The sequence below is a fragment of the Phytophthora cinnamomi genome (assembly GCF_018691715.1).
Source record: "Phytophthora cinnamomi strain GKB4 chromosome Unknown Contig49, whole genome shotgun sequence".
Lineage (NCBI taxonomy): Eukaryota > Oomycota > Peronosporomycetes > Peronosporales > Peronosporaceae > Phytophthora > Phytophthora cinnamomi.
The window spans coordinates 493,903-629,688 of record NW_027150982.1 but is presented as its reverse complement, the minus strand read 5'-3'; the positions used below and the strand labels follow the sequence as shown (position 1 = coordinate 629,688).

Here is a 135,786-nt window from a genome sequence, read left to right as displayed (position 1 = left end):
TTGCTGAAGAGTCTGACTATCTCCGCGGACAGTCCTCGTTTTCGACAGAATTTCCTTGATTTTGTCAGGTGAATTAGTAGCAGCCGAACAAACCGGTAGGGGTGATCCCAAAAAGCCTTGTTAACCGTTCGTGAAAATGGCGAACGACACATGCTTTCAGCTTCCGTGGTTTAGGAAAAACAGTCACCACGAAGTATATCATGGGAGCCTTCACCCACCAAGCTAGGCCACTACGGGTAAAAAATCATGAACAGCTTCCGCGACTTAGTATCTTCACGGGGGTCGTCAAACCCTCGACCTACGTGGGCGAGATATTGGCGCGGTGTCGTCATTACGGAAGGAAGAATGCCTGGCTTGATGCTGTCAGGGTCGATCTGCTTAGAAATTGCGTCTACATGCCCTCTGCCACTGTCACTGCTTGGTCTTGGAAGCTGAATGTCCCCCGCGGATACAATGGATAGAGTCTGTTTTGGATAACCATCGCGCCCGCGGAATTTGTCAGGAACTCGTCCGCGGTTCATATCGACAACATCTTGCGCGGAGATTCTCAACCACGAGACTGCAGACTCCTTCGCGACAAAATATCTCATCCTATGCTTCTCAAGTGCTCCTCGCAGCGCGATTCCGTTGGATCTGCAACCATAATAATCAGCTCCTGCTGTTTACCACTACGACCCGCGAGCTCGAGGTCAATATCTGCCTTCACTCCATGCTGAAGTTGATCCGTTTAGACGGGATGTCAGTACGAATCCACTCTGTCCACGTCAGCAGGCCGTATAGAGTAAACACGTTCGGTACATCAGCATTTCAGTTTACATGATGCAGATCCAATGCCTCTGGGCTTCCTGCAGCCCGCGGCTGCGCTAACCAGCAGTTAGTTACCACCCTGCCACAATCGAATCTGCTCCACACACAGCAAGCTCCGGACAAGAAGACCCAACTCGACCCAATGGTGTCGACGTCGCAAATGACCAAGCTCTTCACTCCCATCACGCTGGGCGGCAAGTTGAACCAGTTGACGCTGCAGCACCGCGTGGTAATGGCTCCGTTGACCCGCCTCAAACACGGTGAGGAGGGCGTGCCGCCCGAGATCACGGCCAAGTACTATGGCCAGCGCGCCACCAAGGGCGGTCTCATCATCGCCGAGGCCACCAACATCAGCCCCCAGGCCCGCGGATACCTCGGCACCCCAGGCATCTTCAACCAGGACCAGGTCGCCGGCTGGAAGCAAGTGACCAACACCGTCAAGGCCAAGGACGGGTACATGTTCCTGCAGTTGTGGCACACTGGACGCGTGAGCCACCCGCTCAACCAGCCGAATGGGGCGCTACCGGTGTCGTCCAGCGCCAAGATGGACGTGTCGACGGGTCGGGTGCCCACCCGTGAAGGCCGCAAGTCGCACGTGCCCCCACGAGCACTTGAGACGAACGAGATTCCCCTCATTGTGCAGGACTACAAGAAGGCGGCGGAGAACGCGCTGGCTGCAGGTTTTGACGGTGTCGAGTTCCACTGCGCGAACGGATATCTGCTCGAGCAGTTCCTGCAGGACGGCATCAACGACCGCACGGACAAGTACGGCGGGACCGCGCACGCTTCCTGTTCGAGGCGCTGGACGCGATTCTGGAGGTGGTGGACTCGAGTCGTGTGGGCATTCGACTATCCCCGTACGGCATGAGCTTCGGTCAGCTCGAATCCGATCCCGTTGGCACGTACGGCTACGTGCTCAAGAAGCTCAACGAGTACCACCTGGCCTACGTGCACCTCATTGAGCCACGCGCGTTTGCATTGCACGAGAACCCACACGCGCCCACGGACGGATCCATGGTCCGCACCTTCCGCGAGATCTATGACGGCGTGCTGCTGACGGCCTCGGGCTACGACCGCGCGTCGGCCATCGAGGCCGTGGACAACGGCGATGCTGACATGGTGGCGTTCGGTCGCTACTTCATCTCGAACCCCGACCTCGTCAAGCGTCTGGAAATCAACGCGCCTTTGAACGCGTACAACGCACAGACGTTCTACGCAGCAGGCGAGACCGGATACACCGACCAGCCGTTCCTGGAAGGAGACAAGGCGGCGTTGTAGTTGTCCTGCTCACATGAAGCACTGTATCAATCGCAGACTAATGAAACGTAGTATCCGATAGTACTTTCTTCAATGCACATAACTCCTTCATCTTTGAACTTGAGAGTTGCAACACAGTCTCCTTTACTGTCCGAGGGCCAAAAATGGACATCCTCTACTAAGGTACTGGCAACTTGGCAATCAACGGACAAGAAAAACCGCCCTTTGGCTAATTCGGCAAAGGACAAGACACCGACTGGTCGTCTTAGCGCGAAGATCCAATTCTGGCAGCACGTGGCCCCGGAGAGGAGGAGCGCTGATCTCGATCAGTGCGGCTTTCTCCAGACACCCAAAGCAAGCTCCATTGTCAACCATGGGTCGAGGAAAAAACCCAAGCGCGTATCGCGACATGGACGAAGAGTTCTTTGCGTCCCTGGAAGAGGCTAACTACGAGTGCCACGAATCGCCGACCAAGAAACCGTCGTCCTGCTCGGCCCTGTCCGAGTCGACGATCCTGCACAAGCATTTGGAGCAGCGTCGAGCGTTGCGGACCAAGGTCATTGTTGCGCTGAGCGTGCTGGTATTGGCAGGAGTCGGGTCTGCGGCGTTGTATTCGTCGGTGGATCTGTCGGTTTGGGTACTGAAGATGCAAGCCCCGTGCCCAATGTTTCGAGGCAGTTCGGTTGAAGTTGCAGCCACAGCGAGCCCTGGTAAAGTGTTTGATGGCGACAACGACTCTCCATATTTTGGAGATGCCATTCTTGCGGACGGCGGGGCCGGTAACATTGAGACTCAGGACGATGCGGCACTGGACGATCTCCTACTAGAAGAACTCGACCCCTACGAAGAATTCCACGAAACGGGACGTCAGCTAGAGCACAAGTAGCGCAGCAGAAGAGGGATATCATCCTGAAGAAAACCTATTTTATCTATGATTTCAAAATTGTTTCATCTACCTATCTAGTGTTTGCGATTTATGAGCGCACTTCATCCAATGTGAACACTTCGTGGTAATCGCTGGGAATCTCAAACATCTTCGGATCTAGCTGTGGGTCCAGGGTGATCTTCTGAAACGTGTACGCGACGCGGATGGTGAACATCATCGGCAGTTCAAACTTGACTGGGAAGCCGGGTGGGAGTTTCTACGATTGGTTAATACACATCCAGGTCAGCCACCCACCACTAAACTTTACACACGAAGGATCGCAATACGTACCATCTGGAAAAACTCCTCGAGATTCTTGACGTGCTCGCCTGTTGTGGAAATGAACTGGATAACAGGAAGGAAGTCGCGAAGTTGGAACGGGAAGCTCTCGGTCATGACCACCTTGGCCTCGAAATCTTTCCGCACTCGCCGCGTCGTTGGCAAAAGTGTCAGACTGCGGAAAGTATTTTTCATTCCAGATGCGGTCTCACTCCTTGACGTCGACGTCGTCGATGCTTGCTGGGGCCGATGCTTTTTATCCTCGAACATCTTGAAGAACGACAACTTTTTCTTGGACTCGCGCTGGTTGTTGCCTACAGGCTCCTCCAGCTTTCTAGGCACTTCCGCAAGCTTGAAGTAGTCAACGAATGACGTCGTTGTAGTGATAGGATTTGGGATGTGATCCGGCTGACGGAAAACTTCACATTTCTGATCATCCGTCAGCCTTACTGTACCGTGCGGACCACTTGTCGTATCTGGCTCGCCGTCTTCTGTCTCTGGTGACCTTGTGTGTGGAACTCCAACCTGATCAGTGGCAGCAAGAGCCGCATTTATCGGAGGTTCGTCAGGAGCCGACCGAGTGTGCACAACGTCGTAAGTGATCTTGATCCCGTTCCTGTCAATTGTAAAGCCCTTCTGCGTGTTCTGCCACATCAGCACAAAACTGCCGTTATATTCGACCTCAAATGCACCAACGATCGCCATGTTCTTGACACCGTCCGTGCGGCACACAGGCTGCTGCTGGTCTTCGTGGAAGTACGTCGCCACGAAGCAGAAGTCGCTGCTCTTTGACATGAATTCCCACCGAATCGTGTCGCCTTCGATCACATCCAAGTGCATCTCGACCTTTCGGCCCTTCTCGAGACGCAGCGTCCGGGCGGAACTGTCGTCCTTTGAATTGCTGGTGCTGAGACTTGAACTGTGCTTGTGTTTCATCTTAGAGCTCTTCTTGTCTTTCCCATGGGGCACCGACGAGTGGAGATGGTCCACGAACTGCTGCACTTCGTCAAACGGGGTGTCCTTGCCCATCGGAAGCTGCTTCAGCTTGCGGTCCGGGTTCACAACAGGGCGGAACTGTGCTTCCATCGAGAAGTTGTGCATCTTGTACGTCGTCCCGGGCCACGGGCACCTGCGTTGCTTGCTCCTGCTCTTCTTCTCGTCGTCCTCCTGGATCCCACTCTCGTCTCTCTTCCCCTGCGCCTTGACGTCTTTTTGCTTGACAAACTCCAAGTTGGTGGCGTCCATGCTCGAGGACGACATGGCCGTGGTCAGCGACACGTGCAGCGCTAAGTCCATATTCCCCACGGACGAGTTGCGCATGGCGCCCAGCACGTCGTAGAACGCCTTGCTCTCGTGGTCCACGACCACGGCGTGGCCCGCTCGGCCGCCGCCTCCGCGGCCCAAGTACACGTGCGACATGGGCCCTTTCTTCCACTTGACCCCGTCCAGCCCTTTGAGCGCCGAGTCGATGCGCAGCTGGGAGCCTCGCTTCCAGATGCGGATGGTGTCTGACGGCAGCACGCTGGACACCATGGGCACCCACGAGTGGGCCTCGACGAAGATCTCGGCCGCGAAGTCCGGCAGCCGCTCCAGCGCCTGCGTGAACGTGTCCTGCGCCGCCTCCAGCGACTGGATCACCTGCTTCTCGCCGCGCAGGTAGACCTGGGCCAGCAGGAACTCGTCGTCGCACAGCGCGGCGTCGTGCGCGCAGCTCCAGCCGTCGCAGTTGCGCGAGCCCACGCTGGCGTCTCTGGCCAGCAGCAGCTGCACGAGCGCGCGCTGCGTCGGCTGCACCACGCGCGCGGCCAGGTGCAGCGCCGAGTTCCCGCGCGCGTCCTTGAGCTCCAGCAGGCTCTTGAGCGCCTCGGCCTTGAGCGGGTCGCGCGCCTCCTCGCCCTCGGGACACACGGCGTCCAGCAGCCGCCGCACGCGCTCCACGTCGCCCTCCCACACGGCCACGTGCAGCGGCGGAGGCGCCGCGGCGTTGGCGTCCTCCGAGCAGCTCATTTTGACGTTTGACAAGCGAGGAAACGGCGATTTTTCGAGTGGAAACTGGATTTTTGCACGGATGTTTGAGAATATCGCAGATCGTTTTGTGATCCGATGATGTGCTGGTGAGCATTTTCGATGTCTGCTTACGATTCTCAGACCAAAGTTTTCGGATCCTCTACATGTATTACCGATTTCGACCCAGAATAAACCGCTGATCAATATACGTACGACCCAGAGCATAACAAACCTTGGATCGACATGTGCTTGGTTCAGCAGGGTTCCAGAACGACTCCCAGGCACCGTCATCATGGGTGAACTTGTTCAAGATATCGGGGCTGGATAAGCTGTTGGATGTGCATGTACATGTACATGTACCATTCCACGATTACCCGCCCGACAGGAAAGGGTTTAGTCTGGTGGGGTCCGCATGCATAACTGGGTGGATCATTTCCTGGAGAAGAGCGAGTTGTCTATGTTGCGAGAATCAGCTTGAGTGTAGCCAGTATTAATGACGCGAGACAGAAGTGTGGAACTTTAGCGTAAAAGGCATCGCTACCCACAGACAATGAATCAGTTCTCAATTTGCGCTCCAACAGGTTAACAGCCGGCTCCTCTACCCGCTGAGCGACTACCACGCCCAATCTAATGGAAGCTAACCTCCTCCCCCCCCTCGCCCCACGTGCCTCTCAGCCCAGGAGACAGCTCAGAGCCTGGGCCAACCATGACCGCACCCACAGACAACGTCGATGTCAGTCACGTCGATCAAGGCAGATCAAGACCGCCCACGCGTCTCACGTTCTCTCCTGTAACGACGCACGCCGACCCTACGAGTTACGAGCCACGCTTCGATCGTGTCCTGAAAACTTTCAAGATTGAACCATTTGATGGCTCCGCCCAACCAGGAGCAATCTACTCGGGCGTCGCGGCTTGGTTTCGTCGTTTTGAGGCTTTGTTGGGAATGCAAGAGGATCTTCATAGTGTTCATTACCTGAAAGCATGAAAAATGCCCTGCTTTTCCAACATCTCAGCGGTGCAGCCAGCCAGTGGTACATTGCCAACTTACACGACAACCGCTCTCGTTCTTTTGCCAGTCTCGGTCGCTCTCTCAAGAAAGTGTTTGGATCAAAATTATCGAAGGCACAAATCGGCCAGATGGTGGCGGCCGAGCGAAAGTACCCGACTGAGACGTAACGCGAATACTCAATTCGTCTACGCGCGATGGCGGCGGCACCAACATTCTATGGACTGGAAAGCTGCGTCTCGAACAAACTAGCTCTAAGTTCGTTCATTTCCAATGCGTGGTTCAAGCACGCCGATAACCTACGGATGGTCGTTCGACAAGACTCCAATCATCCCCTAGAGGAACTGGACAGGGCCATTTCGAAATTATGTACGATTACCGGACACCAAAGAATCATCGCTCCGAGCTCTCGTCATGCCGTTACACCAATCCCTCCTTCCACCTCGATTACGGGGAAGCGAAAGCAGCAACGTGGTGGGTCCCTGCGGGACAACAGGTCGAAGAAGAGGGATTTCTCGACTGCGCGCTGCGGTATCTGCAAGCAACTGGGCCATACAATCGGTTTCCACGATCGCTACGTTGCCCGGCAACAAAGTGGACTGGCAAACGTTGCGCATTCTGCTGAAGAAAGTACGTCGAACTCAACGGAAGAAACACCTAATGACGATGTTTCACTTCTTCCAAATGACGACGTACGTGGCTTTGACTGAAAGTCACGGGAGCCATCGCAGCAAACTACTCAGACATTTGATCCTGAGATCAGCGATGGCGCCCCAATTATCAACTCCGGCTCAACGTACCACATCACCGGATCGGAAGAATTTCTATTTGACCTACAAAGTTGTGAACCTCATGCTGTCGAAATTGCAGATGGTGGAGTCCGATGTGGCAGTGAAAAAGGCAAAATGGCAGTGAACGAACTCAAAGGAACTGTGTAACGGGGTTACACACACAAGTGACAACAGTCACTTGTGCATGACAATTGTCATTTATGGTTTAACAGATAAATATCCGTTAAAGGTTTTAGATACTTCCTCACCTTGGTAAGTCACACCAATTGATACATTGAAGTGGGCCACCACAATGAGTGGTCCACACCTACCCAAAGATCCTATTGGTAGAAAGCAGCATCTTTCTACCAATTAGAGACGTGCATATTAGCGGGGCTCTGACAGCCAGCCGCTGTCAATCCCTTCCATAGATGATAAACAGTTTTTAGCAGATTTTAGAGGAAGATCAATTTACAAGCAATACAGTTCTCATTTTACCTAATCTAAGTCACTTGGAATCCTTTCTTACTTAACTTATATTTGTGTATTCAAATATAATTAACCTAAGTAATTACTAAGTACTTACGCTTCCTCATACACGTAGCGCGACGTGTAAGCAAAAGTAGTGAGTCAAGTTAGACCCACTACACCTGGTAGCACTTTGTAGTCCGTCCAACGACCGACTGCTTGACGTTCGTACGAGGTGTACGAACGCGGAGCCGAGAACCACATGAGCACGGAGGTGCCCATGGAGAGCTCCAATACGCCTGCAACGCATGTTGCACGCGCGGACTGCCCCTACCTGTCAGATCCAGAGTGGGAGGCCCTCCAACGACTATCAACAGTCCTTGGGGAGGCGGCGATAGCTACGATGCTGCGTACGCTATCGCCGACGGAGCAACATGGTGTTGCTCTGGGAGCAGCGTGATGCTGCTTCCTCAGTGACGGCGTCGTCAGGGACGACACCGCGTGCTCAACCATTAAAGTTGAGCGTAAGCAACTACGTGGGAAGAGAGGGCGAGCCTCTCCTCCGATGGCTTGTCGAGCTCGACACAGCCATAGCGGTTCGACGCATCGTCGACCCGCTGTCGAAGGTCGCGTTCGCGATGTCCTCCCTTGGCGGACGCGCAAGGAGTTGGGCGTATGGACGCCGACTCTCCGATCCTACGTGCTTCAGCACGTACGAAGTGCTCAAGGAGGAGCTCAAACAAGCGTTTGAGCCCCCGCAAAACGAGTTCCGGTCGAGGGCGGAGTTCCTCGACCTTCAGCAGGGTAAGCATGACGTCCATGCTTACGCGCAGCGCGCACGATATTTGGTACCAAATATCGTGACTAACCCGATTGACGAGGCGACCAAGGTCGTCACGTTCATGAAGGGGCTTAGAGATGGGCCTGTGAAGACCTATCTCTTCCGAGAGTACCCGAGTACTCTCGAAGCTGCGATTACTCTTGCCATGCAAGAAGAGTTTAGCCTGCGGCAGGCTAAACTGCATGTGAACGTGCCGAGGCCGCAACCGCGCCCGGTAGCGAGGACGGGAGGTCCGGAACCAATGGACCTCTCGAACGCAACAACTACTGGTCACCAGCAGCACCGAAGTAAATTGCGATGCTTCCGTTGCGGAAGGATCGGTCACTTTGCACGGGAGTGCACAGCTCCCATGCCCCCTGGAGGTGGCCGTCATGGCGATGGTAGGCATCGCCGCGGACCAACAAAAAACGCGAACATCCAGTAGGCGCGGGGCGCCCTACTGGTAATGCAGTCGCGCGTGCCGACATCGAGCACGCGACACTGAGGACTGCAGCCCTCAGTGAGACTAGCTCTCGCTGCAAGAAACAAGATAACAGGCCGAACCTAGTCATCCTGAAGGTTTACTCGAAGAGAGCGAGTGACTCTCTTCGAGCATTGGTAGATTCGGGCGCGTCGAACAACTTTGTTCGACTGCGGAGTTTACCGAGTCTTGACTTCGAGGAGATAAAGGTACCTCGAAGTCTTCTGGAAGTTCGATTGGCAACAGGTGCCATCGTGAAGACCGAGAAGTGCGTCGTGAACGTGCGCTACTCGTACAAACAACGGGTGTTTGTCGAACACTTTATCGTCCTGGATCTGGACGATAAGTTCGACGTAGTAATGGGCATGCCGTGGCTTGCACGGCATGATCCGGTGATAGACTGGAAGAAGCGCACGCTCGTGCGCTTCGGTCGCGACTGCGGAACAGAGAGCGATGGCCCTGTTACCGCAGCGCACGCACCAGCAGGTGCGCGCGGCTCACCAGTCGAGACAGCGCTTAATGCTGCTGTCCCGGAGTGCCCAAGAAGTGCGCGAGGGCGCGCACAAGTGAGACCCACGTCGGCAATGCTGCCGACGTCGGAAGAAAAAGATGTGTTGGCTCCGGGAACCAACACCCACGTTCAAGCGTGTAAGGGACAGTCCCTGACCCGAAGCGGTCAGGTCGACGACGACGCGTCGACTCCGGGAGTTGACGCACCCCAGGTGAGAAGGGGCTCCGCCAATAACTGGCGTCGAGGTGACAAAGGCGTGTCAACTCCGGGGGTTGACGCTGCAAACAGTGCGGACGGTTGCAAACGTACCGCACTGACGCAATTTGTATGCTGTCGTGCAGCAGGGCGGCACGACGAAGCGCCATGCGATCAAGATGCGTACCGATACTGGATTCCAGTATCAGGAAATGGAACTCGCTAATCCTCCGACGAGGGCGTCGGAGTTGACTTCGTTTCCAGTCATGAGCTGGAAGCGCTTCACACGCGACTTGCGCGATGGACGCATCGAGCAGGTCTGCGTTATTTCGAACAGCGAAAGAATGGAGAGCGAGAGCGAAGAGCTTAGACAGTTCTTCATGGGAAGTACCACTGAGAGTGAAGACACTCTCAGTGCGAAGACGAAGCGAGAGCGCTTCGAGGAACAAGGTTGGTACTCGTTAAAGTCGAGTCCCTATTACGAATTATTGAGGGAGTACAAGGACGTACTCCCAGAAGAGATTCCTGCGGAGCTTCCGCAGGATAAGGGCATTCCGCACGAGATTGATCTCGTGCCGGGCACGAAGTACTGTGTCACGCGGCAGTGGCCACTGCCGCGAGAGCAAGTAAAAGCAATCGACGACTTCTTTGAAAGTCGTCGCAAAGCAGGACAAGTGCGGGAATCAAAGTCCCCGCACAGTGCTCCGACGTTCTGTGTCAAAAAGCCACAGGGCGGATGGCGCATCGTTCATGCGTATAACAAGCTGAACGATGCGACGGTACCGGCGCAGACGCCGATACCGCGAAAAGATGTTATCATCGATTCGATGGCCGGGAGCACCGTTTACAGTGCTCTCGACTTGCGAGATGGATTCTACCTAATTCTAATGCGTGAGAGGGATATCCCTCTCACGGCAGTGAGCACGCCAAGCGGCATGCTCCGGGAATGACTAGTAATGCCACAGGGGCTTAAGAACGCCCCTGTGACCTTCAACAGGTGCGTGACGCACTTGTTGCGCTCGGTGCGCGACTTCGCGCCGAGCTACTTCGATGATGTCTTCATCCACAGCCAGGCTGTGGACGGGAAGACCGACATTGAGATGCACCGGGTGCATCTCCGAAAGCTACTTGAGCTTATGCTTTCGCATAAGCTCTACGCGAACCTGAAGAAGTGTATCTTCGGGGCGAGTGAGATACCCGTCCTCGGGTGTCTCGTAGGGGAGAATGGTGTTCGCCCTGACCCGGAAAAGGCCAGAGTGATTAATGAATGGCCAACGCCTTCAAGTGTCAAGGAACTGAGGCAGTTCCTTGGCTTGGCCACATACTTGTGCAAGTACGTGGCGGATTACGCGGGCAAGATCCGCCCGCTGTCACAGCTTCTTAAGAAGGAAGCTGTGTGGAATTGGACAACCGATTGCCAAAAGGCATTCGATGCAGTCAAGCGGGGCTTGACTGAGGCGCCGATCTTGGCAGTGGCTGACCAAGATCGTCCATTCCACATCGTATGTGACGCATCCGACTTCGCGATCGGATGTGCGTTGATGCAGCACGATCACGAGGGCCGTGATCGTGTCGTCTACTACCAATCGCGTCAGCTGAGGGCAGCTGAGCGTAATTATCCGGTACATGACAAGGAACTCCTTGCCATGAAATATGCACTCGCAAAGTTCCGAGTGTATCTACTTGGAAGTAGACCATTTGTGGTCTACACCGAACATGCATCACTGCCCACCGCAGTGAAGTCGCCACACATATCACAAAGAATGGCGAGCTGGCTCTCATTCTTTGCAGATTATAACTTGCGGGTCGAATACAAACCCGGAAGATTGAATGTGGTGGCCGACGCGTTATCACGTCGGCCAGACTACGCAGAAGCTGCTGACGTCAATGCCATTGACCCCATGCGATCGAGCACACCCACGTCGTCTCTGTTGGACGATGTGAAGGCCGCGTACGCGCACGACGCGGACGCGAAACGCTTGCTGGCCTATGGCACAACACCTTCTGACAAGGCTCGTCAGAAGTTGCCCAAGCACCTTCGTGCGCGTGCACACCGATATCGGGTGCACGAAGGACTGCTTCTTTATAATGCAGTCGACGACAACGCGGACCGCGTTGTCGTGCCAAATGACCATGACCTGCGCCTCAGGATCATGTACGAATATCATGATGCCCCGACTGCGGGACATCTCGGACGTGAGAAGACATACGTCCTTCTCACGCGCGACTTCTACTGGCACCACCAGTATAAGTGGGTGCGCAAGTACATCCGTGCTTGCGAGGTATGCCAACGCGTAAAGCCTGCGCCATTCGCGCAGGCTCCGTTACAGTCACTACCGACTCCGTCGGAGTGTTGGAAGTCCATGTCTTTGGACTTCATCGTTGGTCTTCCCCCGGACAGCGGAGGGAATACGGTGTTGTGGTCTTCGTCGACCGCTTCAGCAAGATGGTACATCTTGCTGCGGTGCCGGCAGAAGTGACTGCGAAGCAGACGGCCCGTCTGTTCGTTGACATAGTGTTCAAACACCATGGCATGCCGTCCGACATCGTGTCGGACAGAGACCCGCGCTTCACAGCGCACCTGTGGCAAGAAGTTTTTACACTTCTTGGGAGCCAGCTTTCAATATCGACTGCGGATCATCCGCAGACGGACGGTCAAACCGAGCGCGTGAACCGCTTGCTCGTCGACATTCTGAAGAGCTACGCTCACTCGTTCCAATACTGGAGCGAGTGTTTGTTGATGGCGGAATTCGCCATCAACAACTCGGTGCATGCCTCGACTGGGCATACACCGTTTTATGTGAATGCCATGCGGCATCCCCGTCTGCCGAGTTACTCGGAGTGGTGGCTCCCACTTTAAGTGGGAGAGGATCTACGACTGCAACACAGCAGTCGCAAAAAGCCGCTGACACCTGCACAGTGTCAGCCGCGACAACAAGGAACAAGACAACCAGGTCTGGGCGGGGCGCAAACCTTGGCAGGAAGAATCAAGGGTCAGCGCCCAGCGCTGACCCCCAGAACAAGGAAAACGAGTGTGTGCAGAGTACAGACTCCACAAGGAACAAGGACCACGGGTCTGCGCAGGGCGCAGACACCGCGAAGAACCACGCAGAGGCCGGGCCTCTTGCGGAGAGCGAGCTGAACGAGTTCAGCTCGGATGCAATTGACTTCATCAATAAAAGACAAGCCGTAATTCGGTTTGTCCAGGACACGATTGCAGTTTCAGAAACCCACCTCTCCAGCGCGTAGTCGCGCTGGAGCAGTTAATAAAGTCGGGCCTACAGCCCGACCGGCACGTTCAAGGTGGTCTGGGAGACCGCCACAGCCGGGACACGATGGTACAGAGCGGCAACCGCCGCGCTCTGAAGGTACTCCACGACCGTCACCTGGTCGTGGAGCGACACGAGATGAAAATCAACACGGAGTTGACCATCGGGGCATGTTTCCACCACCTCCGCCACCGCTGCGAGACGTACGCGGAGAAATTCGCTGGATCGTCCAGCGAATTGCTGATCATAGGAAAACAATCCGAGGTTTGGATTGTCTTCGCATTCGCTGGAGAGGTTTCCCTCCCCAACACGACACGTGGGAACCACGGAACGTCCTGATGGAAAACGTTCCGGACATGGTGAAGGAATACGAAACTCAACACGCACTACCAGCAAGAAGGTAGTGCGAGCACTGTAGTAATCTACAACGCCTGACGACTCGCGTGTTAGATAATTAGCACGGAGACCATGAAACTTTCAGGTACATATAGTATACCTGTTTTGGTCGCGGTTGCTAATACACACCACCACCTGGACGAACAGTGCGCACGGCGCACGGACACCAGCCTCTACCGCAACAGCGTGGAGTTGCTGATACTTGCCACTTCGAGAAGGACTCGAAGTGCTTTGGCGCTTGCTTTCCCGATCACGGTAAGCAACAGAAATTCGCTTAGAGATGTCGACGCACAGACGCGGTCGACATCGAAGAATCGTACACAAACACTGTGTTGTCTGTCCCCGTGGTAGTGGCGTACTTCGCGCTACCGCGCATGGTACTCAGCAACAGAGAGTTTACACTCTGTTGCAATGGCGGTTTTCAGCTTGATCGTGCTCATTGCGGATGAGCACGGAAATCCCCAGCACAGAAAATTGACAAGCAGTCAATATTAATTGACCTGTCGAGTCCGACACGTCTAAGCTTAACGGGGGGATGGTGTAACGGGGTTACACACACAAGTGACAACAGTCACTTGTGCATGACAATTGTCACTTATGATTTAACAGATAAATATCTGTTAAAGGTTTTAGATACTTCCTCACCTTGGTGTAAGTCACACCAATTGATACATTGAAGTGGGCCACCACAATGAGTGGTCCACACCTACCCAAAGATCCTATTGGTAGAACCAATTAGAGACGGGCTCTGACAGCCAGCCGCTGTCAACCCCTTTCATAGATGATAAACAGTTTTAGCAGATTGTGGAGGAAGATCAATTTACAAACAATACAGTTCTCATTTTACCTTATTAAACTAGCTACTTGATGTTTTATTTGATTTATATCATACTTGTGGACTCAAGTATAATTAATTCAAATTATTAATAAACTCATACGCTTCCTCATACACGTAGCGCGACGTGTAAGCTAAAGTAGTGAAACAAAGTAGGCCCACTACAAACTGTGCTCGAGAACGTTGTGTACGCGCCTGGGTTCTCTCAGACACTCATTTCAGTAAAACAACTCATCGACGCGGGCATGAAAGTCGAATTCACTGACAAGGAGTGCCTAATCTACGACAAACTAATCATGTGCGGTACAGTCGACCGAGGAGTCGACAAACTCGAGATACCACGCGCAATGACAGCAGCTGCAATTCGCCCGAACTCGATTGAAGACTGGCACCAACGACTCGGGCACCTGAACTACCGATCAATTGTCGATCTCAGCAAATCTAACTCGGTGAAAGGTCTACGTATTGTTGGACCACTCACACCGTCCAAAACGTGCGAAGTGTGCGCACTTAGCAAAATTACTAGAGCTGCACCGCCCAAGACTGCGTCAAGTCCTGAGAGTGCACAAAATGAAATTTGTCATGGCGACTTAGCCGGACCTTTCCAACGGAGTTATCACGGTAATCGATATTACTACGCGCTGAAGTGGAGAGGTCACACTACCGTGTACTTCCTGAAGACAAAAGATGAAGCCACCACATGCTTCCAGAAGCACATGAACATCGTCAATAGAGAGTTTTCGCTGCGGCTCCCATTGCCATTCCCACAGCAAAGTAAACACAAAAAGGGCACCTCTATGGGAAACATCTCAGTGGACGTTGCTCGCGGAATTACCACGCTGGATCAAACGCAATATGCCTCGGAAGTGCTGTGTCGTTTCGAGATGGAGGAGTGTCGACCCCGAAAAATTCCGCTTGACAAAGGAACTATATTGTACAGCCGCGCACCAGACCAAGAAGCCGCAGATCAAGGCACTTATCGACAAGCAGTCGGTGCTCTCCTCTACTTAGCTCGTGTGACACGTCCGGATATTGCATTTGCTGTCAATCAAGTTGCTGCACATGCATCAAAACCTTCGAAGGAGCACTCGGTTGCGGTGAAAAACATATTGCGCTACGTTGAAGGAACGAAACCCGGGGGCCTTGTATATCGCCGCAGTGAAAACGCAGCCCCTGTTCGAGTATACACGGATGCAGACTGGGCCAATAATGAGGAGGATCGAAAATCTGTCTCGGGTGTCCTTGTCCAAGTTTTCGGCTGTCCTGTATCGTGGTAAATCAAACGGCAACGAATTGTCTCGAAGTCATAGACAATTGCCGAATACACTGCCGCTGATGACGGCGTTGAGGAAGCTCACTGGGTGTTTTTGCTTCCGCAAAGACTACCGAAAACAACAATTGAAGTACCTATCCCTGTCATGATTGACAAAAAGTCTACAATCAAGCGTTTGGTGAATGGCAAGAATTCCGAAGCTTTGAAGACTGTTGACTGTTGATTTTTTGCGATACGAGAAGCTGTGGTTTCCGGTTTGCTACGTCTAGTATATTGCCCCACAACAATCATGATTGCTGACGGACTAACAAAGGCATTGGGCACTACTCGTTTCTGCGAACTACGCCAAGCGATCGGTGGGTTTCGGCTACCACTCAGCGTTGACGGGGAAGTGTTGCGAGAATCAGCTTGAGTGTAGCCACTATTAATGACGCGAGACAGAAGAGTGGAACATTGGGCGCCTTCCGAAACCTACATAAAAAGTTTAATAACTTGGGGTAGGGTACATTAAATGGGCGCCTTCCAAAACCTAGATAAACAGTTTAATCGAAAAATTCTGATCCTCCGATTCGGCTCGTTACTTGCCGGACCAAATGCCAGCACATCTTAGGAGATAAAAACCTAGGCCAAAACCATCATTAAAGCTGATCTGTGTCCGGCTACCTTTGCCACTTGACGTAAGAGTATATTAGTCTCATTATGCGGATCGCAAGGGGACAATCGTAAGCTGGACATTTTTTTACAAAAAATCTCTAGTAGTAAAGATCTCGTTCGGCGGGAAAGGTCGTTTCGACCCTTTCCGAGCAACCGACCTCGTCATTTGCTTCTCTCGCGCTTCTTCTAGCACAATGTATGGCCCGGATACAAGCTTACTGATGATGCTCTGTGCATCGTCCCGGACGCACCGTCGCTCGCTGGAGACGCTCCGGGGCTTGAGGCGGCGGCTGCACGACGAGCGCAGGCGCTGGGAGTGGCAGCGACTCGTACGAATGCGCCATTACATCACCCTGGACTGCCTAAAGGATCCTGAGTCTTCGTCCTGGATGGACACGTGGCTCAAAGGAAACGATAAGAACATGATAACAGTCACTAGCCTGTCTCGGTAAGGTCAACATGCAGATTTGAGTGTTCAGTTGGCGTCTAACTATTTCTTGTCATGTAGGGCCTCATTCAAGCTTCTATTATCTCGGTTTGCCTGTCAGTACGAGATCCCAATCTTCTGCGCGAAAGGGGGCCGACCCCGTAAGCTCCAACACCACCATCAGGTGTTGGGCTTGCTTCTAGCTTTCTATGTAGGCTGTGAGCATCGCGGGCGCCTGTGCCTCATGTTTGGGGTCCCCCCAACGACGCTTACCCGCGTGCTAAATGCAGCTGAAGACGCTCTTACGGCGGCGCTGCGAGGGTTTGCGCCCGCTAGGATTGTATGGCCTACGTTCACCAGGCAGAAGGCTCTAGCTCGTCTAGTGGCAGCAAAGGAGCCCATGCTTCAGTTCACATGGGGGTTCTTGGATGGGAAAAACTACAAGGTACTTACATCAAAATGTGATTTTATTTATTGATGATCTTACCATTCCTGTATCATACTTTTACTTCACAGGTGCAGCAGCCTCCAGACCGAGATATCCAGAATGCCCATTATAATGGCTGGCTACATGGTGTGTTCGTCACCGGCACTCTATGTTTTTCGGCGGACGGGCTCATCGTTTGGGCGAAACATAACTGTCCAGGATCCTGGAACGATGGTGATACGAGTCTAGACTTCCGGCGTAAGCTAGCCTCGGCGGAACTAAACCCCGACGCTCGCTATGGTGTTGTTGCGGACAGTGCTTTCCCCTGCAGTGGGAACATGATCGGCAGAATCATGACACCCCTGAAGGACGGAGATGCGAGTAGACTGGTGCCGTCAGTTCGTGCGGCGGCTAGGGCGTTATCAGGGGCAATAACTTCGATTAGACAAAGTGCGGAGTGGGAATGGGTTCTGTCGAAAAGGTCTATCACCGGTTGCTGATGCCGTTGCCGTACGACCGCAGCAAACGGCGGCAGCGCTTGGACAACCTTTTCCGGCTTGCTAACTACAGAGTGAGAACAGTCGGTATTAGTGAGATTCGAACCACGTTCCTTCATGGCGAGGGCGACAGGAGATACACAAGAGTGAGTTGAAATTGATTACGCAGATAATGCAAATTGAATGCACTACTTCTTCCTCCTTGCACGCGCATTTTATCAAGTACTACTTGCTCTTGTGAATCGTAGAAATCAGTAGCATCATTTGCTCGTGGCGCTGCCGAGCTTCTGCACGGTCTTGCTCGAGACGAGCTTGAAACTGTCGGCGACGCTCGGCCTCTTCTTCTCGACGGTCCGCTCGAGCTGCTTCCTCCTTCTTTTCCGCAGCTTCGAGGTGTTTTTGTGTGTCCTCACGGTCTTGTTGACGTCTGGCTTCGACAAGCGCAGCTTCATCGCGGCGAACCTTCTCTCGCTCCTCTCGCTCTCGCTTTTCCTCTGCACGCCGCTCATCTCGTTCTTCTCGTCGCCGCTTCACCTCTGCTTCGGCTTTGCGATCGGCGTCTTCGCGAAAGATGAGCAGTAGCTCCTTCATTTCCGATCCCATTGAAGCGTGAACAGCCTCTGCTTTTTTAAATCTTTGTCAATAGAGTCCATTCGTTTCTTGGCCTGGTTTCTCTTCGACGTAGCGTACGTTGTCGTCACCGAACTCTCGGACGCGGAGCTTTTGGTTTTTGCTCCTGGATCGCGCCCACCCATTGCTTCGACGTTGTCCCGAAGTACCCGTAGATCCCGCCCTCCCAGGCGATCACTGGTAGTGTACAGTCGTTTGTGTTTTTCCGACTCCACTTCATCGGAAGCTGCACGATCGGGGTTCCTCATCAGGGTGGGCCCCTCAGGCGAAGCAACCGATGCCAGAGGTTGGCTGTCGCGTCTGGGGCGGCCGACTGCTCTCGGTGTCACTGGCGTGGGCCTTGCCGATGCCCTGGAAATTGCTCGAGTGTCATGGATCGTTGAGGTGGTCGCAATATGATCGCTTCGCGCCCCTCCAGATCTCGCTTGGTCTCCTTGCGTGTCACTCTCCTCTTCATCGCCAAGATTGGCGTTAGTGTGCTGGAAGTCAGCAGCGAACTCGATCGGAACGAGGCCTTGATGGGTCATCACGGCCCCTGCCAACACAGACTCGCCGCCGTGAAGCTCGGAAACTGGAGGGATAGGGGGACCACGAGGTTGGTTGGCGTCAGCCGCCTCGGATGTATCCGCCTCTGAGCTTTTCTCGTCCTCGACCGAGTTGACAGAAGAGACCGAGGCGTCATCCTCCTCCTCCGCCGCTTCTTCCTCCTCCTCCTCCCGCTGTTTGTTGATCTGCTCACGGTTGATGTCGCCACCTCCCTTGGTCGAGACTGATTTCGCCCTCGATCTTCCATTGAAGGTCCTGTTCACCTCGTCCGCGAAGAGGGCGGCGTTGACCTCGTCCATGAGAGCTTCATCGTCGTCGCCATTGTCGTGGCCATCGTGCGAGGTATGCACCCCTCCTTTCTTCTCTATCTCATACTGCGTTTCATGGGCCAAGAGGATAGCTCGCTGCCTGAGCGTGAGGCGGTCTCCTTGATTGCCCGTTGGTTTGGGTTTTCCGTAGAGCTTGCGGAACTTCCTTCGCAGTGAGTCGAAATCGCGTTCACGCCAATTTGGATCCTTGGAGCCATTGTAATCGGTTGCCAGCGCCATCCACATATTCCTACCAGTTGGTAGGAGTTTGGCGGCCAAATCGCAGATAAGAAGCTCCTCCTTAGCACTGTAGTTCTGGTATCCTTGCTGTCGTCCTCGCTGTAGGTAGATATGTAAGATACGGCGCAGGTTAGCCCCGAAGAGGAAAACATCGATTGGAGACAACGAGCTGTACGAGACGCACCGCCATATTCTCCGACGTTGCTTGCGTCGAAGCCGTCGAGCGGGCGAATGAACCCATCGCGTCCTGGGTCAGATGTACGATGTTCAGTATACAAGACAGGAAGCTTCGAATTTCAAAAGATTTCATTACACAACACGTACACCATTTTTATATACCTACGTGCGGTGGATTCACGCAGACTCCGAATCCTGGTGCAAGTGCTCCAGGTGACGATGTTGGCATCCCGACCACCCGCAGCGACAGACAAACCACAACTTGTTGCCGTAGGAAACCGTCACCTCCTCGCCCGGGTAAATGTCACGAATACTGACGGCGACCACCGTCAGCCTTTGACCCGTTTGGACTTCATGGAACCGGGTGCTCGGATTGCAGGCATGGTTCATGAAGCGGAGATTGCCGCCCACTTTCAAGGCGTCGATGCCTATGAACTTGCTTCCCGTGCTCCGAGTTCGAAGATGCATTCTGTAGCCATCGTTGAACGGGCCGTTCTTGCACGGCGGCCCGAACAAGTCCATGTGGCCCAAATACTGCCCGATGACTTCGCCAGCAGGAATAGCAGCCTGCGCCACCAAACCGCGCACTCCAGTGCGCAGGTTGCGACCGATAGCGAGCGCACGGCTTTCGTGAAGCCCGTTGCCACACTCGGCAGCAAAGGTGCAGTTGTACTCCGTGCAGAATCTGCTGCTTCGAGCGTTGAGGCAGGTGTTAGCTTTACACCGTTCTTCGCATCCACAGCCAAGCCCCCCTCTCACCCCCACGCTGACGGCTGGAAACTTCCAGCGGCGCGGATTCAGCTGTGCCGATGTGAACTGCACGTCATCCGGCAACGACTCGAGCTGCCACTCGTCGCGAGGTGGGTTCGCTGAACCGCCTTCGACAACAGTAAATCCGGGAGAGCTCGTGAGCAAGCAAGCGACCGATGGGCGTGCAGCTGGGAGCGGGGAGCCGATGAGCGGTGCCGTCTCGGAATCGTCGCTGTCGGAGGCGACCGCCTCGGTGTACCATCGAGGAACAATCTCTGCTCGTTGTTGCTGACGGGTCCGGAAGGGGCTTTGGGGTGACCACGGAGCCACAGTGCTCGCTTGGGAACTTGCCGTCGCAGGCGAGTATGCGGCATCTGGGATCGGAGCCGATCGCGCAGGCGTGCCTGGAAGCGATGATTCCGTCTCCGTGCTCTGGCTGGAACGAGGACTGGGGAGGCCTTCACTCGACGAAGCAGGCGGGGAGAGCTGAAACTCTGCAAGCGGCGCCACTTGCATCGTCACCGACGCGTTGACTCCTTCAGGTAGCACAACCCGGCCTGATCGCGTCCTTGGCGACGCCGACAGTAGGTACTTGGAAGCAGCGGGGGCTCCGGCGCCGGAGGCCATTGGAGCTGGTTGCGCGGATATCTCTCTGAGCGGCTCGTCTTCGGCGGAGGACGTTGAGCGTGGCGACGCTCGAGAAACTCGTGTCGTGACGGTAGTCGTGACGGTCTTGATGACCGTCAGTACCGTGGTCTTCTTAACCTTCGCGACGTCGTTGGACCCCGTCGACGGTTTCGTGGGCGCGACAGCAACTGTGGCCGAAGGCACTGGGTTGCCTGGTACAACCACAGCGGCCTCGCCGCATGGCTCTCCTGAAGGCGGATTACAGCGGATCGACTCGGCCGCAGCGGCGCTGGAACCCAGCGCGGCGGTGATCTTGCGGCGCTTGGTGTCGAAAGCAATCGAAGTCTCGAGGACACTGCTTGCCGTGTGGCGGCGCTTGCTCGGTGGAGACGAATGCATGGTTGCCTAGGCAGGGGATAATCGATAGTTTAGATGAATGAACAACTACATTAACTCGCACTGTACGTACAGGTTCGTAGCAGGCAGGCGAGGACTTTGGCACGAGGAGTCCAGATTCGAAATGAGGCGTGCGCGCTGCAAGCGCGCGCGCTTTCGCGCCTTAAGACCCTCCAAGATCGCGCGCGGAACTTCAATTCAAATGAAATCTCTAAATAAGGGAACTGTTTGAACCCATACATTCTTTAAGATACTTTTTCATCGAGTTGCCAAATAAGGGGGGTATTAAACGGGCGACCAAACTCATTTTCGAATTGTTTGAACGGACACTTTTTTTATCCTTCAAACAATTCCGTTTAATCGCTCCGTTTAATGACCGGTTTAATCCCCCCTACCCCTAATGACCAAACCGTTTTATATAGGTTTTGGAAGGCGCCCAATGGGTCATTAAACTTGCTGATTAAACTTGAGTTATTTGATCCCGCTCGGACCAAACAACTCGTTTGATCTCCCTTTTATCAATCTTTGATGCGTTCCTCATTTAGCAACGAATTAAAGAGTGTCTTGAACTCAGTATAGCTTCAAACTGACCCTGTACAAGCAAACTTTCGTTTGAATGAAGTTCGAACGATCTTCAAAGGACGGCGTTGGATTTCGCGCGGGTTCAGCTTTCTCGCCCAACGCGGCCCGCTCATTTCAAGATTCACCGGCTGCTGATCAAGCGCAGCTACTAGGAGAGAGGAGACGACCAGTAAGGCGGGCCTTCGGGACGTATAAGGGGCAAGCTAGTGTTCTGTGACCGACGAGTACGAGTGCATATCGTAGGGTGCGCTACCACGCAGACAGATCGAGTAACCAAGCGATCTCCCGCGTGGAGACCAACTCCGGTGCGTGCTACTCCGTTCAAATCTGTCCCTAGAATCATCAACATGTTATGCGGCTTGTATTTGCAGGTGGCACGTTGGCCGGTAGAAGCTCGACTACGCCTAGCGAGATCTCAAGCTGCATACAGAAATTTTGTTCTAGCTAGTCACGGACGAGAATATCGATGTAGTATCAAGCGCTCGCACGTATCCATATTTCTTCTAACCGAGTTTATTATGTTCTGAATCTTGCTGATCTCATTGAAGCTTCGGTGGCAAGGATGAACCGCTTGCGGAAGCGCGCTGTATCAACCTATGATGATGTAGGGTCGCACTCAAAGAAGCCGAAGACCGCCAAGACGCCCGATGGGCAGTGCCCAATGCTCCGATCAGGGTTGGTCGTAAGACACCCTTTGGTCGTCGAGGCAGCAACCATGCAAGCCGAATCGCTGGGCAAATTCCAGCTGGCGCCTTCTGCGCGAGACTCTCTGTCTTGTTGTGAGATGACGCATCCATCATCGCCATCTGGTCTCCAAGATCGGTCACGGCGCCATCGCATGCATCATCACCGTGCTCGCAGAGATCGGCCAAGACACCATGTCGTCCTGGATCGGGCCTATCGGCAGAGGTTTCGTGCTCCCTAAGCCTAACTCCAATTCCGTTGACCACGGTTTTGTGCCCTCCAAGCACGAGTTCGACCTCGCTGAATTCATCCAGCTCTAGTATTCAAGTCCAGTCTCCAACACACATTCACCGTCGCGTTCAAGCGACGCGGATCTGATTTTGCGCATTAGAATGCCTCGCACGCCGGAAGGAGAAGTGCCCTCGTGGTTTGCTGATGCGTTCGAGCCTGACGGCTTCGACTCCGAGGCTCTTGAACTCATCTCACACTAGAGGCCACCTACACGATCAGTTACGCCTGGAAATGAGCAAGATCCCAACAAAGAATGGCAGCACTCGTTCCGTGAGCCGTGGGTACGGGAAGAATGGCCGAACGACGTGAAGCGTCTTCGCGAACAATGGAATCCCCGCAAGTGGAAGTTTCCTCCTGTCAGTCTCGGAATACGAAATGGGGCTGGATGTGGATGCGAGGCCCGATGCAGCGCTGTTTCTTGCCTGAATGCCAAGGAAAGTCGATTTTGTTGTGAACGAAATTGTGCTTTTGGTGGTGTTTGCGGCAATGCACTACGCGAACATACTTCACTAATGATTGCGAAAAGTTCACGCACCGGTATGCTCGGCTTGGTAGCGACTGCTGCTATCGCCGCTGGAGAAGTACTTGGCGAGTGCTTAGGCCATATGGATTTGTTCGGCCCACCATGCCGAAATGGTCCCGCCAACGAGGGCTTCGGGATGCATCTCAAGACGCGCACAACGGGAAACAAACATGTGGGTATCGACGCCCTGGAGAAAGGCAGTCTATTACGCCCTATGAACCACGCCTGCGATCCTACAGCAAGGTTTCATGAGGTGCAGACTGACACGCACCTCACTGTGGTTGCCGTGTCGGTTCGGGATATCGCGGCTGGAGAAGAGGTCACCGTGTCCTATGGGGACAAACTCTGGTTTGTGTGCAGGTGTGGCTGGGTTGGCTGTCAGCACAGGGATATCCAGCACCTTCCAGACATCCCTCACGGCGTTGACACGCTATGAGCTTCACGTGTGCCCGCGTTGTGCGAGTAGCTGCTGTATTTGAAGTTTTATTATCATACATACAAAGCACAAGTTATTTTGATCTTCAACATGAGGTTGATTTCTGTGTAGTCATATGCCTGTGGAGTTTTCATTCTTCGATTTTCCTGCAAGCTGAGACTCGAGCCATATCCAAACCGATATGGCGGGGGTAAGATTCACAACCACGAAGAATATTAATTTAACCATATTACGACATCGTCTTCTCTAACCTCCTTGAACTCTACGGCAGCGTGGAAGGCGAGTAGGATACAACAACTACACAGTCCACGACCAGATGCTTATTTGCCAAATTGTGGAGCAGATCATCCCCCTCGGGCGTAATATGAGGGAGCAAGTAGCTACTCAATACAACGCCAACCGTACCAGGACCTCACCCGAGCGAGACTTCGAGTCTCTTCGCAGGAAGTTCAAGAACTTGTACCGCAAACCCAAGCCGATAGACCGAGGAGAGGTGCCCCTTCGCATGAGGCCTGTTGTGTGGGCCAAAGAGATCCAGGCGAGGATAGAAGGAGCGGGAGGTGTGCACACTCTTCATGACGGCCTAGATGGAGGAGAGGACGATGTCGCATTTGAGGCCGAAGTTGATGAGGCTACAACACCGATAGCTACCTCACGGAGCGGTGCGGCTGAACAGACCACATCTTCGACCGACGGTGGCGGAGGTCGCAACGTTCCGGACGGTGACGACAGCAGCGCTGCCACCGCCGAAAGTGGAGATGATTCGGACGCTGTAGGAGTCGGTGTTGGAAACGGGAGCGAAGAAGTCTTTCCTGGAACTTCACAAGCAAGGGGACGGGACGAGTTTAGTCAATACGCACACCGTGAGACGCCAGCAACGGATCCGGCGTCTAATATCCAGCTCACGGGCACCCCGGCAACGGCTCCAGCGTCTAATACGCAGCTCATGGGCACCATCATGACCCGATCTGGGCATGCCGACGCCATCTTAGCCGCTGACCTCGAGATATCAGCTGGTGATTCATTTGATGATGGAGGATCAGTTACGAATGCTACGGCCACTCAACCACAGACACCGACACCAAGATCCACCACGCCTGCTTCCTCACAGTCAGGCACCAGTGCCAATTCGATCGGGGACAATGGAGCCAGCTTAAGACACGGTAAGCAACAGACCGTCCGACAGGAAGCGGTTGCTACTGCTTCGAGTTCGAGGGGGGCACGAACAGGGGGGCGTCCACGAACTCCACGGCGCGAGGCTATCCCAACCACGCACGCCAGACGGGGCAACGCTACACCGCGATGCCAATCGAGAAGAGCAAGGTGCCCGCGAAGCCGACGAAAACCTAAATCTAAGCGCCATGAGCAATCGTCTTGGTGGTCAAGACTTGCGCGTGTTCCGTGACAATATCGCGGCCATGAACCAGAACATGCTGAACGCTAACGGCAAGCGTTCTCCAACAGAAGGATCACGGACGGATGGATCAACTAACGGTACATCGTATGCAAAAGCCACGCGGGTGCGTGCTAAGCAACGCCCCCACGAAATGCGGAACGAAATTGATGACCTTGAGCAGAGGCAGACAGCTTCGGGCAGCGAGCTCATGAGCATGCTGCTTTTTCTTCAAAAGGAAAGTGAGCGACGAGCCGAGACGGAAGAGCGCCGCCGTAGAGCGGAGCGAGATGAGAGACTGGAAGCAGAGAAACGAGAGCGAGCTGAAAGAGAGATACGTCGAGAAGAATCAAAGGTGGCCGAGCAACGCAGGCAGGACGACCACGAAGCTGCACGAGTACTTCAAGAAGAACAACGCCGACAGGACACAGCCCGTCAGGCCCGAATGGATCAGGATCGCGGAGAAAGTAAGCGCCGATACGAGGAGCGGATGGCCCTGGACAGATCTGAAGCCAGACAACGACATGAACAAATGATGCTTATGCTGAAAAGCCTACAGCCGAAATGAAATACGAGGGTGAAGAGTTGACGGAGGAGATGAGTCATCAGGTGTTGCAGCTACTGTGTATGAACAGTCCTCGTGACTTAAGCACGAGTTAGTAAGAGGAAACGGAGTTTGTAGGTATCGCAAATGAATATATTATCGGTTGTTGTCTCTACCACATACGAACGTAGTGCGGATTTGACTCACTTCAATTGTTCGAACTCGATAATTAGCTAGTCGGAACAAGTTATCCAGTCGGAGCTTGCGCTTCTCCTTGTCGTACCGCAAAGAATGCAGCAACCGTCGATAAACTTTCTCGACGGAGCCCATACCCCATTCTGCTGTTTGGCGAACAAAGGTGATAGCGCTGGATTTAAGCTGGGCAACAGCTCGGACAGTGGGGACAAGGCGACCCAGATCGCCTTCCTTCAGCGGAGTCATTATACGACCTACCATGTCGTTACCACATGGGAATGAACTGTCCGCGATGACACCGTAACGATTGTCCGGGTTGAGTAGAGGGTCCAATAGCTTTTCTCGAAACTCAATGCTCGTATCCGAGTCGTTCCAACTTCCCGGGTAATTATGCTTGCTCCATACGATCAATCCGTCTGCACTAAAGCACAATGTCCCCGTTACATAAACAGAATGTAACCAGCCGTTGTAATGCGCGTTTTGTATGTCTCGCTCCGATGGCTCCTGCACCTACACACGTGATAATGATAACAACAACACCCCGGACATTACTTAGACACAACTGTAAAACAAATGTGACAGACTAAAAGTGAAATGTACTCGGTAATTCTTCCCATCTATAAAGCCCCATGTAAACTGGAGTAGCGGTGCCCGAGCAGCCGTGAGCCTTGCCAATGCCTTCTGGCGAGCCAGGGTAGGCCAAACAATCCTAGCAGGTGGAAACCCCGCAAGCGCCTCCTTCATCGATGCTTCAGCACCAGAAAGGACACGACTTAGCGTGGAGTTGGGCACGCCAAACGTCGAGCAGAGGGACTTGTGCTGCATGGACCCCATAACAGGCCAATACGAGGCCAAGCACTTGATGTTCGTGCTGTAGCTTCCTCGGCCGCCCCCCCCCCCCTTTGGTCTGAAGCGTGGAACGTGATAGAAAATTGAGAAACGCTCCAGCAACTGGTTGAATGATCGTCTACAAGTTTGTTTGACATACGTACGTAACACAGGCTAGAATATAGCCATAATCGCCCTCCGTAATGTAAAAGTAGCTGGTACCTGCACAAACTTGTCACGTTAATGAAGTTCTCGTCGTTTCCAAAGTGCCGAATGTACATCCAGGGCGCTATATCTGGTCTTGGAAGGCAGGGAATAGTAAGATAGTGTCGTATGCGAACAAGTCGAGCAAGCTCAACTCGCATCAGCTCTTCATTCAGTCGCCGACGCAGATCACTGAGAGTAACAGCGGTTTGCAGCTACTCGCCGCCGAGTCTGGACAGCCAAGAACAGGATAAACACGGTCTGAGCGTCTTGCATCTTCTCTTGACTGTCCAGGGTGAGAGTGAGCGCTTACTGATTAATGGGAGGCTGGAGAGAAGAGCGCCACGCAGGCGTTGCTGGAAGGGAGGTAGTGATGCTTCTCGCGCCTCTTCAGATGTTTAGATATAGAGAAAAGAATACAAATTTTGTCCTAATTGATGTTGTCCCATATCGATGCAATACAAAATTTAGGTTCACATCAGATTCCCGGGCGTTTTCACCAGGACACATTAAACGGTTTGTATAGGTTTAGGACGTCGGTTTTCGATGCGACTTTTTAATACTGGATAAAAGTTGATCAAGATCGGATAAAAGGGGGTATTAAACGGAGTAGCATTAAACTATTTATGTAGGTTTTGGAAGGCACCCATTGGGTGCCTTCCAAAACCACCATTAAACAGTTTAATCCGATTTTTTTAATGCGGCGTTTAGGCGCCCTACTTGCCCTATTAAACCCCGCCCGATTGAGAGGTTATAAAAACTTGGGCCAAAACTCTCACCAAACACGGTCTACGTCCTGCGAGGTTTGGCACACATTGATGCAGATATAGTTAATTCACTATAGAGTGTAGAATGGGACAAACAGCACTAGGACAAATTTCGAAACGAAGTTTCTATTTGTAAAGATCTCCGAAGGCGGGAAAGCTGCGGCGCGCCCTCTCCGCGCAACCGATCCCCCCTCAGCCTTTCATTTGAGTTAGCTCATGCAAAAGAAGGATGATGTCAGCGCCAGAAGCGAGCCTGATGCTAACCCTTTGTGTAGCGTCACAGACGCGCCGGCATTCGCAAAGAGCTCTGGAAGATCTCCGACGCAGGTTGCATGACGAGAGAAGACGTTGGGAGTGGCAGCGACTCGTCCGCATGAGACACTACATCACCGTGAACTGCCTCAAGTCCCCGGAGCAGTCGTCATGGATGGACACATGGCGCAGCGGGACAGACAAGAATATGATCACAATAACTAGCTTGTCAAGGTATATTATCAATTTCCTCAGTCTATTATCGTTGTTAGTATTCTCACTCGTGTTAATATGTGTTAGAGGCTCCTTTAATCAACTCCTGGAACAGTTTTCTCCCCACTACAATATCCCAACCTTCAATCCAAAGGGCGGTCGCCCACGGAAGCTCCAGCACCATCACCAGGTGCTGGTGCTACTACTCGCTTTCTACGTGGGATGCGAGCACCGAAGCAGACTCTGTGTAATGTTTGGCGTTCCTCCATCAACGCTAACTCGAGTTCTCAACGCAGCTGAAGACGCATTGCCAGTAGCTCTTCGCGACTTTGCGCCAGCCAGAATTGTGTGGCCATCCCTGGCGAGACAAAAGGCTCTAGCACTACTGGTAGCCTCCAAACAACCGATGCTACAATTTACCTGGGGTTTCCTAGATGGAAAAAACTATAAGGTATTGACAATGTATTTAACGATACGATTTACTTGGAGCCTTACGATTAGTGTATTTGTTAATCAGGTGCAACAACCTCCAGATCGAAATATCCAGAATGCTCATTACAACGGCTGGTTGCACAGCGTGTTCGTCACGGGCACGCTGTGTTTTTCTGCGGACGGTCTTATCGTCTGGGCAAAGCACAATTGCCCAGGGTCTTGGAATGACGGCGACACCAGTCTCGACTTCCGGCGAAAACTATCATCCCCTGAGTTGAATCCGGATCCTCGCTACGGTGTAGTTGCTGACAGTGCGTTCCCGTGCAGCGCGGATATGACAGGTAAAATAATGACCCCTCTAAAGGAGGGTGATGCGAACCGCTTGGTACCATCCGTACGATCGGTTGCTAAAGCGTTGTCCAGCGCAATAACGTCAATCCGTCAAAGTGCAGAATGGGACATGGGCTCCATTGAGAAAGTATACCATCGCCTGCTCGTGCCGCTCCCTTATGACAAGTCCAAGCGTCGGCAGCGCTTGGACAACCTGTTTAGGCTCGCAAACTATCGTGTTCGCACGGTAGGGATAAGTGAGATACGTACTACATTCGTACATGGTAAGGAGGATAGAAGGTATGAAACTTGAATTGAACATGTATGTACAGCACTTCGAGCTAGCTCTTAACATTTTGGATTGCGTCGAACTCTTCCTCACTTTTACCTTGAAGACTTGAAATGAGCAACATCATTTGCTCGTGACGTTGACGTGCTTCTACGCGGTCAAGCTCCAGTCTCGCTTCGAATTGACGGCGTTTTTCTTCTTGTCCTTCCTTGCGATCAGCGCGATCAGCTGCTTGTTTGCGTTCTTGGTCCTCGCGAAGCTGCTGGACATCTTCCGCTCCTCTTGGCGTTTCGCTTCTGAAGCTGCAGCTTCAACGCGGCGCACTTGCTCGCGCTCTTCACGCTCCTTCTTGTCAGCGGCCGCACGTTCTTCTCGCTCACGCTTCTCGTCAGCACGGCGCTCGTCCCGTTCGTCATGACGTCGCTTCTCCTCGGCCGCAGTTCGGCGATCCGCCTCCTCTCGAAAAAAAACAATAGTTCTTTCATTTCTGATCCAAAAGAGGCGTGGCCGGCCTCTATTTTCTTCAACTCATTGTCAATAGAGTCCATGCGTTGCTTGGCTCGTGTTCTCTTGGCACTAGCGTATGTGACTAATGCTGCCCCCTCCGATGCAGGTCGCTTGGTCTTTCCTCTCGCCACTCGTCCGCCCATTTCTTCGAAGTTGTCTCGTAGCACCCTGAGATCCCTCCCACCGAGTCTATCGCTGCTCGTGCTCAGGCGCCGGTGTCTCTGGAGCTCTTCCACGTCCGATGTAGCTCGTTCTGGGTTACGCGAGAGCATCGGGCCGTCAGGGTTAGCTACAGAAGGAACGGTCTGACGTTCGCGTGTTCGTGGACGGCCTGCAGCTCGTGGAGTTGTTGGACCAGTCGATCTCTGTGTAGAAGGAGTTTGGGGGGTTCCCCCGGCCGTTCTGGCTGAAGCATCGTTCGTGTCAATGAACAGGTCTGCTCTAGCGAATGCCTCTAAGCCAATACCACCACTACAACCCACAGTCCGCGCATTCTCCGCGGTCGTGGATGGGAGGTCTTGCCCTGTAGTAGCGTCAATGTCGTTTTCGAGGTCAGCGGCGAAAGCCACAGGCACAGTACCATCATGGGTGGCTATCGAGCCCACCATCGCACCGCTAGTGCCGAATTGCTGACTATGGGGCGGTGTGTGCTGGGCATATTGGCTGACGTCATCGAGGTTCCCCTCCTGCGTATCGTTATCTGAGGGTTGGTCGTTGCTCCACTCGACTTCGTCGTCTTCCTCACTCTCGTCGTTGGTGTCGGCCTCGTCGTCTGGGTCGACCTCATCGCCTTCAGCTGACGTGCTCTTATATTTGGCTACCCCGGTAGCGGCAGCTACCTCCTTAAGGAGAAGGTCATCATCGTCTCCGGTGTCGCGTCCATCGTGTGAAGTGTGGGCTCCCCCCTTCTTTTCGATCGCACCTTGAATCTCATGTGCTAGAAAAATCGCCCTCTCCTTTTGAGTTAGCTGGTCCCCTTGGTTTCCCGTTGGCTTGGGTTTGGCGTAAAGGCTGCGAAACTTCCTTCGTAGCGAGTCGTAATCGCGCGGAGCCCACTTCTTCCTTTTAGACGCATTGTACTCCGTCGCGACCATCTCCCACATGTTCCGACCTGTAGGCTTATATTTTGCGACGATGTCGCAATGCAATAGCTGTTCCCGTGGCCCGTAGTTCTGGTAACCAGGCTTTCGTCCGCGTTGCTACAAGACATTAACATAGATTGCAGTTAAAACCCGCGTCAGTGCAGCAGCATCCACCCACCGTACGTACGCCCATGCTGTCCTCTGCTTCCTACGACTCGTCGAGGGGGGAAGTAAACCCATCGAAGTGGTGGGGTCAAAGATATCGCCTTCTATATGGAATCGAAGAGTACTAAAGCTTTGTATGGGTATAAGTAAAGATTCATTTGTGTTACACAAATTTCACACAATTGTCGGGTATGCTAGTTCAACAACCTGCTACCGCTACTCGAAGCAACGCACGGATTCACCACAATGTCGTGAGATGCTGCAAGTCGCGGTGTTGGCACCCTGACCAACCACAGCGGCACAAGAACCACAACTTGTCCCCATATGAGACTGTCACCTCCTCACCCGGATGCACGTCACGCACCGTGACAGCGACGACTGTTAGCCGTTGCCCAGTCTGTACTTCATGGAATCGGGTGCAAGGATTGCACGCATGGTTCATGAATCTTAGCATACCGCCTGCTTCGAGAGCATCGATACCAATGTACTTCTTGCCCGTCGTGCGTGTGCGAAGGTGCATCCGGTACCCTTCGTTCACCGGGCCGTTCTTGCATGGCGGTCCGAATAAATCCATGTGCCCCACGTATTTACCAATAACTTCTCCAGCCGGAATAGGGGCCTTGGCAATTAAACCACGGATCCCAGTACGTGTGTTCCGTGCGATTGCGAGGGCGCGGCTCTCGTGAATCGCGTTTCCACATTCACCACCGAATGCACAGTTGTATTCGGTACAAAAGCGACTGCTTCTCGCGTTAAGACAAGTGCTTGCCTTGCAGCGAATGACGCAGCCGCAGCCCAGCCCTCCTCTCACACCAACACTGACTGCCGGAAAACGCCAGCGGCGCGGGTTATACTGAGCGGTAAGGAACTTCACATCAGCTGGCCACTGCTCAGCTTTCCATTCTTGGCGACGATCCTCAGCACAAACACCAACGACAGTAAATCCCGGTGAACTCGATTGAGAAGCCGAATGCGCATCTTGTGTAGTTGAAAGAGACGACCGGTTGCGTTCCACCGTCTCAAAATCATCACTGTCGGACTCGAATATTTCCAGGTACCAAGCGGGCACGACATCACGCGGCCGAGCGAAAGGAACTCGGGATGTCTTTACTAACGAGCATGGTTCCTTAGGTTTCTGGCATGTCTTGGGCGGCGGTGGCTCCGTTGCCGGAGACCCAGAAAGACCACCTCGAGGTGAGGAAGAGGGAAGGGATGGCTCCGTTTCCGTTCTCTGGCTTGACACTGAGCTCTCGCCACCTCGACAGCTAGCTCCAGATTCAGACGATTGTGAAAGCTTGAACTCTGAAAGTGGAGAGACCTGTATGGTCACCGCTTCGTTGACTGGAAGTGGCATAGTCACATGCCCAGAGCGCGTTCCAAATGATGGTGAGCTCCAAAGTGAGGTGTCGCAAGTAGCGGACAGAAGGTTATAACCATCTTCCGCGGTGGCTTTGGAGAACGCCATGCTCGACCGGGACGCCACCGCAGTCTTCGCCGAAGTGGTAAAGGATGTTTTGACAGCGTTGATCGTCTTCTTCACGGTCTCCGACACGACATTCCTCGTGGCAGGTGGAGCGTTGGATGGAGTGGCCGATCCCCCGTCTTGACGGAACGGCATCGAAGAAACACCCGGACTGACAGCAACGATAGTGTCTTTGGCAGGCGTTTGGGGGCTCGCGGTATTGGAACACTTCTCGATGCAGCGGGGAGAGTTACTGGATCGGATGCTTGACGTCGCAGATGGGGACGCTACTGGTGTGGTGCTTCGTGTGAAAACCAGGGTTTTGCGCTTCTTGGGCCCCACGGTGCTGTCACAATCCATGCCAGTAGTGGCAGCAACGGTATTGATTGAGTGTTGACGCCGCATTTTGTGGCTGCAATAGCCATGCATGGTTGTCTACACACAGGATGTTCAGAAAATTGGAGGGCAGCAGGAGAGAGTGATGCGAGTCCTTACCATTGAATACTAGATGCGATTGGGGCTTCTGGGCGCCGAGTCCAATTTCGAAATGAAGGCCAGGCGCCCGAGCGCGCGCGATTTTCGCGCCTTTGGGGCCTTTCAAGATCGCGCCTCTTCAATTTGAAGGATATCTCTACTTGGGGGGCATGTTTGAGTGCATACGTTGTTAAAGATGCTTTTTAATAGCGTTGCAAGATGAGGGTGCTATAAAACCGTGACCAAACGAATTGTTTGATGAGACGACTTTTTGATCCCACGAAACAATTCGTTTTTTATCACTCTGTTTAATGACCCGTTTAATCTCGCCTAACCCTAACAATTAAACCGTTTGGTGAGGTTTTGGAAGGCGCCCAATGGGCGCCTTCCATAACCGTGCAAAAACGGTTTTATGGAAGCTTTTTTTATGCGGCTTTTAATGCTAGGGTTAGGTGACATAGACTGCGCAGGTTGGCACCTGTGCCAAACTCGTACTACCGAAACCTCACTAAAACTCGTTTATTCTGACCGCTTCATATTGTCACATTTGTACAGCCATATGATCTAGAAAAGGGCTCTCCGCCTGGGACAACGTGAAGGATTCCGACGGGGTGGCTCGGATCTTCAGAAGGCGCGAAGCTAATCACGACAGACGAACGACATGCCACACGCTGTGATGCTCATGGCCTTGGCGACGCACTTGAAGACACGGGAACGCATGGTCGAAGCTTTGACGGTTCTGCGTCGCAAAGTGCATGAGGAGCAGGCACGAGACGTGCGTCGGAGGTCGCTGCGGGTTCGACACTATGCAACACTCGATTGCATCCCCGACCCGCGAGACTCCGACTGGATGAAGCTTTGGAGAAACGGCTCTGACGAGAACTTTATCCACTACACTAGCCTGGATCGGTAAGATATCGTCAAGCTCTCAAGCTAGCCTTCGGTGTTGATGGTGTTCTTGTTGTTAGGATTTCGTTCTGCCGTCTGTTAGAGCAGTTTTCGCCCTACTACAAATTACCAGGTTATAATCATAAAGGAGGTCGTCCACCCCGCCTCCAGCACAAGCACCAAGCTCTTGCTGTCGTGTTGACATTCTACGTGGATTCTCACCACGAAAAACACGCCAGCGTGTATTTCGGCGCACCACCTTCGACCTTAAGTCGGGTTTTAAACTCTGCAGAGGAGGCCTTGGGTAAAGCCCTTGCAAGTTTCCGCCCTGCTCGGATTTCGTGGCCATCTGGAGCTCGTCAGCGCGCCTTGGCAAAACTCACCGCTCTCCGTGAACCCCTTTTGCAGTTTACGTGGGGATTTATTGACGGGAAAAACCTGAAGGTATCAACTGCATCTACTAGTTTCGCCTAAAACGTTGCTACTAAGACTGCCACGTATGTGTCTTGCTTTCTACCAGGTGCTACAGCCCGCGGACACTGATGTGCAGAATGCTTTTATAATGGATGGTTGCACAGCGTTTTCGTAACAGGGACTTTGTGTTTTAGCGCCGACGGTCTAATCGTCTGGGCGCGGCATAATTGCCCCGGGTCCTGGAATAACTCTGAAAACTGCGTGGGGTTCCGCGACAACTTGCTCGATCCGAGGCTCAGTCCTGACATGCGCTACGGTGTCGTTGCCGACAGTGCTTTTCCATGCTCTGGAATGATGACCGGCCGGATCTTGACCCCGCTCAAGGAAGGTGACTTGGGTAGACTACTGCCCTCGGTGCGTGCCTCGGCAAAAATAATGTCCAGGGCGATAACGTATATTCGGCAGTCAGCGGAGTGGGGAATGGGCTCGGTCGAGAAGGTCTACAAGCGTTTGTTACTGCCATTGCCGCCTGACAAGGATAAGCGTAGTCTGAGGTTGGATAATCTCTTTCGGCTGTCGAACTTCAGAGTGCGAGCTCTGGAAATAAGTCAGATACGAACTACATATTTCTACGGAGTTGTTGATAACCAGTGAGACGATAGTAAATCAGGTAAACACGTGATAGTAACGAGATTATCTACTTCTTCATGGAGGCAAACAAGAGCAGCATTTGCTCGTGACGATTCTTCGCCTCCTCGCGCTCCAGCTGAAGGCGTTCTTCATGACGACGCCTGCTCTCAGCACGATCCAGTTCTCGCTCTTCCGCCCGACGTTGCTCAAGAAGAATTCTCTCTTCGCGTTCCAGCCGCGCTTCTTCGCGCTCCAACTTTCGCTGCGCCTCGGCATGTGCGAACTCGTCGCGCCTAATTCTCTCTCGCTCGTCGCGGTCGCGGCGGTCGGCTGCCTCTCTCGTCTCTCGATCTTCGCGGCGTCGGACCTCTTCGGCTTGTGCCTTCATTTCAGCCTCTTGGCGAAACATGATCATCATCTCCATGATGTCGCTGCGCCCAGAGGACTCCTGCTTTTCGACCGCGTTCAGACTTTTCTCCAGATCTGAGAGCTTGCGAGCGGTCCTGATCCTTTTGTTCTTGGCATACGACGTGTCATCGGCGGGCGCGGAGGCTTCACTAGAGGACCGTTTCGTAAGCTGGGAGATGTTGTCTCTAATGACACGCAGATCTTGACCGCCGAGTCGAGCGGAAACGGCCGATTTGTTCGGGTTTGCCTTCTGCTCCGTTGCGTCAGACACGGCCTTGGCGGGATTGCGCTTCAGAGGTGTGCGCGAAGGACTAGTCACCGTCGGACGGGGCTCGCTCGCCTTCTTCTTCGGGCGACCTGTAGACTTTCGGTTCGGTGTCTGAAGGGCTTCGGCTGACTGTGACTGCAGTGGCTCTTTAGCCGCAGCAGGCTCTGAACCTGGAGGGCCCTCGGCCTTCTCCTCGTCCGAGTCTCCCGGGATATGTATATCCGACAGCTCGAGCTCTGCTGCCAGGGCCGCGTCGATCACCAAGCCGTCCCGACCAATGATTACTCCTACAGGGCGCGCCGGCGGAGACATCGATGTTCTCTGAGACCCATTCATTTCTGTGAGGGGCAACGGGGCGTCGCCCCTCTCGTGATCTCTTTTTTTGACTGGAGAACGCTCGTCGACCTCATCCTCTTCAGATTCCGCGCCGGACGAGAATCCCTCACTGTGAGCTCGAGAATTCACCCGCAGGTCTTTCATAATGCTGTCACACTTAGCTCTTGCCATTTCTGCGACGTGCTTGAGGAGCTCCGCGTCGTCTTGCCCGTCATCCTTGCCGTCGTCCATGGTGTTGGCAGAGGTGTCTTCATCAATATGCTTTTGTGCAAGTTTGGCAGCTGCAATATGGATCGGGACCGAGGCCTTACCCGTGGGTTTCGGCGTCGCTGCAGCCTCCTTGAACTTACGCTTCAACGAGTCGTAATCTCGGTCAGGCCAGGACCTGGGCCTCCTCATGTCGTAGGCCTCCTTCACGCGTTCCCATTGATTATTTCCAAGCGGTTTGAGCTGCTGCACTATCAGGCTGAGTAGCAGCACCTCCTCCCTGCTGTAGTTGCGATATCCTGACTTCCTACCCTTTTATACCAGGAACAACATCACACAAAAAGCCTTAGCACTTCATTCCCGCGCGGGTTTGATACACAACACAACTTTGGTCATCGCTGCTCCCCCCTGCGCTGGATCGCAAAAGCCGGAATGAACGCATCATCATTATGCATTTAGCGATCTTCTCTCTCGTGGTATACAAAACCTAAGTGATTAGCACCCGCTATACGAAAACTAAGTAATACACACCGCCCAGGATAGGTGCGGTTGCCAGACTTCAATAGCCGCAGTTCACGTCGCGAGACAGCGAGAGCTTCACAAGTGCTGGAGGTGTCTGTGCTGGCACCCCACCACCCGCATCGGCAAATAAACCACAGCTGGTCACCGTACGAGACGGTGACCTCTTCGCCTGGCAGAACAGCTCGTAAGGTCACCACCACCACGGCGACCCGTTGACCGACACGGACCTCCTGGAATCGACAGTTCGGGTTGCAATGATGATTCACGAACCGCATGATAGTGCCACACCACAGAGCGTCGATGCCTATGCTCTTGCCATCGATGGATGGAGTGTCCAGTAACATGCGGTATCCATTCTCCACAGCGGCTCTCGATTCCAGGTCACCCATCTCCATGACATAGCCGCAATATTCGCCGATAACCTCTCCAGATGCGATCAACCCCGCAGCCGTGACTCCGAAGTCCGTGGAGGTCTTCCTCATGCTCAGCACGAGGTCGGGGTTCTGCTTGAGAGTGTTGCCACACTTGGCACTGAAGGAGCAGTTGTCTTCGACACAGCACCTGTTGTTGAGGGCGTTTTCGCATGACAGCGCACTGCAGAGACTTGAACACCCGCACGGCTTGCCCACAACCACAGACTCGAAGCGATATTCGCGCGGGTTGTCATTTCTGGTGATTGGCGTGACGAATATCGGCCATGACGCTGGTCTCCATTCGTCTGGCAGATTCTGGTCGGATTTTTCGCCCTGAGAACCCGGCGGCGACTGCGTCCACGTCCTCTCCGAGCTGTCGCTGTTGTAGCCGTGCTTGTCAGCCTCTTCATCGTCGCTGGAATCGCTCGATATACTGGAGATGACGGAGCGGGTAGTCTCGGAAGAAAGCCGACGAGTGCAGTCGGATGGTTGACCAGACTGAGTGCTCCACGACGCGACGGTGGGTGTGTACGATGACACCGAACGCGTACTGGTAGCGTGCAGGGCCGTGGGTGCCGTGTAGTCCTCCGTGGCATGCCCAGACAGGGTTACGACAGCGGGTTCAGTTGGAAGCCTGGGACGGATCCCGACAGCAGAGGCCATCGACCAGCCCACTCCTCCAGGGGGGTATTCGCGCTTGGGAGGAGTTGAAGTGGCCGAGGAGTTAGCGCGCCGAATCTTCTTGCTTGAGTTGCCGGCGGCCGGACTATCGACAGTGTCGCCGCTGGAGATCTCCGTCGATGGCCGTTTGTGAGTCTTAATCGGCGTCGACATCACTGCAACACAAAGCTGTGGTCAGTTGAGGTGCTCGGCCGACAGCGGCTTGTGCTAAGACACACAGACCTTCTCGTCCAAGCTGAATGCGCCACCTCCCGCAGATTCTGGAATGCGAATTGGTCAGCGCGGCACTTTTCGCGCCTCCGCAGGATCTTGAGTTCAAACAGGATTGCACGTTGGAGGTGTTGAAGTTGGCCTATTGACAGGGATTTGTATGCTTTTATGCGGTTGCGAAATAGGGTGCGCATAAAACATTAAAATCCGTCAATAAACGCGACTTTTTTGATCGACTCAGATGGATAGGCGATCAAACAACGTTTTATGAGGGCCGTTTAATGCGCGCTTTTAATGCGCCTTTTAATGCATGGGTTAGGGTTGCATAAAACCGTTTTTGCACGGTTATGGAAGGCGCCCATTGGGTGCCTTCCAAAACCACCATTAAACAGTTTAATCCGATTTTTTAATGCGGCGTTTAGGCGCCCTACTTGCCCTATTAAACCCCGCCCGATTGAGAGGTTATAAAAACTTAGGCCAAAACTCTCACCGAACACGGTCTATGTCCTGCGAGGTTTGGCACACATTGATGCAGATATAGTTAATTCACTATAGAGTGTAGAATGGGACAAACAGCACTAGGACAAATTTCGAAACGAAATTTCTATTTGTAAAGATCTCCGAAGGCGGGAAAGCTGCGGCGTGCCCTCTCCGCGCAACCGATCCCCCCCTCAGCCTTTCATTTGAGTTAGCTCATGCAAAAGAAGGATGATGTCAGCGCCAGAAGCGAGCCTGATGCTAGCCCTTTGTGTAGCGTCACAGACGCGCCGGCATTCGCAAAGAGCTCTGGAAGATCTCCGACGCAGGTTGCATGACGAGAGAAGACGTTGGGAGTGGCAGCGACTCGTCCGCATGAGACACTACATCACCGTGAACTGCCTCAAGTCCCCGGAGCAGTCGTCATGGATGGACACATGGCGCAGCGGGACAGACAAGAACATGATCACAATAACTAGCTTGTCAAGGTATATTATCAATTTCCTCAGTCTATTATCGTTGTTAGTATTCTCACTCGTGTTAATATGTGTTAGAGGCTCTTTTAATCAACTCCTGGAACAGTTTTCTCCCCACTACAATATCCCAACCTTCAATCCAAAGGGCGGTCGCCCACGGAAGCTCCAGCACCATCACCAGGTGCTGGGGCTACTACTCGCTTTCTACGTGGGATGCGAGCACCGAAGCAGACTCTGTGTAATGTTTGGCGTTCCTCCATCAACGCTAACTCGAGTTCTCAACGCAGCTGAAGACGCATTGACAATAGCTCTTCGCGACTTTGCGCCAGCCAGAATTGTGTGGCCATCCCTGGCGAGACAAAAGGCTCTAGCACTACTGGTAGCCTCCAAACAACCGATGCTACAATTTACCTGGGGTTTCCTAGATGAAAAAACTATAAGGTATTGACAATGTATTTAACGATACGATTTACTTGGAGCCTTACGATTAGTGTATTTGTTAATCAGGTGCAACAACCTCCAGATCGAAATATCCAGAATGCTCATTACAACGGCTGGTTGCACAGCGTGTTCGTCACGGGCACGCTGTGTTTTTCTGCGGACGGTCTTATCGTCTGGGCAAAGCACAATTGCCCAGGGTCTTGGAATGACGGCGACACCAGTCTCGACTTCCGGCGAAAACTATCATCCCCTGAGTTGAATCCGGATCCTCGCTACGGTGTAGTTGCTGACAGTGCGTTCCCGTGCAGCGCGGATATGACAGGTAAAATAATGACCCCTCTAAAGGAGGGTGATGCGAACCGCTTGGTACCATCCGTACGATCGGTTGCTAAAGCGTTGTCCAGCGCAATAACGTCAATCCGTCAAAGTGCAGAATGGGGCATGGGCTCCATTGAGAAAGTATACCATCGCCTGCTCGTGCCGCTCCCTTATGACAAGTCCAAGCGTCGGCAGCGCTTGGACAACCTGTTTAGGCTCGCAAACTATCGTGTTCGCACGGTAGGGATAAGTGAGATACGTACTACATTCGTACATGGTAAGGAGGATAGAAGGTATGAAACTTGAATTGAACATGTATGTACAACACTTCGAGCTAGCTCTTAACATTTTGGATTGCGTCGAACTCTTCCTCACTTTTTACCTTGAAGACTTGAAATGAGCAACATCATTTGCTCGTGACGTTGACGTGCTTCTACGCGGTCAAGCTCCAGTCTCGCTTCGAATTGACGGCGTTTTTCTTCTTGTTCTTCCTTGCGATCAGCGCGATCAGCTGCTTGTTTGCGTTCTTGGTCCTCGCGAAGCTGCTGGGCATCTTTCCGCTCCTCTTGGCGTTTCGCTTCTGAAGCTGCAGCTTCAACGCGGCGCACTTGCTCGCGCTCTTCACGCTCCTTCTTGTCAGCGGCCGCACGTTCTTCTCGCTCACGCTTCTCGTCAGCACGGCGCTCGCCCCGTTCGTCATGACGTCGCTTCTCCTCGGCCGCAGCTCGGCGATCCGCCTCCTCTCGAAAAAAAAACAATAGTTCTTTCATTTCTGATCCAAAAGAGGCGTGGCCGGCCTCTATTTTCTTCAACTCATTGTCAATAGAGTCCATGCGTTGCTTGGCTCGTGTTCTCTTGGCACTAGCGTATGTGGCTGATGCTGCCCCCTCCGATGCAGGTCGCTTGGTCTTTCCTCTCACCACTCGTCCGCCCATTTCTTCGAAGTTGTCTCGTAGCACCCTGAGATCCCTCCCACCGAGTCTATCGCTGCTCGTGCTCAGGCGCCGGTGTCTCTGGAGCTCTTCCACGTCCGATGTAGCTCGTTCTGGGTTACGCGAGAGCATCGGGCCGTCAGGGTTAGCTACAGAAGGAACGGTCTGACGTTCGCGTGTTCGTGGACGGCCTGCAGCTCGTGGAGTTGTTGGACCAGTCGATCTCTGTGTCGAAGGAGTTTGGGGGGTTCCCCCGGCCGTTCTGGCTGAAGCATCGTTCGTGTCAATGAACAGGTCTGCTCTAGCGAATGCCTCTAAGCCAATACCACCACTACAACCCACAGCCCGCGCATTCTCCGCGGTCGTGGTTGGGAGGTCTTGCCCTGTAGTAGCGTCAATGTCGTTTTCGAGGTCAGCGGCAAAAGCCACAGGCACAGTACCATCATGGGTGACTATCGAGCCCACCATCGCACCGCTAGTGCCGAATTGCTGACTATGGGGCGGTGTGTGCTGGGCATATTGGCTGATGTCATCGAGGTTCCCCTCCTGCGTATCGTTATCTGAGGATTGGTCGTTGCTCCACTCGACTTCGTCGTCTTCCTCACTCTCGTCGTTGGTGTCGGCCTCGTCGTCTGGGTCGACCTCATCGCCTTCAGCTGACGTGGTCTTATCTTTGGCTACCCCGGTAGCGGCAGCTACCTCCTTAAGGAGAAGGTCATCATCGTCTCCGGTGTCGCGTCCATCGTGTGAAGTGTGGGCTCCCCCCTTCTTTTCGATCGCACCTTGAATCTCATGTGCTAGAAAAATCGCCCTCTCCTTTTGAGTTAGCTGGTCCCCTTGGTTTCCCGTTGGCTTGGGTTTGGCGTAAAGGCTGCGAAACTTCCTTCGTAGCGAGTCGTAATCGCGCGGAGCCCACTTCTTCCTTTTAGACGCATTGTACTCCGCCGCGACCATCTCTTTTAGACGCATTGTACTCCGCCGCCGGACCATCTCCCACATGTTCCGACCTGTAGGCTTATACTTTGCGACGATGTCGCAAAGCAATAGCTGTTCCCGTGGCCCGTAGTTCTGGTAACCAGGCTTTCGTCCGCGTTGCTACAAGGCATTAACATAGAATGCAGTTAAAGCTCGCGTCAGTACAGCAGCATCCACCCACCGTACGTACGCCCATGCTGTCCTCTGCTTCCTGCGCACGACTCGTCGAGGGGGGAAGTAAACCCATCGAAGTGGTGGGGTCAAAGATATCGCCTTCTATATGGAATCGAAGAGTACTAAAGCTTTGTATGGGTATAAGTAAAGATTCATTTGTGTTACACAAATTTCACACAATTGTCGGGCATGCTAGTTCAACAACCTGCTACCGCTACTCGAAGCAACGCACGGATTCACTACAATGTCGTGAGATGCTGCAAGTCGCGGTGTTGGCACCCTGACCAACCACAGCGGCACAAGAACCACAACTTGTCCCCATATGAGACTGTCACCTCCTCACCCGGATACACGTCACGCACCGTGACAGCGACGACTGTTAGCCGTTGCCCAGTCTGTACTTCATGGAATCGGGTGCAAGGATTGCACGCATGGTTCATGAATCTTAGCATACCGCCTGCTTCGAGAGCATCGATACCAATGTACTTCTTGCCCGTCGTGCGTGTGCGAAGGTGCATCCGGTACCCTTCGTTCACCGGGCCGTTCTTGCATGGCGGTCCGAATAAATCCATGTGCCCCACGTATTCACCAATAACTTCTCCAGCCGGAATAGGGGCCTTGGTAATTAAACCACGGATCCCAGTACGTGTGTTCCGTGCGATTGCGAGGGCGCGGCTCTCGTGAAGCGCGTTTCCACATTCACCACCGAATGCACAGTTGTATTCGGTACAAAAGCGACTGCTTCTCGCGTTAAGACAAGTGCTTGCCTTGCAGCGAATGACGCAGCCGCAGCCCAGCCCTCCTCTCACACCAACACTGACTGCCGGAAAACGCCAGCGGCGCGGGTTATACTGAGCGGTAAGGAACTTCACATCAGCTGGCCACTGCTCAGCTTTCCATTCTTGGCGACGATCCTCAGCACAAACACCAACGACAGTAAATCCCGGTGAACTCGATTGAGAAGCCGAATGCGCATCTTGTGTAGTTGAAAGAGACGACCGGTTGCCTTCCACCGTCTCAAAATCATCACTGTCGGACTCGAATATTTCCAGGTACCAAGCGGGCACGACATCACGCGGCCGAGCGAAAGGAACTCGGGATGTCTTTACTAACGAGCATGGTTCCTTAGGTTTCTGGCATGTCTTGGGCGGCGGTGGCTCCGTTGCCGGAGACCCAGAAAGACCACCTCGAGGTGAGGGAAGAGGGAAGGGATGGCTCCGTTTCCGTTCTCTGGCTTGACACTGAGCTCTCGCCACCTCGATAGCTAGCTCCAAATTCAGACGATTGTGATAGCTTGAACTCCGAAAGTGGAGAGACCTGTATGGTCACCGCTTCGTTGACTGGAAGTGGCATAGTCACATGCCCAGAGCGCGTTCCAAAAGATGTTGAGCTCCAAAGTGAGGTGTCGCAAGTAGCGGACAGAAGGTTATAACCATCTTCCGCGTTGGCTTTGGAGAACGCCATGCTCGACCGGGACGCCACCGCAGTCTTCGCCGAAGTGGTAAATAATGTTTTGACAGCGTTGATCGTCTTCTTCACGGTCTCCGACACGACATCCCTCGTGGCAGGTGGAGCGTTGGATGGTGTGGCCGATCCCCCGTCTTGACGGAACGGCATCGAAGAAACACCGGGACTGGCAGCAACGATAGTGTCTTTGGCAGGTGTTTGGGGGCTCGCGGTATTGGAACACTTCTCGATGCAGCGGGGAGAGTTACTGGATCGGATGCTTGACATCGCAGATAGGGACGCTACTGGAGTGGTGCTTCGTGTGAAAACCAGGGTTTTGCGCTTCTTGGGCCCCACGGTGATGTCACAATCCATGCCAGTAGTGGCAGCAACGGTATTGATTGAGTGTTGACGCCGCTTTTTGTTGCTGCAATAGCCATGCATGGTTGTCTACACACAGGATGTTCAGAAAATTGGAGGGCAGCAGGAGAGAGTGATGCGAGTCCTTACCATTGAATACTAGATGCGATTGGGGCTTCTGGGCGCCGAGTCCAATTTCGAAATGAAGGCCAGGCGCCCGAGCGCGCGCGATTTTCGCGCCTTTGGGGCCTTTCAAGATCGCGCCTCTTCAATTTGAAGGATATCTCTACTTGGGGGGCATGTTTGAGTACATACGTTGTTAAAGATGCTTTTTAATAGCGTTGCAAGATGAGGGTGCTATAAAACCGTGACCAAACGAATTGTTTGATGAGACGACTTTTTGATCCCACGAAACAATTCGTTTTTTATCACTCTGTTTAATGACCCGTTTAATCTCGCCTAACCCTAACAATTAAACCGTTTGGTGAGGTTTTGGAAGGCACCCATTGGGTGCCTTCCAAAACCACCATTAAACAGTTTAATCCGATTTTTTTAATGCGGCGTTTAGGCGCCCTACTTGCCCTATTAAACCCCGCCCGATTGAGAGGTTATAAAAACTTAGGCCAAAACTCTCACCAAACACGGTCTATGTCCTGCGAGGTTTGGCACACATTGATGCAGATATAGTTAATTCACTATAGAGTGTAGAATGGGACAAACAGCACTAGGACAAATTTCGAAACGAAATTTCTATTTGTAAAGATCTCCGAAGGCGGGAAAGCTGCGGCGCGCCCTCTCCGCGCAACCGATCCCCCCTCAGCCTTTCATTTGAGTTAGCTCATGCAAAAGAAGGATGATGTCAGCGCCAGAAGCGAGCCTGATGCTAGCCCTTTGTGTAGCGTCACAGACGCGCCGGCATTCGCAAAGAGCTCTGGAAGATCTCCGACGCAGGTTGCATGACGAGAGAAGACGTTGGGAGTGGCAGCGACTCGTCCGCATGAGACACTACATCACCGTGAACTGCCTCAAGTCCCCGGAGCAGTCGTCATGGATGGACACATGGCGCAGCGGGACAGACAAGAACATGATCACAATAACAAGCTTGTCAAGGTATATTATCAATTTCCTCAGTCTATTATCGTTGTTAGTATTCTCACTCGTGTTAATATGTGTTAGAGGCTCTTTTAATCAACTCCTGGAACAGTTTTCTCCCCACTACAATATCCCAACCTTCAATCCAAAGGGCGGTCGCCCACGGAAGCTCCAGCACCATCACCAGGTGCTGGGGCTACTACCTCGCTTTCTACGTGGGATGCGAGCACCGAAGCAGACTCTGTGTAATGTTTGGCGTTCCTCCATCAACGCTAACTCGAGTTCTCAACGCAGCTGAAGACGCATTGACAATAGCTCTTCGCGACTTTGCGCCAGCCAGAATTGTGTGGCCATCCCTGGCGAGACAAAAGGCTCTAGCACTACTGGTAGCCTCAAACAACCGATGCTACAATTTACCTGGGGTTTCCTAGATGGAAAAAACTATAAGGTATTGACAATGTATTTAACGATACGATTTACTTGGAGCCTTACGATTAGTGTATTTGTTAATCAGGTGCAACAACCTCCAGATCGAAATATCCAGAATGCTCATTACAACGGCTGGTTGCACAGCGTGTTCGTCACGGGCACGCTGTGTTTTTCTGCGGACGGTCTTATCGTCTGGGCAAAGCACAATTGCCCAGGGTCTTGGAATGACGGCGACACCAGTCTCGACTTCCGGCGAAAACTATCATCCCCTGAGTTGAATCCGGATCCTCGCTACGGTGTAGTTGCTGACAGTGCGTTCCCGTGCAGCGCGGATATGACAGGTAAAATAATGACCCCTCTAAAGGAGGGTGATGCGAACCGCTTGGTACCATCCGTACGATCGGTTGCTAAAGCGTTGTCCAGCGCAATAACGTCAATCCGTCAAAGTGCAGAATGGGGCATGGGCTCCATTGAGAAAGTATACCATCGCCTGCTCGTGCCGCTCCCTTATGACAAGTCCAAGCGTCGGCAGCGCTTGGACAACCTGTTTAGGCTCGCAAACTATCGTGTTCGCACGGTAGGGATAAGTGAGATACGTACTACATTCGTACATGGTAAGGAGGATAGAAGGTATGAAACTTGAATTGAACATGTATGTACAACACTTCGAGCTAGCTCTTAACATTTTGGATTGCGTCGAACTCTTCCTCACTTTTACCTTGAAGACTTGAAATGAGCAACATCATTTGCTCGTGACGTTGACGTGCTTCTACGCGGTCAAGCTCCAGTCTCGCTTCGAATTGACGGCGTTTTTCTTCTTGTTCTTCCTTGCGATCAGCGCGATCAGCTGCTTGTTTGCGTTCTTGGTCCTCGCGAAGCTGCTGGGCATCTTTCCGCTCCTCTTGGCGTTTCGCTTCTGAAGCTGCAGCTTCAACGCGGCGCACTTGCTCGCGCTCTTCACGCTCCTTCTTGTCAGCGGCCGCACGTTCTTCTCGCTCACGCTTCTCGTCAGCACGGCGCTCGCCCCGTTCGTCATGACGTCGCTTCTCCTCGGCCGCAGCTCGGCGATCCGCCTCCTCTCGAAAAAAAAACAATAGTTCTTTCATTTCTGATCCAAAAGAGGCGTGGCCGGCCTCTATTTTCTTCAACTCATTGTCAATAGAGTCCATGCGTTGCTTGGCTCGTGTTCTCTTGGCACTAGCGTATGTGGCTGATGCTGCCCCCTCCGATGCAGGTCGCTTGGTCTTTCCTCTCACCACTCGTCCGCCCATTTCTTCGAAGTTGTCTCGTAGCACCCTGAGATCCCTCCCACCGAGTCTATCGCTGCTCGTGCTGAGGCGCCGGTGTCTCTGGAGCTCTTCCACGTCCGATGTAGCTCGTTCTGGGTTACGCGAGAGCATCGGGCCGTCAGGGTTAGCTACAGAAGGAACGGTCTGACGTTCGCGTGTTCGTGGACGGCCTGCAGCTCGTGGAGTTGTTGGACCAGTCGATCTCTGTGTCGAAGGAGTTTGGGGGGTTCCCCCGGCCGTTCTGGCTGAAGCATCGTTCGTGTCAATGAACAGGTCTGCTCTAGCGAATGCCTCTAAGCCAATACCACCACTACAACCCACAGCCCGCGCATTCTCCGCGGTCGTGGTTGGGAGGTCTTGCCCTGTAGTAGCGTCAATGTCGTTTTCGAGGTCAGCGGCAAAAGCCACAGGCACAGTACCATCATGGGTGACTATCGAGCCCACCATCGCACCGCTAGTGCCGAATTGCTGACTATGGGGCGGTGTGTGCTGGGCATATTGGCTGATGTCATCGAGGTTCCCCTCCTGCGTATCGTTATCTGAGGATTGGTCGTTGCTCCACTCGACTTCGTCGTCTTCCTCACTCTCGTCGTTGGTGTCGGCCTCGTCGTCTGGGTCGACCTCATCGCCTTCAGCTGACGTGCTCTTATATTTGGCTACCCCGGTAGCGGCAGCTACCTCCTTAAGGAGAAGGTCATCATCGTCTCCGGTGTCGCGTCCATCGTGTGAAGTGTGGGCTCCCCCCTTCTTTTCGATCGCACCTTGAATCTCATGTGCTAGAAAAATCGCCCTCTCCTTTTGAGTTAGCTGGTCCCCTTGGTTTCCCGTTGGCTTGGGTTTGGCGTAAAGGCTGCGAAACTTCCTTCGTAGCGAGTCGTAATCGCGCGGAGCCCACTTCTTCCTTTTAGACGCATTGTACTCCGCCGCGACCATCTCCCACATGTTCCGACCTGTAGGCTTATACTTTGCGACGATGTCGCAAAGCAATAGCTGTTCCCGTGGCCCGTAGTTCTGGTAACCAGGCTTTCGTCCGCGTTGCTACAAGGCATTAACATAGAATGCAGTTAAAGCTCGCGTCAGTACAGCAGCATCCACCCACCGTACGTACGCCCATGCTGTCCTCTGCTTCCTGCGCACGACTCGTCGAGGGGGGAAGTAAACCCATCGAAGTGGTGGGGTCAAAGATATCGCCTTCTATATGGAATCGAAGAGTACTAAAGCTTTGTATGGGTATAAGTAAAGATTCATTTGTGTTACACAAATTTCACACAATTGTCGGGCATGCTAGTTCAACAACCTGCTACCGCTACTCGAAGCAACGCACGGATTCACTACAATGTCGTGAGATGCTGCAAGTCGCGGTGTTGGCACCCTGACCAACCACAGCGGCACAAGAACCACAACTTGTCCCCATATGAGACTGTCACCTCCTCACCCGGATACACGTCACGCACCGTGACAGCGACGACTGTTAGCCGTTGCCCAGTCTGTACTTCATGGAATCGGGTGCAAGGATTGCACGCATGGTTCATGAATCTTAGCATACCGCCTGCTTCGAGAGCATCGATACCAATGTACTTCTTGCCCGTCGTGCGTGTGCGAAGGTGCATCCGGTACCCTTCGTTCACCGGGCCGTTCTTGCATGGCGGTCCGAATAAATCCATGTGCCCCACGTATTCACCAATAACTTCTCCAGCCGGAATAGGGGCCTTGGTAATTAAACCACGGATCCCAGTACGTGTGTTCCGTGCGATTGCGAGGGCGCGGCTCTCGTGAAGCGCGTTTCCACATTCACCACCGAATGCACAGTTGTATTCGGTACAAAAGCGACTGCTTCTCGCGTTAAGACAAGTGCTTGCCTTGCAGCGAATGACGCAGCCGCAGCCCAGCCCTCCTCTCACACCAACACTGACTGCCGGAAAACGCCAGCGGCGCGGGTTATACTGAGCGGTAAGGAACTTCACATCAGCTGGCCACTGCTCAGCTTTCCATTCTTGGCGACGATCCTCAGCACAAACACCAACGACAGTAAATCCCGGTGAACTCGATTGAGAAGCCGAATGCGCATCTTGTGTAGTTGAAAGAGACGACCGGTTGCCTTCCACCGTCTCAAAATCATCACTGTCGGACTCGAATATTTCCAGGTACCAAGCGGGCACGACATCACGCGGCCGAGCGAAAGGAACTCGGGATGTCTTTACTAACGAGTATGGTTCCTTAGGTTTCTGGCATGTCTTGGGCGGCGGTGGCTCCGTTGCCGGAGACCCAGAAAGACCACCTCGAGGTGAGGAAGAGGGAAGGGATGGCTCCGTTTCCGTTCTCTGGCTTGACACTGAGCTCTCGCCACCTCGATAGCTAGCTCCAAATTCAGACGATTGTGATAGCTTGAACTCCGAAAGTGGAGAGACCTGTATGGTCACCGCTTCGTTGACTGGAAGTGGCATAGTCACATGCCCAGAGCGCGTTCCAAAAGATGTTGAGCTCCAAAGTGAGGTGTCGCAAGTAGCGGACAGAAGGTTATAACCATCTTCCGCGTTGGCTTTGGAGAACGCCATGCTCGACCGGGACGCCACCGCAGTCTTCGCCGAAGTGGTAAATAATGTTTTGACAGCGTTGATCGTCTTCTTCACGGTCTCCGACACGACATCCCTCGTGGCAGGTGGAGCGTTGGATGGTGTGGCCGATCCCCCGTCTTGACGGAACGGCATCGAAGAAACACCGGGACTGGCAGCAACGATAGTGTCTTTGGCAGGTGTTTGGGGCTCGCGGTATTGGAACACTTCTCGATGCAGCGGGGAGAGTTACTGGATCGGATGCTTGACATCGCAGATAGGGACGCTACTGGAGTGGTGCTTCGTGTGAAAACCAGGGTTTTGCGCTTCTTGGGCCCCACGGTGATGTCACAATCCATGCCAGTAGTGGCAGCAACGGTATTGATTGAGTGTTGACGCCGCTTTTTGTTGCTGCAATAGCCATGCATGGTTGTCTACACACAGGATGTTCAGAAAATTGGAGGGCAGCAGGAGAGAGTGATGCGAGTCCTTACCATTGAATACTAGATGCGATTGGGGCTTCTGGGCGCCGAGTCCAATTTCGAAATGAAGGCCAGGCGCCCGAGCGCGCGCGATTTTCGCGCCTTTGGGGCCTTTCAAGATCGCGCCTCTTCAATTTGAAGGATATCTCTACTTGGGGGGCATGTTTGAGTACATACGTTGTTAAAGATGCTTTTTAATAGCGTTGCAAGATGAGGGTGCTATAAAACCGTGACCAAACGAATTGTTTGATGAGACGACTTTTTGATCCCACGAAACAATTCGTTTTTTATCACTCTGTTTAATGACCCGTTTAATCTCGCCTAACCCTAACAATTAAACCGTTTGGTGAGGTTTTGGAAGGCACCCATTAGCGTAAAAGGCATCGCTACCCACAGATAATGAATCAGTTCTCGACCCCACTCTTACGTACTTCTGCAGTACAGGCGTACAGTGCGTAAGAGGCTGCAGTCAATGACGCTTCTGCAGCGGGGCAGCACCAATTCGTCGAGTTGGTACAGATGAAGAACTTGCACGTCAATTCGTGGAGCTGACTGATATAGTATCTCGTAGTTCCGGCTAGTTCGTGGGTGAATTCGTCGTTAGCAGTAGACGTGGCTTGGTCGCGTTTGTTGACAAGTTTTGAGAAGTACTGCTGCGATGTGATTGGCTCTACCACTTCAACTAGTGATGGGTACAAATGAGCCTCGATGTCCAGAACTGATACGAAGTCCAGAACTGATACGAATATGCTTTCCCACAAGGTACTCTGAAACAAAGGTATATGTGAACAAAATAGTATCATATCCTGCTTTTGTTCACATGTGATTACAAAGGTTATCCATTCTACTGTCACTATAATTCACACCTCAAAATTTTTGCACGCCAACATATCCGACCACCACTTCGATCTTCCTTCCCACTTCCGATCGTCCCTCCAACGTGAAGAAGTGCTCGAGCGTGACCAATGAGCCGAGCGTGGGGGCTCCGCGTTGACCCGCTCGTGCCCGAGGAAAATCGCTGGCACTCGTCCCACCATGGTACCACTGTGACGACGCCCGACGCGATCGGCGACGCTTTCGTTGCAACGCTGCGGGATGCTGCGCTCGAGGCCGGCGACGGGTTGGGTGAGTCCGTCATTGCGGTCTGTGGGCGGCAAGTGGTCCAGCAATTGGTGGATTACGAGCGCGAGCCCCGGCTGCTGGTCAAGTTGGCGGACACGGGCAGAGTGGCCACGGTGCTGCTGCGGGCGTCAAGGACGGCGGCCGAGGTTGCGCCTGTTCGAGATGACGATAGGGACGAGGAGGAAGGCGAAGACAAGGACGAGGACAAGGACGAGGAGGAGAGGGAGCACGTGAGCAAGCTGACGCTGTGGAGACGGTCCCTGGCAGAGGAGAGGGTTCGGCGGATGGAGGCGATCTACGAGCCGTTGCTGAGTGACGACACCAGGCTGATGGAGGAGGCGGGGGACGAGACGCAGCAGCAGGAGATCCTGACGTTGATGAAGAACGATGTGGAGATCTACGGGGCTGTGCTGACTGAGAGGGAAATGGATGTGATTGTCGAGCTGTACTCGCGTATCGTGCGCCGTTCGGGTGTGGTGGTGGGGACCATCCCCCGCTGGTTCGCGACGACAACGAGTCTATGGCCGGATGCGGCGAAGACTGTGATGACGGATACTGGGGAGGACTTTGCGTGCCAAATTTCGATTTGGAGAACGCTACGCCACCCCAATGTGTTGAGGCTTTATGGTGCGTGTCACGTTGGGCAGCCGTTTGTGATCCACGAACCGTACAATGCCATTGCGACAGACATGTTGTGGGGTGATTTGTTGGGTTTGGCAGTTGGTCTGGAATATGTCCATGAGCGAGGGTTTGTATATCGGGAGTTGACGATGGGCACATTCCGTCGGCTTTCTTCAGAGCGGAGGCTTGTGGTGACTGGCATGGGACTGATGCGAACTAGTGGAGATGAACAGGGTGGGGAACGCGGTCGAGCAGCTAATGTAATGTCCTTCGGTTTGGCGCTTTTGGACATTTTGCAGCGCACGTGTGGAGATGGGGGAGACCAAGTGGAGGAGAAGTACTTTGTAAACCGACAGCTTCCCAATTCAAAGCCCAGCCATGTAACAGATGCGGAGTGGGAACTGGTTTGCTCGATGTGTTCCGTCATTTTGGCTAATCGTCCATCTATGGCAGAGGTCGTGTGGGGTGTTAGAAATCTCATTTTGCTACCAGATCGATATCTATGGGAAACTGAAGAAGTGTCTAAGGCGGCAGTGGGAACATATGTAAGCCAAGTCGAGGGGCTCTTAATATCTGAGGTATTAGAGAAAGTAAAGCAGCTGTGTGAAGAGGTTGCAGACAATGGCTTTTTGTTTCGTTCCGTGTTCGATCGACTGGTAAACATTTATCAACAACTTGAAGAACACTTCGAAAGTGTACCAAGAGTCTTTCTTCAGGACTTTTGTGTTATACTACACAATTTTCGCCGCTGCCTTAAAAAAATCGTCGTTGCGGAAAGCTACGTTGCACCTTCACTTGATTCGCTTGATTCGCTTGATTCGCTTGATTCGCTTCACCCCCTTAATTCGCTTGATTTGGTGGATACGTTATGCTCGGATAACCCTTTCAGATTTCACTATTATCTAGATGACTTGATGAGCGATGCCCCTCGCCTGCTACATACGTCTCAGCTTCATAGATGGCATCATTTACTACAGGAGGTGATCAAACTAACACACGAAGAAATTATGACGGCTTGGGGGAGTATGAACGCTTATGAGCTTAGAGGAGATGTGATCGATACTAGTGAATCATCTGATGAGGGTCAAGACGCCCTGGGGGCTCATTTTCTCGAGTCATTACGGGAGAAAGAACGGCACACGAGAAACGCCGTAGCCATAAATGTCCTGCGTCGTGATGTGGAAAAGAAGCTTGGCAATTACAACTCGGAACCCCGTTTGTTGATTCGATGGGCCCAAACCGGTTACATTACTCGTCTCATTGATCATGCAATGAAGTCTGCAGTTGGTATTCTGGGGCTAACGTCTGCGGCAACGCAGTGGCTCAAAGCGTTGCAAGATGAACGGAAACAACGCGAGATCTTTTACCAGGAATTGGTAGCGGATAGCGCAAGGCTTGCACTAGAAATGGGTGACCACAGTCAAACCCGAGAAATATACACGGTGTTGCTTTACTCACGTAAAAAGTACGCGAGTGAACTGAGCGCGAGCGAACAGGACATTACCTTGTCACTTCTCAACAAGCTGAAAGAGCAGTTACATGCCGACAGCATTTCGATTCCAAGGTGGTTTGCTCTATCAGAGAGTCAGTGGTCCTTTGCACAACGATCTGTGCTATCTGGAGATGAGGCATCGTGTGTGCAACAGATAGAGATCTGTGAACAGCTCAACCACCCAAATGTTTGCAAATTCTACGGCGCGTATCATGTTGGACGTGCCCCTTTTGTTATTCTCGACGAGACTGTTGCTTTAACCTCGAAGATTACCTCTGAAACCAAAAGTGTGTGGAGACTGCTGCTTGATTACGCGCATGGATTGCAGTATATAATCAGTCGGGAACTCTCTTATACGTCCTTGTCGTTGGCGGATCTACGCGTTACATGGGATGGCAAACGAGTCCTCAACAGTATCGGCTTAGCGTATCAGCTTACCGATGACCTAGACTATTCCAGAAGGGAACTATCGACCTCCAATGTCTCCGCATTCGGTCTCATTGCATTTCAGGTACTAGCACTCAAGTATCTACCGACGAAAGCCGCTCGCGACGAACCCAGCGATGACTCATCCAAGTTGCAGTATGCTCAAGAGCTCAGCAAAGAATGGCTTCGAGGTATACAAGAGTGTGGCTGGCCAGCGTGTGCGAAAAGTGATAGTGCGGGTGATGGTATGCAAGCCGACATAGTGAAGGTGTCAGAGACGATGTCAATGGATAAATGGAACTTGTTCTGTAATTTGTGCAAGGTAATCCCAGGTGTTAGAACAGATTTAACAAAATTTATCTCGGTGATGAATGAATTGGCACGAGCAAGAGAAGATCCGGGCACACCTGTGGAAAACGCACCAGCAAGGCTGCTGGGAAATATTAACGAGGTTATCTGTCCTTCGTCCGGGCGGAAGCTAAGAGATGTTCTCGCCGAAATCGAAGACGAGTTAAAGGAGATGAGTGGCCCACTTCATGACAATAACAGGCGCGTGGTTGATCGGCTTCTGGATATCTACGTGCAAATGGAGAATCCAGTAGAGCCGCTGTCAGTTACTGTTGTGGATGGTTTCGTTGTACTGGTACAGGACTACTGCATCCAGGTCTCGCGTCGGCTTGAGCACTGCGACTTTAGTGCCCATGATGTCATGATGGCCAGCGTCGCTCTAACTGTTGCTGACAGAAATGAGCGCATGCACGATTCGCTTGACGATCTAATCAGGAATTCCGGTTGCTTGAATGGTGATAATCCTGTGCACCAGTGGCAGGAGCACTTCAGAAAGCAGGCGCGACAGGGGTACCAGGACACAGTTTCAAAAGATGAGGATGCAGGCTATGCTACTCCTGGTGACAAGCACAGTGACAGCCCTCGGTGGCTACTTCCGACAGACGAGGTGCAAATAACAGAACGTATTGCGCATGGGTCTTTTGGTGCCGCGTACTGGGGAAAGTGGTTGGGCGCGGATGTGGTCGTGAAAAAAATACTAACAAATCAGGATGAACACCGAAACCGCCAACAGTTCCGGCGTGAAGTCGAGTTATGGTTCTCATTAAATCATGCCAACGTGATTAAACTGTACGGCGCTTGTCACGAAATCAACAAGCAACCTGTGTTCGTGTGCGAACAAGCAATCCATGGCACGCTGCCATCCTTTCTGAAAGACAAATCAGCAGAAGAAATCTGGGGCGCGCTCTACACTGCAGCTCAGGGCTTGCGTCACCTGCACGAGCGAGGGATTGTGCACGGTGACCTCAAGGGCAATAACATTTTGGTCTGTGACAACAATTACGTTAAGTTGGCTGACTTTGGTCTGAGCGCTTTTGCTAAACCCGTGCCGACAAGAGTTGAGAAGCCCGAAAGTATCGGTGCTATTCGATGGAGAGCTCCTGAATGCTTTCAGGGATTCAAGGCTACGTTCGCATCCGATATTTACTCTTTTGGTATGTGCATTGTAGAGGTAGTGACGGGTGAGTTTCCGTGGGGGAAAATGGATGATCCTGCAGTGATATGCCAAGTAGTGAAAAAAAAGTCACTGCCACCACGATTGGAAGCATTTAACATCGATGAAAAAAGGCTGGTAAAAGGTATGTGCCGACACGATCCAAAGGATAGGATTGACATTGGCGCGGTCGCGTGTCTTTTGTATCAGCTTTACTCCGGAATGGGTTCACTAGGTGTGTCTGCAGAACAGGACGCAGATTACACTGATGAAGCAATTTTGGAGCGGTTTATGGCTATGCGAAGACGAGAAACCCTCCCTAGTAGTGTCGAAGAGGTGCCTGAGTGGTTTATTCATGCATACCATATCGACCGAGACCGCCGAATATTTCCCGTTAGGTTTGCAAGCGTTTACACAGCACGCTGGGCTGGTGCTGAAGTCGTGTTGAAATTTTTTGACAAGAAAAATATCGTGAAGATACTCGAAGAATTCCGACGTCAACTTCAAATCTGGTCTGTGCTCGATCACCCGAACATCATTCAGTTGTACGGTGCTTGTCATGTTAAAAATCCATTCTACGTTTGCGAACGGGCTTGGAACGTAACGCTTACCGAATACCTGAAATGGAAGGATAAAGCACTACCTTGGCGCTGTCTGCTGGACGCCGCTTTAGGGCTGCAATACCTTCACACATGTGGCGTTGTCCATGGAAATCTCAAGTGTGACGAGCTTTTCGTTTCCGATAGCGGCAAAACGAAAGTGGGAAGTTCCGAGCTCACCTCGTTTGCTGGTTCCGACGATATTTACCGGGTAGCTGACACTGAGATCCGCTGGAGGGCACCTGAGGTCTTAGATGGCGGAAAATCAACGTTTGCAGCTGACATCTACTCGTTCGGGATGTGCGTGATTGAAGCTCTTACTGGCGAATACCCGTGGGGTGCCGAGAATGACATCGCCATCACATTCCAAGTGAAGCGAGGAGAACTGCCACCGCGACCTGCCCAGATGAACGACTGGGAGTGGGAACTCGTCAAGCGCATGTGCCGCTTTGATCCCAACAGCAGAATCTCTATCGATGCCGTCGTCTGCTACATCAGCGGCTTGAACGCAGAGACTAGCTCTTGATCAAAAAATGGTAAATACCTCTAGATACTGATAGTTATTATCACTAAGCTTCGCTACAGGTGGTCAAGTATACAAATATACCACTTGGTTATGGGGGATTGATGGATCACCAACTCTCAAAACCAACTACACCTCCTTCTTAGAGGACGCCACGTTGGAGGACGCCTGGCGCTTCGTGCTGCCGTGGTGCGACCACGTCCGGGGTGCCATCAGCTACTCGGAGTGCGAGTGCTCGTACCCGCCCTTCCAGGCCTACCACGGCATTCCCCACGCAAAACCTCCTTCACCCTGTCGGACGAGGAGGCGGAGCAAGAGATAAAAATTCAGAGGTTCAACCTTCGAGAGGCACTCAAGCTGCTCTCCGTCGTGGCTCTAGTGGAGAAGAGTCTTGTCACAAGACGGAAACTCTTGATGCAGAGCGGCGTGTTGGCCAGAGGGTTCACCGCCTCCGGGAAGTTCGACGCGCTCTCTGCGCGCTTCCTGCTGGAATTGCCCTACGGGAAGCGGATCCCTGCGGACGACATCGACAGCTTGATGAGAGGGGTTTTCGTGCACGAAACCGGCCCCGAGCACGCCCTTGGCGGCGACTTGGTGTTTTTCTGCGGGGTCGAGCAACACGACAACCCCAACAAGAAATACATTTCAGCGTTGAAGAAAACGATCGAAATTTGGAGGAGGAAGCGATAGCTGGGGATGTCCCGGATGAAATTGAAGTTGCACTTACGGTCCAAGTGCATCCAGTCCATGCGAAAAGTGGAGGGGGCCTGGTTAATTACATGCAGAATGTACCGACGGCGACTCGCCACCTTGGAGAGCAAGCGTGGCCTCGGGTGGGAAGCAGCAAAGGACTACCAAGAGTGACGTTTGTCTTGGAATCCATTGGGGCTGACCTCAGGCCAGTGCACATGAGGTCAGAGGTGACAGCGTTGGTGGAGATTATGGCTCGTGATGAGATTCACTGTTCGGGGCTGAGCTTTTGGCGAGATCTCGGGTATGCTTTGGCAGCTCCTGCGAAGCGAGGCGCAGCGCGAAAGGCAGTTGGGAATTTCTGATGAACTTGTTTGGTGGAGCAACAGGTGACCAGCAGGTGACTGGGATCCAAGTAATGACTGGTCGCCGTGCCAGCACATCGACAGCTCCCAGTCAAGTGATGGTAGAGTCTCTAAACATTTTCTGCGACCCCTCTCGGTCGTGGTTCTTGAGCGTGTGTGCTCTGCAGCTGTCATGAATGAGACCACTAACCACGTATCAATTTCAACGGACTTGAGTGATCAAGACAGAGAACTCATCGCGTGGAGGTGGCGATGGATTTATTTTTTCCTCAAGCTCAACGTCGGTCACACCTTCAGAGACTTACTCTTCAAAACTTCACTCTAGCTGAAGAAGATGTGGATGCGATTCGAGATGCCGTCACAACAAACCATCCCGAAGAAGCTCTGCTCGGTTTGCCCCATGTGGAGGGGGTACGACCCACTTACTCCATAAAACCGAAGAAAGGTATTCGATTACAACCCATGGATACAGATGAAGTTCTCGGGAAGAACGCGCCATTTACAGTTTGCAGGGAGATTCGAGGCATCAAGCTCCTGACCGATGACACTGAGGACGGGTGGGTAGATGTGCTGGTGCCTGGGTTGGGCAAATGCCAACTCGCCGATCTAGTCTTGTTCAAGAAGCTGCTTTGTTTGCTGGTTACAGAGGAATATTGTCTTTCAGACCGACCCAGATGACAACGTTCTGTGTCAATTTTTGGATTTGATTGGGCTCTCGCTGGTGTTTTTATGCATTGAAGTTTCGAGCTTTGGCACCTCGATGCTTGTAAGAATTGCTGCAATCTGTCCACAATTGAGAGAACTTGCTGTTTGTACCCCAGCAATTGATGTTCGGATCGAAGTTCGCGACAGAAGATTGCGAAACCAGATCATTATGGACCCGCAAGCAGCGCCTTCGTTTGGAAACATCCGCGATCTCCTCACGTTTTTCTGTATACCGCAGCTACTACTTGCTAGCTCGGTGAGGCGACTACGTGTTCGCATTCCCAGAAATAGCGAGCCCGATACTCACATCGTAGCGCTGCTCTATCTGCTTGCACGGAACCTCACGGTGGAGTACCTCGATGTCGTGTTTTCGGACTTTAGATTACCATTTGTACTGTTGCTCAAGAAGTATCACCTCCAAGAGCTGCCAGTTATCAAAGAGAACTTGCCTTTAAAATCGAAACTGGGATTTCTCAGCGTGATGACACCACCAAGTCGTCAAGATCGGAGCTCCAGCATATCCAAGCGCACTCGGAGCTCACGTTGTCTGTATGAGCTGGATAGACATATAACCGAGTTGATATTCACGTTTGCAGCTACTCCCGCGTTCCGCAAAGTATATTCCCGCCACAGTGGCTTTCAGCAACTTAGAAGTGATCAATTTCCGATATAAGCAGTAAGCGGAGTTGGCGTCCATACATGTACGACACAAGAACCGTCAAGGACGGGTGGGTTCGGTAATTAGAGCGGGCACACGTCAACAATCATTCTGATGTAGTCGCGGGCTAACGGGAAAGGGATTCCAATAGACCTTTCTGTAAGACCAAACGAAAACCTCCTAACGGCGAAAGCTGAAGCACTCTCTCAACCTCGTAGCCGCCGGATAAGTGTCGTCGCCATGGCGTTCGTGCACCCCGCCTTCGTACTGGAATGTTTGGCAAATCTGCCTGATGATGAATCTGAAGAAGAATACTTCATGGAGGGCTCTTCAGACGATGAAGATGAGTTCGACGAAGGCGCGTACCCACTAAACACGCAGGAAGGAATGGTTAGGCGGTTTAAGACGATGCGTGGCAGGTTTGTCCAGCATGGAGGCATATTTGGCGAACCACGAAATGCCAGCACCAGTACTTTTTCAGCTGACGACGGCAAGCCCGAGTCCGATATCAAGTCGCTGTGGCCTCTCAAGCCCATAGCCGGCAAGGAGTTAGAAGTCGGTACAACACACCGAGGTCGATATCTCTGCGGGTGGGTTGCCATCGACGACGCGTTCTTCGGCATTGCCTTATCCTCCCTCATTCTTGAAGACGTGACGGGGTACCTGGTGGAGATCGCCGCCTACGGCTTGGTCGATCCCGAGCTCCCGCCGCATGAGCGGCAAGATATTCTGTCCCGTTATTTCCCGAAGGGCCAGCCCATAATCGTGAAGGAGCCGTATTACAAGGCTCGGATAGATGGATCGATGGCGATTCGTGTTGATAAACCAGAGGAGATCCTCCCATGGCGAGGAGTGCCAACAGATCTGACAAGTTGGAAGGAGCTCGGCAACGAATTCTTCAGCGTCCAGAGTACCGGAAATGACGGTCATGGGGCATTGACATGCTATCAGCGTGCGATATATACCGTCGAATCCGAAGTCCATACGCTGATGCTGCTATTGAACAATCTCGCAACCTGTCGATTCAAAATGGGAGACTATGGCACAGCCACCCAACTCTCGGGGGCAGCCGTGCACCTCGACTCAACGTATGCCAAAGGTTGGTTTCGCCTTGCGTCAGCCGTTGCTGAAAGTGGAGCGGGATCTTTGGCCACTCGCGTTGTTGCCCACGCGCGCAGAGTAGTGCCGAGCCTGTCCTTCGAGGAACTACAAATGCTAAATAGTACACTGAAAACTGGCGCCGCGTCCAACAGAACCACAGCGTTCCCACAGGTTCAGTCATTTGCAGAATGGTGCGTGAAATTGGAATCACCAGGGTTCGTGCTTACCGAAGGGGATTTATCTGGAGATATTAAAACCGCAGATGCTTGGCGCAAGGAAGGATCGGCCTATTTTGCCAAGGGTGATTTTGGTGCTGCCGAGAAATGTTATCGAAAGGGGTTAGCATCGAACCGAGTATGCAGTCGAAATGTATCAATTGTGTTGAACAACATTGCCGCGGTGCAGTTAAAATCGTGCCGAGAGACTAGCAGCTGTAGTGACGGGTTTGAGAACTTGGAAGGGGGGATTCCTCGTGCGGAGCTCGCACTTCTGAACTGCACGGTGGCGGGTATTATTGACCCACTGAATTTCAAGGCATGGCTACGTTGGGCCCGTTGTTTGCAGAAATTGGCATTTTCTCAAGAAACGTGTATACGCCAGCTGCGAGTCATTCGCACCAGCATTGTATCAATGACGACATTTTCAAAAGATACTATCGAGCGACTCAAAGATTTTCAGCGTAGCATGGATACCAACATTCAACAGCGCAAGACCAGCGCCAAGAAAAGAAGGCAGATGGCTCTTCAAAGTCGTCTACCGTCTACTAACGAGAACCATTCTTCTGGTGTACCGCTTGGGGAAGGAGAAGGAAGGAATTGATGAATGCATCGCTCGTCTGGATGCGTTCATTGAAATAATGCGCTCAAAATATGCCAGGGTAAAGTCTCAGCCTAACTCCCGGCTTGAGGATATCCCACGCGGGATCAAGATGCTTTTGCACGATCCCCCTCCCAAGATCCACACCGAGTTTCCAACGGTTCGGGGATGGCCAGACGGCATTGACCCCATATTTGCCGAAAAAGTTCTCTATCGAGCGTACTTGCAGGCCACGTTGAGCCCTTGGGTCGGTGCATATCACATGCGCAGCGGAAAATTCTTTGAAGACCTAACTGTTGATGACCGGACTAATCGATGGCATGGAACGGGGGCAATGAAAATTTTTAAAGAGAGAGGTGTTGTGAGGTATGGTGATATTGTGGATGGCCGTGAGGCAGTCAGTGCCGGTAAGTATGTTCCGAAGTACGAACCTTGCGTTCGCTCCAGCTTCGTCAACAGTCCCAGCCGACCAGAGCTCTATTTTTTTGGCTCGACTCACGTTGCCGTTGGATTCAATGACTTCAGCAGTCTCCTTGCTGCCACGCTTTGCGACGAATCCAACAACAATTCACCCTTGAAATGGGTTGGATTCGAAAAGAGCGAGTATGCTGTCGCCAAGTGCAAAGTTGTCGCGCACATGCTGGGGTCTTCGAGTGTGCAATTTTGAAGTGTTATGGAGGTTTGGCTTTCGTCGACATGGAATGAATCCACGTTGAAGGATTTTCGGCAAAGTGCCAGCGCTGTGCTAGAATCGCTGAGCAAGCGAAACGAAAACCCCAAGGTGATGTCGTATCTTCGCCACTGGGTGTCAGTCGAGCCAACTTCCGCAGCAGAAGCGCGCTCTGGATTTTTGTTGAACTTGGAGAAACACAACAAAATGGTGTTTAGCGCGTTGTGCAGCTTCAGGCGTGAGATCGATCGCCTTGACTTGGCTCAGTATATGCTGAGTGGAGAGATCCGAGCGTCTTCGGCCATACTGAATTTGATGGAGAAGGAAGAACCTTGTGCGGCCAGCACGAGAGTCGATGCAGTTCGGTCCGATCACACGAAGCCCTTGAAGAAGCGCAGCCGGAAGAAGAACAAGAAGAAAAACAAGAAGAAAGGTGTGGCGAAAGACACATTTACAACCCCTCACTTGGCACCACTGGTTGGCAATGTTACGATGTGGAACGTCCCTGACGATGCACCACCTCTCAGAGACGATATTGTCATCAACGCGGTGGAGTTCATGAACTTGTTGGAGGACTATGTCGAGCGAGAAAAAAAGCAAGATCGTTCTAGTGAACGGCTATCAGTGGTCGATCTGTTCATAATTCACATCATGAAGGACCTGAACCGCCTTCGTGGACTGATATTGGCAGACAAGCTGATAGTGGACGTGCATCACGGCGTTATCAAGGCGGTTCGAGGAGAAGATCCCGTGAATCAGGAGGTGCTCGCGTGTATCGCGGCGATGCATCCGCGGACAATCAATCTGCAAATTTAGTCGACGACTTTTTGCCAGACGATTTCCACGACGCTGCTCGATGTATGGCGGATGTGTGCACTATGCCTACAGTATGAGAGGGATCACCCACGTGTGTGGAGCGTCAATCATGGACTTTGATCCGGGGGACAATAAGTCGTGGATTGATGCTGTCCTGGACTCGGCATTTGGGGCCGAAAACGAGTCAGATCCAGAGGCTCTTCCATCGATCGAGGCCATACTCAAACATGAGGGGCTGGACAAATTGCTGTTTCTGCCCTACCGCGAGCATTCCCTCAATGGCGCGGCGTTCGTTCTCGCAAATTGGCACGTGGGTCGATCATTTTATGAAGAAGGGGGAACTGACAAACCAAGCTTTGCAGCGGCTGGGGGTGTTAAGTACTCCATTCAACCGCGGATTGCAGAAAGGATGCATGGAGCTACTGTTGCCAAACCCTCTCTATCGCGCACCTGTAATTCTTTGTATGAGCTGGTGCTACGATCCCAATGTGCGCTTGGTTCCAACAGACAATCCATCTAAAGCGACTACTGCCGTTGGTGCGGCATTGCTTGCTCGGTTGATGCAACACCTCCACATGTAAGAACTTGGAAGACAACAAACAATTGAGATCTAGTCGGCGTTTTTTATTGAACTACTTCTAGCCTATAGTCAATGGAGCCCCCCGTCACGCAGCAGATCCACTCGACCGAACGACTTGGGAGCTTTCGACTTAACCGACGCGTTGCGCTCGATCTTGACACGGTTCAACTGCGTCCACCAGCGACGTCTTATCAGCGTCAGACGCAGTCTCAATAGACACCATCGAGCTCGTTCCAATGATGTCGTTCACCGTCGCCAGCAACAGCTCGAAACTCGGGTACAAGTTGTCACTGACAACCAAAACGAAATGTACCCTACAACTTCCCCCTTTGCCTCGCGACCTTACTCTCCGTTCCAGTATGGAAAAGTATCGGGGCGTCCGCTCAAATCCAGTGACTTGCAGTTTGTATGCCTCCAGTTGGCGCGCTCCGCCTTCCCGCCAAAACATCATCTCTCGCCCGGCCTCGGGTCACAATCCCTTCCTCGGTCATCGGCGCGGAGCTCGGCAGCCATGAGTCGCGAGGAGCTGGCGCTGGAGACGCAGCTGCTGCTGCAGGAGGCCACGCAGGTGACGCAGCAGGCGGCCGTGGAGAGCGTGCTGGACGGCGCCGGCGCGCCGCCGCCCGAGAGCGAGTTCGAGGCCGCCAAGAGCGCGCTGCTGGCCAAGCTGCGCCGCAAGAAGGAGGCCAACCGCGCGCAGCAGCAGCGGCTCAACCAGCGGCGCTACGGGCCCGCGGCCAAGAGTCCCGCGGCCGAGGCGCAGCCGCTCTTCTCGCCGCGCAAGGCGCGCGCGCTCAACCTGCCGGTGGCGGCGGCGGGCGCCAGCGGCCGCAAGAAGCAGGACATGCTGGCCAGGCTGCGCACGCAGGCCATCCAGCAGGGCGCGCAGAACATGGCCAAGCTCTTCGGCTACGCGAGCTACGAGGAGCAGCTCCAGCACCTCAACAAGATCGAGAAGATGAAGATCCTGCAGGACGAGATGAAGGACAAGCAGGAGAAGGAGAAGGAGCAGCAGGAAGACGAGAAGGAAGAAGAAGAAGAGAAGAAGGAGGAGGAGAGAGATGAAGACGAGCAGGCGATGGAGGTGGACGCTGATGCTGGTGCAGCTGATGCAGAACTGGAGGAAGCGAAGCCTGAAGCTGAAGCCGAAGCTGAGGGTGGAAACGCTAAGGGTGACGAGGTTGCGGTGGCGTCGGAGGCTGCAGCAGACAAGGTGTCGCCACGCAAGGCGTCTCCGAAGAAGACGGTGGGCGATGCAGCTGCACAGGACGAGCAGGAGAGTGTCAAGGTGGTGCGACGACGCAACCGCATCCAGAAGCAGGATGCGGAGCAGGACGGCAATGAGGCTGACAGCGAACAGGACGACAAGGATGGGGATGACGCTGATGTGGATATGGAAGACGCGACTGCTGCCGTCGAAGCTACGAACGATACACCGGAGCAGGATGAAGACGCTGAGAAGGACGGAGAGTCCTCTGAACTAGCGAAGTCGACTAAGCCGAAGGACAAGGCTGCGGGTTACCGCAAATTGCTGCAGGCTGAGGCGATGCAGAACCGTAAGCGTAAGCGGCTGATTAAGGGTCGCGGCGCGGACAATTTGGTTGAGTCTGAAGCCGAGGAAGACGAGGAGGAGGACGTTCTTAAGATCGGTGGTCTGGGCGATTTCGGTTTCGGCGTGCCTCAGGCGAAGACGCAGGAGTCTAAGGAGGCGGAGGAAGAGCGCAATGCGCTGAAGCTCCGCGAGGACGATCTTGATCACATTGTCGATGACCTCTCGGACGATGAGCGCGCGCAGGAGCAGGACCTCGACGAAATGTTCCGTCGTGAGCAGGAAGATCAGGATCGCCAGCAGGTGAAGGAAGTCATGCGCAACGTCAAGGAGGGTTTCGGCCGCAACCGCCGTGCATTCTCCGGCCTGCACTCGGGCTCAGAGGCGCGTGGTCGCTTCAACCTGGACGAGCTGGTGGCTGCTGACGGCAGCAAGTTCGAGGCTGCTCGTCTGGGACTGCTTGAGTCGGACGAGGAGCTCAGCGAAGGCGACGACGGCAAGAAGAAGAAAAAGAAGGTGAACGCTGACGGCGAAGAAGTTGAAGAGGAGGAAGAGGAGGAAGAAGATGAGGAGGCCGAAATGGAGCGCATGCTGCGCGAGCGTTTCATGAACCAGCCCAAGATCTACGTGACCTCGTCCGAGTCTGGCAGTGACGATGAAGAAGAAAACGAGGCCAAGAAGGACAACGGACCGGACGGTGACGAGGTCGAGTCCGACGAGGAGCGCGAGCGGCAGCAGATGAAGCTCTTCTCGGAGCGTGCGCGTATCAACCGTCGAATGCAGCGCATGAAGGACCTGCAGCGCCAGATCGCACTGGAGAACAACGAAGCTGACCCCACAACAAAGAGCAGTGCAGCAATGCCGAACCTGCTACTGGAGGAGGACGAAGACTCGCAGGAGCTGATGCACTTGATGAAGCGGACAGACGTGGACGCGACGCCGAGCAGCCAGACTGCCGCCGACAAGACCCAGAAGAAGACTCGGACAGACCGCCCGCGTCCTAAGCTCGGTCGGTTCAACTCGTACGGCGGCATGACGTCCACGTCTCGGAGCTCGTCGTCATTCAGCCGCGTGATCGGCCACTGCAAGCTGTTCAGCGCCAACTCGGTAAGTTTATGGTACCTGTCGTTTTGTTTATGGGATGGTGGAAGTGACTAATGGATTACAACATGCCCTGCATCTACAGTCCGGCGGTGCTTCATCGTCGTCCAAGGGCTTCGTGTTCACCTCGTTCAGCTCGGACAATGCCGAGGACGGCGGCAACGAGAACGCCGCGCCCAACAACGACGAGGCCATGCCCGCTGCGCGTCCGGAGCTGGGCAAGAGCAAGAGCTGGGGCGGCGCGAAGGCAGCACCGAAGCGCCGCGGAGCACCTGGTGCCGGCAAGGCCGCGGCTTCCAACAAGAAGCGCAAGAGCGGTGGTCTCTTCTCAGTGCTGTCCTCGTACCAGTGCGTCTCGAGCACGAGCCAGAGCCAGGAGTGATCCGACCAGTGTAGCCATCCTAGTTGTTAATAATCTAAGTTAGATTCAGTTCTCAGTAAATTTGCCACATTTAACTTTGTCGTTTATACAGGTAATGTCCCTTGCAGAGGGTGTAGAGTCTAGAAAACCTCAAAAGCAAGGACCACTTTGGGGAATCTTGTCAATTCGAATACAATCGTATTCATGAGGGTATACGATATATCTAGTTGGTGTTAAAGTTAGAGGGTAAATGTCTGCGCTCACCATCATGTCGTGCCAGCGACGTGCATAATCCGAGCAGCTCCATGCCGCGATCCAGTGCATGCCGAACAGCAGGTCGTCTATAGGTTCACTTCCCGTTTGAACCGGCTGGCGCAGCGCATGCCATACGATGGGTAATATGCCGCCAGCGCCATTGACGATTCCGGATCGGACCATCTCGAGACGAGTCAGTTTGCGCCGCAGGTGGGAAGAGCTGCGCGGCACGAGTTGGGCTCCGTATCGACATCTGTGGCGACGCTGGGCGGCGGCGCGAACGGGTTGTCATTCTCCGCGAATCCACCCATGTCGTCGGCCCACTCGTCGCTGGGCAATAGCAGCAGCAGCAGCAGCAAGGGCCATGACAGCAGCAGCAGTTCCTCCTCCTCCTCCTCCTTGGACGGCGACGTGGGCCCCGCCACCATCAGCGGCCCGTACCGCGTGGGCAACTCGGACGGAGACACGTGCTCGTACCACGCGCTGGAGCAGGGCGCGTCCTGCCGCCGGCCGCGCACGTGCTACGAGTGCCTGAACTCGGACGTGGCCGGCGTGAGCGACGGCTGCCTGCTGGCGCCCTCGGGCTTCTGCGAGGACATGTCGAGCTACGAGGCCAACCTGGACTTCCGCCGCAACACGACGGGCGAGGACCTGGGGCTCACGGGCTGGTACAACTACTTCCCGTCCATCAACTCGACGTACTGCGAGCCGTCGGACGCAGCCTGCCAGCTCTGCGACGAGCTCGTGAACAACGGCAGCCTGAGCCAGGCCTCGCACTTGGGCCACACTTCGCAGAACGTGTCGACCGAGGTGGAGCGCCAGTTCTGCCTCGGCGCGGACGGCTGCGTGTGCATCATGGCCTGCGAGACGGACAACTGGGAGGCCAACATGCCCGCCGAGTGCGACACGAACGGCAGCAACTCGGGCAACACCAACAACTCGTCCACGGACGCCACCAGCTACAGCACCATGCTCATCTTCTACCTCGTGCTGCAGGTGGTGCTGCTCGCCGTGTTCATGTACAGACGCGGGCTCTGCAGGAGGATGGCCCCGCAGAGACCCCCGCCGCGACCGGAAGGCCCGTACAATAACGTCAACGCCATCACGTCGCCGTCCAACCGGCTGCGGCTCTCGGGCTGGCGCAAGATGCAGACCAACCTGATCGAGCGCGAGAAGAAACAACGAGCCATGCAGCAGCCGCAGTACATGGCGTCGCCGCGAGTGGAGGGTGCGACGGTGCAGGTGGAGGAGGAGGACACGACCACTCCGGCAAGGCCGCTGTCGCCCCAGGACTCTGCCCGGAACAACGACAGCGCTCGAGCTGCGTACACGGAGGTCCAGGACGATCCGGTTGCCACCGTGAGCACTTGTAGCAGGGAGCGTAACGACAGCATCCCGTCACAGCAGGACGCCGCAAGTGTCGACAGCGACGTCGTGGTCGTCGAGGGGTGTTATGGGGAGAGGATAGCCACGCGGGCCGATCGAGCGTCGTCCACGGTCGCAATGCTCGAGGCTCGCCGGGATGCCGCATAGAGAGGGGAGCAGCTTCTATCAAGTCTCTCCGCCGAAAGATTGGCAAGTTTTGTCTGTGCGCGGTGATCAACGCCCCGCACGTATGCAGCGTTGGATGGTCTATAAGTTAATGAAAGTGGGGACGGGCTGGCCGCACAGTAAAAGATGCAACCGTCAACCTCTGCTCGCCTTACTCAACAGTGATACCATCAGCTCCGCTACATGTACAGCGGAGACCATGGACATTCCGCTGGTGGATTCCAAAGTATCCGATTCAAAGAGCGCAATATTTTCTAAGCCAGATATTCACAACCAAGAACTCGTTCTCTCGCCATGGAGCAAGCGAATAAAGCGACTCCTATTACAGCGTGAGCCAAAAGTCCATGCACAGGTCTTCCCGAGGTCCGACGCCCTAGCCGGTTCCACTCGATGATGCCACTTTGACGAGCCACCACTTTCTGTGCGCTTCAATCGCTTTTCCGCCAATCACGCGCCTCCACCCGACGTATCCGCCAATGGTATCACTTCAACTCCCATAGCATCCGCATCAACAGCACCTGCGGCGATCAGATGCCCTCTTGACGGTCGACCAGCGTCTGCCTGCCTGCCTGCTCGACGCGCTGGCATAACTCGAGGCGCGCCACTCTTCGTCTCTCATGGCGTCCAGCTCGAGCTCCGGCAGCACCGACAAGACCGGCACTGTCGGCAGCGGTTCGGCGGCGTCGGTCTCCTCCACGAGCTCGAGCCGCACGAACGCCGACTCGGACACGTGCGCGTACTACGGCCTGGAGCCCGGCGAAACCTGCTTGAAGCAGCGCAACTGCTACGACTGCCTGAACGTGCCGGTGGCCAACGACCCGGAGGGCTGCGTGCTGTCGCAGTTCGGCTACTGCGAGTCCATGGTCTTCTACGACTACACGCTGGACTACCGCGTGACGACGGGGCCCAACGCCGACAGCGGCAGCCCGTACAACTTCTCGGGGGGACTCTACCACCAGTACCCGTCGGTCAACACCACGTACTGCGAGGCCACGGACCCCGCGTGCCTCGAATGCAACACCATCGCCGTCAACTACTCCATGCAGAACAACTACCTGGCCCGCACCACCAAGTTCTGCGTGGGTGCGTCCGGCTGCGTCTGCGTGCTGAGCTGCGACCCGCTGGTCTGGAAGCTGCGCACGGTCTCGCTGTGCGACGACTCGGGCTCGGACTCGAGCTCCGGCTCGGGCTCGTACAGCTCGAGCTCGTCCTGGAGCCCGTACACGACCAGTCCGTCCATCATAGTGAACCGGGCCAGCAACAGCAGCTTGAGGTACCTGTACTGGCTGCTGGGCATACCGGCCTTCATTGTGCTGCTCGTGGCGCACTACTGCATCCGCCTGAAATGTGAGAGCGCTGCGGATTCAGTTGACGAAGGGGTTCTGGGCTCTGATTTTTGTGGCGTTTTGTTATTGTTTTTTTGCTGTTCCCAGTTATTGAGATCCGGCGACGAAGGTTGCTGCAGATTCCCAGGCGATCTCCGAGAGACCGGTTGCGGTTGTCGGCGTGGCGAGCGCTTCATGAGCAGCTGATTGATAAGGAGCCGGTCGCTTCCGTCGCGTGCCACATTGCCCCCATCTCGACTGTGCAGGAAGGGCGGATTGTGTGAAGTAGTGGGTTTTAAGTTAGTACTTCAGCACGAGGGGAATGCTGATAGAGTTATAGTGGCGTTGGGTTGCTGTCGTGACATGAACCTTTGCGGGATGAAAGACGTGAAGCTGGAAAATAAATGGAGACAGTGCTCGTGGTGACTGCAAGTTCGACCAGTTCTGCGTTTGCTTGGCATGGATTTGCTTGCACAACTGAGGCATCTGTTGCACAAGAACTGATCACACTTTCGCTGACAAAGGAGTTCAAACTGCACAACTTGGGCCGCCCATACCAGCTCGGGCTGCTGAGCACCCTCAATCAGTCACAGCGACTTACTATTCAGCAATTTGATCGACACCGCCCAAGTCAAGGCGTCATTCATTCAAGATGGGCACCGAGAAGGCCAAAATGATCCGTGGTGAAATGCACAACCTGATGGACGCGACCCTGGCGGCAGACCGACAAGCAGCGAGGCTGCTTACGAGGAAGTACAACGACCTGATGCCGGGCCAATACGCTGAGGGAGATGCGGTGCTCTCGAGTTTACTGGGCGCGAAGGGCCGAGACTGCTTCATTGAGAGGCCTTTCCACTGCGACTACGGCTATAACATTCGGCTGGGCGACGACGTCTACCTCAATGTTGGCTGTGTGCTGTTGGACGTGTGCCCGATTACTATCGGTGACAGAGTTTTGCTGGCGCCAAACGTACAGCTCTACACGGCCAGTCACCCTCTTTGTCCCAAGAAGAGGGCTGCCAAGCTGGAGATAGGCAAGCCTATCACGATCGAAGACGACGCCTGGATCGGTGGCAATGTTGTGATTGTGCCTGGAGTACGCATTGGCCACGGCGCGGTGATCGGTGCTGGGAGTGTCGTCACAAAGGATGTCCCTCCGATGTGTGTGTACGCTGGAAATCCGGCCAAGTTTATCAAGAAGATCGAGCCTGAGGAGTAAGCAGTTGGCTGCTCTCCCATTGTCGCCTTAGAGCAGAATCGCTATTATACATATAGCCTCGGTAGTGCTCACTAGAAAAACCCGGCTGGTAAAAAAACTTACTACATGTATTCTTTATCAATGGGATATAGCAGCCGAAAGATTCCAGAAAACCGCCGCGCGCGTTGTGCACGGTGTGTGCATCGCTCATGTTGGCAATTTTGCGGCGCGAAAAGGGCTCGTAGGATGCAAGGAGCCCAAGTGAATCATTCCATAGCAAAAGCTTCTTCAGCAGCAGCGCCCGTCCTTATTAAATAAAAGCGTACCCAGCTACCGGCGTATGGACCTCAGACAACTTTATAACTTTATTTATTAGTTTCTTTTCTTTCTTTTTTTTTTTTTTTTTTTTTTTGGGGGGGGGGGCACACAACGCAGCAGCAAATGCCGAGTGGGAATGCTTCCACAGGCGATCAGTTCAGCTAGAGAGATCACCAGTCTCTTTTGTGCTGGCATCGCTGGCTATAGCCCCCGAGAAGCCTCTTCCACCACCTAGCGACCTTTTCCACCAGCAAAAACTCGTCGCTGCAGCATCCGATGAAACTATTCTTCTCCACGAAGCGCGTCAACTGTATGACAGTACCCACGATGCACACCAAGACTTTCAAGCAGAACTTCATCAGCACCTTGATCTCCAGTACCTCGTAGATCATCTTTTCGTAGTGCCCTCACCTCAAGCAAGCTACTTTGTCGAAGACGAAGATGCCAGCGAAGACACCAGGCGGAGGAAATGTCCAACCGAGCGTTCAGATTCGGTTTGACTTACGCCGACAACGCACGAGAGCGACGCCGTCGGAGCGTCCACCAAGTGGAAGTTCCTGCTGAACGCCGTGCACCGAATGGCAAACCGGCGTGGGGCGATTTCTGTTGTTGCAAAGAACGAAGCTGCGATGCGAGCACAACGAAATGACCTCCTTGCTCAGCTGTGCACGCTGGCACCTCAATTTCTCACGTTGTGGTATGGTTACACTCCCGACGCAGAAACCGAAGTGATCGCCACTGCTGACACGACGATGACGAAGGCGGAGTGGTGCGCTTGGATCCGGTGCCTATGAGTCCGTACTGGAGCACGCGTTTCGGGCTGACATGGAAGCAGTTGGCGCTGTCCACGACTGAGCGTTTAGATCTGGCCATCAAGTATTCGTCGCTCGGGTATTCAAATCGGCTGCCGGACGCAGTCACACTGGGAGACGGCAGGAGCGCTCGTCACGGAACACGAAGACTTGCTGCGTCTGATGCGCTTCAACTTGCCCATGCACGAGCCGTTCGCCCAGCCTTGCCGCCAGTGGCCGCAAACAGCTCTTCATCTGTAGGGATGCGGAACTTCTGACTGGTCGACTCATTTTCATCCAATCGCTTGCGCTTTTTGTCCTTCTTCTTGTCTTTCTTCTCTTCTTCTCGTCGCTCCTTTTCATTCCTCGTCCAACGACGCGTCCACCACGATCTTGCTGGCCATGCGGTCGTATGCGTTGTACCACCACTGGTTGGCCTGCTCCTGTGCCGCCTTCTTCTTGGCGCTCACGCCCTGCAGCTCCTCGCACCGCTTCAACTGGAGAGAGCTGAGCGACGACTGCGGATGGCAGCTCGCTACGTTTCGGGACCGAAAGTAGCGCCGAAGGGCCCGAAAACACGTCTGGAAGACGTTTAGAACCCGAAAATAAAGTCTGGAATAACCCATTCCCGAAATTAACTCGGCGACAGGAGGACACAAGATCGCGCCATAGATCCTTCTGCATCCTGAAGAAACTGTTTTGCATACTTCCGCCGATATACAAGTTTGTGAGTAGTGCGGAAAGTTAGTTCTTGTGATATTCGTTGGGGTGCTCATTTCAATGGAGAAAATGGGTACAACCACAATTCAGAATTTCCAAATGTCATTTTTTATCGAACAGAGTTTCTATTGGAGTGCGCGATAAAAAAATTCATTCAGAAATTTGACTTTTCGAGGCAGATTTGTATTGTTTTTGTTTCTAATTCTGTACTTTTGTATTGGGCTATTCTGTCGCGCTAGATCGCGATTTTCTAAATCAGAGACCAAAGGTGCTAATCCAACCTAAAAATGGAGATCTAATTTAGTTTTTATAAATAGTAGTGTCAATATTGGCTTATCACATATCCTGTTGAATTTCATGCAGTTCGGTCTCTTTTCTGTACTTCAATTGTACTGCAACATCATATACCCTTGTATGACTCATATTTTCAAGAATGTAGCCATCACTGAAAATCGAAGCCCCAACCCTGCACATTTCTTGACAAATAACCACCTTAGCAAGAATCGGGTGAAGCGGTACCAATTTCCGCACCAATTCATGGTACAACTTGCAGTCCTGCATGGACAAACAACCGTACACGATGGCAGCTAGAGACCAGCACAAAAACTAAAGCCGGCACCAGCAAACATCACACACCACTTGAAACCCATGCAGCTTCGGTGTCCGTGCGAAAAAGTCTTCAGGGAAAACCCTGTCGCTCCAAATCACGATTGTGGTACGAATGGTACCGCAATCGTGATAGCTTCGATTCTGGTACCGTGTGAAGCCACCGCCTTCACTCGCAAACTGAGGGAATGCTGCCCCCTTCGCTGCTTCAAGCCAAGCCCAGCCCCGCCCTGCTCGCTCTGCTGGCGGCGTCTGCAATCGCCGCTGCGCTCCTAGCTGCCAGCAGTTCCAAGCCTTCGAGGAAGAAGATCCCGGACAATGCAGTGCCTGTGGCATTCCTCCCGTCCGTCCCATTCTTGGGCAACACTCTGCAAGTGGCCGCCAACTCGGCGCGACTGCAGGACTGGGTGGCCGACCGCAGTCGCGAGCGCGACGGGCGGCCGTTTGTGGTGCAGCTAATTGGCAAGAGCAACCTCGTCTACATGTCCAGGCCCGAGCACTTCGAGCAGGTGCTCAAGCTGCAGGCGGGCAACTTCAGCAAGGGCGTCGCCATGCACGACATATACTCCGACTTCATGGGGGACAGCATCCTGCTGGTCAACGGGGACCGCTGGAAGTACCACCGCCGAGTGCTCGTGAACCTCTTCAGCGCTCGGGCACTGCGAGACTTCATGACGCCAATCATCCAGAAGAATGTCCATGCGCTGATGGACATTCTGTCGCGGGCTAGCGAGAATAATGAGTCCCTTGACATCCACAAGCTGATGAATAAGTTCACACTCGAGACGTTCGCGGAGATCGGCTTCGGCCAAAAGCTGGGAAATCTCGTATCTCCGGAAGACCACCCGTTCGAGCGCGCATTCGATGAAGCTCACCACATTTGTGGGTACAGGATGACTACGCCGACGTGGATGTGGAAGCTGAAAAGGTGGCTGAATGTCGGGAGTGAACGGCGTCTTCGAGATGCCATGGAGGTGATCAACCAGTTCTTGCTGGACACTATCTCCCATATGATGGACCAGCATCGTCTGGAAAAGGAGCAACAGCCGCTCAATAAAGGGATCATGGCGATCATTCTAGAGACCATGGAGACGAGCGGGCAGACGATCACACCGTCGGATATTCGCGACATTGTTTTTGCAGCTTTGATCGCCGGACGAGACACGACCGCAGACGCGCTCAGCTGGTTGATGCACATGCTCCACCATAACCCACACGTGGTCAAGAAGATGCGCGAGGAAATTCGCACTAAGCTCCCAAAGTTTACCGATTGTGAGAGTTTCGTGCCGTCGATGGAGGAGGTGCAGGGCCTGCCGTATCTGGAGGCGACAATTCGAGAAGTCCTTCGCTTGCATCCGGTCGCACCGACGATCGGATATCACTGCGTGCAAGACACTGTGTTTCCGGACGGTACCTTCATCCCTGCGGGATCAGGCGTTATGTTGTCGCTCTACGCAGCCGCTCGACTGGAGAGCGTGTGGGGGCCTGATGCGTCATCGTTCGTACCTGGACGATTTCTCGACAAATCCGGAGACCTCCTGCCAATGTCGCCCACCCAATTTGCGGCCTTCAGTGCGGGGCCACGAGTGTGCGTCGGGCGCAACTTGGCGATGCTGGAGCTGAAGATCGTAGTGACGTGCTTGGTGAGTCGCTTCCGCCTGGTAGAAGTGAGCGGCCAGAACATCACGTACAGCAGGGGCGCAACTATCGGCATGAAAAATGCGCTCATGATGAACATTGAGCGAGTTACTGCAGCCGAGAATTACTGATCTTCAGATTCCTTTCTAGAGACGTCCATCGAGTCTGTATCTTAGCAGTACCCGTCTATCGCTCTTACTTCAGTATAACTGAGAACTAATGGCCAGCGAAAAAGCACCACTAGTAGAATCTTAAAGTTGCTCACTCTCTCTTCTTCTTCCTTGGCGATATCACTTCACGTGAAACCAATCCACAAGCAACGCAAGTCGACACTGCAGAATTCAGAGTATGCTGGTCCTCCCATAAGCGCGCTGCTTACGCTGGACTGGCGCGTGGGCACTGATTGCCGATCTGGTATCTTCATTTCAGAAGACGGATTCATATTGACGGTATCACATGCCCAGACAGCAACTGCAAAACCACTGGTTTGTTTGGCACCATATTCGAGTGTGAGCACGTCAAGGACTTCCTTGTTTGAATCAACTGAACCAAGGCGTTTTAGCATCTCTATTAGTATCTGAGTCATCTCACCTAAACTATATTCTGTAACTCTCATAATCTCAAGTTTTTTTTTCGCTGACTTCTATCTTTTGAAACCACTTTTTCAGTTGAAATCCTTGCTCTAATTGCCTCAAAATTAGGTTCTGGGCTCTCGGTTATCTCGTCTTTCACCTCGTCCAAACCGCTTCTCAGTTAAATGCCTGTAGCCTTTAAACTTTATTAGTGCAATTGATCCTACCCGTACGTGCGCGACCCCACCTATCCTACGGGTGGGGAGTAAAGGTTAATTCACATGGTGTTCAATTACTTTTCCGCGTACTATTCGGTATTCTACGTTAGTAAAAAGTAAAAGACTTCCACATTGTATTAGAAGGCTTTGCCCTGTATGCCGTGCAGGTTGCGATTTCTCCGCCACGCTTTTCATTTTATCTACACGTTTTCCTTCTCTTTGGGCTCAATTTTCTTGATGAATTTCGCCGGGTTGCCAGCGTACACACACATGGGAGGCACATCCTTCGTCACGACACTGCCAGCCCCAATTACTGCCCCGCGGCCAATAGTGACACCTGGCACGACAACCACATTGCCACCGACCCAAACATCGTCTTCGATTGTGATGGGCTTGCCGATCTCCAAGCCAGACGACCGCACGTCCGGGTCAAGTGGGTGACTGGCAGTGTAAAGCTGCACGTTCGGTGCGAACATGACCCGGTTGCCGATCGTGATCGGACACCCGTCCAGGAACACGCAGTTGAAATTCATGTAGAAGTTGTCGCCGACGCTGATGTTGTAGCCATAGTCGCAGCGGAAGGGCATCTCGATGAGGCAGTCCTTGCCCATTGAACCGAATAGGCGCTTCATCACTGCTTTGGCCTCTGGGGACTCGGCCTGGGTCATGTCGTTGAACTGCTTGGTCAGCTCGCGAGCAGCGCGTCGGTCCTCGGCCAACGTCGGGTCCGCCGCGATGTACAGCTCGCCACGGATCATTTTGGCCTTTTCGGTGTCCATTGTCGCGGAGGAAGTGGTGGTGTGACTTGTTCGCGGTGGGTAGAAAGTAGAAATGAAGGAGCAGGTTCACGGGCGGGATGCAATGCAGACTCAACACCTCTGTTGGAATGACACGCGTCGTGAAGCAATCGAGGGTGGAAAAAAGCCACGGTTTACCACGCCATCCGAGTCTTGGATGGCGTGGTAAACCAAAAAAATTGCTTCAAAGCTCACGAGTGCTGTGACTTTCAGCTTGTGGAAGCGCACAATTTCTGACCTCTGACGCCTGTCGATAAGCAATTATGACGTGTATGTATTCCTTAGATTAAATAATACTGCGCCAACTCCACGCCATCGTCAGCGCCACGTGTCGACAATATTCTGGGTATCACTTCAGCACGCCATCCGAGAGGAGGCATCAAAGCTTGGGCCCCGAATCGAGCTGAGATCATTTCTCATTCTGCCTCAACGGTCACACAAGCTAAAGTCAAGCAACACCCCGACCACCACCATGGAGACCGAAAAGACCAAGATGCTGCGCGGTGAGCTGTACTTCTCGATGGACCCAGCTCTGTTCAAGGAGCGCCAGGAGACCCGCAAACTGGTCAAGAAGTACAACGAACTGGAGGGAGCCGAAACCCCGGAGGCCCAAGAGATCCTGACCAAGATGCTCGGCGCCAAAGGACGGGAATGCTTCATCGAGATGCCCTTCCGCTGCGACTACGGATCGAACATCCGCCTGGGCGACAACGTCTACATGAACTTCAACTGCGTGCTGCTGGACGTGTGCGAGATCACCATCGGCGACCGGGTCATGTTCGCACCAAATGTGCAGCTGTACACCGCTACGCACCCGTTGGGGCCCAAGGCGAGAGCTTCTGGATATGAGCTGGGCAAACCGATCACCATCGAGGACGACGTCTGGATCGGTGGCAACGTGACGGTTGTGCCAGGTGTCACAATTGGTCGCGGGGCAGTGATTGGAGCGGGGAGTGTGGTCACCAAGGACGTGCCCCCGATGTGTGTGTACGCTGGCAACCCCGCCAAATTCATCAAGAAAATTGAAGAAGAGTAAGTCAGTAGTGACCGATGCTGCGGTTCCACTGGAATTGTCGTCACGCTGCGTTCAATCTAAACTTCAGCAACAATCATGTGTGCTGCAGCTGCACACTCCGTCTTCATCATTGTAGGGTGTTGGGGTGAATGGGTCGTTCTATTGTATGTATTGGAGCTCTGAACTACATGAAGCTCGCTTCCTTCTCAGCTGATGCGGCAGACTTGGCCAGCTGATCCAGCAAACTCTTCACACTCTTGACGCGCTTTTTCAGCAGCGTCCGCGTCTTCGGGTCGGGCTCGCCGCGGAAGCTTGTCAGGTGCTGGTGGAAGAAGACGGCCAGACCGTCGATTGTTAGCTGGGCCTTCTTCGTTTGCAGCAAGCGCTGGAACACCTGTGCCATTTCCAGTTCGCTCTCGACCTTGAGGATTTCCTCCATCAGAACCCGCAGGAACAGAATGCTCTTCTCCTCCAGCTGCGTGAAATCCAGCACCTTCAGGCATGAAAGAGAGAGACTGCTACTCAACACAAGCCCAGCCAGCATTTGCGCCTGGTTGTACAGTCTCCGCGGCTTCAGCGACTCAATCTGCTTGAAGATATCCCAGAAGGCGAGCTGGAACGTGAACTTGTACCGCTGATCCATCTCGCAGAGCTTCTCAGCCAGCACCAAGTAGTACTTGTTGAATTTGTTCTCTTGGCCACAGCAGTGCAACAAAACACGCACAATTTCGCGCTCTTGCTTTTCCTTAAGGTGCAACTGTAGCAGCCGTTCATAGGCATCGAAGCAATCTGTTGCGCCCATCAGCGCCACAAAAATCTTCTTTCGGACGTCCGTGTTCATGTGCTGCTTTTCTGCGAGTTTCAGGAGTCGGTCATTCTCGCGCACAGCTTCGTTAGCAGCGTCATCTCCATCGTCGGTCGACTTCTGTTGCTGATAGCCAACCCACGTGCCACCGACAATCCACCAACGACCATCTTCGTCGGCGTTGAGCAGCTCGTGAAGCGACACACGCAACGGGTTGTTCGCATTTCCACATCGCGTCTTCACACGGCCGAGCCACTTCTTTAGGGACGAAACATCCATTGCGCCTCCGCCAGCACCACCCTTGCCTCCAGCATTGCGGCCTTTACCGTGTTTTGACGACTTCTTGAGGTCGTAGATGAGGTCGAGGATAAACCGAACGCGTTCCTCGGGTTGGTTTCCGTCATTTGCTTGCTGTGCCTCGCCCACCTTCTGCTGTACGGCTGCAACCATTTGGCGCAAGGCATCAGCATCATCCGCGCGAAGTTGAGCGCCACCGATCTTCAAGAGCTGGTGAATGAGTTCGATATCGGTGGAGGAGAAACTATCCACAAACGCTCGGAAGAGGTCATACACGAGCGTGCAGTGCACCACACCGAAGTTGTAGAGCATCATCACGAACAGCATCAGGTTTACGGGTTCCTTGGAAGTTCTCCCGTCGTCGTCTTCGTTCTCGCCATGTTGAGTGTCTGCATTTTCGCTGAGCAGCTTTTTCTCCTTCTCCACGCTGTCCGTCAGCTTGCGCACCAGCTTCTCCACAAAGAAGCCGCCGACCTCACTGCCAACGCTGTGGTACAGAGCAGCCACCAGAGCGCCGCCCACCTTGATAAGCGGTGCCATCACCTGTCGCGGATGGCATGTCGTCTGAAGCAACTTTTCCAGCAGGATCTCGTTGACGAGCGAGCGGCCATTTTCACGGTAGATCTTCTCCATTTCCAACGCGATGGACCTGGCAATTATTGACAAAACGCACGCACAGTTAATAGACAGCGAGATTACAAATACAATGGCAGTCGGCGACGTACTCCATGTTCGACTCGGAGATACGATTGAGCTGACCGTTAATTCGGCGCGTCAACTCCCGCATTGCCTGTTCATCCATCTGCGAAGGCTTGACCTTTTCTGTCGCTGCCGCCGCGGCAGCAGCTTCGGCTTCAGCTTGAAGCTTTCGGCGAAGGTGGGGAGGCAGATACGCGGACGGCTTTTTGGTGCCATCGCTTGTTTTGATAACAGGCCTGCCGTAAATGTCTTCTTCGACAACGACACTTTCCTCCTTCTCCTGTTCATCCTCCTTCTCCTCCTCTTCATCGTCGTCTTCGTCATTGTTGGCACTCTCCTCGTCATCGCTCTCTTCTTCCACCTCCAGCTTGTCATCGCCGCCATCGCTGTTATCCTCCTCCTCTTGTTCACCGCCATCCTCACTGCTTTCACTGGCCTCTTCTTCATCGGCAGCAGAAGCCGACTGCTGGTTGCGCAGAGTATTAGCTTGGGCTTCATCGCCCTCCTCGTCCTCTTCTTCTTCGTCCGAGTAGAACTGCGCGAGGTCCTCGGATTCCGACTCCGACTCATCGGTCGGCAGTTCGTCCATGCCCTTCAAGAACTCGGCGTCTTCTGCCTGCAGCAACTCCATCTCGCGTCGAGTCTCTTCATCCATCTCCATATCATCACCGAAATCGCTGCCAGCCTCGGATCCCTCACTCTCGTCGACCTCGCTCTCATTGTCGTCGTCACTCTCAACGTCTCCATCATGGCCAGCAGAAGCAGAGTGCTTAGTCGCCTTGGCCGCCTTCGGTCGTCCCTTCACCACACTACAGAATCACACAGAAAAAGAAATCATCAGCTGCCAGCCAGCACTCACCACCATCGACAACGTGCAGCCTCCGTACTCGGAAATGTGGTCCAGCTCGGACAAAAAGTCCGCGAAGTCTTCGCCCAAACCGTCCTTCGAGTACTCCCTGAAAAATAAAAAACGTCAGATAAAACCCACCATCAACTAAATAAAATAAAAAAAGATAAATCTCCCTACTTCTGGAGCTTCTTCAGCGCCGACTCGGCCTTATTGGACGACGACGACCCGAGGCCGAGCTTGGCCTCCAGCGCCTTGATCTCCTTGTCTTCGGCGCTCAGCGACTGCGGCTCGCCTGCAGCGTAACCAGTCAGCTAATGCACCGTAACCCACCACTTTACCCGGTGTAACCTAATAATAAAGTAATAATTAATCACCATTCTGCGCGCTGGCCGCCTCCGCCAGGAACTCGTGGAACTTGTTGGTGATGCCGCCACTGGGGCCTCCGCGCTGCTTCTTGCTGTGGGGCGCGCGCGCCTTGGTCTTGGCCTTGCCGCTCTCGGGCGCCGGCTGCTGCTCCTTGCGCTGGCGCTTGTTCTTCTGGCGCTTCTTGTCCTCGCGCTCCTGCTTGCGCTTGGCCTTGCGCGACACCAGCTTCGGCCCCGCCATCGTCAATGCACCAATGCTGCGTACGTGCGCCAGTCAAGACGGGGTTACACTGGGGTTACTCTACTTGAAGTGTAACCGGGTTACAATAATCAGGTTACGCCCCCACATTCTTCAAGGATACATGACGCGCGCGAGACGCCTCGGCCGCGGCGACGGCGCCGCGCTCTTCGGCCTGCTGTGGGCCGCCTCGTGTCTGTTCCTGGTGGCGCTGCGCTTCTCGCCGCGCGAGTCGGCGGCGGCGCGCGTCCCGGCGGCTCAAAAATCCGCCGTTTTTGACCCGAAATCCGACGGCTTTTTCGCGCTAAATGAGGGTTCCGCGGGCCAGGCGACGCTGTCGCTGGTCGAGTCGCTGCCCGTGGGGGACTTCGCGCTGGCGTCGGCTGTGCCGCAGACGTTCGAGGCGCTGACACGCCGCGTGCAGGCGGCGCAGACGTCCATCGACCTCAGCGCCATGTACTGGAACCTGCTGGGTGCCGACGACCGCAAAGTCTATTCCGAGGCCGAGATGCAGCAATTCGGGGCGGATCGGGGCCGCAAGCTGCTTTTCGCTCTGCGTGATGCGGCTATTCGGGGTGTTAAAATTAGGATTTTGACGGCTAAACAGAGTATCGGCGACCAAGAGCGGATTTTATCGGATAAAAGAGCGTCCTGCGCCGCGCTGCCGGACGAAGTGCAGATGCTGGTGCACGCAGCCGAGGGAAACATCCAAGTGCGGTGCTGGAGCGGCCCCGAGTGGTACGGCAGCGGCATCTTGCACCAGAAAATCTGGATTTTCGATGCGCGGCACGTGTACGTGGGCAGCGCCAACATGGACTGGAAGTCGCTGGCGCAGGTGATGGAGGTGGGCGTGGTGATGGAGAACCTGCCAACAAAATCGACGGTGATGCAGGATATGCAGAGGTTGTTTGAGACCTGGTGGGTGTTCGCGTCGCCCGAGCTGCTGCCGGCCAAGACGGGATACTACTTTTCGGACAAGTTCCAGCAAGAGCTGCAGGTGCCCGCGTGGTCGCTGTATCTGCCGGAGAACGAGAGGAGCGAGGATCCGTTCGTGAAGGCGGGATTGCGCTCGCTGGGGAATATCTCTCATCAGCTGCAGACGCCGTTTAGTTCACGTTCGGATGGAAATGAGATGGAGAGTGGTGGGGAGGCTGCTGCAGCGCAGATGTTCGTTGCGGCTGCCCCGTTGGAGGCAACCGCTGGACACTCGCGCACGTTTGACGAAGATGCGTTGGTGTACACGATCCGCTCGGCCAAGTCGTTCGTTAGTCTCAGTGTCATGGACTTCGCGCCGTTCTCGATGTACACGCCTGGACCTCTTCATTGGCCGGCTCTAACTGATGCACTACTGGCTGGGGTGTACAGCAAGCCTGGGTTGCATGTGCGTCTGTTGATCAGTCAGTGGCAGCACACCAGCCCTCAATTGCTGGAGGCACTTGTCACGTTGAAGAAACAGGCGGAACTGTGTCAGCACATGCACGCTCGGTGTTCTGGAAGACTTGAGATCAAGATCTTCCGTGTACCAGGTTGGCAGAATACGACATCCAGTTCTGGTACGAAGGCTACGTGGCCTTCGTACACCCGCGTGAATCACGCCAAGTACATTGTCACCGATACTCGCGCGAATGTGGGCACGAGCAACATGGAGTGGGGATACTTCTACACTACAGCAGGGGCAAGCGTCAACACTAACCACGAGCCGACACGAAAAGCACTCGAAAACGTATTTGAGAGGAACTGGAACTCGAGTTATGCGAAAGCCTTGGAAGAAGTTATCGCAACGGAGTCTTGAGGTTTTCGGTATGAGTGTTGTCTGTCCCTCCTCGCCCAATTAAGGCCAAAAAATAAATATCAATTCGTATGATCTAGCTTTATGGTTTTCCTTCTTCTTCACCCTCCTCTTCGTCTCCCTCTTCTTCCGCTTCATCACTTCCATTTTCATCACTTCCACTGTCATCTTCATCGTCTTCATCCTCATCCGTGTCGCTCGAACCATCACTACCCTCTTCTTCATCCGCCGTACTACCAGCACCAAACTCATTGTCGTCTCCATTGTCTTCCTCTGGATTATATACTCTCACAAGTTGTGCCATGCCGCCGTCGACGTGTGAAGCAATGTGGCAGTGCGCGAAAATGTGCCCCATCATGTAGTCACGCGGCGTGAAGCGGATCTGCACTCCTCCGCTGAAGAGTGGCAGAGTATCGCGCCATTCACCCACCTCGAACATGACGCCATCTGGGTCTGTGTCGTCGTCCATGCCCGAAACCTGAAAATGTGTAGAGTGCATATGGAAAGGGTGGTTCATCGTGCTGCAACTACTTGACTTGGTCAGGCGGCGGTCACCGTTGGAGCTTCCAGCATCCAAGTCGCAAGACCACAACGACGGCTTCCTGTAGTCCTTGACTGAAAGTTCCCATTGCTGCATCTCATTCACGGGCATCGAGTAGTTGATGTGCGTCGGGTCGAACTTCTCGTGATTCACGCCGTATACGATTCCCTTGTCCATCCAAACTGAGAACTCAAAGCCGTACGTGTTGCCCTCCTCGATAAACGGTGGGCTATTGTCACCCCCGATCGTGTCTTCCATATAAGCTGGTCTCTTCGGCAGCCTAAACGGAAGACGCTTTGCTTCAGCAGATTTTCCATCGCCAGAATCATCGTCTTCAGCTTCCTTGGTAACTTTAAGCTTCACAACGCGTTGAGATGGCACTCGGTGCTGATTCTCAAGACCCAGCAGCTTGTTGCGAGAGCTCGCGCAATCCGTTTCCAGGTAAAATTTACCGATCTCGGCGCACATGACGGCGACATCAGCACGCCCGCCAGGAGGGATAACAATCACTTTCTTCGCCACGGGGGTGTCAAAGTAAATTCCGTCCATGGCAAGCACGTCCATCGTGCATCCGCTGCCGTGGGTGGTCACAAGCTCAGCTACATTGTTCGCGATTGCATTCACAAGACGCAGCCGCTTGTACTCGCCCACCGCGAGCTTCAAAGTTGGTAGATACTGTCCGTTCACGAAGACCGTCGGTAGTGAGGTATCGTTCAGCGGTGCATCCGCCTCGTCCTCGACGACTTCAAGATCCGTGGGCCACACCAGGTCCGCTTCATCGGGCGTGTCCATGTGCTGCGAAAGCCTCCTCGCGGGGTCGAATTTGTTTTCCAGCGCGTCCTCCAAGTTATCGAACACGTTGACGCAGTTCTCCACGCAAATGGCCTGCAGCATCAGGACAAGGTCGTCCATCGCCGCCAACTCGGCCGATAGATCCGCCGGCCGGTCCACTACAATCAGCGTGCCCGCCATCATCCCGTTGAGGTGCGCGTTCTCGTTGCCCGGGGCGTGCGAGTGGTACCAGAACGTCCCTGCCGGGTGGTCCTGGCGGATCTCGTACGTGTATCTGCGCTGGCCTCCGGGCTCCACATTGGGCATCACGTTGTCGGCGTCCCCCACCGGCGGCAGGTGCATCCCGTGCAAGTGCAGGTTGGTGTTGTTGCCTCGTCCAGCTTCCAGTCCATTGGTGAGCGTGACAACGAGTGTATCACCCGGACACACCTTGATCGTCGGGGCCGGCACCTCGCCGTTGAACGACCGCGTGTTGAAGTCCGCGTAGTCGCTCGTGAAGCGCGTCAGCTGCACCGACAGGTTGATCCGCAGCTCGCTCGCCCTGATCCTCGCTGTCGATCGGTCGTCTGCAGAGCTGTCGCTGTTGAGCTTTGTCCACTGCTTGGCGCACTCGGACTCGTACACTGTCGGCTGGCGCAGAGGCTGGTAGTCGTTCTCCGCGGTGACCACCGCGAGGGCGGCGGAGAGGACGACAGCGCACAGGCAGGCGGACAGACGCATGTGACTCCGGCCGGGCGACTTGAGCAATGGCAAAGGCGACACGTACGAGCCCCGCATGACCGGATAACAGCTGGCAATGGGCCAAAGTTCAGCGACTTTAGCGCTGCCGCTCGCGATCAATCGGCGCAGCTACGAGCGGTGGCTCACTCCATCACCACCGGGATCCGTTGATTCACTCGCAGGATCATGTACTTCAGTAGCTATTTGTCTGTTGAGGATTTAGTTGAGGCTCACCCTAGTGGACTTTTGGTTTCCATTGAACACCAGGATACCCAACGTCGCGGTTGGTGCTCTTCGGGGGCATGGAATCGCGACAACGTAAAGGAGTGCAAGCTTGTTATCGTATCGTGCGATGGCGAGATTAATATCGCCAGCACTCGACACACCAAGCCGCTATCCATGAGTGGAAGTATGGTTTGAAGGTCCGTATATTTTTTTGAATGAATACTACGTTACATCTACGACTAGGGTGCCTACGCGTGGAAGGTCTCGCCGGCGGCACGGTTCTCCACAAGCGGGGCGGCCAGACACGCCTTCACGTAGCCAGCGCGGATGACGAAGTCGCCGAACTTCTCACCCTGCTCGCGGTGCTCGGCGTAGTCCTTGATGATCGGCTCCAGCTCCTGCAGAATCTGCGCTTCGTCCACGGCCTCCTTGTAGAGCTTGTTGAGACGGTCGCCCGAGAAGCCTGCGCCGAGGTAAAGGTTGTAGATTCCGGGGGAGCGACCCACGAAGCCGATCTCGCCCAGGTAGGGGCGACCGCAGCCGTTCGGGCAACCGGTCATGCGGATCACGATCGCGTCGTCGCGCAGCCCGTTCGCCTCCAGCATGTCCTCGATCTTGGTGATCAGCGACGGCAGGTACCGCTCGGCCTCGGCAAAGGCGAGGCCGCACATTGGCAGAGCAGCGCAGGCGATCGAGTTCAGACGCATGCCCGAGTAGTTGTCGTTGCCGAACTTGTACTTCTCCATCAGAGCCTTGATCTGCGGGATCTCCTCCTCGGAGATGTTGCCCAAACTCAGGTTCTGGTTGCCCGTGAGGTGGAACTCGACGTGCGGGAACGCCTTGGCCAGCTCGCGGAGGCCCGTGCGGATGCCGCTCTCCTCAGTATCCTTGATACGTCCGCCCTCCACGTACATGCCGTAGTGGTATTTGCCCTGCGAGTTCTTGATCCAGCCGAAGCGGTCACCATTCGAGAGCAGCTTGTACTTGCGCGGCTCCTCCAACTTGTAGCCCAAACGCTTCTCGGTCTCGGCGCGGATCCACTCCAGGCCGTGGTCCTCTACGGTGTATTTGAAGCGAGCGTGCTTGCGGTTCACACGGTCACCAAAGTCGCGCTGCAGCACCATGATCTTCTCCGCCACATCTTTGGCCTGTTCCGGCGTGCAGAACGCCATCACATCAGCCAGACGCGGGAACGTCTTCTTGTTGTTGTGGGTCATACCCATGCCGCCGCCCACGGTCACGTTGAAACCAATCAGCTTGTCCTTCTTGAGGATGGCGATGAAACCCAGGCAATTCGCGAAAATGTCCACGTCGTTCGCCGGCGGGATGGCGATGGCGATCTTGAACTTGCGCGGCAGGTACGCCTCGCCGTAGAACGGCTCGAAGTCCTTCACCTCGCCACCAGCGACCATCTTCTTGTCCAGCCAGATCTCGTGGTACGCGCTCGTCCGCGGGCTCAGGTGGGCCGAGATGTCACGCGCGATGTCGAGAATCTCCTGGTGGGTCTCCACAGAGCACGACGGGTTCACAGTCGCCATCACGTTACGGTTCACGTCACCGCAAGCAGCCAGCGAGTCCATCAGCACACGGTTAATACCTTGGACAATAGGCTTCAGGTTCCACTTGAGAATGCCCTGCAGCTGGTACGCCTGGCGAGTAGACAGCTTGATGTTGCCGTTGGCATGCGAGTCCGCAAGCTGGTCGATCATCAGGTACTGCTCAGCAGTCGACACACCGCCGGGGACACGCACACGGATCATGAAAGAGAACGCCTTCTCCTTCTTCTCGAGACGCATCTGCTCGCGCAGGTCACGGTTGTCCTGTTGGTAGATGCCGTGGAACTTCGTAAGCTGCGTGTCGTCCGCGTCAAGAGCCTTCGTCGTGCGGTCCTCAAGGCCCTCCACAAGCGTTCCGCGCAAGTAGTTACTCTGTTGCTTGATTTCTTCATTCGTGCGTTGCTTCTTCTTCGTGCCCTGGTGCAGGCTCACCACATCAGCGGGGATGCCAATCTGCTCCCAGAGCTGAGGCTTCCACAAATCGAACTGCGTGGTCGGGCCATCCTCATCCTGGTCATCAGCCTTAGCGAGGTCAATGATGCGCTTGGCTCCAAGCTCGCTCAGCTTGGCATCCAGGTCCGTGGGGGCCTTACAGAAGTAGTGCTTCTCATCCTCGCGAGGCCAGTACATGCTGTCGCCCATGCCGAACACAGCATACTGCAGGGGGAGGGTGGAGCTGAAGCCCGAAAGCTCACCCCAGAACTCCTTGCCGTTGGTCGGGAATTCACCCTGTCCAGCCGTCGAGCACACAAACACCACGTAAGCGTTCTCGTCGTTGGCTTCGTCGAGAAGCTGGTCAATGGTCATTTCGTTCATATCCATCTTCTCGACGTTCTTCAAGCCGAAATTCAGGGCGTCCTCCTCCAGCTTCGAAGCAAACTCATCGGCGTGGCCGTTGTCGGAGCCAACAAGAAGCCACAGCTTTGTGTCCACCTGCCACGGCTCCTGCTGCTGTCCGCCAAATCCATTGAGGAGGGCCTCGAAGCTGGTCTTCAGCGCCTGCTGACCGATCTGCTCGTACTTCTCCGTCACAGAGCCCGCCGAGGGGCCAGTCAGGACCTGCTTCGCAAACAGACTGAGCTGGTTGTTGCGCTGCAGGAACGACAGAAGCTCCTTCTTGATGCTCGGCGACTCGAGGGAGAAGGCCTTCTCGCCCTCCACGTCCTCCAAGAGAGGGTTGTAGCGGTACAGGGGCCAGTAGCCGCTAGACACGGCCTCCTTGGTCTCCTGCTCCATGTTACTGGCGCTCGGGGCGTAGGCGAGCACAATCGAAGGTCCGTCAAAGGCATCAGCCTCGTTAAGCGCGCGCAGCACCTGTGAGTACGAGTCGTAAAGCGCAACCGACGCGACGTATGCGTTGCCGTACTGCATCGCGTAAAGACCCAGATCGCGCTTGCGGTTGCTTTTGGAGACCGCGTTCATCGGCTCCGTGTCGAGGATCAGGAGGTTCACGTTTTCACCGCTAGCGAGCACCTGGTGAACACCGGAAGCGCCAACGTCACGCGAGAACTCCTCGCTGCCCAGAATCCACTGGCTCAGAGAGGCGAAGTACTGCTTCAGAGAGTAGATCTCCGCAAGGACCCCACCTTGGTGCTGCTCATTCTCGAGCAAAATGGTAATCTCGCTCGCGAGCTCATCGTGCTTGGGCTGTTTCTCGGACCACTGGACAAGGCACTCGAGCAGACGCTGCGACACAATGCTCTTAGCGTGCGCGCCCGAAACAAGCGCCTTCACCTTGTCCTTCAACTCCTGGCGCTTTGCCAGAATGCCGAGATGCACACCGAAGCCAAACTCACCGTTTTCAAGGGCAACGCTGTCGCCAACGGTCTTGTCCTGCGCCTTCCAGACCGTCTCGGAACGCACAAGGTTCGCAATGACTGCGCGCTTCTCGAACAGCTGCAGCAGCATCTTAACGTAGGGAGCCTCGAATCCATCCTTGGACGAGACGTACGAGTTCACAAGCTGCGTGGTGGCAGTCTTCTTCGCGTTGAACTCCTCGGTAGCAGCGGGGGAAGCAACAATAAATCCGTTCTGCAGCTTGTCCGCAGCGAGCTCCTCCACCAGCGTGCGAGCAGTCACGACGTCGAAAACGGACTCGCTGACGTTGAAGGCGTACTTGCCTCCGATGACGGCGGGCGCGGGCTTGTTCTGCCACTCCTCCGACTGGAACGAGCCGAGCACGTCCATGAACAGCGGCTCGCCGACGTTGGTGGCGTCGTCCATGCGGTCAAGAACCGCGAACTTGGTGGCGGTAGCGGGCACAACGCTCAGGAAGGCCTTGGTGGACCACGGCCGGAAGAGACGCACGGAGATGACGCCGACCTTAGCCTTCCAGTTGCTGTAGAGCGAGTCGACGGCGTCCTTGACGACGCTGGAGGCCGTGCCCATGACCACGAGCACCTGCTCGGCCTCGGGGTGGCCGAAATACTCGAAGAGCTGGTAGCCCTTCTTGGCGAAGACCTGCTGGATGACGTCCTCCACGACCTCGGGCACGGCGTTGTACTTGGCGATGCACTCGGGCGAGACCTGGAAGTAGAGCTCGGCGTCGTCTGCGCTGTCGGCCACGCCGGACTTGCTGAGCACGAGCTGGCGGAACTCGGGCGCGTCGCTGGCGTTCTTGAGCCCGATGAGGTTGGCCAGGTACTCGTAGTCCACGAGCGCGTGGCTGAACTTGCTGGCGGAGGCGGCGGCCTGCTGCTCCAGGTCGTTGTGCGCCATCTCGCCGTCGTAGACGTGCAGGAACGGCACGTTGGCGCGCAGCGACGCGACGTGCGCCAGCAGCGCCATGTCCTCGGTCTCCGTGGCGTTGAGCGAGCTCAGGATGACGAAGCCCGTCTGGCGCACGGCCATGAGGTCCGAGTGCTCGCGCGCCACGACGTGGATCACGGCGGGCAGCTGCGCGCTGCTGAGCTTGTACATGGCGGGCACCATCTGCAGCAGCGCCGAGGGCGACGACGCGAAGAGCGTCACGAACTGGCCGCGGGCGGCGGCGGCGTAGGCGCGCTCGACGAGCTCCTGGCCCACGGCGCCCTCCTCCACCTTGCCCACCTGGTCGAACACGTTGCGGCGCGCGCCCACGATGTACTTCTCGAGCGCGGAGCCGAAGGGCACGGGCTGCACCAGGTACGAGAAGTCGCTGAGCGCGTAGGCCACGTGGCTCACGGCCGCTTCCACGGCGGCGAGCGGCATGGCGGCGTGCGTGGGCTGCAGGCGACGAGTATCCACTTGCGCTGGCGGGCGCGGAATGGCGAGTGCGGCGCCAAACCACCCGAACCGATAGACGAGGTTGAAGGGAGCTGCCGGGCCCCGCGCGAGTGCCGTGCCGCCCCCGACAGAGTGACCCGTCTGGCGCCTGGCTATGCGCCCATTTCGGCCAATCGTGGGACGGCGTTGACCCGCGTCGGTCCGCTGGGCCAATCCGCGGCCGCGATCCGGTCGACGCGTCAAGAGGGTAGACAGACCTGCGAGAACGAATAGCATCGCCTGCGCAGAACGCACAGGTGCGTCAGCGGGCACGCCGCGCCGCACCCGGGTATACTTGCGTGATCGAGCTGATTGGAAGAAACGGCGGTGCAGGCGGCGGCGGCGGCGGCGAGCGCGACGCTGGCAAGTAATCGCTGCGTTCGCGCCGCTCTCCTTCGAGCGAGGCTCGAATTGATTGAAGTTGCGCGCGACTGACAAAGTGCAGACCGTGGACGGCCAGATTAGCGCCCATTTCCGTAGTCGCGCGTTGACTTGGTGTCACTATTGAGTCGTGGTGTGCACCACCGCAACTAACCTGATCGGGCGCATCTGTGTGGGCCACACGTGAAATCAGCGTCATCCCATTATCCATCGCGCCTGTTTACGTTCGGCCGGCTGCCACGCACGTGAAAGGCAACGCCATTCCCCATTGTGCGCTGCACTGGCGCCGCCACCTGCCTGTGCGTCCGTCCGCCTTCCTGCCTGCAAGACCGACCACCGCTGCCGCAATGTCGACGACCAAGGGCAAGATGCTGCTAGTGGGCGCGGGCCCCGGCGACCCGGAGCTGCTGACGCTCAAGGCCTACCGCGCGCTGCAGCAGGCCGACCTGGTGCTGGCCGACCGCCTCGTGCCCGCCGAGGTGCTCGAGATCGCCTCCTGCGAGGTGCGCGTGGCGCGCAAACGCTGCGGCAAGGCCGACTTCGCCCAGGCCGAGCTGGACGCCTGGGGCCTCGAGGCGCTCGCGCAGGGCAAGCGCGTGGTGCGCCTCAAGAACGGCGACCCCTTCATGTACGGCCGTGGCGGCGAGGAGGCCGTCATCTACTCCGAGGCTGGCTTCGACGTCGAGGTCATCCCGGGCATCTCCAGCTCGCTCTCCGCGCCGGCGAGTGCGGGCATTCCCGCCACGATGCGCGACGTGGCCGACCAGGTGCTCGTGTGCACGGGCCACGGCAAGAAGGACAGCTTCCCGGACCTGCCCGAGTACTGCGATCACCGTACGACAATCTTTCTCATGGCCATCGGCCGCATCGAGGGGCTCACCCAGGCGCTGCAGACCGAGCGCGGCTACCCGAGCGACATGCCCGCCGCGATCATCCACGCGGCGACCATGAGCGACGCCTCCACCATCCGCAGCACACTAGGCGAGATCGCGGCCGAGGTTCGTCGTCGCGGCATCGACCCGCCAGGAACGCTGGTGCTGGGCAACGTGGTGAACGCGCTGACGTACCTCAAGAACTACGACGCCGTGAAGGACGTGGATGTCGAGCCCGACAACGCCACCAAGTACACCATCTCGTACGCGCCGCTGTCGAGTCTGCCGGCGATTGACCTGGGCGAACACATTGTGCTGAACGCGAAGACCAAGCGCCTGGAGATGTTCGGCTTCGAACTCTCGATCGTGAACGTGCTCATGGCTCTGCTGGCATTGGCTTCGGTCGTGTACTCGGTGACATCGAGCGTGGCCATCACCCATGCGTAGGCTGTATTTAATAACGCTGTACCAATCCATTTGATTCGTATCCTTTGAAGTACATGTAGCGTTTGTCTTGCGTGCATTTCCGCGGTTTGTCTTGTCCGTCCAAGTTGAAGTGGATTGCGTAGGACCAAATTCCCATTTTGTATCCCCCCAAAAACTACAATTTAGTCCAATTTGTGCTACTTATTTATTCGCGGGCATGGAGTTTTCAACAGAGAAAGAGGGGCTAAAGCGCCGGAAGGTCATGAGCACCGAAGTCTTCGAGACGCCCGAGCCAGAGGAGGCCTTCCAGCCCTACGCGCCCGCGAATGCGTCCGCGCGCCAGGCCCGTGGGGGCGTCGGTGCCGGTCCGGAGGCCGACGGCCACTTCCACGACAAGGTTCGGCGCTGCCTGCCAATATTTTCGCGCATATCTTCCTTGTTTTGACAATATTTGTGTCTAAAACATTGCAGAGCTCTATGGAGCTGGACGAGCAAGAGCTGCCGGCCACGCAGGCCTTCGAGGTTTTCATGGGCAAAGTCTACAGTGCGTGGCGGCGGCGTCAAATAATAATTGTGAAGTTGATTATTTTTTAAATTAAAGTATCTTTTTATTGTCGATTGCAGAGCCCACGCTGCCCACGCAGACGGAGTACGAGGCCTCCTCGGCCGGCAAGGACAGCAGCAACAAGCCGACGCTCGAGTCCCCGCTGGCCCGCTTCACGCGGCTGTCGCTGGAGCTGAAGGAGCTGGAGGCGGACCTGACGCTGCTGGCGGCTGACGCCGAGCACAAGAAGCACAAGGTGATGGTGGACGCCGGCCAGGAGGCCGAGTTCCACGAGGTCATGCAGGGCCTCAACACGCTGCAGCTCAACCTGTCGGCGCTGGAGAAGAACGCGTCTTTTCAGCCGTTCCTCCACTCGGGCGCCAGTGCTGGCGTGGCGGCGTCCAGCGCCGACGCGGCGCTGAGTCTGCAGAAGGACCTGACGGCCAAGTTCTTCCAGCAGATCGACGCGTTGAAGAGGCAGCAACAGGGCCAGACGGCGATGCCTTCATCGTCGGAGGGCGCCCCTATTGTGTACGAGATTTACAGCAATGGAGAGCTGAACGCGGTCGACAAGGACGCCAAAACGCGCGTGGCGACGCTGGAAGCTAGGATTTCGACGCTCGAGAGGGCGATTGGGAGCTACCAGGGTCAGGACTTGCGGCTGGATGGCTTGAGTTCGCTGACAGGCGCGGCAAGCGCTGACCTGATGTCGGCCGTGGCGCAGCTGGAGCAGCGGGTTGCGTTGATGAGCGAGAAGAATTTGGACGCGGTCAAGACGCGCACGACAGCGCTTGTTCATGAGTTCACGTTGCTCAGCAAGCTCAAGCAGTCTCCGGGTGTGCAGGGTGCTTTGAGTTCGCAGGCTGATCGAGAGCAAATCCAGAAAATTTACGACCAACTCAGCAGTCTCGATGCAGTGGCGGCCTCTGTGCCTACTATCGTGGACCGCCTTGTCACGCTGAAGTCGGTGCACGATGAGGCACTAAACGCGACTGCTCGCGTTGACAAGATGGAGCAGACACAGACTTCGTTGGCTGAGCTGCTCGATTCGGACGCTGCTTTGCTCGCGAATGTAAGAACCCTCGGAAGATACATTTTTCGTGTTCATGGCCAAATGGCTATTCTTTTCACTGACTCAAATTGACTAACTTTGACTCGCGTGTGAACGTGCAGATGGAGGCAAGTTTGGCTGACAATGTGCAGATATTCCAATCCAACATCCAGCAACTCGACGACCGCATGGCGAAACTGCTCGCTTCGTCAGGTGGTCGCTAGTTATTTGTCTCCTTTGTCATGTTGCTTTGTTAGAGGGAAGGCCTAACCTGCAGCCACGGGAAACAGGGTCGGAGTGGCGACCATCGAGTCGCGTTTGCCTTCCTGGGCCCCAGCGACTTGAGAAACAGGTTCAGGTGTGAGCGCGAGAACTGAGTTTCTAATAACCATTGCATCGACTTTCTTGCCCCCCATCTCTTTCTTGCGCTGTAGACGATCTTGCCGTAACTCCCAGAGATACTTCATCTGTTTGTACAGGATGTACAACTGCCTGGAATTGAAGAGTATCAGCAGCGTCACCTGTAAGATGATCACGAGAGTACCAACGAAATCCTGCAAGCGTTCATCCGTTGAAGGTGTGAGAAAGGAGCTGATGAGCGCGTACGTAACCATCTTCATCACGAATGCGATGGAGGAGCAAACAGTCTGGAATTCCATTGAATATGGTGCACTTTCAACAGTGTACAGGAACATGACGAGCTGCAGAGACATCAACAGCGTCAATTGAGAGGGTACATCGCTCACGAGCCCGATAATAACGCCTGAGAGGATTTCAGCGCCCATTTTGGCCACGAAGAAGTAGCGATTCTCGAAGTGGTAGTACTTGTAGTACGCTCCCCATGCGAATTTGAAGTCGGCATTTGATAGCTCTCCTTCGGATTTATCCCAGATCTTCACGACGCCCAGCACAATCAGCCCACAACAAACGACGGTGAGCGCCACGGTTGCAAAAGCAAAAGCGCTGTGGCTTCCATGGTGGTGCTGCTCATTGTAGCGCATCTGGAACGAGCTCGTCATACTCAGGGCGTATTCACTCAACAAACAAATGGACAAGCACGATTGGATCAACAGCCGCATCAAAAGTTTGGCGCGTGGCAAATCATCCAGTCGCTGGATTAAGAGCTCAAGCTTTCGCCGGAGGAGAAGACGCAGTAGCGAGTATAGTGTTGCCACAACCGCTGCAACACCTCCAACGACGCACACGAAGACAATCGCAGTTTTGGTGAAGAGTTCTTCCGGTTTGACGTTTATTCGCTCTGCGTATGCAAGCACGCCCGAAATGATGTCTCCGTCCGCAACCGTGAAATTGGAAGCATTTTCACTCGAGAGTTTTTGCTTACCCGCGTCGTTGTCTTCGATGGGAGGTGGCGGGATAGCTCCTGTCGGCTGGAAATTACACCAGCCCAACGAATCCGTGAAGTGGAAGAAAAAGCCTGGTGCTGAGGGAAGACTGAGGTGGCTGCTCGACGAGATGAACTGCAGGTAGTCAAGCATCATGAAGAGCCCAGTCAGGTCGACGACAGGTGCTCGCACACTTGCAGCACCACCGCCGATGACATTTAAAATACCATTTGAAGTTGCGACTCCCGAGACGGCTGTCGATACAGCGGATGTACTGGTTGTCACGACGCTGATGGCAACACTCACAATATTTGAGGTGACTGCAGTGGCTACCAAGATGTTCGCCGAGTTACTGGCGATATCGCGAGCAGGGCCAACTGCATGTGTGAAGTCGATAATCGCTCGGTGAAAATCTTCGTCGTCATTACCGTCTGACGGAGTATTTTTCTCATTCTTGGCGTTTGATATCGTTGCTGAGTCTCCATTACCGACAACGACGTTTGCCTGGCTACCGGAGGTCGATTGTTTGTTTGCAATCGGACTCATGAGAAGGCTATCGTCTGCTGGCATGCCACTTGAAGAACCTGTGAAGTCCCCAGCTCCCCGTGTTGTGATCCTGGGGTGTATTGACGCGAGAGACGACATCGAGTTCGAGCCCTCCACGGTGGCTGGCGCTTCACTTGACGGACTTGAGGTTGTCAAAGATCCCGTCGAGGATGGCTTTATCGTGCCGATGATATCTGAATTTGGAGAGGGGGTTGATCTAGTCGAACTTTCACCAGTCACTGTTGCTGTTGCCAAAGCATCACGAGTGGGGGTAGATGTTGGAGTTCCCGTGACAGGCGATAAGCTGCTCCTACTGCGAGAACCGCCACTGCTGGAGGGGTTGGTGGATGGCGTCGACGTTACTGCAGCTGGTTGCAGCGTGCTTGGAGTGGTGGCATCGGGTGACGTTGTCACGGAAAATGAGCTGGTTGATGTAGGGTTCGTTGCCGCAGGTACTGTTGTGCGTCCAAGAGTAGTATCGGCGGGAGTACTTGCTGTCGGGATCTGTGTACCTGGAGTCGTTGTTGATGGTTGTGTAGTAGATCCTGGGGTCGATGCTGGTAGTGAACTTGGCGTCGAGGTCGAAGATGGATTTCTTGCAGGCGTCTGAGCGCTCGATGCTGGAACAGGCGAATTTGTTGTTGCTGGAATATTTGTCGCCGTTGCGGCAGTTGAGGAAGGTGTAATAGGGATTAGCGGCGATGGGTTCGAAGTCGGAGTATCGGCAAGCACTGGTATGCCAGTAGAAGACCTCGCTGTTGTTGGTACTGGTGACGTTGCTGTCGAAGGTTGCGTGGTTGTCACGGGAGATCCTGTCGATGGGGATGTCGTTGGGGCTCCTGCTGATGGGGTTGTCGAAGGTTGTGATGTTATCGCAGGAGATCCAGTCACAGGAGATGTCGTCGGGGCTCCTGCTGATGGGGTTGTGGATGGAGTCGTTGAAGGCTGCGTAGTCGTTGCAGTACCTGTTGCGGTTGGTGAGCTTGTAGCTGTAGTTGGCGATGTCGTCGGAGTATCGGCAAGCACGGGTATGCCAGTCGGGGTTCCTGCTGATGGGGTTGTCGAAGGTTGTGATGTTATCGCAGGAGATCCAGTCACAGGAGATGTCGGGGTTCCTGCTGATGGGGTTGTCGAAGGTTGTGATGTTATCGCAGGAGATCCAGTCACAGGAGATGTCGTCGGGGCTCCTGCTGATGGGGTTGTGGATGGAGTCGTTGAAGGCTGCGTAGTCGTTGCGGCAAGCAGTTCCACCTGCTGATGGGGTTGTCGAAGGTTGTGATGTTATCGCGGAGATCCAGTCACAGGAGATGTCGGGGTTCCTGCTGATGGGGTTGTCGAAGGTTGTGATGTTATCGCGGGAGATCCAGTCACAGGAGATGTCGGGGTTCCTGCTGATGGGGTTGTCGAAGGTTGTGATGTTATCGCGGGAGATCCAGTCACAGGAGATGTCGGGGTTCCTGCTGATGGGGTTGTCGAAGGTTGTGATGTTATCGCGGGAGATCCAGTCACAGGAGATGTCGGGGTTCCTGCTGATGGGGTTGTCGAAGGTTGTGATGTTATCGCAGGAGATCCAGTCACAGGAGATGTCGGGGTTCCTGCTGATGGGGTTGTTGAAGGTTGTGATGTTATCGCAGGAGATCCAGTCACAGGAGATGTCGGGGTTCCTGCTGATGGGGTTGTCGAAGGTTGTGATGTTATCGCAGGAGATCCAGTCACAGGAGATGTCGTCGGGGCTCCTGCTGATGGGGTTGTGGATGGAGTCGTTGAAGGCTGCGTAGTCGTTGCAGTACCTGTTGCGGTTGGTGAGCTTGTAGCTGTAGTTGGCGATGTCGTCGGAGTATCGGCAAGCACGGGTATCCCAGTCGGAGAACCTGTAGCTGTTGGCCCGGTCGGTGATCCAGTCACAGGTGTTGAAGTTATCGGAGCCAGAGTCACAGGCGAGGAAGACACTGGCACCGCTGTTATTGGAGTCGTTGTGGGCGTTGGAGTGACATCAAGGATTGGAATATTGAACGGGTCCTCAGTCGCTGGGGCTGCTGTCACAGGTGATGAAGTCACAGGCGAGGAAGTCACAGGCGAGGAAGTCACAGGCGTTGAAGTTACCGGCGCTGAAGTCGCAGGTGAGGAAGTCACAGGCGAGGAAGTTACCGGTGCTGAAGTCACAGGCGAGGAAGTCACAGGTGCTGAAGTCACAGGTGCTGAAGTTCTCGGTGTTGAAGTTACAGGCGAGGAAGTCACAGGCGAGGAAGTCACAGGCGCTGAAGTTCTCGGCGCTGAGGTCACAGGCGAGGACGTCACAGGCGTTGAAGTTACCGGTGCTGAAGTCACAGGCGAGGAAGTCACAGGTGCTGAAGTCACAGGTGCTGAAGTTCTCGGCGCTGAGGTCACAGGCGAGGACGTCACAGGCGTTGAAGTTACCGGTGCTGAAGTCACAGGCGAGGAAGTCACAGGTGCTGAAGTCACAGGTGCTGAAGTTCTCGGCGCTGAGGTCACAGGCGAGGACGTCACAGGCGTGGAAGTCATAGGCGTTGTGGGCGTTGGAGTGACATCAAGGATTGGAATATTGAAGGGGTCCTCAGTCGCCGGTGCTGCTGTCACAGGTGCTGAAGTTGCAGGCGTTGACGTTATCGGCGCTGAAGTTCTCGGCGCTGAAGTCACAGGCGAGGAAGTCACAGGCGTTGAAGTTCTTGGAGCTGAAGTCGCAGGCGTTGAAGTTATCGGTGCTGAAGTCACAGGTGAAGAAGTCACAGGCGAGGAAGTCACAGGTGCTGAAGTTCTCGGTGTTGAAGTCACAGGCGAGGAAGTCACAGGTGCTGAAGTCACAGGCGAGGAAGTCACAGGCGCTGAAGTTCTCGGCGCTGAGGTCACAGGCGAGGACGTCACAGGCGTTGAAGTTACCGGTGCTGAAGTCACAGGCGAAGAAGTCACAGGCGAGGAAGTCACAGGTGCTGAAGTCACAGGTGCTGAAGTTCTCGGTGCTGAAGTCACAGGTGTGGAAGTCACAGGCGAGGAAGTCACAGGTGCTGAAGTTCTCGGTGCTGAAGTCACAGGTGTGGAAGTCACAGGCGAGGAAGTCACAGGCGCTGAAGTTCTCGGCGCTGAGGTCACAGGCGAGGACGTCACAGGCGTTGAAGTTACCGGTGCTGAAGTCACAGGCGAAGAAGTCACAGGCGAGGAAGTCACAGGTGCTGAAGTCACAGGTGCTGAAGTTCTCGGCGCTGAAGTTCTCGGCGCTGAAGTCACAGGCGAGGAAGTCACAGGCGAGGAAGTCACAGGCGCTGAAGTTCTCGGCGCTGAGGTCACAGGCGAGGACGTCACAGGCGTGGAAGTCACAGGCGTTGTGGGCGTTGGAGTGACATCAAGGATTGGAATATTGAACGGGTCCTCAGTCGCCGGTGCTGCTGTCACAGGTGCTGAAGTTGCAGGCGTTGACGTTATCGGCGCTGAAGTTCTCGGCGCTGAAGTCACAGGCGAGGAAGTCACAGGCGTTGAAGTTCTTGGAGCTGAAGTCGCAGGCGTTGAAGTTACCGGTGCTGAGGTCACAGGCGAGGAAGTCACTGGCGAGGAAGTCACAGGTGCTGAAGTCACAGGTGCTGAAGTTCTCGGTGCTGAAGTCACAGGTGTGGAAGTCACAGGCGAGGAAGTCACAGGCGCTGAAGTTCTCGGCGCTGAGGTCACAGGCGAGGAAGTCACAGGCGTTGAAGTCGCAGGCGTTGAGGGCGTTGGAGTGACATCAAGGATAGGAATATTAAATGGATCCTCAGTCGCCGGTGCTGTGGTGGCTGGTGTCGTGGTCGCTGGTGCAGTGGTCGGTGCAGTGGTCGCTGGTGCAGTGGTCGCCGGTGTTGTTGTGGGCATCACAGGCTGATACGTGAGAGCGCAGTCCCCTGCGCTGGACGTGCAACAGATTATATTCTGTTGGTTCCACGCCGAATAGTCCTCCGAGCAAGTGGTCAGGTCCCAGCAGCGCCCTCCCGATCCTTGATTTGATTGTGCGCAGCACCAACTATCGCCACCGTTGGCATAGGCACAACTGTAGTACGCAGTCTGCGTAGTGAAGGTCGGTGGAGCCACAGTCTGGGGCATTTCAAACTGGAGGCGACGCTCTTCATCGGTCAACGAACTTTGACGGGCGATCACGTGGACCAACGTTACTTGGTCATATGGGACGCGATCACTTTCCAGCATGGTCGTGGTAAACTCGGAGCATACGCGCCCCTCCCCGTCGTCATGACTGCACTCGTAGCCGCGGAATTGCCACTTGACCACCGACTCCGTCGCGTCACTTGGCGACAAGCAGTTCAGCGAGAAGTACACGTTCAACCAGGGCAGATCTCGGATGTACAAGTGTTCGCTGATCTGTTTGTACATGCCCACGTGCACTTGGCCCGGGACATTCGACAGCAGGAGATCCACCGCGACGGCGCTCATATCGTCATGCGTTCGTTGTAGTTGTCGATCGCGAACGTCGGGTGTCGTCGAGGTAGCCCTATGGACGAGCACTGCCATCCACGTTGCTACCTGCACCCATCGCATCGTCAAAGCTCTTTCGACTTAAGTGCTGTTCGGCAAATGAGCTGTTTTCCTGCTCTTCGAGGTGGAGCACGTTGGCGTTCGCATTCCCACAAGTTTTCTTCCACGGTCCTGCTCGACCTGAACTCTTTCTCCATTTCAAATGGAGAAAATAGAAAGTGATCCAAGAAGTCGGAGCAAAAGTTCAGCGCTCGAGGGCTAGCAGGTCAGAGATGCTTGACGGCAGTGACCGAGGTTGAGTATTGCTCATTGCTGTGGGCGGGCTCGCTGTTCGAAGGGGTGTCTTGGCGTGCAAGCGAGCCAACGCTGCGTTGAACGCGTTGTCAATGAATATGAACAGCAGAAGTCAAAGACTCCAGTAATTCTGTACTCTTACCAGCGCTACGGCCTCGTCTCGACGGTGCTGCTGTCTGACCACCAATGGTGATTCAACATTACACGTAGCTTATACCTGGTCAATACTTTGCGGGATAATGATCGTGTGTATCTGTGGTGCTGCACCTCTGGGGATACCGGAATTTCAATAAGTACTGAGACATCAAATAAGCAATTATTTTTGGAATAGCCATCAGCAATAATAAATAATTGATTTTTTATGACCAGGAAAATAAATTATTGGTCATTTCCAGCTCAATGGGGTATGGGCATTACCCACAGAATCAACAACAACTATACATCTCCGTCGTTGGCGTTCACATCACTTGAATAGTAGTATCTAGAGCATCACCGAGCGTACCGGGTTCAACAGTCCCTCAACGAGAGGGCCGCACGGTCGGTGAGTAATAAATTACAGATATGTGTGATTGGGCCAGATATATTATTATATTTTTTTCAAGAATACACGAAAATAAATTACCGTTTTCCCGTAAAATGATATTGACCAATATTTTTATTTTTCGGCATCCCTGGTGCACATCAGCAAGCCAACGATAGGGTCTGAAAACGGTACTGTACACTTCTGCCTCGGTATCTACCAGACGAGGGCGACGACGTCTGGGACCGGACCTGCTAAAACTTGAGGTACTAAGCGCATAGCCGTGAGATACTCGAAGTATTTACAATTGTGTCTGAACCCCAAAATCTAGAAACCTCCAGTAAAGCGTACGCTCCTTTCCCCCTTTTCGTTTGCTTTGCGAGACGCCAACCACGCAGTTCCCAAGCACGCAGTTTCCAAGTTCGCCATGGACGCCTCCACGCGCAAAGCCCTCGCAAACACCCAGGAAATCAACGATGTAGTTGCCACCGTGGTGGCAGAACATGCTGCAGCACGACCAGAGAACACAGTGAAGCAGAATGCACCGAAACAAGACGAATTTAAAGCTTGGTGCTCCGAGAAGGAGTACGACGACGGCTGCATTGTGTACGAAGGGAAACTAGTTACTTTCCTGAAGAAGTTTGTCATCCCTCGTGGCAATAAGCGCGTCAAGACCGAGGATGGCACGCCGCAACCTCTCAGTATGGCTGGAGTCGAGTCGTACGCGAAAGCTGTCATTGACCTGTACAAGCTGCAGCAGACATTAAAAATCAACACGCATCTACACCCGCGTGGTAAGGCATACCATGACCTGTTTGATACTTTAAAGCGGACGGAGACTGAGCGGAAACGGAAGTCTTACACTGATCGTGGGCTGGGCACTGTTCTTGACGGCTACAATTTGGACGATATGCGGCAATTAAGCGATTTCTGGCTGTCTGAAAATGATGGAATTTGTTTGCGGGATCGGACGGACTTTTTGTTGGGGCATGCCCTTTTAGCTCGTGGTGAAAATCGGCGTTTCTTCGAGTTTCCAGACATGCTGACACTGGAGTTTCCCGACGACGGACCTCAGATGTGCACACCCCTGGTGATTATCATGAATCGCGGTAAAACCAATCAGCACGGGAGAATTGAATATGGCGCGGCAATGCGCTGCAAGGAAGTCAAAATCTGCCCTCTAAACGCAGTCGCTATGCATTTATTCTGGCGGTGGCAAATAAAGCTGGAACCTTTTCCCGACGTAAGCAACCGTAAAAACTGGTACGACATCCATCTTATCGATGGGGAAGAGCGCACGAAGCTGATCTCATACAATACGCAATTAACTAGGGTCAAACGTGCCTTTGACGCCTGTGGCATTGACTCAACCGTGTGGACACACGCAAATCGGGGTTCTGGCGCAAAGTTAGCTGAAACGTTTGGCGCTAGTGAAGAGCAGATACGACGTCTAGGTCGATGGAATGCAGCCCGAATGGAGGGATGTTACTTGTCGTCGTTACCAAAGAAAGCCATGCGGGCTTTGGCCGGTTTTCCGACACGAGGTGGGGGCTTTTGGTTGCCCAGAGCATCTGTAATCCCCAGTACCGAGCTGCAACAACTCGTTTATCCGGAAGTCGAGCCCTGTGCTGAAGCCTTAGTGAATCGAAAAAAGTGAAATTGCGGCTGGTGCCTTTCTGCAAATGCTTCGACACATGCGCATAGTATTTCTACAAGACTCAGTCATCTTGCGACGCGAATACCCAAAACATCCTGTGTGGCAACACTCGTTGTTCTCGACAGAGGAATACAAGCAGTTTGAGGCCGAATTGATGTCCGCAATGCCGCATTTGGAACAGTCTACGCATCACACCCTGGAAACAGTTGTGCCACATGTGGCTCAGGCCTTAAAAGATGGATTTGACGCTCTAAACGGGAAAGTTGATGCTCTGACGACTAGTGCCAGCTCATTAAAGTCCCTTACGAAGAAGCGCATCGTACTCAGCTTCGAAGATATCAGCACCGAGTCCGAGCTGTCCAGAGCTCCAACCGATAGCCACCCCCAACCACGAGTGCAGAACACCACCCATACCAATCCCTTGTCAGCGTCCGATTTCCGTTTGAGCAGAGCTGTGACCACTGTGGTGGACTTGTGGAAAGAGTACACGTGTGGCCTAGCGGGGCAAATGTCCGTCAGAGAGACAACTGAAAAGTACGGGAGCTCCTGGCGTAAAAGTCCCACGGAAGCTAGATTTTACCTGCGCCGAAAGAAGTTTTATGATGCCATTGCTGTCCTTTCGGAGCGAGAAAATATTTCTACCGAAAATGCCGCAGAGAAGCTCGAGATGGAACGCAGCAAGTCGGGTTTGTCGCTGAATGCCTTCACGAAGAAGCTACCCGAGTTGACTAGATGATAATGGTACCTTTCTGTCAACACGACGGGTTCTTTACAACTCGAACTCAGATCGAGTTTAACTCGAAAAATTCATTATAACTCGAACAATTCATTATAACTCGAAAGATTCATTATAACTCGAACGCAGATCGAATTTAACTCGAACGCTGATTCATTATAACTCGATTAAATCATAACAACTCGAAGGATACAAAAAAACTCGAACTCGGCATACGTAAGTAGGCAGTCCCCCCCCTCTTTCCCCCGCCATCCTCCCCACTTCGGATTCCTCTGGACAGAGCCCTTCGCCGCGCGATATCTGTGGCCATGGTGCGCCCTTGCAAGAATCTGACGCTGGAGGAAAAGCTTGCCAAGCTGCAGGAGTGGAAACGGAACCCGGGCTGGGGTGTCTGTGAGGCTGCAAGAAACTTGGGGGTGAAGCCAGGCACACTACACGGTTGAAAAAAAAAAAGCTGTGGACCATGATCGACGACCTCCTTCCCCCCGGAGCAGCTCAGCGAAAGCGAGAAAAGGGCGGGGGGCGACCCCACCGACTCGCCCCGTACGAATTGCGGGTGCTGGAGTACTATGAAACTTCCATTGGCCTCGAAGGCAGTATACGCAACGTCGACTTGCTGAAGTATTGCAAGGAAATCCCCGAGTTTACCAAGGACAAGACGGAGTTGGCGCAAAAGAATTGGGTACAAAGATTTGTCGTGCGGTACACGGATTTTGTGGCTGCGCGCGTTATGGAAACACGAGAAGCTGTAAAGGTCGCTGAGGCTGAAAAGGCCGCCGACGCTGCCGACACCACCGAGACTGCTGCCGACACCGCCGAGACTGCTGCCGACACCGCCGAGACTGTTGCCGACACCGCCGAGACTGCGGAGACTGAAACGTCTGCTGATGCTGCTAACAATGAAATGACTGCAGAGGATATAGCCGTGCAAGATACTGCACAGATGACGGCGACATCGAATGACGTAAGGCCTACGAGGCAGCTACTAACGGGTTACGTGAAACATGGAAGGGTAGAATGTGAAGGGCGTGGCGGAGAAAGCAGCGACAGTGAGGCAGAATACGACTTTGGCGATTTGGCTACACGTGCTGAAACGCACAGCACTATCGAGAATAATCCCGGTTCCGACACTGGATCGTCTGATGTGGATAGTCGTTTCCCTGGAGTTAGTGATGAGCGTGACGTGGTCATGGAGCAAGCCAGCGGTGACGTTGAAGATGTTGCGGCAAGTGAAGTCGATGATTGTATGGAAGATGACGAATCTGAGGAAGACAAGGGCGCGGAAGAGTGATTATCGCTGGTGTCATCGCAAGTCGATACGATGGCGATGGAATTGCTGCTGCGTTAGGCTCGACAAGTGCAGCTAGTTCTGCTTCGCGCCGGTTTTTCCGAGCTCGCTTCCCTCCCTACACACCGCTCGTGATTTGGACAGACCCGAGATCTGACCGCATGCTACATGTGTTTCCTGACGACTCGGATAGTCTACTCAATGGCGCCACCACGACTAGAAACGTGCTGGATTATTTTGTGTATAGATACATGACATCTAAGCTTGGCGTGGTGAGCCCTTGCGGCAGCGGGTTGTACCAAGACATTGAGACAGCGTTTACTGTGCGCTCGCCGAAGAAGCGGAAGCAACAGCTACAATCGGCGATGTGATCTTTCAATTGGGCTAACTTTCGCAACGTACTGATTCCAGTGTCTGGCCATAACCACTGGACCTTTGTCATTGTGGAGAACCCAACACCGCTAGGACTGACGAAACTCTATCATGTAGATTCAATGGGCGGGGTGCACTCTGCGCAATATGTCTAAAGTGGTTCCTGACGCATGTGTACACTAAGAGCTCGAGTGAAGATTCTCCAGCTTTTGAATGGATGACCTGTGTCTGCAAGACGAAGCCTCAGCAGACAAATTGTTTGGACTGCGGCATATATCTACTCCACTACATGGACGAGATTGCAACCAGGATTGCGCGGCTTGATCCACCGACTATTGCTGATGACATTGAGCAGTGGACGCGTGGAGGATTCAACGCGCCAAAAGCTGAGCACTTTCGCTCTCTGCTACACCAGCGGCTGCACGACGACATGCATGCTTAATGCTCTCTAACTCCGGTTTTGGTCGAGGTAATATTTATTCGAGTTAATCTGAATCCTTTCGAGTAGATATGAATCCGTTCGAGTTAATCAGAATCCGTTCTAGTTAATCGGAATCTGTTCGAGTTAATCGGAATCTGTTCGAGTAGATATGAATCCGCCCGATACCCCAGCAGCTTAAGGGCGACGTCTTGACCATGTCATGCGGTACAGCGCTCGGCGTCCAACATGTCTTCGCTGAGTCTCCAGAGCTTGCTAGCATGCTCGGGTGAAAGGCTCGCCGGGTGCGGGGCATCGAGTGCGGGGTATCCTCTCAGCGTCATGAGGCCGTTCGGAGCGTATAATTCGCCGCCGCGAACGCTCTCCACCGTCGCCGCATACAGCGTCGGCAACGCACCGATCTTCTGCGGCAGGAACGGGAGCAGCCGCACCGCCCTCATGGCCAGCCACTGCAAGAACGACCATCCCTTCAGCTTGCTGTGGATGTACTTGTTCCAGATCTCCGTGTGGCAGACGCCGGGGTGAGCGGCCACCGCGAGGACGTTGTCAACGTCCTTGTCCCTCATCCACCGCTGTAGTTCCAGGGTGAACAGCACGTTGGCCATCTTGGACTCGGCGTAGTCGCTCATGCTGTTGCCCGGGGTGCAGCGTGGACTTGGAAGCGCCGTCGGTGAAGCTCTCCGCCATATCGCCGATATTCACCACAAACGCGTCCTCACGCGGAGACAAAAAAACTATTTATATAAAACCTCGTTGAATTGCAAAATCAAGTATATCGGCTGCGTCGGCTCGTCTGGATTTGCCTGGATTTCACTATAGGACGACGTCGGTCGGAACCCGAGATACCCCTTCGGTATACAACGACAGCGGTACCAAGAGTTGGTGCGAGGGCGAGCTGCTCACGGTGAGTTATCAATGCGAGTTGGCGAACTTCACAAGTTGTGAATAACACCTACAGTAATACTACTGGCGTCCGTCCAGCGGAAACACCTCATGCATCGTATGTGTGTGTGTGTGTGTGGGGGGGGGCATTCCGACGCCAAAGTCAAGACTGACTGGCGTCTTGCAAGCGGTGTGGACACACGGCGACCGTTCCTCAATAGCAAGGCTTGTTGAAATTGAGTGTTGACTTTGAGAATAACGCCGTAATGGTCTACAGGTGGCAGCCGATTTGCTCGACACTCGTTCAGAGCTGTCGACTCAAGCGATCGCAGCGATTCGGCTGCGAGAAAGTGAATACTCTCGCATTGTCATGTTGAACTGGGAGCAGTAGTCCTCCCCGTCGAAAAGCGGCGAGCGGTACTGGTTGACAGCCACGGCGAGTTGAAGCACTGTCTCGCCACAATACTCGTTGCAAGCATCCTTGCACCAAGCTGTTCCCGAACGCACCGCCACTACCCGTTGCGCTTCATCTTAGTACGGGCGCCGATCGGCAATTGCGTTTTCGGCAAATGCGTACCCAGCGGGCGTCAGCCCGGCAATTCGATAGCCTCCCTAACGCTTGAAGGCTTCTGTCCTTAGGCTTTATCTTTTTCTCAGCTGCGGCTATAATGTTGCGCCAGGCTCTACTGCTACCACAGAAGTAACCTAGGTTATGGTATTGTTTGTTGCAGCCACTTTCTCGCCACTCGTTCAGAGCCGCCGACAGCAGCATTCGAGTGCGAGCGAAAGCAAGCTCCAGCTGCCCCGGCAACTCATCACGAGAAGCGTGGGGGCGGTGCTGCAACTTGCAAGCCTCCTTGCAACAACCTGCCGCCCGACGCCGCCGACGCCAACCTTGACCCAGGTACCTTTCGGCAATCGCGTGGATTACGGCTGAGTTTGCCACGAGCAAATCTGACAGCGAGCAAGCAAATGCGAGGCTACTCTTGCGGCGAGTCCGACACTTGCTGCTGTCCGGAAATGGTGGCCGCCTCTTCGGCGGTCGACTTCAGAAAGAGGAAGTTCGTACCCGTAGGGGAGCACGCACATTCAACCGATCGTAATACAAAAAAAAGCTTACGACCAGCAGAACGTGCGTGTGCGCATCCCGCCTACACTTTCGACGCTCGCGCCTCGGTGGTCGGTTTCAGTACTCGAGGAGCCCTCGAAGTGCAGACTGGAATCTGGAACGTAGACTAGACTGGAAGCCCGGACCTAGACTAGACTGGAAGCCGCCCCGAGCAAATCTGACAGCGCGACCTCCTCCAAGCCAATTGGCTCGCCAGTCTGCGAATCAGAGCGGCCCATTCGCGATCGTCCACATCGCAGCACGGGGACATTTATGCGCAAACGGCGTGGTGCTCACCGCCGCTCACAATCCATTCGACGGCGCGCAAGGCACTCGGCAGCCTCCGCCTCCGCCTCGAGCCTCCCGTTCCCGTCGCGATGCCTGCCAGTCTGTACACGGCCGAGGACGCGTTCGTGCCGCCGGTGGGCGGCGCCAAGCCGCTGGCGCTGGACGTGCTGGACGAGAACGCGAGCGACACGTCCACGGCGTCGCTGGCGCCCACGCCGCTGCACAAGCTGCGCGTCGCCGCCGCGCGCAACGAGCTCGGCGGCCGCGTGTTCGCGCGTTCCGACCGCTTCTGCTCGGGCGCCGACGCCGTGCTGCACGTGGCCAGCCACGTCAGCGCCAACGTGTTCGACTACCCGCTGCTGGCCGCCAACGACAGCTCTCGCAGGCTGGAGACCAAGCGCAGCGCCCGCGCGCGCGTCGTGACGCTCGAGATCCGCCCCGGAGCCGCTGACGCCGTGCGCGGCGCGCTGGCCGTGGGTGCGTCCTCCGCCGCGCTCATCCCGTCGCAGACGCTGCCGCTGTTCCTGCCCAGCCTCTTCCAGCTGGCGCAGGGCGCGGCCGCCTCGGCGCCCGCCGTGTTCCACGTGGCGTGCGAGGCCATCCGCCGCGACATGGCCGTGGCCAGCTCGTACGAGCCGCTGTACGCGCTGCAGCACTCGGGCGCGCTGCTGCTCAACTCGGCCTCACCCCAGGAGTGCCACGACCTGGCCGTCGTGGCCCACGTGGCGGCGCAGCGGCTGCGCAAGCTGCTCGTGCACTTCTACGACGGCGCCCGCGTGGCGCGCGAGCTCGCCAAGGTGGACACGCTGACCGAGGAGTCCCTCGAGACGCTGGCCGCGCTGACGTCCAGCGGCGTGCACACTGGAGACGTCGTCGAGCAGGTGCAGCACGTCATGGACGAGCTGTTCCACGTGCTGCAACGCCAGTACCGCGTGTACGAGTACTTTGGCGCCGAGGACGCCGAGTACGTCGTGGTGGTCGTGGGCGAGGCCGCCGCCGCGCTCAAGCAGGCCGCGGCCTACGAGCAGATGCTCGGCGGCAAGGTCGGCGTGGTGCAGGTGCGCCTGCTGCTGCCGTGGTCGCACAAGCTGTTCGCGCAGGCTCTCCCCGCCACGGTGAAGCGCGTGGTGGCGCTGGAGAACGTGGCGCCCAGCGCGCTGACGTTCCAGCGCGGCCTGCTGACCCAGAACCTGCAGGTGTTCTTCCAGTCGACGTACTGGCAGCCTGCGGTGGAGACGGCCCCCGTTGTCGTGACGGGCGTGTACGGCGGCGTGTTCCGCAACTCGGCCTTCTCTGTGGGCATGGGCCGCGCTGTGCTGCGTCACTCGGCGACGTCTTCGTCTCGCCGTGCTTTCGTGGTTGCCAAGAGTGAGGAGCTGTACGACGCTGCTCTGGTGAACGCTGCGTCGGAGAGCACTCAGGCCACGAAGTTTGATGTGGTGCTCGGTGAGTCGCTGGAGCTGGAGGGATCGGCTGCCTACACCAAGCAGTTCCTGTTCTACGGCTTCGACGACGTTGAGGCTGACGGTGCTCGTGCTGGCACGGAGACCAGCACGGTGTTCGAGTCGACGCTGGGTCTGCTGAACAAGAACCCTGCCACCCGTGTGAACGCGGTGGTGACCCACAGCGCAGGTGAGGCGGCTGCTATCCGCCCGGTGTCTACTCTCGAGGTGCGTGTTGCTCTTGACGGTGGCAACAGCCCCGCTACTTCTGAGCCTGTCGAGCAGGCGGATGTGGTCGTTGTGACCCGCCCCGAAGTGCTATCGCACTACGACGTGGCTCGCAGTGTGAAACAGGGCGGCAAGCTGCTGGTGCTTGCGGGCTGGAAGACGTCCGATGACGTGGACGAGCGCGCGGCGTTCAAGCAGCAGGTCGCTTCGCGTGACATCCAGCTCTTGGTGGTGGATGCCGTTGAGCTGGCCACCCGTGTGGAGGACGATGCTGTCGCTGCTGTTGGTCTACAAACGGCCTTCTTCAAGGCGTCGGGCCTGTACAATGAGACCGTGGTGCTGGCTCTGCTGGAGGCTCAATTCCCCGCGGAGAAGCACTCGGCTTTGCGATCGTTCGTGTCTGCAGTTTGGGGTGACGTGTTGGCGCTCACTTATCCGTCGAACGAGTGGCTGTCGGCTACGGATGTGGACGAGAAGGTGGCAGCGCAGCCTCTGACGGCGCTCTCGAGCGTGGCGGCGAGCAAGGTGCCGTTCGCCAGCAGTGCCGAGTCAGTGAGCGCAGCGTCGAAGGCTGCTGGCAAGCGCCGCTCGTACGCGGAGGTGTCCCGCGAGACGAAGACTGCGTGGCAGATCATGTTCCCGAGCGCGTTTGAGGCTCGCCACGGCGTGCGCGACCACGTGACGGATCTGGTCACGGTGACGAAGTGGGAGCGTCTGACGCCGGAAGACTACTCGCGCAATGTGTTCCACGTCGAGATGGACACGACCAGCACGGCGATCAAGTACCGCATCGGTGAGGCTCTGGCAGTGTTCGCCCACAACGACGAGAAGGACGTTGTGAAGTTCCTGCAGTCGTACAACGTGGAGCCAGAGGCGTTGGTGGCGCTGCCAGTGGCGCACAAGAAGAAGAAGGGCGAGGCTGCGTCGGGCCCGAGCGAGGAGACCTTGACGTACTTCCAGCTCTTCTCGCACGTGCTGGACATCTTCGGCCGTCCGTCCAAGAAGTTCTACCAGGCCCTGCTGGAGCGCGCCTCGGACGAGAAGGAGAAGACGACGCTGGCGGCCCTGCTGGACGCCGATGGCAAGGACGAGTACAAGCGCCGTGTGGACGAGACGGTGACGTTCGCGGAGTTGCTCGAGGAGTTCCCGTCGGCCCGCCCGACGCTGGCCGACTTGCTCACGCTCGTGCCGCGCATCAAGCCGCGCCACTACTCTATTGCGTCGAGCATGAAGATGAACCCGACGAGCGTGCACCTGCTGATCGTGGTGCACGACTGGACCACCCCGAGCGGCAAGTACCGCATCGGCCAGGCGACTCGCTTCCTGTCGGGTGTCAAGGTCGGCCAGAAGCTGTCGGTGTCCGTGTGCTCGTCGGTGATGAAGCTGCCGGCGAACCCGGAGGACCCGATCGTGATGGCCGGTCTGGGAACGGGTATGGCTCCGTTCCGCGCGTTCATCCAGGAGCGCGCGTTCCTGCGCTCGCAGGGCGTCAAGGTGGGTCCGGTGGCGCTGTACTTCGGCAGTCGCCACAAGGCCAAGGAGTACCTGTACGGCGACGAGTTGGACGCGTACGAGGCCGATGGCCTGGTGACGTACCTGCGCTGCGCGTTCTCGCGCGACCAGGAGCACAAGGTGTACATCCAGGACAAGATCGCGGAGGACAAAGAGATCCTAGCGGACTTGCTGCTGCGGCAGAACGGCCACTTCTACCTTTGCGGTCCGACGTGGCCCGTGGCCGACGTGCGCGAGGCGTTGGTGAGCTCGTTCATGCAGGAGGGCGGTCTGGACCGTCGCCAGGCGAACGCGACGATCGAGCGTATGCGCGAGGAGGGCCGCTACGTGCTGGAGGTGTACTAAGTGCGCTGAGCCGCATAAGGGCATTGTTGTAATTGCACACGGACCGATGTTCCGAAGAGTACAAAATGACATTGATCTCGAATGTTTGTTTGCTATTGTATGGATAAAAAGGAGGGGTTCTTACGTAGTATCAACAGAAGTGGATCGACTTACCACTTGTAGTACAAGTTGTACCACTTCAAAATGACAGTCGGGGGTTTTGGGCGATAGATTTGGAACTGCAGTTCACCCTTAAACACTAAGTACACCGTTAAATAGCTCTCGGTGTAGTGCGTGGGTGTTTTTCTTATTTCCCTAGCTGCAGAATCAAGCAACGATAACAAACAGAAATCATAACATCTAAAGATACGAGAGAGGCAGCTCTATTTTTTTGCAATTCATTCTTACCATGTGTCGTGAATATCTCGCCTTGATCCGTAACGAATTTGGTTCTACAGTATTTTTTCGTTTTGTTTTAACTGAGGGCTGTTATCTCTGCAACCGGGATACGAAAAGGAAACGTTGTGGCACAGGAATCGGTGGTGTTGACGATTTCAAAGCTATCGAAGTATGATACCGTTCGTACAGGCGGGCGCCATTGACCCGCTAGTCACGTTTCTCCAATCAGGAAACGAATTGGCTAAACAACATGCAGCACGCGCACTTGGGAATCTTGCATCAGTGTTCGCGCAGGAGTCATCTCCCGCTAGCTGTGTTACTGCAAGCAAAAAGCGAAATCACAAAGCGAAACGTGGTGGCACGAGATGTTGCCAATCGTGTCGAGGTAGTGCGTTCGAGCCTCTCCAGCTGCTGGCTAACACCTTACATCTCTTAAAAGGTGAAGGCTGCTGCACGCTTTCGTAGCTAACAATCACGTAAAGAAAAACACTCCTAATCGGCTAATGTCTTCTTTGCTTGATATGATGGAGTGGCCTCTCGGGTCCATGGCCATGCACCGCCAATTCGTAGTCTGGGTGGTCCATCTGCGCTGAAACGACTTCGAGGAGCTGCAACGCACCAAGTACATTATGAGTCAGAATTGAGTTGAACGCACCTGCCCGATACTTTACGTACCTTCGGAAGCCTCTCTAACCGATCTTGTCGATGTGAATTATACCCACGCTCCTGTCGGATTAGATGTCGATACCGCTCAAAACTGTAGACGCCCTTTTCACGGCCTACAAGCTCACCCTCCTCGTAAATATTATCAGAGCTACCGTCCATTTTCTCTTCTGGCTCGGCTGCGGAGGTCTCAAACAATTCCAAAGCATACTTCCACGAAACAGGCGGAGTGCCACCAATTGACCTTGATCCACTTTCACCGTCGTCATCACTTTCACTATCAGATAGACTAGGAATATCTTCCGCCCCAATTGTCAGAGACGGCATCGTTGTGTTTGTGAAGCTCCACACATCTCCGAATATCGATTGATCAGCTTTGGTGTTTGTTAATTCAGTCGGGAATGGAAATATTGATTCGACTGGTTTCCTATCTGCCGATCCAACAAACACGTCCGATACAGAGAGACTAGCTTGACCACAAGATTTCACGATACTTTGAAGCCCAAGCTGTGAACTCTGCCACTCTGAAAAACTTGAAGATGGTGTGCGGAATGCACGCTGCGGTCTCAATGCGTAACTGGGCTCAGTCTCGCGCGGTCCTTGTAATTCCACGAGTGCGCGCACACTAGCCTGAGGACGCAGGAATCGATCGAGCGGCAATAGTTCCAGCACCGACGGCATGATAGTAGCTAGCGCTGATGGAGAATTCGCCTCTGAAGTTGGAGTTTGCAAAAGCGGAGTAACTACGTCGCATTCCCCCACTGCACCCCAACGGAGCAGGCGACTTTGCTCCAAGGACACGTATGTCGGAAGTGCTGGCAGGGGTAAGGGATCGTGCCCCATCAAAAGGGCTTCGTCGCGAGCTTTAAGATCCATGAACGTGAACGAATTGAACTTGAGTTCCCAATCCGCTGGCAAAGCAATACTCTCACGGTGTTTTTGTGTCGTGCTCTCTTCAACAACTGGGTAACTGGACAAGTAATACCGGAAATTTTCAGCGCTCGATACTGAATCGAGATCTCCCTGCTCTGGGCTCTGCAGCTCAACATCGACACTGGCGTCAGGCTTTATCCCTTTGTCGACATCTTCACCACCAGCTTGGGTACTAGATTGCCAGTCAAGGGCAACTTTTTCGCGGACTTGTGCGCGAGTCTTGGCCCCACCAAGCCACTTACGAATGCGGTTGAGCCGCTTCTGAGCTCGAAGTCGTATAATGCACGTTGACACAGCACGAACAAGACGACGAAGCAAACGCTGACGCCGAGCCCACAAATCGTTCTTGTACGTCTTGAAATCTGGCGTGTAACCCGGAACAAAGTGTGTTGGTAGCACTGCTGTTCTAAGCTCACCAGGCAACAGAGCCTCGTTTTCATCGCTTTGATGACTCTGATTGTCGGAAATGACAGGCGGCTCGTAGCGCACACTAGAAAACATGGTGCGAAGCTTCTCTCGTTGCTGATGATTCAATGTCTGCAAGTTTACTTCGCGAAGATGTGCAAGATGGGAAATCTGTTCATGCGAAAGCAGTCGTTGCCCAAGGTGCACTTTGTGGCTTTGGAACTCCAGCGACTTCTCAGCTCCTGCGATCTCCCTCATTTCTTGCTGAAAGAACATGTCCTTGACCTGCTTGCTAACGCGTACTCTCTCCAGAAAACCCTCCTCTTCTCTCACGAGAGTGTGAAAGCTTAGCGTTATGGTATTCTCACCTTCGCCTCCCACATCGTTCCCCGTACTCAGCTTAGCCTGTTCCTCTCGCTGCTGCTGTCGCAGCGCTCGATTTGCTGCAATGGCCTTCTTCAGGTCCTTGGGCTTGAGTTTGCCCGGCTCTTGATTCAACACGAAAGTCACGCCTGTGACAGAGTTCAAGGCGTGGGGGATTTCGATACCTCGCACTTTTTCCAGTTCCTCTTCCTCGCCGGTATCATCGTCAAACTGAGACTCCTGCAAATATTTTCTGTCGCGCGATTTAGCCCCGTTTCGAGGGGTAGTGGCCTTGCTTGCTTTCGCCTGTTCACCAGATCCGCGCCGTGGTTTGCTTTCTGATGAAGGCGGCGCAGGCGACCCAGCTTTCTGCTCGGCAACCGCAACAACCGAGCCTGTGTCGACGGCTGTGCTGGAGGACGAGCCAGCTAGAGTACACAGTCGAGGAGCGAACCCCAATTGCGAGACGTGAAGTTCCAGCTCGGCACTTGCCGTCGCGTACAGCAGAGGTCGGAACTCGAGTTCAATCCGCGCCTCACCCCTTGGCGGAATGGTGCCTGTCAGCGGAAACACCGTGAACGCCGGGTGAGGCTTCGTGACCCGCAGTTCGTACTCGAACTCCACCGGCACGGAGCACGTGATGTCCACGCACTTCCGGGCGCAGGTGCCGCGCGGCACGACGCCAAAGTCCATTCTCGAAGGGAAGGCCACCTCGTTCACCATGGGGTACGCGTGCAGCGGGATGAGCGTGGCGCCGCTGCGCGCCACGTCGGTGCTGGAGCCGTAGGCCACCTCTTCGCAGCGCACCTGGATGCAGTCGTAGTAGTACTGGAAGCCCGCGGGCGGCGAGAAGGACACGAGGATCTCCTCGGAAAGCCCCGCGGACACGAACGACGGCCGCTCCGCGCTGGCGAAGGTCGCCCGGAACCCCTTCTTGCCCGTCGGGAACGTGTAGCGCAGCCGGACCGCCTTGGCGCTGTTGTTGTGCACGCGGACGCGCTGCTGCGCCGGGCGCTCGAGCTCGAAGCCGCCGAAGTGAACGCTCGCGGGCTGCGCGTACAGCAGCTCCTCGGTCGTGGTGGTCATGGGTCGACGAGCGCGCGGCGAGGCCACGGGCGACGTCGACGCAGTGGACGCGGGCGAGCGCGGCTGCATGGGGGACGAAGCCTCGGCCCTCCTCATGGCCGGCGGGGATAGCTCCGCGACGGTGTTGCGAGTGACCCTTGAAGATCGCGGCCCTATTTTTAGAGCAGCTATTTTTAGAGCGACATATTGTAATGTATGCAGTTTTGGCGCAGTAGACGAACGCCATGTGATGACATGGGCCAGCTGAGCGCTAACGTCGTCGTCTTATCTCGCTCAGATCCAGTTAATCTCCACGCGCGCGGCGAGACCGGGTCGTCGTCGGCTCGCGGCGCAGCACGCCAGCGAGTCGAGGGCGAAGCTGTGGAAGGGCGGCCGCGGTTCACGCGGTTGCCCGCGCTGCGACGGCCCGCCTGGTTTCCAGGCAGTGAACCCACGCCATACAAGGAGCCATACAAAGCGCGAGTGAACCCCTTTTTCACTAGGTACAACCTCTCGAAAAAGCATATAAGTACCGTATAAGCGCGATTTGGCAGGGATTTGGGTGAAAATGAACCTTCTATCTTGCGTAACCCCCTACTTGCCGATTTATTCATCGCAGCCGCCGGCGGATTCTCTAAAAAATAGAGACGGTCAGAGACCGGGGCGCCGTCCATAGTCGCCATTAACGCGCGGTCGCGGCGTGCACTCGCGCTCCTGCCCGCCGAAGGTCCGCCCTCGCTCTCACTGTGCGACCGCCCCAGCAGTACGAGCCATGATGTCCTCGGCGGCGTCCGACCGCTTTGGCGCCATGGAGCTGACGCCGCGCCACGACGAGCCGCTGCTGGTGCCCGGCTCGGCCGCGCTGGACGCCATGGCGGCGCCCTGCGTCGTGTCCGTGCGCGTGGTGGCCGCCGTGGAGCTGCGGCCCATGCACAAGGGGATGACCAGCAACCCCATGGTGGAGGTCTCGCTCGTGCGCGACGACGGCTCGCACCAGTTCCAGCGCAGCGCCGGCTGGGGCATGGGCGACCTCAAGGCCCCGCCCGGCATGCAGCCGCAGCGCAGCCACCGCAACAGCACGTCGTCGCTGCCGGCGGGGGGCCACCACCAGCACAGCCAGCAGCACGGCACGCCCACCAAGCCCTTCAAGTCCAAGGTGGTCAAGAGCTCGCTCAACCCCATCTGGAACTTCGACGTGGACTTCGGCGACGTGGACACGGACAGCGTCGTGGGCGTGCTCTTCACGGTGCGCCACGTCGAGAGGTTCGGCATGGTCAAGAAGGACATCGGCCAGCTCATGCTCTCGCTCAGGGACATCATGGAGCTCAAGATGGTGAGTGCATTGTTGACGGACGGAGAGAGGAGACGGAAGCAGGTAGCTGACTGGGTTCTTGTGCCTTTTCACTGTTGTGTTGTGTGTGCAGCAACCCCCGCACGAGCAGACGTTCACCATGCAGCCGACCGACGAGATGGTGCGGAGAGATGCCCTCGAAGGCCCGAGCAACCGCAAGTCTGGCAAGCTCACGGTGCGCTTCAACGGCTACGGCGTGCCGTCCAGCTACACCGTCATGACGGACGGCCGCGCCTCCAACATGGTGAACACGGTCGTGGCTCACGAGGACGAGTTCGGACGCAGCTCCAGGTCGCTCGTGGTGCACGACATCCGCGCGGAGGTGCGCAAGCTGCAGAGCTTCCACCAGACGAAGCCCCGGCCAGGCGAGACGTGGTTCGCGGTGAACGCCGACTGGATCCGCGCCTGGCTGCTGTTTGTGTCCAAGTACAAGGGCGAAGAGGTCCATAGTCCCGGCACCGTGGACAACATGCCCCTCATCTCGGACGACCTGATGGACGGCACGTTCCAGATCAAGACCGGCCTGGTCATCAAGAAGGACTTCCGGATGATCAACAAGAAGAGCTGGGACTACTACCAGAACGTCTACGGCGGAGGCCCCGCCATTGAGGTGCAGATCCCCAGTAACTGCGCCCAGCCGGTCGAGTGGCTCGCGAACCTTCAGCTCGACGTGTCCGGCCGTGTTAATTCCAACTACGTCGATTCCGACTGAGCTGGGTGTGCTCCCTCACAAGTCCGTCCACCTCCAGATTAGTCTGTCATGTACTACAGTAACGCGCTCGTTTATTTAATCCCACATGACACGAAAATGCACACGCACCACTACTCTGCTTCCGATCTACACGAGGATAGGAGCATATTCGTCCCGGTCGCTGCTGGTCTTGCTGGGGCTGCTTGCATCCGGGGTATCCTCTGGTTCTTTAGTCTTAGTCTCGCTGGTGGGCGTGCTCTCTGTCTCCTCAGCATCGTTAGCTTCATCGTTGGCTTCGACTGGTGCCGTGCTCTCAGCCGTGTCAGTCTGAGACGGGGGCACCGGCTGTAGGTGCAGCTCCACAGCTCGGGAGGGGCGGCGCTTGACGAGCTCCTTCTCGATCTCACCGTCCACGTCTAGCTCCAGATCGCTCAAGTCGTCTTCGCTTGGCGCGGTCTTGCTGCTATCGGATGAGCCAGAACGGCCGCCCACCAGGAAACCGCGGCGCGACTTGCCCGAGTTGACAGAGGAGCGCTTCTTGTTGCCACCAAACAGTCCGCGTCTAAGCCTTGCCAGCGCACCTGTGGGCGTGGGCATCGCTTCCACCTCCGGCAAGTAGGACGGCAAGCCTTGCGCTACGCGAACGGCATTGCACCGCAGGAAATAGTTGCGCCAGAACAGCTCTTCGGAGACAACCGGAGCCGGCACCGCCTCCACCAGCGTCTCTCTCTTCTCGCGCAAATTGGGGTTGCTCAACAGCAGCTCCCGCGCCACGTCCTTGAGCATGGCGTAGTCAAATACATATTCCTCCTCCCCGTCTGCAGGCTCCACAAACGTCCGTCGATAAATCGCCAGCTCCAAAATTTTCTCCTTCACTGCCATGTTCTCTCTCGTGTCGCCGTCGTCCGTGCGGACCTGCCACGGGAACAGGGGCGGCAGCTCCTTCTCTTGCTCCTGTTCCTGCTCCTCCTTCTCCTCCTGCTGCTCTTCTTCTTTCTGATCCTTCTCGTTCTTCTTCTCCTCCTCTTGCTGCTTCTCCTGATTCTCCGGAACCGACTCGGCTTCAGGCACCTCCGCCTCGGGCTCTGGCTGCTGTGACATGGGCGAGAGCTCGTCCTCCGCTTTGGCGGTGGCGATGGTCTTGAGCTTTGGCTTGCGGCCACGGCTGGTGCTGCGCTTGAGGCTGGTGGCGATGCCGTGCGCCTTGTTGGCCACCGTCCCGACCATCATCTGTAGATCTGGTGGCACAACCAAAACACGTCAGCGCTGCGATGTGGCAGTGGCGGGAGGATGTGCTGCCCCCGCTGGGTGGCCTGGGAGACGTACTGGCGGCGCTGTGGCGCATGCCGATCTCGCTGGCCCGCACGGCCGACATGCCGATCTCGCTCATGCGCGCCGCCATGGTCTGGGTGCGGGGCTGGCTGCAGGAAGGAGACTGAGTGGCAGCCGCTGCTCTTCGTGCAGACGCTGCGGAGTTACGCTCGACGCCAGATGGGATAAGCGAGCCGGGCGCTGCCGCGTACAAACCCTAGTACAAACGCACATGTGGGCCAAGCACCTCTACGGACGGTACACTGTACCATCAAACCTGCGCCCAGCCTGCAGCGCTTCATGGTGTTCTTGGCGGCGTTGCGACTCGCAATTGGCGAGGCTGTCATTGCCACAGGGAAGCACGTCTTGGTGTGCACAACGGCCTGTACGCTTGACCACCTTATAGAAGCTGCAGCGGACACGAGTGCAGCGGCTCCACTGGCGCCTACAGTTCTGAGCTAGATCACTATGCGGCTCGCCATCTTTCCTTGCCATCGACGACGAGGGACGACGGCACCACGAGCGTCTTGATGCTGCACATGGAGTGGTTGAGAATCGCTCGCTGCTTCGTCACCAGAAAACCACATCTTGGTGTGTGGGTCGCGCGTCGTCGCAGTTGATCCGCCAGTGTCTTGCCGCGCACGTAGAGGCTCTGGATCATGGCGCGGCGCTCGACGCGCAGCTCCTTCCTCCGCCATCGTCGACGCGGAGTGGAAAGCTGCCACAGGTATCGGCCGACGGTGCGGTGCCGTTGGAGCCCTTTTTTGCTGTTTGGCTCACATGTGAGTCGGTGCAGAATGGGTACTCCCTAAAGTGTACCCATTGAACTTGAAACCCAGACCTGAGACCTTCGATTTTCACTCGCGAGCGACGGCCAGTCTCCGTTTAACAGCCGCCTTCCGCCACCAACATGACGCGCTTCCTGCAGGTTCTCGCCGCGTCGGCGGCGTTGTCGTCCGCGGTGGGCGCCCTCGGAACGAGTACGTACATGTACATGAGCACTATCGCCCTCCCACGGCTTGCACAGACCCTAACAGAGCTCCCCCCCCGCAGACTACGACCACGACGGCAAGACCACGTACTGCTGGCATATCGACGAGCCCGCGTCCGACTCGAAGCTCACCGAGGCGGAGCGCACCCAGGAGTACTCGGGCCCCAACGGCTGCCCCATCGCCATGACCATCTCGCTGGCCTCGACCTCCGTCCAGGTGAACACGCCCGTGAACGTGACCTGGACGGTCACCGCCGACTTCAGCGGCGAGGACCTCGTCAATATGACCAAGCTCGCGTACGGCGAGGACTCCAGCGGCCGCACGGCGCAGATCGTGCACTCCAACGTGCACTCGTGCGTGTACCAGTCGGGCTGCGACCCGTTCAACAACGGCGAGCAGCTCGAGGACAAGACAGCCAACCAGATCGCCAATCTCACGGACAACGTGGCCGACTTCAGCGACGCCGTGCAGTTCAGCACGGCTGGGCCCTACTCCGTGCTCGCACACATCATCATGCCCGACACCAACTCGTCGAGGCAATTCGCCTACGCCGTGTACATCGAGCTCACCGTGACTGATGCCACAGCAGCGGACACGACCGAAGCCCCAGCCGCAACCACCACTGAGAGCAGTGGAGGCATCTCGCAAGCAGCACTCATTGGAATCATTGTGGGCGGCGTTGTGGTGGTCGTGGCGCTGGTCGTGGTCGCCGTGGTGATGTGGCGTCGGCAGGGTAACAACATGAACGACATGAGCAACTACAGCTACCCGCCACCCCCGCCGTACGACGCAGCGTCGGATCTGTACTCGCTGAACGCGAAGGACAACACGGCTGAATCGGATGTGGGCACTGCACGTGTTACGGGTTCGTGGAGTATTCCTGGGAACAGCCTCGCGGGCCGCAGTCTCGACGGCACCAACGGCTCCAACGGATCACGTGGCTCGCGGCCTGCTTCGGAAGGATACTTATCGTACGGGGGTAGTTACCGTCCTGTGGATACAGAAGCTCCGCGGCCGAGGCGGGTGGACAGTGACGTGGAGCTGTAAGGCGCAGTTCAGTCTATCAAAGCAGTGTAGTCTTTTCGCATTCTTCCAATGCGAATGTGTTCATCCTTTAACAAGCGGGGAATTGTTGCTGTTTTTACGTATCTGCAGTTGTGATCGTATGTTGTATATACCGGTATGTGTGTACGAGTACGGAAGAAGATTGGAGTGGCAGTCTGTCCAATACGTGTACGATACTGCTTCAACCATGTAGTTGTGTTGGAAAAGCACCGTCGTGGCGATTACCATACATGCACATTTATCTACTTTACCACATTGCACAGTAGTTGGCCATCATCTTCATGGCGTGGTGAACAGCTTCGCAACCTGAAAGGCATATCAAAATCAAACCAAATTTTGGAGGGGGCTACATGGCCGTCTTGTCGTGCGTTGACACTGTCAACTTGACAGTACCGAGTAGACGAATGCGTGCATACGGGTATTGTACATGCACAGAGTTGAGATGTAGAATAGAGTTGAGGTGTAGGATACATGTGCAAAGCTGTAGTTTGTACGCCAACATTTGAAAACTGACCAGCAAAACAATGCACATGCACACCAGAAGCTTGTTTTCTCCATTTAAGATAAAAGGGATCATTGCTGCCCGCGTGAACCTCGGACCGAGGGCCTCGGTTGGCTGCTTTGGTAAAGCAGCTTTGCTGCGCTCCAAGTTATCTTTGACCTCTCACGTCAGCGGGATGGAGACCCAACATCAAAAGTTAGCGAAGCAAGAGGGTAGCCCGTCAGTACACGCAGCGCTGTGATACTGACCTTAAAACTTTCAAGTGTGCTGTATGCCGCTAATAAACTGCAGCCTCGCATCGGCAATGCCGAGCACAAGTCTGCACTTTCAAGCAACGACATGCGAGACGGAGGACGGATACGAATTGCTGCATCATGGTGATTGAATCACCACGATGGGAATGCAAATACCGCGAGCCTAGCATTCTTGGCTAAAAATTCTGTTAGAGAAGAGCGAATGCTGTGCTACAGCCCAGCCCAGCGCAACCTGTGGTGCACGGCAGCTCGCAACTTGGGCGCGCCGATCTGCAGACTGGTCCTGGCCACTGACGACTTTGATTTGCCCCGGTCCGGCTTGCCGGCGCAGGAAGAGCTGCTAAGTTTGAATTGTGGACCAACTCAACTTTCAATCTGGGCCGCCCCTTTTGTGGTTCGCTGCGAGTCGCAGCGCAGCCTGCGACAGCATCGTCCGCCCTCGCCAAAACTTTAGCCAACCTTTGTGATTCTGACTAGCCGACGCGCGTGGCTACCACCGTGGTAGCCAACGTCACCAGCAGAGAGCTCGCGTGCAGCTAAACAATTGGCAACGAGACGAGGTTCTTCTATTCGGCGGAGACCACACGGAGCCGATTATCGTGGCAGCAAAAGCCTCCATGGTGTTGCCGTGGCCGCCACCAGCTGGCGATCATCCATGTGTAACTCGCTCAACGCACTCCAGTTCTTATGAAACTTTCCAGCCAATCGCCGATTTATCACTAACTTTATTTCGACATTTACTACGGCGCCAGCCAATCGCAGTCGTGGAAATCGCGCAGCTGACTAGCCTCACCCCTAAAGCCGGACCAGCTTGTCGCCCCCGCGTGTGCACTCATCGTGCATAGTCGAACTTAAACTCTGGGTAGAGGAGCTCGCTGGCCTGCCGATCGAGCGACCAAGCGCAAGTCCGTCGCACAGAAGCGGAAGGCTGGAGACTGCAGATAGGCGGCGCCAACCAGATCCCAATCGGTCTCCGGAGCGGAGGAAGTGAGTGCGCCGAACACCACCACACTCAAACCCGGTGTTCCGACCTCATGCAGGAGCGTGGCAGACATCCCCAGCAGCAGCAGAGAACAGTGCAAGAGACTCGCAGGTGTCGGTGCCGGATGAGTGACAGGAACAGGAGGGTCAACAGAATGAGCCGATGCTCGGCCGCGTGGGTGCCCCTAGTGGCCACCTTGATGCTGGCTAATGTCGCCTCCGCGACGTCGGCGGCCTCGTCCTCTTCGGACTACGTAATGGACGGCGCCACCACGTACTGCTGGGAGGTTGACACCTCCATCTACTCGAACACGGTGGACGGCTCCTCGGTGAAAATGGTGAGCGCGCAGGGCGCCGGATGCCCGCTGGCGCTCTCGCTCTCGTTCCCCACGGACGATGTGTACGTGTACGACTCGGTGGACATTTCGTGGAACGCGACGGAACGCTTGGCGTCGAACGGCTCCCTCGACAGCAACAGCTTCGGCGTGACGGAGCTGGCCGGTGGACTTGACCGCATCTCGCAGAACTACTACCAGATCACAGCCTCGAGACTGCGGACGTGTGTCTACGGCGTGGACTGCAACCCTGTGACGACGGGATCACAGCTGACCGAGAACACGACCAACATCCCGCTGAACTTCACGAACGGCTTGGCGGCGTTCGACTCGTCGGAACTGTCATTTGACCAGCCAGGAAACTACACTCTGGTGGCGCATTTGATCCTACCCAGCAGCACTCCGGCGTCAAAGCGTTACGACTACGCCGTGTTCCTCAAGGTACAGGTCCTGTCGCGTAGCAGTGCCGCCGACACCACCGCCACGCCGTACTCGGAGTCGACGGGAACTTCAACCGGCAGCTCAGGTGTATCGACGGAAGTCATCTGTGTGCTGATCATCAGCGGCATCGTGGCGGTGGCTCTGGTCGTCATCGGCTTTGTGACGCTGCGCGCCAAGATCGACCGCAACCCCGAAGCAAATGCTAGCAGCAATAAGCGTAGCAACAAGAAGGGCCGTGGTATGTTCGGTTTTTCCAGCACCGGCATGAACTCGGGCGTCGGAGTTGCAGTCGTGAGTGACAACGAGGCCGAGGAGTTTGCCATGCTTAGCATGCACGAGGCCACAATACGCCAGAAGCGTAATAGCACGTTCCTTAGCGCGCTCTCCCGTGGCCGACGACGCAGCGATGCCGCGGCTCAACACAAGAACGGCAGCCCTCTTCAGTTCGCCGGACCGATGTGCAGCCAAAGTGTGGATCGCAAGGGTGCTCTCTCAGTCGACGACGGCTTCAACAGTGGAGACATCACCCCGCAGAGCTTCACGATCGAGACTCCTCTTACCGGTCGCGGCAACTACGCGGGTCTGGACAACACGCCAAAGGTGTTTGCACCCCCTGGCCAGATCATGTTCAACGATATCATGGAGGACGAGGTGATCTCGGGTCCGCGTTCGGGTGGTGTCGTCGCTGCGGCTCGCCGACCCAACTTTGAGGACAGTACCATGTCCGATGTGACGGACTTGAACCTCACGGCGGTGTCTGTCCGCATCAAGCAGCACCGCGCCAACGCGGAGCAGGAGGCGGCTGCCGCCGTCCATATGAAGCAGGACGTGCTGACTGCGGATGATCTCCGCGGCTCGGAGGCGGGCCCACTCGCACTAAGCGACCTTCTGGCTTCACGCGTGAAGAAGTGATTTCCAAACACGCTGTGGGATCGACGATGGTTGTAGATTATTTTGTTGCCAAGACGAGCTTCAGCAGGCTGTCCTTCGTCTCGAGCGTCAGCGTCTCGGTCGAGAATTGTGTGTCTGGGCCACCTCGTCGGGGGGATTTATTTTTCCGAAGAAGGAAACGAAGTCAGGTAAGCAACGCGCAATGAAGGGAGGCGCGTACACTCACATAAGCTAAAGGTTAATATATCCAGACGCTGTGAATAAATAAATACTTCCACGCTTCCCTGAATTTCCCGCTGCACTTCGACGTCGGCCAGCGGTGCACTCAAAACAAAAGTTACGGTACATGTGGTTTTGGGGTACGATATTTGTGTGGACCACACATCATAACCCTGCGTAACCGCGTAACTGGTGGTCGTCGCCAACCATCCAATCGCCGCTGACTCGCACTGCGTGACAACTGAAGCGGGCAGAGCTCGTCTTCCGGCAGTAGCAGCAGCACCAGGCAGGCAGCAGCCCAGCGACCATGCGCATTCACACGTGCTACTTCTGCTCGAGCCCCGTGTACCCGGGCCACGGCATCACGTTCGTGCGCAATGACAGCAAGATCTTCCGCTTCTGCCGCTCCAAGTGCCACAAGAACTTCAACCGCAAGCGCAACCCGCGCAAGGTGAAGTGGACCAAGGCCTTCCGCAAGGCCGCGGGCAAGGAGATGGCCCTGGACACGACGTTCGACTTCGACAAGCAGCGCCACCGCGCCGTCAAGTACGACCGCGAGCTCATGGGCGCCACCATCCACGCCATCGAGCGCGTGACGCAGATCAAGGAGAAGCGCGAGGCCGCCTTCTACAAGAACCGCATGAAGGACAGCAAGGCCAAGGCCAAGGTGCGCGACCTGCGCGAGCTGGAGCAGAACATCGAGCTCATCGAGCCGGCCGCGGCGGCGCTCAAGGACCAGGCTCAGCTCAACGTGTCGGCCTCCAAGCAGAAGAGCGCGGCGGCCACCGAGGCGCCGTCCTCCATGGTCTTAGATCAGTAAAGTTATGCCCCGCGCGGGTTGTGATTTCCAATGCATACAGCTTCGTTCGTTTTACTTCATCAACCGCAACGTCATTGACCAGCAGCCACCAGTGGTCGGTAAACAACATCGCAACCTCTCTATCTCTTCCTCTTTTCAAGCTCAGCCGGCCATGCTTGGTGACCTGGATTGGTGACTGCCGCCGCAACGCCGTGCGCGGCCATGAAGGCGCCGCCGTTTCTAGCAGCACAAAGCGGCGAGGTGCATTTGGGCGAGGGAGGCCCCGCCGCCATCAGTCTCGTGCGTACGAGTCGCACTTAGCCGGGACTAGCTGGGGGTAGGCGCTGCGCGCTGCGCCAGCCAACTGCCGCGGCATACAAAAAGCAAGTGCGCGCCTCAGGGGGAGCCGCCGCCCTTCGCCCTCAGTACAGGACAGGACCCACGGAACGGAAGAAGCGGGAGCCAGCGCCATGTCGGACAAGCTGACGCGTATCGCCATCGTGAGCACGGACAAGTGCAAGCCCAAGAAATGCCGCCAGGAGTGCAAGAAGTCGTGCCCCGTGGTGCGCATGGGCAAGCTCTGCATCGAGGTGTCGCCCAAGAGCAAGGTGGCCTTCATCTCGGAGCAGCTCTGCATCGGCTGCGGCATCTGCGTCAAGAAGTGCCCGTTCGAGGCCATCAACATCATCAACCTGCCCAAGGACCTGGAGAGCAACACGACGCACCGCTACGGCGCCAACACGTTCAAGCTGCACCGCCTGCCCATGCCGCGCCCCGGCCAGGTGCTGGGCCTCGTGGGCACCAACGGGATCGGCAAGTCCACGGCGCTGCGCATCCTCGCGGGCAAGCTCAAGCCCAACCTCGGCAAGTTTGACGCGCCGCCCGAGTGGCAGGAGATCCTGACCCACTTCCGCGGCTCGGAGCTGCAGAACTACTTCACGCGCATCCTCGAGGACAACCTCAAGGCCATCACCAAGCCGCAGTACGTGGACAAGATCCCCAAGGCCGTCAAGGGCACGGTGCACGCCATCCTGTCGGCCCGCTGCGAGAAGCAGGAGAAGCTGGACCACTTCCTCAACGAGCTCGACCTGTCGCACGTGCAGGACCGCGAGATCGAGAACCTCTCCGGTGGTGAGCTGCAGCGCTTCGCCATCGCCGTCGTGGCGGTGCAGAAGGCCGACATCTACATGTTCGACGAGCCGTCCTCGTACCTGGATGTGCGCCAGCGTCTCAAGGCCGCTCTGGTGATCCGCTCCATGGTGGACGACAACGCCCGCTCGTACGTCATCTGCGTCGAGCACGATCTGAGTGTGCTGGACTACCTGTCCGACTTTATCTGCGTGCTGTACGGTACGCCCTCGGCCTACGGTGTGGTCACCATGCCCTTCAGCGTGCGTGAAGGTATCAACATTTTCCTTGCCGGTTTCGTGCCCACGGAGAACCTGCGTTTCCGTACGGAGGAGCTGACGTTCAAGGTCTCGCAGAACGCCGACGAGTTCGGCACGGGCGAGGGCGATGCCAACTCGTTCAACTACCCGTCCATGACCAAGACCATGTACAAGAAGAAGAAGGACACGGCCTTCAAGCTGCACGTTGAGGCTGGTGACTTCACCAACTCGGAGATTATCTGTATGCTTGGTGAGAACGGTACCGGTAAGACGACATTCATCCGTATGCTGGCTGGCCTGCTCAAGTCGGATGAGATGGAGGCCGCCGAGGAGTCTGGCGACCATGAGGCTATGTCGAACTGCGCTCTGCGTTACGACTCGTCCACGATTAGTTACAAGCCGCAGAAGATCGCGCCGAAGTTCCAGGGTACTGTGCGCGAGCTGCTGCACCGTCGTATCCGCGAGGCTATTGTGCACCCGCAGTTCGCGACGGACGTGACCAAGCCGCTTGCTCTCGACAACATTATTGACCAGGCCGTGCCCCACCTGTCCGGTGGTGAGCTGCAGCGTGTGGCTATCATCCTGTGTCTGGGTAAGCCTGCGGACATCTATCTTATCGATGAGCCGTCCGCCTACCTGGATTCCGAGCAGCGTATTCTGGCTGCCAAGGTTATCAAGCGTTTCATCCTGCACGCCAAGAAGACGGCTTTCGTGGTGGAGCACGATTTCATCATGGCCACGTACCTGGCCGACCGCGTGGTTGTCTACGACGGCAAGCCAGGTATCGAGTGTACCGCGCACGCCCCGCAGAGCCTGCTGACGGGCATGAACCAGTTCCTGAAGCAGCTCGAGATTACGTTCCGACGGGACCCCACCAACTACCGCCCGCGTATCAACAAGTACGACTCCGTGAAGGATGTGGAGCAGAAGACCTCGGGCAACTTCTTCTTCATGGACGACTAAGCTGTAGACGTATAGGACGACGGAAGCGCGCGGACTAAGCCGGCGAGATCAGTCGGCAATCCGAAGTCAAAGCTCCCAGTTGGTGCCAGTGCTGCACCAGATAGGACGTGCGTGTATCGTGAAGAGCGCACGGCGGAGTAAGTAGAGAATATACATCGGCACGTTCGCGTGCTTTGGTTTTTTAGTTATGGTCGCGTCTGTAGCTGCTGGTGGATCCCCTCGAAGTCCTTGAGAAGACGAGCGAGCTGCTCTTCGTCCAGCTCCAGCATGACCTGTAGGAAGACAATTAAGGATCTTGAGACCGGTACGGTATCCTTTCGGGGAGTTCTAGGAGTGCGAAAGACACGGACCTGTCGCTCGGAGCCGTCGGGTTTGGCCAATCGCAGCTTGAGCGCGACTGAACGCTGTCGGTCGCCGCAGAGCGAGCTGTTGGCCAGGTTCACGCGCACCGAGTAGTCGAAGTCGCGCAGCACCTCGCGCTCCATTTTTCGACGTTGAGGAAGGTAAAAGTACTACGTAGTATTATGAAGTCGTGTCGCGTACACCATTATGCGCTAGCGTAGGTTGATACGATTTGCGCCAATCGCTGCGCGCTAATCCGCCGGCGCATGATTTGTGGCGGTGCCGCCCCCTAGGCCGCACGAACGGGAGGCCAGCACCAGCGGAACTCGACTTTGAGAGACTCGGACACTCGAAGGCAGGGCAGGCGGCATGTGGGCGAAACAGGCAGGCAAGGCCATCCGGTCGCTGGGGCAGACCATCGACCGCGTCGGCGTCTCGCTCGAGGGCAAGTTCACCTACACGGAGCACCGTAAGTCGGCCGCACTGCCCGTGGAGAGCGAAGGAACCTCTTCGTCCTCCTCCTCCTGGTCGGATTCGCTCGGTATTTGACTAATTCGTGCTGGCTTCCTGTGCTGCAATTGCCGCTGCAGTGAACCCGTCCACGCGCGCCGTGAAGAACCTGGGGCGCTCGCCCAAGTTCGAGGCGGGCGTGTTCGTGGCGCCCAACGCGTCGGTGATCGGCGACGTCAAGGTGGGCAAGGGCAGCTCCATCTGGTACAACGCCACGGTGCGCGGCGACGTGAACCACATCACGATCGGCGAGAACACAAACATCCAGGACCAGGCCGTGGTGCACGTGGCCAAGATCCACCAGGACATCCCCACCAAGATCGGCAGCAACGTGACCGTGGGCCCCAACGCCATCGTGCACGCCTGCACCATCCAGGACCACTGCATCATCGGCACGGGCGCGCAGGTGCTGGACGGCGCCGTGGTGGGCGCCAAGTCCATCGTGACCGCCGGCTCCATCGTCACCATGGGCAAGCAGGTGCCCTCGGGCCAGCTCTGGTCGGGCGTGCCCGCGCGCTACCTGCGCGACCTCACGGCCGAGGAGATGCAGTTCATGCAGCAGTGCTCGGCCGAGTACACGCAGCTGGCGGAGCAGCACGCCAACGAGTGCGCCAAGAGCTTCGAGGAGTATGAGGCCGACTCGGAGCGCTTCAAGATCCTGCGGGACGTGGGCGAGACCGGCCTGCCGCAAAAGGATGAGACGCGCGAGGACACGGGCCTCTTCTTCCGCTACTAGACGTCTGCGCGCGTGCGAGGTGGAGTGCACAAGTTAAGGTGGCGGAGAGCAATCAAAAGAATGAAATGGACACTACGATGGAATGCCTCTGTTCTGTGAGCGAGCAGAGCAGCCTTGGCTTTGTTTTCTACTTCTTGTGTAGGTGAAACCACCGCTAATCCTCCTCGCCACTCTCCTCCTGTACTGCAACTGCCCCAATGAACGAACAAGTGAGTATCATCAACACCTCAGTACTGCTTGCTCCAGTTCCACTTACATGATAGCGCGATTAGCTTCAAGAAAAATCCCCGTACGCCTGGTTGCCTCAGTGCCGTCGAAGTCGCGAAGTCTTTCGGGTTGGCCATGAGCTGCAGACATCAATGGGTCAGTCGCACAATCCAATAAAGTGCTATGCGCAAGGGATACCTGGTGCATGCTGGTCATGAGAACTGGGTCTTGCAACGCTTGAACAAAGTACGGATCTTGGTTCATGGCAGACATCAGTGACGGCCCAAACTTCACGCTCAAAAGTAATTCCAGCACCTCGGCGTCGTCATCATTGGGGTCGACGGAGTCCTGTAGCTCCAGCACCCCTCCTTCATCCACCGTTGGCGGCCGAACCAAATGTGTAATTGCCGCCAGGGCTTCTTTCTCCTCCTCACGCTGCCTATCAAGCGCTATAGCCGTCAAAAATCGTTCTAAAGTAGCGACAAAATCGTCATCCTCTGAATGAAATAGCAGCAGCTCTGGATCGTCACCAACTTCCACCAACGCATCATGGTAGGCTGCCCACTCGTCACTTTGCACGAGCCTCATCCACACTACACGATTTCCCTCGGATGCAGCAGCGGCAACGCGCTCATCAAGAGACGCAACAGACTGGTTATCCGCCATGCAGGTGACTTGTTTGGCGTCTTCGCTCTTTTTCGACCGTAGGAAATCAACTAGCTTTTGATAGAACGTTCGTAACTCGTGGTCGGTCAGTTGAGATTCGAGAACGTCCGGGTTCAAGCTCATGTCACGCAACGCTAATACAACTTTCTCGTTTTGCTGCAGCATCTCACGCATGCCATCGTCGTGCAAAATATCGTTCACAGCCTGTGCGTCCAAACCACCATAATTGCCTAGACAAAGAGATTTGAGATCTGTAGCTAACTGGTGCACCGCCTCGTCTTCCTGAAGTTTCGACCTCTTCTTAAGCTCAAGTTTGGCGCGCAGCTCTTCTTCGCGACCATTATACTTCGCCAGCAGCTTCTTGACCGTCTCTTTCTTTTCGGAGCCATACCAAGCCAGGAGTTCGTCGAATAGACCTCTTCGCTCCTGCTTTTTGGCGAGATATCGATGCCGCCACATTATCATGAGAAATAATGACTGGATTCGTGTGGCAGCTTCAGCTTCGCGGTCCTCAAGAAGTAACTCCAATGTTTCCACGAGGCTTATTGTGTTGAACTTAACGACCGAAGTAGAAACACATATCTTCGGAGTTTGGCAATCATCACTGCGAAGCAGGTCGCTGAGCCATTTTGAAAGAGACTCGTTACTACTAGTGACCTCGTCAAAAGCGTAAGGTTCTCGCAGAAGACAGCCATACCTTCCTAAAACGGTGTTTTTCGAAAGTTCCAGCGCCGAGTAGACTGACGATGGATCACGGCAAATCTGCACTTGCTGGGGTAGACGCTGTGAGCGGCATTGTTGTGAGACGAGGTCCTTGGCCACGACTGAAGGTTGCTTCTTGGCGTTCGGACGGATGCAGTGGAAGTAAAACGGCATGTTCGCTTCATCTTCAGTTGTCAGAGCGTTCACATGCGAACGAAACTGCCCAACAAAGCTTTTGCTTGCAGGAAATCTAGACGCTTGCGTGTTGTTTTGTTTGTTTGACTCGCTACCCGTTTTGACGTTGCTGCTAACGTCCAACATATGATGAAAATGAGCGCTACTCGACGTTTTGAGACCTTCCACAAGGTTCGCGTACACAAAGTCCGAGTTTTTCTTTACAAACTCGTTCGCATCATAGAGAACGTTCCCGCGCGTATGGGGGATCACAAAAGGTAGCATGGTTAGCGCCACCGTAGATTGACGCTTGCCATTGTTTAGCACGCGCGGTGGCTCTGGCAGTCGGGATGGGTTGCGCTCGTAAATATTCCGGACAAACAGAATGTTTCGCTTCTCTTCTTGTTGTGCAGTCTCATTTTCACTTTGATGAAGAATGGTCAATTCCTCCAGAGACGCGAAGACCCCAAGGGGATGCTCGTACACAAAGATAATGTCTTTGTCCTTGTCGAGGAAATGACGCGTAGCTGCGTCACCCTTGTAGGCAGCCAGCACCACTTGCTCCTCTCTGGCGTAGAGCTTTTCGCTTAAATAGTTTATGCATAGCTGATCCAACGAATTGGTCGCGAGATCTTCAAATCCGAATACGTCAATAATTTTCAGTACTGCCACATCTTTAGGAAATTCGTCCTTAGCGCCATCCACCGGAGTCGTATTCGATTTTGTTGCCTCATTCATGGCGTCCACAATATAATCAAAGACAAGCTGGTACAGCAAGCGTGCGAGCGAATCTCGAACATGATTCACTTGACCTTTTTCCAGAGTTACTTCAAAAGTCTCATTCGTCGACTGCAAGGTTACACTTTTCGTCGTAAGCATGCGTTCCAATTGCCCCACCGAGCCCAACTCCAAGAGTTCTACTACTCGATCAGGAGCATTAGTCATACCTAGCGACGACATGACCAATTTTTCGGATTCTGCTTTGTAATCTAGCCCAATGTTGCCCAGCCATAGCACCGCACTCAGCACTTTAAAAATTGTTTTCTGCTGATCAGGGGATAGATTCAGCTCATCCAGCCCATCAATGACTTGCTGCCATCTTTCCACGTCCTTCTTCCACGTTTCCTCTTTGCTCATGAACTCAGCAAGTTTATGATCACAGCGACCGAGATACACAAAAGCAGAGCAATCGACACCATCGAGACGCAGATCATTAGCCAACAAGTGCATGAATGAGAATGCGTTAACACCGGCAACCATTGCGTACAGGATGTGAAAGTTCATATCACTGTGGTCTCGCACTGGTTTGGTCTTGTCGCTTGTGACGCGCGATTTTTCGAGCAGAAACGGTGAGATGTAGCAACCACAAATCTGGAATTCCCAAGGATGAAGCCCAAATGAAATCTGCAAGGTTGTTACCTTCCCAAATCTCGATGAGTTCAGGTTCATCGACGTCGTGGCGTGGCCAAATGCTTCAAGAATGATATTGGAGTCCAACACTGTACTCAGCTTCTTGGCCGCATGTGGATTTTTGAAGTACATTCGCAGCTGCTCTTCATCTTCGAGGTGCTCCAATTTGTCGTAAAATCCAAAAAATAGTCCGTCGACGTGAACTTGAGGAAGGCGTTTACTGCGGCTCACGGACACCATTTCGTCCCAGCGCTCCGGTTGCAAATCTAGCAGCACAATCTCGTAGTTTTCGGCACCTTTTGCTTCAAGCAGCGCGATCGTTCGAGCCTCCTCCGTTCGCATTTGTATAGTGCTCTTCGTGGAACTAGTGAACAGTTTAATTTTTGGTTGACGGAGGTTTGCGTTCACACGGGGTATCATATCCAAGTCTCGAGAAAGTGCCGGTTGAGCCACAAGTACCAAGTACTTGAGCAGATCTTTTGCCAGCTCTGTCTTACCGCTACCACTTTCACCACAAAGGAATAGCGATTGACCAAAGCCCCTTGTGCCGCCACGCTTCCGTGTTGTTGCTGCAGCTGACGATTCACCACCCATATTTTGTTCGTGGTCGAAAAATAGCCGCACTAGACTCTGTTTTGCAATTGCAAAAGGATGAGGGGCAAGTGATGCCTCGGCGTTAGCGGTATCAGCGTAAGTGAGTACCACTTGCTCATCGTAAATTGAAGTAAACCTCGCAGTTTGTAACAATCGGTAGGGATTCATAACAACCATTGTGTGATGGTTGATGTATGTGTAGATTCGATCACTTTCGAAACGAGTTGCCAGTGTCTCCGCAATGTTGTCGTCCGAATCAGCCAAGTCATTGCCCCCTTTCCACTTGGCAATGATATCGTCGTCATCCGTCCGATCTAAACTCCACGGTTGCTTTGCTCGAATGTCATCTAACAAATATAGGTGAGCATATTTGGCCAACGTAGCACCGCGAGGCGTCAGCACTTTGGCACCCTGTTTATCGTTTCCTGCAGCTTGAATTGCGTCTCCACCTCGCCCTGATAACCCCTCAAAATTCGCGTAGTAACTGTGGAAAGAGGGACATCGTATTCGCGGTGACGCACGAGACGTAGACACCGGGGAGTCGAGCCCGTCATTCTGAAGCCTCTCCACGGCTGGCTGTGCAGCTCCAAGCGGGTCGTCGTCGCTCGAAAGCTTTCGTTGATTATCCGGGATTTCCTCGAACTGGTAGCGCAGTTTGAACGCCTCCGCCAAAATGCTATCGGGCCCAAACTCGGAGCTTCCTGCTTTTTCTTGAGCCAGGCTTATACCCTGAACAAGTTCCTGATACTGAGCCATAGTCCACTGCGAAGGAGGCCCCCAAGAGCTCTTGATTGTATCAACGAGCTTTTTCAGCAACAACATCTCGTGGAGAATCTGAAACGACGCGCGTAGATCGACCCGTGGAGTGCTTGCATTGTCCGGCGATAATGGGGCAGAAAGCAGTTCTGCCATCGCCTTCGCATTCTGACCTCGACGGCTAGACTGCGCGTGAACTAGGCGCACATCACTCTGACGTGCTCGCTGTCGCACCAACAGCTCACCCTAGATGTAATATAGCGGACGAAAACAGTAAATATTAGCAGCTGACCCGCAAGGTCTCACTGAAAAAAAAAAAAAACGAGTGCCCTACCCGACAAGCCTTGCGTAACGACTCGATCCATTCCCGCCGATCCTGCAAGCTGGAAGCTGTCTCCACACCATCAGTCCAGCGTTAAAGTAAGTCACCCCACGACAACCAATGCACGACACGTATGGATCTAGCCAGCCAACCTTTCAGATCCAGCTTGTAGCTCTTCCCTCTTGGGCCTTCAATCTGGCGGACGCGAAGCCAGACGTCGGAGTGCGGCAAGGGCGAGATGACGTCCGACGCCTTGAGCTCCAGCACGCCCTTGAGCTCCACGTCCCCGTCCCTGGTGGGCTTGTAGTAGCTCAGCGAGTGCAGCCCCAGCACGAAGTACCGCTCCTTGCGCGTGGGCAACACGTGGCCTTTTTTCACGAGGAACCCGCGCTTCAAGACGCCATCGGGCACGCCCAGTCGCGCCACTTCCGCCTGCAGAGCTGCCTCAGCGCTGGAGCCGCGACGCTGCGCTACCCGCCCCCGTGGGCCCCCGGGAGACGACGATGAAGACGGCATCTCGCGATAGTGAAAGAATCCGAGCACTTCAACCGAGCTTTTTATTTATTCAGATTTTTGTGACCACTCCATTTTGGAGCGATTCCCACACCATTTTTACAGTAAATGTTGAACTATACCTTTTTATTCCAGCCCTAAATCGAGTAGGTATGGGAATACCGGCCAGATTTTTGATCAGCTCCCAGACGAGGAGCCTGTCGAACTATACACGCTTGTGATGCATTCCATACAGATTGTGTGCCAAATTATATTTGCATGGGTCAAACCATGCAGAATGCTCATGAAGTGTGGAGGATAATACAAAATGTTGTTGCTTGGCATACACCAGCTTACACCCGGGCACCCTGGCTGATGCTGATTATCCCTTCTAATCCGAAGATTATTACGGATTCTCCGTAACTCTTAATATATGAATTAACGTATGCCGGGAAATCAGTACTATATACGGTGTTTGAAGCCTATTTCGGTTAGGCCTCTCAACGTTGATTGGCTCAACGTTCGGTCAACGAACTTAACCGAAACGTTGTCGGTTGAGGTTGAGAGGTTGGTAAAGCGCTGTCAGCCTCACATTGCCTAGCCTAGAAAATCTGACAAACTCCGTCATCTACCTGCGGAACGCAATAGAAGCTCCAGCTGCGAATACCATGAACGAAGGCCCTCACAGTTCTCCTGTCATACCTGCGGCTATTCGTGCTGCGTCGACTCTATCGTTCACTTCGCCGATTCCTTCTCGAGCTCGAAACCGAGCGCCAACTCCCAGAAGCCAGTCGTCCGCGAGGTCTTCTCGCCAACCTATCGCCGTCAGACGGTCACCAAGATTGAGTGCGCCAAGCCCCTCACAAGTTCATGCTGAGCCTCTCCTGCCCAGAGCGCCTGAACCGAGCAACCTGTTCAAAATGTGGCGCCCAAAGTACCCCGAAAGGTGGGAGTTTATCCGCCTTGTTCCCGGTGACCAGTGGGCATCACTACCGATCGATAAGCTTAACTCAAAAATGGCATCTTCAGCACACTGCACAAAATACCACTCTCTCGTGAAGTATTCACATGGCTCGACCAATGCAGTTAAGCTGCATATGCAGAAGTATCATATGGATGTGCTTCTAAGAGCTGAACAAGATCGCCAAGAGATCAGGGCTCGTACGGTGAAACGGCAGTTGCAGAATGCATTTGATTTGGTTCCAGAATCGACCAAGCGACAGCTTACGGTGGTGACAAAGGCTCAACAGAGCTATGCCAACGGACTACTTGCTAAATGGGTGGCACAAAGCATGCGGCCGCTAGCCATCATTGAGGATCCCGGTCTCCTGGAATTTATTGTTTTTATTACGCAGGAACTGGGTGGTGTAGTGTTAGATGTACCGGGTGCTACACAGTTACGAGCTGATATTGAGCGAGTTGAGACTGAGTTGAGAGCTTCATTAAAAGCTCGTATCCACACGAGTTGTCAGTACGTTTGCATTACAACGGACATTTGGACAAGTCGCCGGGCCCAAAGTTATATGGCGCTAACCCTGCATTACCTCGAAGAAGACTTCACAATGTGTAGTTGGACGCTTGAAGTTGAGGTATTTCCCGGTATGGATACTGGTGTTGCTATAGCGACCGGGTTGGAGAAAATGCTGGAACGGTGGGAGCTAACTTGGCGATGTGCACATTATTGGTTCGCGACGGCGCTTCAAATGCCGTTCTCGCTAGCAATATATTAGGTGTAAATAACATCTCATGCATCGCCCACTCGCTGCATCTAGTTTTGGGTAGCGCCTTGGCGCGACAGAAAGGATCTATTGGTGAAACTATGGTGGCTAATTCCATTACGACATGTAGTGGGTCTAACTTGACTCACTACTTTAGCTTACACGTTGCGCAACGTGTATGAGGAAGCGTAAGTACTTAGTAATTACTTAGGTTAATTATATTTGAATACACAAATATAAGTTAACTTAGACAAACTCCAAGTAGCTAGTTTAAGGTAAAATGAGAACTGTATTGTTTGTAAATTGATCTTCCTCTAAAATCTGCTAAAACTGTTTATCATCTATGAAAGGGTTGGTAGCGGCTGGCTGTCAGAGCCCCGCTAATATGCATGTCTCTGATTGGTAGAAAGATGCTGCTTTCTACCAATAGGATCTTTGGGTATGTGTGGACCACTAATTGTGGTGGCCCACTTCAATGTATCCATTGGTGTGTCTTACACCAATGTGAGGAAGTATCTAAAACCTTTAACAGATATTTATCTGTTAAACCATAAGTGACAAATGTCATGCACAAGTGACAGTTGTCACTTGTGTGTGTAACCCCGTTACACCATCCCCCCGTTAAGCTTAGACGTGTCGGTCTCGACACGTCAATTAATATTTACTGCTTGTCAATTGTTTGTGCTGGGGTTTCCGTGCTCATCCGCAATGAGCACGATCAAGCTGAAGACCACCATTGCAACAGAGTGTAAACTCTCTGTTGCTGTGTACAATGCGCGGTAGCGCGAGGTGCGCCGCTACCACGGGGACAGACAACACAGTGTCTGTGTACGATTCTTCGATGTCGACCGCGTCTATGCGTCGACATCTCTAAGCGAATTTCTGTTGCTTACCGTGATCGGGTAAGCAAGCGCCAAAGCACTTCGAGTCCTTCTCGAAGTGGCAAGTATTAGCAACTCCACGCTGTTGTGGTGGAGGCTGGTGTCCGTGCGCCGTGCGCACTGTCCGTCCAGGTGGCGGTGCATATTGGCAACCGCGACCACAACAGGTATACTATATGTATACCTGAGAGCTTCAATGATCTCCGTGCTAATTATCTAGCACGCGAGTCGTCAGGCGTTGTAGATTACTACAGCGCTCGCACTACCTTCTTGCTGGTAGTGCGTGTTGGGTTTCGTACTCCTTCACCATGTCCGGAACGTCTTCCATCAGGACGTTCCGTGGTTCCCACGTGTCGTGTTGGGGAGGGAAACCTCTCCAACGAATGCGAAAACAATCCGGACCTCGGATTGTTTTCCTATGATCAACAATTCGCTGGACGATCCAGCGAATTTCTCCACGTGCGTCTCGCAGCGGTGGCGGAGGTGGTGGAAACACGCCCCGATGGTCAACGCCGTGTTGACCTTCATCTCGTGTTGCTCCACGACCAAGTGACGGTCGTGGAGTACATTCCGAGCGCGGCGGTTGCCGCTCTGTTCCTTCGTGTCCCGGCTCTGGCGGTCTCCCAGACCGCCTTGAACGTGCCGGTCGGGCTGTAAGCCCGACTGTATTAACTGCTCCAGCGCGACTACGCGCTGGAGAGGAGGGTTTCCCCTGCCGAGTTTGTCTCCTCGGGTCAGACGAGCCACTTGGCTCGTGCTGGAGGTGTGGCTTTAACCGCCCGACATAAAATGTCGGGTGGAGCCGCATGCTAGATGGTATGTCTAGCGTGTATGCGTTACCGTGGCGCGCCATCACCGTGAATGGCCCGATGAAGTGCGGAGCAAGCAAGCTTGCTCCGAAATCCGAAACTGCATGTTTGGGCAGGTTTTGAGTAGATTACAAAACCAATGAATTCACGTTGAATTCATTTGTGTTGCCCCTGCCAATATTATCGGCGTTCGGCTTCTGTTTATCCACAGAAGCTGCAATCGTGTCCTGGACAAACCGAATTACGGCTTGTCTTTTGGTGATGAAATTAATTGCATCCGAGCTGAAGTCATTCAGCTCGCTCTTCGCTAGAGGCCCGGCCTCTGCGTGGTTCTTTGCTGTGTCTGCGCCCTGCGCAGACCCGTGGTCGTTGTCCTTGTTGGTGGAGGAGTCTGCGTAGGGCGCAGACTCATGCGTTTTGTTCGTTGTTGCAGCGGACACTGTGCAAATGTCAGCGGTTTTCTGCGGCTGCTGTCTTGCAGTCGTAGATCCCCCCCCACTTAAAGTGGGAGCCACCACTCCGAGTAAACTCGGCACACGGGGATGTCGCATGGCATTCACATAAAGCGGTGTATGCCCGGTCGAGGCATGCACCGAGTTGTTGATGGCGAATTCCGCCATCGACAAACACTCGCTCCAGTTTTGGAATGAGTGAGCGTAGCTCTTCAAAATGTCGACGAGCACGCGATTCACGCGCTCGGTTTGACCGTCCGTCTGCGGATGATCCGCAGTCGACATGGAAAGCTGGCTCCCAAGAAGTGTAAACACTTCTTGCCACAGGTGCGCTGTGAAGCGCGGGTCTCTGTCCGACACGATGTCGGACGGCATGCCATGGTGTTTGAACACCATGTCGACGAACA

The 135,786-nt window shown here is 54.8% G+C and overlaps 33 protein-coding genes across 36 annotated transcripts; 20 read left to right on the top strand and 13 right to left on the bottom strand.

Annotated features, from left to right (window-relative positions):
* Window positions 1-949: 949 nt before the first annotated feature.
* Window positions 950-2,085, top strand: IUM83_08204 (12-oxophytodienoate reductase; the record flags this gene model as incomplete). Its single annotated transcript, XM_067932562.1, has 2 exons — window positions 950-1,572; window positions 1,641-2,085. The coding sequence occupies 2 exons, from the start codon at window positions 950-952 to the stop codon at window positions 2,083-2,085; spliced, it is 1,068 nt and encodes a 355-aa protein (XP_067789966.1).
* Window positions 2,086-2,473: 388 nt separating this feature from the next.
* On the top strand, window positions 2,474-2,950 carry IUM83_08203 (Transcription initiation factor TFIID subunit 2; the record flags this gene model as incomplete). The annotated part of the gene is made up of 1 exon (XM_067932561.1): window positions 2,474-2,950. One exon carries the CDS (start codon window positions 2,474-2,476, stop codon window positions 2,948-2,950), a length of 477 nt encoding a protein of 158 aa, XP_067789987.1.
* Window positions 2,951-3,038: 88 nt separating this feature from the next.
* On the bottom strand, window positions 3,039-5,275 carry IUM83_08202 (Ankyrin repeat protein; the record flags this gene model as incomplete). Its single annotated transcript, XM_067932560.1, has 2 exons — window positions 3,039-3,206; window positions 3,281-5,275. 2 exons carry the CDS (start codon window positions 5,273-5,275, stop codon window positions 3,039-3,041), a joined length of 2,163 nt encoding a protein of 720 aa, XP_067789965.1.
* Window positions 5,276-23,675: 18,400 nt separating this feature from the next.
* On the top strand, window positions 23,676-25,455 carry IUM83_08201 (uncharacterized protein; the record flags this gene model as incomplete). The annotated part of the gene is made up of 3 exons (XM_067932559.1): window positions 23,676-23,684; window positions 23,766-23,853; window positions 24,881-25,455. 3 exons carry the CDS (start codon window positions 23,676-23,678, stop codon window positions 25,453-25,455), a joined length of 672 nt encoding a protein of 223 aa, XP_067789964.1.
* A 24,561-nt stretch (window positions 25,456-50,016) lies between these two features.
* Window positions 50,017-56,025, top strand: IUM83_08200 (the record flags this gene model as incomplete). 2 transcript variants are annotated; one of them, XM_067932558.1, is made up of 2 exons in its annotated part: window positions 50,017-50,800; window positions 55,589-56,025. In XM_067932558.1, the coding sequence occupies 2 exons, from the start codon at window positions 50,017-50,019 to the stop codon at window positions 56,023-56,025; spliced, it is 1,221 nt and encodes a 406-aa protein (XP_067789963.1). The 2 variants fall into 2 exon arrangements, with proteins under 2 accessions (XP_067789963.1, XP_067789962.1); XM_067932557.1 differs by lacking the exon at window positions 50,017-50,800 and having other exon boundaries at window positions 55,627-56,025.
* A 6,222-nt stretch (window positions 56,026-62,247) lies between these two features.
* On the top strand, window positions 62,248-64,768 carry IUM83_08199 (uncharacterized protein; the record flags this gene model as incomplete). Its single annotated transcript, XM_067932556.1, has 2 exons — window positions 62,248-64,392; window positions 64,472-64,768. 2 exons carry the CDS (start codon window positions 62,248-62,250, stop codon window positions 64,766-64,768), a joined length of 2,442 nt encoding a protein of 813 aa, XP_067789950.1.
* A 543-nt stretch (window positions 64,769-65,311) lies between these two features.
* IUM83_08198 (Regulator of nonsense transcripts 1) lies at window positions 65,312-66,535 on the top strand (the record flags this gene model as incomplete). The annotated part of the gene is made up of 1 exon (XM_067932555.1): window positions 65,312-66,535. The coding sequence occupies one exon, from the start codon at window positions 65,312-65,314 to the stop codon at window positions 66,533-66,535; it is 1,224 nt and encodes a 407-aa protein (XP_067789949.1).
* A 635-nt stretch (window positions 66,536-67,170) lies between these two features.
* IUM83_08197 (Regulator of nonsense transcripts 1) lies at window positions 67,171-68,162 on the top strand (the record flags this gene model as incomplete). Its single annotated transcript, XM_067932554.1, has 2 exons — window positions 67,171-67,900; window positions 67,987-68,162. The coding sequence occupies 2 exons, from the start codon at window positions 67,171-67,173 to the stop codon at window positions 68,160-68,162; spliced, it is 906 nt and encodes a 301-aa protein (XP_067789959.1).
* A 368-nt stretch (window positions 68,163-68,530) lies between these two features.
* On the top strand, window positions 68,531-69,097 carry IUM83_08196 (Maltose O-acetyltransferase; the record flags this gene model as incomplete). Its single annotated transcript, XM_067932553.1, has 1 exon — window positions 68,531-69,097. The coding sequence occupies one exon, from the start codon at window positions 68,531-68,533 to the stop codon at window positions 69,095-69,097; it is 567 nt and encodes a 188-aa protein (XP_067789958.1).
* Window positions 69,098-71,699: 2,602 nt separating this feature from the next.
* IUM83_08195 (Cytochrome P450 86A2) lies at window positions 71,700-73,280 on the top strand (the record flags this gene model as incomplete). Of its 2 annotated transcripts, XM_067932552.1 has the most annotated exons (2): window positions 71,700-72,338; window positions 72,404-72,460. In XM_067932552.1, 2 exons carry the CDS (start codon window positions 71,700-71,702, stop codon window positions 72,458-72,460), a joined length of 696 nt encoding a protein of 231 aa, XP_067789956.1. The 2 variants fall into 2 exon arrangements, with proteins under 2 accessions (XP_067789956.1, XP_067789957.1); XM_067932551.1 differs by having other exon boundaries at window positions 71,700-73,280.
* An 859-nt stretch (window positions 73,281-74,139) lies between these two features.
* IUM83_08194 (Maltose O-acetyltransferase) lies at window positions 74,140-74,718 on the bottom strand (the record flags this gene model as incomplete). The annotated part of the gene is made up of 1 exon (XM_067932550.1): window positions 74,140-74,718. The coding sequence occupies one exon, from the start codon at window positions 74,716-74,718 to the stop codon at window positions 74,140-74,142; it is 579 nt and encodes a 192-aa protein (XP_067789955.1).
* Window positions 74,719-75,208: 490 nt separating this feature from the next.
* IUM83_08193 (Maltose O-acetyltransferase) lies at window positions 75,209-75,772 on the top strand (the record flags this gene model as incomplete). The annotated part of the gene is made up of 1 exon (XM_067932549.1): window positions 75,209-75,772. The coding sequence occupies one exon, from the start codon at window positions 75,209-75,211 to the stop codon at window positions 75,770-75,772; it is 564 nt and encodes a 187-aa protein (XP_067789954.1).
* A 163-nt stretch (window positions 75,773-75,935) lies between these two features.
* On the bottom strand, window positions 75,936-79,008 carry IUM83_08192 (Nucleolar MIF4G domain-containing protein 1; the record flags this gene model as incomplete). Its single annotated transcript, XM_067932548.1, has 5 exons — window positions 75,936-77,502; window positions 77,579-78,361; window positions 78,440-78,508; window positions 78,580-78,694; window positions 78,777-79,008. 5 exons carry the CDS (start codon window positions 79,006-79,008, stop codon window positions 75,936-75,938), a joined length of 2,766 nt encoding a protein of 921 aa, XP_067789953.1.
* Window positions 79,009-79,129: 121 nt separating this feature from the next.
* On the top strand, window positions 79,130-80,797 carry IUM83_08191 (phospholipase D, Pi-sPLD-like-1; the record flags this gene model as incomplete). The annotated part of the gene is made up of 1 exon (XM_067932547.1): window positions 79,130-80,797. One exon carries the CDS (start codon window positions 79,130-79,132, stop codon window positions 80,795-80,797), a length of 1,668 nt encoding a protein of 555 aa, XP_067789952.1.
* Window positions 80,798-80,876: 79 nt separating this feature from the next.
* On the bottom strand, window positions 80,877-82,847 carry IUM83_08190 (Multicopper oxidase mco; the record flags this gene model as incomplete). Its single annotated transcript, XM_067932546.1, has 1 exon — window positions 80,877-82,847. One exon carries the CDS (start codon window positions 82,845-82,847, stop codon window positions 80,877-80,879), a length of 1,971 nt encoding a protein of 656 aa, XP_067789951.1.
* A 473-nt stretch (window positions 82,848-83,320) lies between these two features.
* IUM83_08189 lies at window positions 83,321-87,817 on the bottom strand (the record flags this gene model as incomplete). Of its 2 annotated transcripts, XM_067932544.1 has the most annotated exons (2): window positions 85,441-85,450; window positions 85,509-87,817. In XM_067932544.1, the coding sequence occupies 2 exons, from the start codon at window positions 87,815-87,817 to the stop codon at window positions 85,441-85,443; spliced, it is 2,319 nt and encodes a 772-aa protein (XP_067790100.1). The 2 variants fall into 2 exon arrangements, with proteins under 2 accessions (XP_067790099.1, XP_067790100.1); XM_067932545.1 differs by having other exon boundaries at window positions 83,321-87,817.
* Window positions 87,818-88,599: 782 nt separating this feature from the next.
* Window positions 88,600-89,571, top strand: IUM83_08188 (uroporphyrinogen-III C-methyltransferase; the record flags this gene model as incomplete). The annotated part of the gene is made up of 1 exon (XM_067932543.1): window positions 88,600-89,571. One exon carries the CDS (start codon window positions 88,600-88,602, stop codon window positions 89,569-89,571), a length of 972 nt encoding a protein of 323 aa, XP_067790101.1.
* A 241-nt stretch (window positions 89,572-89,812) lies between these two features.
* IUM83_08187 (Dynactin subunit 2) lies at window positions 89,813-91,369 on the top strand (the record flags this gene model as incomplete). Its single annotated transcript, XM_067932542.1, has 4 exons — window positions 89,813-89,947; window positions 90,022-90,094; window positions 90,175-91,166; window positions 91,268-91,369. 4 exons carry the CDS (start codon window positions 89,813-89,815, stop codon window positions 91,367-91,369), a joined length of 1,302 nt encoding a protein of 433 aa, XP_067790104.1.
* A 42-nt stretch (window positions 91,370-91,411) lies between these two features.
* Window positions 91,412-92,164, bottom strand: IUM83_08186 (Carbohydrate-binding protein; the record flags this gene model as incomplete). The annotated part of the gene is made up of 1 exon (XM_067932541.1): window positions 91,412-92,164. One exon carries the CDS (start codon window positions 92,162-92,164, stop codon window positions 91,412-91,414), a length of 753 nt encoding a protein of 250 aa, XP_067790105.1.
* Window positions 92,165-93,344: 1,180 nt separating this feature from the next.
* IUM83_08185 (tetratricopeptide repeat protein) lies at window positions 93,345-95,557 on the bottom strand (the record flags this gene model as incomplete). The annotated part of the gene is made up of 2 exons (XM_067932540.1): window positions 93,345-94,992; window positions 95,538-95,557. The coding sequence occupies 2 exons, from the start codon at window positions 95,555-95,557 to the stop codon at window positions 93,345-93,347; spliced, it is 1,668 nt and encodes a 555-aa protein (XP_067790106.1).
* Window positions 95,558-95,609: 52 nt separating this feature from the next.
* Window positions 95,610-97,465, bottom strand: IUM83_08184 (Protein with DEXDc plus ring plus HELICc; the record flags this gene model as incomplete). Its single annotated transcript, XM_067932539.1, has 2 exons — window positions 95,610-96,327; window positions 97,185-97,465. 2 exons carry the CDS (start codon window positions 97,463-97,465, stop codon window positions 95,610-95,612), a joined length of 999 nt encoding a protein of 332 aa, XP_067790107.1.
* A 7,609-nt stretch (window positions 97,466-105,074) lies between these two features.
* On the bottom strand, window positions 105,075-105,341 carry IUM83_08183 (uncharacterized protein; the record flags this gene model as incomplete). The annotated part of the gene is made up of 1 exon (XM_067932538.1): window positions 105,075-105,341. One exon carries the CDS (start codon window positions 105,339-105,341, stop codon window positions 105,075-105,077), a length of 267 nt encoding a protein of 88 aa, XP_067790102.1.
* Window positions 105,181-108,618, top strand: IUM83_08182 (Sulfite reductase; the record flags this gene model as incomplete). The annotated part of the gene is made up of 1 exon (XM_067932537.1): window positions 105,181-108,618. One exon carries the CDS (start codon window positions 105,181-105,183, stop codon window positions 108,616-108,618), a length of 3,438 nt encoding a protein of 1,145 aa, XP_067789986.1.
* Window positions 108,619-109,428: 810 nt separating this feature from the next.
* IUM83_08181 (Primary ciliary dyskinesia protein 1) lies at window positions 109,429-112,542 on the bottom strand (the record flags this gene model as incomplete). Its single annotated transcript, XM_067932536.1, has 4 exons — window positions 109,429-109,461; window positions 109,554-109,604; window positions 109,672-109,838; window positions 111,366-112,542. 4 exons carry the CDS (start codon window positions 112,540-112,542, stop codon window positions 109,429-109,431), a joined length of 1,428 nt encoding a protein of 475 aa, XP_067790096.1.
* A 655-nt stretch (window positions 112,543-113,197) lies between these two features.
* Window positions 113,198-114,488, top strand: IUM83_08180 (ubiquitin specific hydrolase; the record flags this gene model as incomplete). The annotated part of the gene is made up of 2 exons (XM_067932535.1): window positions 113,198-113,758; window positions 113,850-114,488. 2 exons carry the CDS (start codon window positions 113,198-113,200, stop codon window positions 114,486-114,488), a joined length of 1,200 nt encoding a protein of 399 aa, XP_067790103.1.
* A 126-nt stretch (window positions 114,489-114,614) lies between these two features.
* Window positions 114,615-115,869, bottom strand: IUM83_08179 (Synapse-associated protein 1; the record flags this gene model as incomplete). Its single annotated transcript, XM_067932534.1, has 2 exons — window positions 114,615-115,705; window positions 115,794-115,869. 2 exons carry the CDS (start codon window positions 115,867-115,869, stop codon window positions 114,615-114,617), a joined length of 1,167 nt encoding a protein of 388 aa, XP_067790083.1.
* Window positions 115,870-116,688: 819 nt separating this feature from the next.
* Window positions 116,689-117,817, top strand: IUM83_08178 (Extracellular matrix protein; the record flags this gene model as incomplete). The annotated part of the gene is made up of 2 exons (XM_067932533.1): window positions 116,689-116,758; window positions 116,832-117,817. 2 exons carry the CDS (start codon window positions 116,689-116,691, stop codon window positions 117,815-117,817), a joined length of 1,056 nt encoding a protein of 351 aa, XP_067789990.1.
* Window positions 117,818-119,727: 1,910 nt separating this feature from the next.
* IUM83_08177 (ribosomal l24 domain containing 1) lies at window positions 119,728-121,260 on the top strand (the record flags this gene model as incomplete). Its single annotated transcript, XM_067932532.1, has 1 exon — window positions 119,728-121,260. The coding sequence occupies one exon, from the start codon at window positions 119,728-119,730 to the stop codon at window positions 121,258-121,260; it is 1,533 nt and encodes a 510-aa protein (XP_067790078.1).
* A 505-nt stretch (window positions 121,261-121,765) lies between these two features.
* IUM83_08176 (ribosome biogenesis protein RLP24) lies at window positions 121,766-122,278 on the top strand (the record flags this gene model as incomplete). The annotated part of the gene is made up of 1 exon (XM_067932531.1): window positions 121,766-122,278. One exon carries the CDS (start codon window positions 121,766-121,768, stop codon window positions 122,276-122,278), a length of 513 nt encoding a protein of 170 aa, XP_067790077.1.
* A 449-nt stretch (window positions 122,279-122,727) lies between these two features.
* On the top strand, window positions 122,728-124,608 carry IUM83_08175 (ABC transporter E family member 2; the record flags this gene model as incomplete). The annotated part of the gene is made up of 1 exon (XM_067932530.1): window positions 122,728-124,608. The coding sequence occupies one exon, from the start codon at window positions 122,728-122,730 to the stop codon at window positions 124,606-124,608; it is 1,881 nt and encodes a 626-aa protein (XP_067789989.1).
* Window positions 124,609-124,793: 185 nt separating this feature from the next.
* On the bottom strand, window positions 124,794-125,093 carry IUM83_08174 (uncharacterized protein; the record flags this gene model as incomplete). Its single annotated transcript, XM_067932529.1, has 2 exons — window positions 124,794-124,880; window positions 124,959-125,093. The coding sequence occupies 2 exons, from the start codon at window positions 125,091-125,093 to the stop codon at window positions 124,794-124,796; spliced, it is 222 nt and encodes a 73-aa protein (XP_067789988.1).
* Window positions 125,094-125,319: 226 nt separating this feature from the next.
* On the top strand, window positions 125,320-126,196 carry IUM83_08173 (gamma carbonic dehydratase; the record flags this gene model as incomplete). The annotated part of the gene is made up of 2 exons (XM_067932528.1): window positions 125,320-125,419; window positions 125,541-126,196. The coding sequence occupies 2 exons, from the start codon at window positions 125,320-125,322 to the stop codon at window positions 126,194-126,196; spliced, it is 756 nt and encodes a 251-aa protein (XP_067790080.1).
* Window positions 126,197-126,350: 154 nt separating this feature from the next.
* Window positions 126,351-131,543, bottom strand: IUM83_08172 (uncharacterized protein; the record flags this gene model as incomplete). The annotated part of the gene is made up of 6 exons (XM_067932527.1): window positions 126,351-126,385; window positions 126,453-126,543; window positions 126,602-129,621; window positions 130,471-130,951; window positions 131,040-131,095; window positions 131,180-131,543. 6 exons carry the CDS (start codon window positions 131,541-131,543, stop codon window positions 126,351-126,353), a joined length of 4,047 nt encoding a protein of 1,348 aa, XP_067790079.1.
* Window positions 131,544-135,786: the final 4,243 nt, after the last annotated feature.